A 133,284-nucleotide genomic window follows, 5' to 3' on the forward strand; every position below is an offset into this window, starting at 1 on the left:
GAGGAGGCTCAGCTTTGATGCACGCATGTCATGATCAGACCATGGAACCTGCAATTCTCTCCATGGTTGGGGTTCTGAGTCTGGCAGTTTGATTGAGGGATCCCCAAATAAACTGTCTGAAGTGATTCCAGGCCAGATTCTTGTGTGTGCTTGCCAGTACAGGGTCTAGCACTATCTGTCGCCCCAATCAGCTTATGCACATGCTGGTGGTTGCACATGCTGGGTCAGTTCTGTCTCTAGCCCCATCTTCTACACAAACCAACAGGTGTTGGAGCCCATTCCAATCCTGCCCACCACATACTTGGCCACATAAACCAGTGGGAGCTGCAGCCTAGTTGGGGTGACTCCCAATAACCCCCACCAGGCCCGCCCCCTGCCCTGGTTTCCATGCTTGCCAGTATGTACAGCAGACTGGTCCAGTCTGTCCCACATCCCATTCAGCTCTCATACATGTCAATGGGCATTGAAGCCTAGTTCAACCCAACCCACTGAACATACCTGCTGACTGGTGTCACTCTCTGTCTAGCCACGCCTGCCCCAGTCCTGGTTCTCATGCTTACCAGACTGAGTGGCAACCCAAGAGGGAGGTTCCTACTGTTTCCCTACTGGGCCTACTCCAGATCATGCACTCTCCAGGTGGTTTTGTACTCTGGCTGGACAGAATTAGCCTCCCGTGCCAGCATCTGACAGCTGATGTTGTGGCAGAGCCCAACCCACACCCACTCTGACTTATGCTTGCACCAGCAGGAACAGTCAACCCAGCCTGGCTTTTCCCTGGTCCAGCTCACATGAGGCCAACAGGTGTTGTAGCTCTGCCAGGTCTGGTCTGCCCCCATCCCAACTCATGCTCTCCAGTGGGAGTGGTGATCCAGCAGGGGAGTCCCATGCTGCCCCCTTACCAGCTTTGACCCCTCCCCCCTGGGTCTTGCATGTGCTGGTTGGGCATTGCAGCCCGGTCTGGCATGGCCTGCCTCATCTTGGCTTTTGCCAGTGGGTGCTGTAGTCTGGCTCAAGTCGGCCCATCCCCTAATTCCAGCTCAGGTTGTTGAGGGCTAAAGCCTAGTCCAGCCCAGCCGGCACCCAATCCAAGCCCTCATGTGTACTGGCATGTGTTGCGACCAAACCCGGCTTGACCCACACTCCATTCTGGTGCTTGGACTCGCCAGCGGGTAATGTGAACTGGCCCTGCCTGGTTTGCCCCTGACCTGTACCAAATGTATGCTGCTGGGTACCATTCCCTGGCCTGGCCTGGTCTGTTCCCTATTATGGTTCTTGCACTCACCTACAGGGACTGTGTCCAGAGAGGAGTTTCCCAGACTCCTCCATCAGAACCTCTCCCAATGCCAGATCTTGTGCACACCAATGGGTCCATGGGCCAGCCCTACTCAGTCTACCTCCTGACCTAGCAGGAACAATGGCCTTTCCTGACCGGCCTTCAACCCATTCCAGTTATTATTGTTGGGTGTTACAGCCCAGTCTAGCCTGGTCCACACGCAGACACAGCTCACATCCAGCTCAGCAGGGGCAAAAATCTAGCCTAGCCCATCCTACATTTGCCCTGGCTCTCATGAGCACCAGTAGGTGCTGGGATCTAACCGAATCTGGTACACTCAGCCCCAGGTCACACTTGTGCCAAGGGACACTGCAGCCATGTCCAGATGGGAACACGGTTCCCTTTCCAGCCCCACACTTACCAGCAGGAACCACAATCCAACAGGGTGTCCCCTTAGCTCCCCAACCAGGGGACACCAGTTATAGATCTTGCATGTGGCAGTGGTTGCTCTGACCCAACTTGGTATAGTCCCTCACCTGTCATGATCTTTGCCTTTGGATGTTATAGCCTGGTCTGACCCAGCCTACCCCAAGTCCCACCACTCACTGGCAGAGCAGGAACCTGGCCCTGCTCCATCTGCTCTCATTGCAGCCTCATGTAAACTGGTAGGTGTGACAACCTAGCTGAGCTTGACCTGTGCTCCAGCCTGGTTTCTACTCTTGCTTGTGAGCTAAGGTTGGCTTGGCCCTGCCCGGTCTTTCCCCCTCTAGTACTAACCCATATATTAGTCAACAGTTGGAGTTGCTCAGGCTGCCCAACACCTAGGCCTGGAACACTTGTTCACCAGTAGAAATTATGATCCCGATGAGGCAGTTTCCCAGGTTCCCCCACTCAGCCCACTCCCTGACCCAGATCTCATATGCTCCAGCAGGTGCTGGCCCTTGCCTGGTATAGCCTGCCACTCCATCTTGGCCTTTGTATGGGCTGGAGAAAGTTGCAACCCAGTCTGCTTCACGCCCTATTTTAGGATGCATGTGCGGCTGCTGCAGCCTGGACCTGCCCAGTCTGTTTCCAGCTCTAGTGTGTTGGCGGGTTCCATGGTCACTCCTAGCTCAGCCCATCACCACCCAAACTCTTAAACTAACCAGTGGAACTTGTATTTCCACAGGTTTGGGCCCATTTATCTCCTGCAGAATCTGTCCCCGGACCTGGTTCTCTCATGTGCTGGTTAGTGTACACTCAGTCAGGTACTGGGATCTAGCCCTGCCAGACAGGCCCCCAGCCATAGTTTTTGTGTGGATTGGTGTGTGGCGGTCAGTGATGTTCTGCTCAACAGTCCATCTCAGGACTCCCATGTGGCCTGGTGAATCAGTCTAACCCAAACAGATCTCACGGACTCTCCCCTTCAAGGTCTCAGTCCCCTTGCTTACCTGCAAGTTCAGTGATCCCGTTGCTGGGAGTCACACAGGATTCCTTCCTCACCTACATGCACAGTGGTCTTATCCATGGATGTCCCTAGGCAGCAATTACAAAGACCCTAGAGCTCACTACTGGGTGGTCACCATGCCAAGTGGTGCTGGGCTCTGCCTGCTGGCTGCCTAAAGCCCAGGACTCACTTACTGCATGGTAGTGGTGGCCGTGGCCAAGGCCCCAAGCATTGAGTCTGACTTGGCTCAGGTACTTCCAGCAGCAGCCACGCTGCTGGAAGCTCCTTCCACCCAAGCTCTGCCTGTGTGGGTCAAAAAAACCTAACCTCCAGGCCCATCGCGTAAGTCCCTCCTCCAGTGCAGCACGCAGCCATGCATCTGTGTGGGTCAAAAAACCCAACCTCCAGGTTGGGGTGGTCCTGGAGCCTTGCTTAGCCTCCCCCAACCAAGGAAGCCCAGGAACTTTTATTTGTAGTGTCACATACTTACCAGAAGATGGCAACAGTCTCCTACCAGCTTTTAAGAATTCCTAAGATTCCCTTAATTACTACTGGTCCATTCATGGAAAAGTTCTCTGGCAGAGCTTACTGTTACAGTATCACAGGGCACCACTGGGGGGAGAGGGGCAGGAAGAGGAGGAGGGGAGGAAAAGGAAGAGGGAGCTCAGTCTTCAGAAGGGTGTGGTTCATCCCCTAAGATGGGGAATAACAGCCTGCCCTGGGGTCCAAGGTTCCTACAGCTGGGACTCAAAAATCCAATAAACCTATAGCATGCCAATTTTTAAGCTGAGTATTTGGTACGGCCCACAAATATCTAAATGGCCTTTGGCAGAAGAAAGGTCCATGGGTGAAAAGCTGAGTCCTTATTGTTGGAGTTATTTTACAGAGAGAATATAGTTGGATCATCTCTATACTCTCTGCCAGGCAGTGTCTTTTAACTGGCAGGTGTAGCTCATTTACATTGAGACTGTTTCACTCAGAGGCCTTACAAGGCCTGCAAAATCATTTGGTCTAGCCCTGCCAAGGCAACTGTACATGGGACTCAAAATGCAATAAGTTTACGGCAGGCTAATTTTTAACCTGTAACGAGATGGTGGCTCCTTTGGGAGGTGAGGCCTGGTAAGAGGTGATTATGTCATTTGGGTGCTGCCTTTTATCGTTCTTGCAGTTCCCGGGCTGTCATTAAGACCGAGGATTCCAACCCCCCAGTCTCTGCCTTCTGGTCTTGCTACATGACGACCCTCACAAGTGCACCTACCATCATAGCCTCTCTGGAGCTCAGCAGCTGGAGCTAATGTAACTGTGAGTGAAATGTACCACTTTTTCTTGCCATGTACTGAGCTTTCAGGTATTTTGTTCCAGCAACAGAAAATGAATGAAGACCTTGAGTCCAGGGTGCACAGCTGAGACATACAACAGAGCATCTTAGACTACCTGCCAGATAGCAGGCCTGTGTGCTTGATGGGAGCCAGCACCTCTGGGTGTCAGGGTCTCCATCCGTAAAGCAGGGAGGTTAGGGTAGCTGTCCAGAGCTCCTCAGAGCCCCCACATTCGCTCGGTGAACCAAGGTGTATGCATTCATCATCTGACAGACAGGAACGCACACACTGGTGGCTGTGTATGGAAGGCCCAGAGAAGGAGGTTGGGGTTGGGCCCAGGAAGACAACCAGGGCTTGCTAAGGCAGAATTGATTGCAGCAACAGGAACCCCTGTCCATGCCATGCCTGACTCCTCCCACTCCTTTTTTCTTCTTTCCACTTGTTGGATAATCATTCATTTTCACTTAGTCGGTATTACACACTCTACTAGGGCCCCGAGGGCCCCGAAAATGGCAGATTCTCCCTTACTCCTCAGATTTTTATGATATAATGGAAAAGTTAACACGGCAACAAGTTATAGTGCAGTCCTATAATATGACCAAACACGAGGAGTGTTTCTGTAGTATCACTCAGCAGCTGCATTCAGCCCAGGGCATCAGTCCTGGGAGGCAGGAAAAGAATTATGCCTCCTTGGGCCTGGCGGCGTGGCCTAGTGGCTAAAGTCCTCGCCTTGAATGCCCCGGGATCCCATATGGGCGCCGGTTCTAATCCCGGCAGCTCCACTTCCCATCCAGCTCCCTGCTTGTGGCCTGGGAAAGCAGTCGAGGACGGCTCAGAGCTTTGGGAACCTGCACCCATGTGGGAGACCTGGAAGAAATTCCTTCAGATCAGCACAGCATCGGCCGTTGCGCTCACTTTGGGAGTGAATCATCGGACGGAAGATCTTCCTCTCTGTATATCTGACTTTCCAATAAATAAATAAATCTTTTTTAAAAAAAAAGAATTATGCCTCCTTTCAAGAACAATTAGTGACTGAGAAATAGTGGGGCTAGGGCCATGCATCTGTGAGGAATGTGAAATACAGACTACAATCATTGCCCTTAATCCACTTCCTATGTTTTGTCCATTGCTTATTGTATCATGAGCCCTGCCAGTCAACCATGAAAATGAAAATCTGGGGCCTGGTGTGATGGCTCAGTGGCTAATCCTCCTTCTTCAAGCATCGGCGTCCCTTATGTGCGCCAGTTCTTGTCTTGGCTGCCCCAACTCCCATCTAGCTCCCTGCATGTGGCCTGGGAAAACAGTCAAAGAAAGCAGTCAAGGATGGTCCAAAGTCTTGGGACCCTGCACTCGCATGTGAGATGTGGAAGAAGTTCTTGGCTCCTGGCTTTAGATCAGCTCAGGCCCAGCTGTTGTGCCCACTTGGGGAGTGAAGCAGTGAATGGTAGATTAAAAAAAAAAACTTAAAAAAAAAGATTTATTTATTATTTTTTATTTATTGGAAAATCAGAGAGGAGGAGAGACAGAGAGGAAGGTCCTTTGTCCTTTTGCACATCCTAGATCTTTTGTACAAAGTTTCAAATTTGGGCAAGATACATTAAGTTAGGCTGCCGAACCAAAAAAAAAAAGCCCATATCTCAGCATATGTCCATTCAGACTGCACACCCATCGCAGCAGGCTTTGCCCACGTGGTCACTCAGGGAGTGCAGCTTCCACGTTCACCGCGCTTTGTGACTGAACTATTTGCTTGGCAACAAAATGCCAAGGAGGCGGAACATCCTTGCTGGTTGCACCCAAAGGCCCCTTTTACAAGTGCAGCTGCCAGGCCTCGCTCGGCCACCAGGGGGCCGTCGTGAGGCCCAAGGACAAGTAGAGAACACACTTGAAGTTCCATGCGACACAGCCTCCCTCCACCTGCTGGGGTTCTGAGTCTGCCCAAGCTCTTTCACACAGCTCCAAATGGTCACGGTTGGACACACGAGTTCTGCACCGTAGAGGTTCAATGGCGTCTCCTCCCTTCTTGGGGGAAGAAACGAGTTTGGGTACTCATCCGCGTCCCCGATCAGTGCATGTGTCTCTTCTTCCTTTTGCACTGGTGGTAACGTCTGCCTAGTTTACTCATGAGTCACAGGAATTCTTCAACACATGTTCATTTTTATATCTGGTTGAGAACCAGGATTTTGCCCTTTTCTAAAAATTGTCTTTCAATGACACATCTTGGAGATTAAAAAAAAAAATTCAGAGAAGCTAAGAAATTTGCCCAGAGTCACTGAATTAATGAGTGTCAGCCGTGTAAGACTTCAGGCCCTGAGGTGGTTTGCATGTCGTCTGAGTGTCTCCCGAAAGTTCGTGGGCTGGAAGCTCGGTCCCAACGTGGACGAGGGAACCTTTCAGAGGTGGGGTCCACGGCAGGTCCTTAGATCATGGGGGTCCGTCCTCATGAATGGATTCAAACTTTCCCAAGCAGTGACTCAGGATTGCCTGTGAGCGGATTCCCCCCAGAGTGGATCACCATCAAAATAGCCAGTCTGGGCTCTCCCTGGTGTTTGTCACCTTGCTCACACACACACACACACACACACACACGTGCCCCGCTGCCAGCAGCCAGCAACCTCTCTGTTTCCCCACCAGACTATCCTGAAGCAAAGGGGCCTCACTAGGACACCAACCCCGTGTTGTTCGGAGCCTCCAGATGCCAGAGTCCCGAGTCACATGAACTGCCTTACTTTGCACACTTCGCAGCCTTGGGCATTCTGTAAGAGCAACAGAAAATGGATCGAGATGGAGCCCATGGAGGGGAGTCAGGCAGCCCAGGGACCAGGTTGGCTGGGTTTGGAAGCTGGGCCTTTGCAGTGGAGCAGCACATTGCAAGCAGCAGCGGGGGCACAGGGACAACCACCAGGAGCCCTCTTGGAGGACAGGGAGGGACAGAGCAGAGCAGGGATCAGTGGGCAGCTGACAGTAAGAACCCTGGGAAGTCTTGTACGCCATGCTAAGGTGTCTGGACTGAAGTGTGGGCACCATGGGGAGTCAATGATTGGATCTGCTTCGTAAGAGGCTGTTTCTGGGCCTGGCATAATAGTGTAGTGGTTAAAGTCCTCGCCTTGCACACACCAGGATCCCACATGGGCGCTGGTTCTAATCCTACAGCCCCACTTCCCATCCAGCTCCCTGCTTGTGGCCTGGGAAAGCAGTTGAGGACAGCCCAAAGCCTTGGGACCCTGCACCTGCGTGGGAGACCCGGAAGAGCTCCTGGCTCCTGGCTTCAGATTGGCTCAGCTCCAGCTGTTGCGGTCACTTGGGGAGTGAACCATCGGACAGAAGATCTTCTTCTCTGTCTCTCCTCCTCTCTGTATATCCACCTTTCAATAAAAATAATGAAATCTTTTTTTTAAGAGGCTATTTCTGATACCTCCGTGGAGAACAGACTGGAGGCCACAATCCAAATAGGGATACGCCTGTGTTCATGGCGGCACTAGCTATGCTAGCCAAAGTCACAGGATAAAGCCCTGGAATGGTATACATGGGCTCGGCGCAGTAGCCTAGTGGCTAAAGTCCTCACCTTGCACACACCAGGATCCCACATGGGCACTGGTTCTAATCCTACAGCCCCACTTCCCATCCAGCTCCCTGCTTGTGGCCTGGGGAAGCAGTTGAGGATGGCCCAAAGCCTTGGGACCCTGAACCCACGTGAGAGACCTAGAAGAGGCTCCTGGCTTTGGATCAGCTCAGCTCCGGCCATTGTAGCCACTTGGGAGTGAATCAGTGGATGAAAGAGCTTCCTCTCTGAGTCTCCTCCTCTCTGTATGTCTGCCTTTATCATAAAAGTAAATAAATCTTGAAAAAAAAGGAAGGCACACGTGGGTGCCCTCTGCTATCTGGGTAAAACCTGAGGATATGATGCTACATGGAGCTTCAAGCCAGACGCACCAGGACAAACACTGCCTGCCTGTTTGAGCAGGTGGCATCTAGAACAGGCAGGTTTACGGAGACAGGAAGTACAGGTGAGACCACCAGGGGCTGGAGGGAGGCAGATGGGGGTATGGGGTTTTTACTGGTATTCTTGTTTGGGACAATGGAAACCTTTGGAAGGTAAACTCCGCTGATGTCACACAGTATTAAGAACCCACTTAATGCCCCTGAAGTGTACATTTATAAATGGTTGAAATAAAATAGTCAGTTTTATGTTACATGTGTTTTTATCATGATAGAGTTAAAGGCAGAGGGCCCACTGTATTAGCCACCTGAGACATGTGGAAGACCTCACACAGGCATGGACCATGTGATGAAGAGAGATGAATTTTTGAGTCACCCAGAGCTCAAATTCCAAGGCCACCTCCTCTTCCTCCTGGTTCCTCTCCAGGGCTCATCCACATACTTTGGTTCCATGCTAAACTTCTCCGCTTCCGTTATGAATCACCTAACGCATCTCGGATACAGCGCCTGTGCCAGTGTCTGACACACAATAAATTTGCAATGTGTGGCAGGAGAAAATGAGAGAAAAACACTTCTACAAGCAGTGGCTCTCAGGAGACGCGGAGTGGGGGTGGGAGCGGGGAGGCAGCAGTGTCTCGGAATCAAAGGGAGGCTTTGCCTCAACTAACCAGATTCCTCAGCTACCCTCATGGATGAACCACAGTGTGCCCTGTGGTGGGATGGGAACTGCACATGAGCAACCCAGGTAAGGCAGGCTTCCTGTCACTGAGGCATGGAAGCATAGACTGTAGACATGGGGGATACGTGGAGAGAAGAGAGATGCTGTAGCTGGGGAGATACGAGCTAAGGATTGGCAAGGATGTGGCTGGCCCATCAGAAGCTGGTCCACCTGACTTTCTGACCTCTATATCCCTGCTTCTGCTCGGTAATGACCTTGTATCTTCCATTAGGAATCCACTGTTTCAGCGGAAACGGTGCCTCCATGGCTCCATTAAGGCTCTCCTGGGGCACACGGGTAGTCACAGAGTGCTTTGGAGCTGAGACGGCGCAGGCAGGGAGGCAGTGGCGGCTGACTTGGCAGCTGTCTGCTCCAGAGGAGCCGGGCAACTGCTTTGTCTGCTCCACCCACCCCCTCACCTCCTCCCAATCGACAAGCCCAGCAAATCCCGGGCACTTGGCTAAGCACCAAGCAGGTCACCGGTCCTTCTTGGGTCTCTGTGTTCTAGGAAATGACAATTCCTTCTGCATGCAAATGTGTTGCACATACAGCCTTCTGCAGATGTCATCTTCAGGGACCATTGACAGCCTGGGCTGGGATGCATTTATCAGCTGTGTGATCTGAGATAAATTCCTGAACCTGAACACCCCATGAGTCCCGCATTCCTTAGCAGCACACGGAGACTGTCATGACGCCAAACTCATTGGGCTGTGTTGCAGGCTACGTGAGATAATGCAGACAGAGCTCTCAGCACTGTGCCTGACCCACAGGAAGTGATTAATGAAATCTGTTAGAAAGAGAAAGAGCGAGAGCTCCTATCCACTGGTTTACTCTCTGGAAGACTGCAATATTCTTGGTTGGATCAAGCCAAGGAGCCAAGTTTCATCTGTGTCCCCCATGGGCGCTGCAAGCACCCACACACTTAGGCCATCTTCCACTGCTTTTCCCAGGCACAAGAGCAGGGACTTGGATAGAAAGTGGAACAGCTTGGATGCGAACAAGAGGTCAGATGCGATGCTGGCTTTGCAGGCAGTGGCTTTACCTGCTACCCCCCAACTCTGTCCCCTCTAATTGCTGTTGTTGTTAACTTGTAGTTATTTTTAGCTCATTTATGTTACTGGAGAGACACACAGAGAGATTTTCCATTTACTGATGTGTTCCCCAAATGCCTGCAGCAGCCAGGACTGTGCCAGGAGCATGGAACTCCATCCTGGTATCCTATCTGGGTAGCAGAGAGCCATGTGCTTGAGCCATGATCTTCCACCTTCCAGGACGTGCAGTAGTTGGGACACTAACTGGGTACTTGCGCAGGGGAGGTGGGTATCCCAAACAGTGACTTAACCACTATGCATCCTCACCTCACTGTTTTTATTACTGAGATGAATTGGACAAGTAGCGCTCAGGCTACTTTGGTGGTAATAATCTATCTATTCATTAATTTATTTGTTTTAGATGAATTTATTTTTATTTGAAAGACAGATTTATAGAGAGAAGGATGAGAGACAGAGAGAAAGATCTTTCATCTACTGGTTTACTCCCCAAGTGGCCACAATGGCCAGAGACAATCTGATCTGAAGCCAAGAGTTTCTTCCAGGTCTCCTACTTGGATGCAGGCTCCCAAGGCCTTGGACGATCCTTTACTGCTCTCTCAGGCTACAAGCAGGGAACTGAAAGGGAAGTGGAGCCGCCGGGACACAAACTGTCCTCTTATGGGATCCCAGCACATGCAAAGCGAGGACTTTAGCCACTAGGCTATGACACCGGGGCGCATTCATTAACTATTTACTGAGCACTTATATACAAAGCCATCTTTTAGAGGCTGAACATACAGATGTGAATAAGAAACCAAAAATGCTTATCTTCTCATGAAATCACATGTTAGTGAGGGACACAGACAATAAGCAAGAAAGATCACTGGTAAGGAAGAGAGTGGCTGTGGCAGCCACATCTCATAGCTGACAGCTGGGTTTGGGTCTCAGCCCTGGTTCTTCAGCCCAGCTTCCTGCTCAGGTGCACCCTGGGAGGCAGCAATGATGGCTCAGGTCATCGGTCCCTGCCATCCACATGCGAGAGGTGGACTGAGTTCTGAACTTCTGGCTTCAGCCTGGTCCAGCACCTGCAGACTTCTGGGGGCATGAGCCTGCGGATGGGTTCTTTCTCTACTAATAACAAACATGGCTACGAAACAGAGCCAGGAAAGTGGCCTGGGGAGTGATGGGCAGTAGGTAACGGTTTGCAATTTTAGTGGGTGATCAGAACAAGCCTCACTGAAAGGTGGTATTTGATGGCCAGTGTTGTGGCACAGTAGGGTCAGTGTCCCATATGGTTGCCTATTCACGTCCTGGCTCTTCCATTTCCCATTCAACTTCCTGCTAATGGGCCTGGGAAAGCAGCAGAGGATGGCCCAAGTGCTTGGACTCCTGCACCCACGTGGGAGACCTGGAAGAAGCTCTAGGCTCCTTTCTTCAGCATGGCCCACCCATGGTCACTATAGTCATTAGGCAGTGAACATTTCTGTCTCTGTGTCTCTGATTATTTCAAATAAACAAAAACAAAATGAAGGATGGGCAACAATGAGGTGGGTATGGGCTTGGGAATACAGAGCTGACGTTGGGCGGAGCATAAGGACTGAGAAGGCAGTAGGGGAGGATTATCCATGTGCAGGTGGGAATCGCCAGGAGTAAAGATGGAAGCAGTGCTGTCAGAGAGGCTGAGAGCCGGGAAGTTGCTAGAACAGGAAGTAGCTTCATATTACTCAGACATGGCCAGGCCAGCCAACAAGGAGATGACTGCTTGTGTTTATACTCACTCCTGAGTCCTAAGGGAAGGGGTACCTCATGCCACGGGGCAGGGCACACACAGGAGGCAGGGAGTGAGAGGAGGGAAGGAAGAGATGAGGCTGCTAAGCAGGTTTAGGGTTACCTAGTTGAAATCATGCCAGCAGATGCTGGAGTGTAAGAGATGTCCTTTGCTGTCCACCCCCTGGCCCTGGGGCGGTGAGGGCCTGGGGATGGTGGTCCGGAAGAGCAACAGCCCAGGAGCAGAAGTGGCTGGGAGCGTGGACTCTGTGCTGGCTGGCCTGCACACCAGAGGCATGCCTGCATGTGGTTTGTTGACTACCCCTGGGAATGAGCTATCCAGAGAGGGGTGGTCCTGCCAGGGATGGCAAGACCCCCAGAGGGCGAAGCACCTGAATGATCATACCACCAGGAAGGGCGGTCAGTTAATGGCATGACAATCCAAGGAGCCAGATGGTGTAGCCAGTGACGTAGGAATGACTGCAGAAAGGGTGCATTAGTCAGCTCTTCGTTACTTCAACTAAAATATCTAGGAGAGGGGCAGGTGTTTGACGCAGCGGTTGAGCCACGCTTTGGGATGCCCACACCCCATATCTACAGTGCCTGGATTCAAGCGTCAGTCCTACTCTACTCTCCAGTCCAGCTTCCTGAAGATGTGTACCAGGAAAGAGGCAGTGGTGCAGGCTTAAATAGCAGGACCTCTACTACTCCTGAAGAGGCCCTGGATTCAATCACCCAGACTGGCTCCTCTAAGTACTCCGTGTGTGAGCCAGCAGGTGGGGGAATCGCTGTCAAGCTGTCAGCTTCTCAGATTGAAAAACAAACAAACAAATAAACAAAAAACCAACACACAGAGAAACACTTGTGTCTTTTTTGTTTTTCCTTTTTTAAAGATTTTTTTTTTAAAGGCAAATTTACAGAGAGGAGAAACAGAAAGACAGAGAGATCTTCCACTGGTTTATTCCCCAAATGACTGCAATGGCCAGAGCTGATCTGATCTGATCCAAAGCCATCCTTTGCTGCTTTCTCAGTCTATAAGCACAGAGTTAGATTAGAAGTGGAGCAGCCTGGACATGAACCAGTGCCGATATAAGATGCTGGTGCTTGAAGGTGGAGAATTAGCCTGTTGAGCCAAGGTTTTGATCCTTATCCTTTAAAAAGAATATTTGAAAGACAGAGTTACAGAGGGAGAAAAGGCAAATGAGCAATCTTCCATCTGCTAGTTCACTCCTTAAATGGCCACAAAGGCCAGGGGCTGGGCTGGGCTGGGCTGGGCCCGAGTAATGAGCCAGGAGCTTCATCTAGGTCTCCCCCAATGGGTACAGGGGCTCACACATTTGGACCATCTTCAGCTGCCTTCCCAGGCACATGAACAGAGAGCTGAATTGGCAGTGGAGCTGCTGGGGCACCCATATGGATACAGACATTACAAGCAACACCAAATTGGTTCCCTGAGAGGAGTTTTTTAGCTTTACTTCAGCTTACATTTTGGAGATTCACATTCTCAGATCAGCCAGCTTCATAAATCCAATGTCTGATGGTGGAACATATGTGTGGAGGGAGGCTCACATGATCAGCTCAGAAGCACAAACACAGGAACTACACACACACACACACACACACAGACACACACACCTGTCTTTGGTCCATACAACAACAGGGAGGCCTTTGCCAGAAGCCAGCAGCAGGAAAAAGAAGCTTCTTTTCTTTGTAAATTACCCTGTCTGTGACGTTCTGTCATAGCAGCAGAAACTGTACTGAGACGGGTCATCACACTGTCATTTCCTCTAATGTAGAGTAGGAGTTAGTCAAACCCCCATTTTCCAGATGAGGAAGTGGAGGGTCAAAGAGGTTAAGTGATTAGTATGTCGTTAGCAGTGATTCTGGCACACGGCCCCAGGGTGGCTGTACTTTCCTGGACTGTACAGCTTCACTCCACTGAGAAGGAAATGGCCGGCTGCCCGGGACACTTGGTGCTGGGAAAGTTCCAGAGCTGACCCCCTTTTCTTGTCTGCTACAGATGCCTGAGGCTCCCCTAGGAGAGGGCAGAAGTTGCTCCCCTAGAACAGAAGCCAGCAGCTCTCACTGGCACATTGGTTGTTGCTCTGTCAAGAAGCAGCCCTGTTTCTGGGGTGGACCTTTTAGCCTGGTGACTAAGACACCCATGTGCCACCTGGCAGCTCCTGGGTTCGAGCCCTGGCTTTGGCTCCTGACAGTGGCTTTGTGCTAGCACATACTCCAGGAGGCAGCTGTCATAGCTCAAGTGACTGTGCTCCTGCCACCCATGTGGCAGGTCTCATTTCAGTCCTCAACTCCCAGCTTGCGCTTGTCCCCACATTAGCCTTTGTACATATTTGGGAGGTGAATCCAATGGGGGAGCGTGCCTTTTCTCTCTGCATCTCAAATTGTAAAAAAAAAAAAAAAAAAAAAAAAAAGTATATTCTGGAGCAGTGGTCAGCCTCACGCTTAGAACATCTGCATCCTGCATCCAAGCCCCTAATTTTGAGTCCCGCCTCCACTTGTGATCTAGCTTCTTACTGATGTAACCACAAGAAAAAACAGGGAATGACTTCAGTACCCGGGTCATGCGGGATATGATGGAATTTCTGACCCCAGGCTGTCACCTGGCCCAGACTTGGCTCTTGGGGGTATTTGGGGAATAAGTCAGTAAACAGAAGCTTTACTCTCTCACACACTCTTTCAAATAAAAGGTGAAAACAGACCTGTCTTTCTTAAGTAGAAACAGCAGACACCCACACTTGCACCTCCTTGTTTTCCTAGTGGCACCTTTCTTGGACAGGGCCAGTCTTGGTGGAAGTGCTGCCCATGGAGATCGTGAACTGAGGCTGGCATCACGGCACAATGCGGGAGACACCAGCATTGCATATGAACACTGCTTGAAGTCCCGGCTGCTCCATTTCCCTCCCAGCTCCCTGCTAAGATGTCTGGGAAAGCAGTGGAGGATGGCCCACGCACTTCGGTCTCTGTTCTGGTCTCTGACTTTTGCCTGATCCAACCTGGAGCCATGGCAGCTATTTTGGAGGGAATGAACAAACTGGTGGCAGATCTCTCTCTCTTCTTCTTTATCACCAGCCTTACAAATAAATAAATATTCTAAAAGCAGACAAAGCTGCGTGTGCACGCACCCACACACACAGAGGCATACAGTCCTTCCCCACGTTATATTGTCCATCAGACTCAAGCTCTGAGAGCTGGAGGTTCTCTCCCACAATTCTGACTCTTAACCAAGAGATCACCGGATGGGTCCCTCCCATAGTTTTGAACCCAAGACTTTTAGGGTGGCTTCTGCACTGGACTGTTTACCTTTTGTCACTGAAATGACATCTGTCATCTCACAGTTTCTGTGGGTCAGGAATTTGGGACTAGGAAGAGTGGAAGAGCAGGGTCTCTTTAAAATGAATGGAAAACGATTATCTTTTTAAAATGCACTTTTTTTCTCTTTGCACCAAAACAACCTCATCTGTGAATTCAACTTTCCCACCGTCTTTTGTGAAGTCCCTGCATAGCTGGGCTAGGTATTTCTGGCTTAAGGTTTCTCAAGTGGCCTTGTTCCTCATACCTATAAGATGGTTCTGTCACTCGCGTGGCTACTGGCAGGAGCTCTTAGTGCCCTGCCATGCAGGTGTCCCCCTTGGCTGAAGAATATCTTTATGAGAAGACAGTTAATTTCCTTCTGACTGAGAAAAATAGATAGCAAGCAGGAGCTGGCACAGTGGTGCAGAACACTAAACTTCTACCTGCTATACTGGTATCTCAGATGGGCCCTGATTCTAGTCCCGTTTATTCTACTTCCATTCTAGCTCCCTGCTGATGGCCTGGGAAAGCAGTGGAAAATAACCCAAGAGCCTGGGCCCCTGAATCCACATGGAAGACCCAGAAGCTCCTGGCTCCTGGCTTCGGATAAGCTCGGATCCAACTGTTCCTGCCACTAGTAGATGGAAGATCTCTCTCTCCTTCAGTGTCCTTCAGAAAAAAAAAAAAAGGTGGGGGAGGAACCAGTGCAGTGGCCTAGCAACTAAAGTCCTCACCTTGAACATGCCAGGATCCCATACAGGCGCTGGTTCTAATCCTGACAGCCCTGCTTTCCATCTAGCTCCCTGCTTGTGGCCTTGGAAAGCAGTTGAGGATGGCCCAAAACCTTGGGACCCTGTACCCATGTGGGAGACCTGGAAGAGCTCCAGGCTCCTGGTATCAGATCGGTGCAGCTCTGGCCATTGCCGTCACTTGGGGAGTGAAACATTGGACAGAAGATCTTACTCTCTGTCTCTTCTCCTCTATATATCTGACTTTGCAATAAAAATAAATCTTTTTTTTTTAAACAGTCCTTAAAAAAATTAGCAGAGAGCTCCAGTTCTTTGGGTGGCTTCATTTAAGTCCCACATGGCCAACCTTGCTTTGGACCACGTGGTCTCAGCTTGGCTCCTGGGGGGACTGGACACTAAAGGTTGGCCACATAAGCAGCCACTATGTCTACAGGATGAAGTCATCTTAAAAACTCTGTACTTAAGGGTCTTCCCTGGCTGGCTTCCCTCTGTGCCTGCTGTCATGCACCATAGCTGGGGGACAGCAGCGCTGCCCATGATGGTGCTGGGGAGGGACAGCCAGAGGTTCTAACTGTGGTACCATCCCAGCATCTCTCCCCTGGACCAGGGTCAAGTCTGCATCCCTTCTCTGTATTACTGTAAGCAAGAGTGGAATGGCCTTTAGCACCACTATGAGTGCTTCCAGCTGATAGTTACACCTGAGCGTGGCCTTGGCTACCCTTGAACTTCGCGTCATGGAGACCATGACTCAAGCTTTCCCCCAAAGCATAGGGTTCTGCCCCCTGGGCTCTACAGCCTCTGACTCTCCTCAGGTCCCTCTGTCACTCACTGCTCTCCTGCTGGGCTTTGAGGACACTACAGTCTGTCTGCTTTCGGCTTTTCCATAGTTTCTCAGTCTCCTCTACTTTCCCTTTTTGGTATGTTTGCTATCATGGCTAAAATAAAACCTAACCAATGGAACTGGGCCTCAGATCCCTATCCTTGTCCATCCCTGACTCAGCCTCGGGCACCATGCACCTGTGCCTCCATTGGCTTGACCTGTATGAATAATTTAAACCAGGTAAACTGGGGCATGTGTTTGCCCTGCCTATTGAGACGTTGTGTGCTGTATCTGAGTGGATCTCTTCTTCGGACCCCAGCTTTGCAGCAGCACAGGCCCTGGGAAGCAGCAGGTGATGGCGCAGGTAACCGGGTCCCTGCTACCTCCATGGGAAAAAATGGTTTGAGTTCCTGGCTCCAGCTCCAGCCTTTGCAAATTTTGGGAGAGTGAATCAATGGATGGGAGTGGGCAAGTACTTTCCCTTCCTCACAAAAGGGGGAAAATAGGTAAAACTGAACATGTATGCCTGATCTACTGCAGACAGTGCTTTATTGGATGCTCATTTTGAGGTGTCATCTCCTGGTCTGTGGCTGGCTCCACACCTCTGTCCTGGGTTGTCTTCTCTCTGACCCAGTCACAGCCTCACCTGCCATCTCCATGAGGGTTCTGCTCACTGGCACCTCAGCAATGGTGATGGCCCTGCTGATGTTCCAGCTGCCTGATGGACATGTCTGTGTGCCCCTTGAAACCTGGTACTGTTCACAGAGGATCTGTTCTCTTTCTCTGCACATACTCCCCATCTTGGTCAATGGCATTATTCTGATAGCACAGGGTGAGATCAAGTTTCCCTGCAGATTCTTGGCCCTGGTTCACTAGCTGGGCCACTTGGTGCTGTCTCCCTGCTTCTGTCTGTCTGTCGTCTTGGGTCCTGAACAAAGCTCATTCTTACAAAGCTGAGAAGAGTGAAAACACAGCAGAGAGCACCTTGTCCAAGTGACTGTGCTTAATATTACTGGAAAGAAAAATATGTGGATAGTATGTAGCTCCTAAGAGAACAGGCTCAGAGGGGATTATCACTTCTGGGGTATTATAGCAAAAATTCATAACATCAACCTTAAGCCTAAATTGAGGGATGTCTTCTCAAATATTGGGCCAGTACTAGTCACCAGTGTGAAAGTTCGGAGAGGCTGAGGAAAAGGAGAATAAGGGGACTGCACAACTGAGAACAAAGAAGGATCTTGGCTATGCACAAAGGCATCTTTGCACAGGAAATCCCAAGAAAGCCTAGCAGTTAAACAACAGTATTGTATCAGTGTTGATGGTTGTTTTCATAACTGGACCACTGGTGATAGGAGAGTTAAATTTAAACAAACTAGGTGAGAGGTACCTAGAAACTCTTTGTGTTCACTTGTAACTCTTCTGAAAGTCTGTAGCATTTCGAGAGAAAGGCTTTAAAAATGAATAAAGGGCAAGGGGGCTGGTGCAATGGCTCATCAGGATAATACCCTGCCTTCAAGCACCAGCATCCTATACGGGTGATGGTTTGAGACCTGATTGCTCCACTTCCAATCCAGCTCCCTGCTTGTGGCCTGGGAAAGCAGTGGAGGAAGGCTCAAAGCCTTTGGACCTTGTATCCACATGGGAGACGTGGAAGAGGTTCCTGGCTTCTGGCTTTGGGTTGGCTCAGATCTGGTTAGTGAGGCCATTTGGGGAGTGCATTAGCAGATGCACAATCTTTCTCTCTGTTTCTCTTTTTCTCTGTAAATCTGTCTTTCCAATAAATAAAATAAAAATATATTAATATTATATGCATAATAAACATATAAAAATAAAATCACTCTAAAAAATGGACAAAAGACATACTTTGTCAAAGAGAACACACAGCTGTCATAGAAACCTATGAAACAACATTTAACATGATTAGTTCCAAAGAAAATGCCAACTTAGCAGTGAAATGTCATTATACACACTCACCCAACCAAAGACTGACCATGCCAAGTGCTGACATGCAGAAGCAGCAACCGGGACAGCTGCATGATACAGCCGTGCCAGACGACAATCAATCCAGCAACTTCTGGCAAAGTTACCCATCCATTTAACCCCAAACCCAGACATCACCATCTTAGATATCTTCCCACAAGAAATCAAAGCATACGTTCATACAAAGACATACCTGTCTTATAGCGGCTTTTCTGAACAGTCAAAAATCAGCAACAGCACAAATGGCCCTTGACTGGTTCATGAATAAACAAACTGGGGAGTTATCCATACTCTCTAATACTGCTGGGCAATAAAAATGAACAAGCTATGGAAGAACACACGTGACCTCATGGATGCATTACAGAACATGTACTCTTAGTGGGAAAAGTTAGAATGAAAAACAAGAACACATCATGTATGAGATCATTTATATAAAATTCTGAAAAGTGCAAACTCACCCACTATGGCAACAGGCAGCTTGGTAGTCACCTGGGCGCTGGGCTTGGGGCCTTGGGCATGAACTGTAAAGGGCAGGAGACAATACATCAGTACCTCGGAGGTGGTGAGGTTTTGTGGGGACACTGCAGCTGGCAGAGCCCTGTGAGGTGTATCTCCCCCAAGCCTTAGCCAAGGGCTTTGTTGCCAATGGCAAGCCAGAGATACCGACTTTCCCTCACTGACTTTCACAGAGGAAGGGAACTTGCCTGAGTCTTTCCCGCACAGGGTGCCTCTGAACCACAAATTCCTATTCTAGTTTATTCTAATAAGAACTTGGCTGATCCCTTAATCCCCATTTAAAGGACCTGTGTTTACAGATGCCATAAAGTCTGGGCAAAGGGTCATAAATCACTCCTTAGCTGGATCCTCAGCACGAAGCTTCATGCTGTACCCCAATGTATGTGGGGAGGGAGGGGATAGGGCAGTCCTGCAGCGTCACCTTCATCCTCCCTTCTAGTGGCTTTGCCCAATGCGAGCCACTAGCAGGATATCAGTGGAAGTGAGAGAGAGAGAGAGACAGACTAGGGTCTCCAGCCTTCAGCTTCTTCCACGCCAGGCCACTGTGGTTTTTACCCAAGGACACAACCCTGGACAGGCGGCAGGTGCCTGATGCTCCCTTTCCCAAAATTACAGCCCCCTCTCCCCTCAGATCTAGGATGCGAATAGCTTTTCAACAAGCCCAGGTGTGCTACTCACCCTCGTGGATTTTCCTAACTAGGTCACATCTTCCTATCCAGTCTCTTCCTAAACTGTTGGATCTCTGAATGGCAAAGCTTTACAGGGCACAAGTTGAAAACACGCCCTCACAAATCCCACTCATCACCCCCACCTACTGTCTTTTTCTCCCACCAGTGCAAAATCCACCAAGGTACCTTCAGAGGGATCCAGAGATGGCTCTCCCCTCCAAACCCTGGCCCCGCCCACTTCTCCCCAGGTTCTTGTTCCCACCCACCCACTTGCCCGTCAAAGCTTTTTCCAGAGCGGGAGGTTGGGCTGCCCCAATCAGTTCACTGAAAGCGCCTTTGATGAAAAAAGGATGCATAGACGTCAGCTTTCTTCTTGCATCCAAGTAGAGTTACTTTTCAATTCCGCTTTCCAAGCACAAACTTTTTGAGTCTCCCTAGCGTGTGCACTTGGCTCTAGAACCGAGGTTTCCAGTTCCCCAGTCAGCATCCACAGGGTGGTGTTTCCCTACTCAGTTCCTGTCAACTCCCGGTGCCTCCTGACAGGCAACGCAGTCAGGAAATAAGGTGACACAAGGATTGCATCCCAGCAGGTGCAAGGTGATATCAGACCCTCAAACTCCTTACAAGGTAACAGTCTCCTCTTCCCTTCTATTCAAGGCCCCCACATCATGTTTCCCTGTCTGCAGGGGCCTCCCTCCTAGGCTTCCTTCCCACCCGGTCCCCGAAACCCGGTCAACACTCGTGGGAACGAAAGCCTCCAACCCCCAGCCTCCTCCCCTGAAAATGTACATCCCGTTAGCTCCTGCAAACAAATGCATGCCCCCTCCTTCAGTTCTCCACTGAATGTGGCTTATTAACCAACGCTTTTTATTTAGAAATAAAAAAAGAAAGAAAAATGCACTAGGACCCGCCCCCTTCCCCCAAATTGTCTCCTGCTTCAAGTTGTCAGGCATTCAGCATTCGGAGTTTTTTGTTTTCTTTTTAAAAAAAGAAATCTTATTCACCCGAATGGAGAGTCTCACGCAAAGCTTCTAAGTCGCCCCGTCAGAGCCGGAGATTGGAAGGGCGACTCGGGGACCAAGAACCAATTGACCGCCGGCCACACTAGAAGCGGAGAACCGGACCGTTCTCCGGAGCCTAGGCTCCGCCATCGCCACAGAAGGGCGGGAAGGGTCAGGATTCGGGGGTGGAGTGGGGTGGGGGGGAATGGGACCGCCGCCGCCGATGCGGGACATCCTCTGCCCAGCCTGGCCTCAGGCAGCCCCTTTCCCGGGGCCCGAGCCGGCCCGGTCCGCCAGCCGCGCTTAAGTACCACACGAGTAAACACGCTAGTCCCGGGCGAGCCAGCGTTCCCGGTGGAGGCGCGCGGCTTCCCGGCCCGCCCAGCCCCGGGAACCGGGCGCCTGAGGCGGCGACTCCGGGCGCGCGGGGACAGCCGGCTGGGGGAGGGGAGAGGCGGGCGGCGCGCCGGGCCGTCGGGGGCGGGGCGAGCGAGGGCAGGTCCGGGCAGCCCGCCCAGGCCCCGCCTCGTCTCCTCGGCGGATAGTGATAGACAGGCTTCCCAGCCAATCAAGACGCGTCTGAGGGACACCGCAGGGAGGAGCAAACTCGGGTCTCCGGAGGGGGCGGGCGGGGGTGGGCTGGGGGGGTGGGGGAAGCCTCTCGAGGTTGGGCGGCGCTTCTAGGAGACCGGCAGCTCTCTCAGCCAATAGGAGGTGGAAGTCGTCCCGTTAGCGCCGGATCCCCGCGGGTAGGGCGGGGCGGGCGGCGCCGTGGGGATCCCGGGGCGGCCGAGGGGCCCTTGACTTCTTGCTCCTCTCGGCGACATGGACCGGATGGCCAGCTCCATGAAGCAGGTGCCCAACCCGTTGCCCAAGGTGCTAAGCCGGCGCGGGGTCGGCGCGGGGCTGGAGGCGGCGGAGCGCGAGAGCTTCGAGCGGACTCAGGTGAGGAGCGGGGATCCCGGCGCATCCCTGGGACACCCGGAGAGACGCAGTGTCCGGGAGCTGCTTGGGCCAGAGTCGCGGGCTTGGAGGCCCAGGAGAGGCCGGGACAAGGCGGCGGCCGCGAGCAAGATGCATCTGAAGCGCGCACAGATTTGAGATCCTGGGTGGCCAGGTGGGGGACCTGCGGGGTACCCCAAGTGGCCCCGGGGAAGTAAGACACGAAGGGCAAGGGGGAGAGGATGGGCGGGCTTGGAGAAGGGAGCTGGACAGAGAGGGGACCACATAGTGGCTTCCATGGGGGCAGGCGGGAAAGAAAGGAACCCCAAAAAGGATTGCCAAATGGAAAGGGTGCGCCTAGGCAAGGGAAGCGCGTGGGGGGACACTTAAAGACCGTGACGACTGTGGCGCCGCCGGGCTGGGCAGTTGAAGGATGGGGAGAGAACCCCTCTTGCGCCTCTCAGTTGCAGCTCTCTTCATTTGCACCTCCCACCCCAGCGCACCCCATTCCCAGGGGCCTCATAAACTTGGCTCTCAGCAGCCTCAGCTGTCCGCCTGAGGTTGGATGAGATCTGCAGGGTGAGAAGGAATGTGGGAAAGACCAAGTGTGGCCCAGCCAGGAATGGGACTAGGGGCCGGAGAGGGGACAGTGAAGTAGGGGACAGGAACTGGTTACTGGGCCTGATGGACCCTGTTGGTCAGGGCTGGCTGAAGTAGAGTCCTGACCCGAGAGATTTTGTCTTTATTCCTCGTCCCCTCCCCAGTTTGGGCCTGATGGCTAAGAGCCTGACTGCCCTATTTGTCCTGCCTGGCCGGGGCTGGAAGCCAAAATTCCTCAGTGCCATCAACAAAAAGCCACAATCCATTTTGACCTCTGAGTCTCACTGCCTGGTGGATCGATTGAATTAAATAAAGCAGGCATGTTTGGGGTGCATGGCTTGGGAAGGTTCGTTTCTCAGAGTAGCGGGGTTTCTTTTTCCATTTCCATGGCTGAAGTTGTGAGCAGATCCGTTGGTTCCCTGTTCTTAATGATCAGAGAAGATGGAGTTGGGCTGTCCTGGGAGAGAAGCTGTGGGGAGGTGGCTGTGGGTGCTCCAAGTCCCAAGCTGGGCTGGAGTCCCACTCTTCACTGCCGATATTTGACCATCAGGACGATTGCACAGTTTTTTTGTGTGTCACACACGTTCTTGGGTGTTTCCTGCTTGGTGACCTGAAGCTTCCTGGTCTCTTGTCCAAGCAGCAGCCTTGGGTTCTTGTTTTGCTTTTTAAGGCAAAGGGAAAACAAACAGGTGTTCCTTTAGAAAAACCCATTTGCTTCTACAATAGCCAACACTTGGGGAAAAAAAAAAAAACAACCTGGGGCAACAGAGAAGCAAACTGCAAGCTTTTGACCTTTATTATAGTGATAGAAGTTAGGTTTGTGCAAGATGCCAGCTGTGTCTGCTGCTCCCGTAGCTCTCCAGGGGCAGCCCAATGAGGAGATGTGTTCTTCAGTATTTTATGTTCTATGGAACACTTGTAATTGGCCTGATTTTACTCTGTGTGTGTGTGTGTGTGTGAAAGAGAGAGAGAGGTTGGTGAATACACGTGAAGTGGTGGAGATAAGAACTGGGAAAGAGAATTTTTGCTTGCTAAGCACTTTCAGAGAGCAAAAGAGGGGGAAGAAAAGAAAATGAGAACAGGCCTAAATCCTGGCATTAGTCAGTCGACAAACATTTATTTTGCTCCATGACTACCTATCTACGTGTATTATGTGGTAGAAAAGTGTGTTAGGGAAGAAAAAAAAAATACGTCTAATGAGCTAAGAGACTATGAGAATCAGCCAAGTCATAATAGTAATTGCTCCTAATTATAGTGCTTGACACCATTCTAACCACTTCATTGTATTGCCTTCTGTAATCTTGATGGGCATTGGGCATGGATGAGGTGGGGGATCAGCCACACTTGACAATGAGGCCATAGAAGCCCAGAGAAATTAAATAACTGGGCAGAGGTCACACAGCTGGATGGGTCCCTCCTCCTTTTAGGTTATGCCTTGCTTTTTTAATTTAAGATTTATTTTTATTTTTATTGCCAAGTCAGATATACTGAGAGTAGGAGAGACAGAGAAGAAGGTCTTCCATCCGATGATCAACTTCCCAAGTGACCGCAATGGCCGGTGTTGTGCCAATCTGAAGCCGGAAACCAGGAACTTTCCTCAAGGTTTCCCACGTGGGTGTAGGGTCCCAAAGCTTTGGGCCTTCCTCGACTGCTTTCCCAGGCCACAAGCAGGGAGCTGGATGGGAAGTAGAGCTGCTTGTGATTAGAACCAGCACCCATAAGGAATCCTGGCACATTCAAGGCGAGGACTTTAGCCGCTAGGCCACCGCGCCGGGCCCTGCCTTGCTTTTTTGTCTTTGAGTCTTGAGCATCTCATTGATACCGGAGCCAGACGATGCTTGAGTTTTACAGCAGGTGCTCGTGCACGCCACGTGTGGCCTCTAGCAATTTGTCTATCATTTTCCTTATTGTAAAAGATAATGTGTCCTGCCACAGGTTTATGGGCAGGGGGTGGCTGAAGTCACATGAGCAAAGGCATCTATGAGCCTGCAGCAAGATCCCAGGCCTGATGATTATAATCTGGATGAGGAAAAAGAGATGGTGGAGGGCAGAAGTGGAACTCGCACTCCAGGGGACAGCCTCCCTGGCTCCTGAGCTAGAGGATAATTACCAAGAGCTGCCTGGACCGCTGCCGGATGCAGGGCCGGCTGTGCGGGTGGGAAAGGGCTGGGAGCCCTCACTAGCGACCCAGCCACGCCTTGGAGCATGAGTTAGCATTTGCAGCCAGAGAGGTGGGGATGGGACATTCCTGGGATTCGGAGTGGCAAAGAGAAATGCTGAAGGTAGGGAAACTTCTAGAGTGGACGGAGGCCACATGGATTGGCTGAGGTGGAAACAGGCTACTGTCACTTCTGACAATGGCTCACCAGCCACCTGGTGCTTGTCATCTCCTATGGTCTGCCCTCTCCAGATGCTCAGATCCAGTGAATGGCTAGTCACCAACAGTCAAGGGAAAAAAAAAAAGCAACCTTATGGAACACCTCCAGACATATTCTTGATCTCTGAATAATACAGTGTGACAATAGCACTTCCATCCTATTGTTAAGGTGTTACAGATCATCTAGAGGGATGATACAAAGTGCATAGGAGGGTGTGTGTACATTTACTGTGGATTCTGTAGCATTGTTTATAAGTGGCTTGAGGGCCAGGTGCCATGGCTCACTGACTAATCCTCACTTTGCAAACGCCAGGATCCCATATTGGTGCTCCTGGCTGCTCCACTTCCCATCCAGCTCCCTGCTTGTGGCCTGGGAAAGAAGTAGAGGATGGCTCAAGGCCTTGGGACCCTGCACCCGTGTGGGAGACCTGGAAGAGCTGCTAGCTCCTGGCTCTGGATTAGCTCAGCTCTGGCCATTGAGGCCACTTGGGGAGTTAACCAGCAGACAGAAGATCTTTCTCTGGCTCATCATAAATCTGATCTGTCTTTCCAATAAAAATAAAATAAATCTTTAAAAAGCCAAACAGGGGACTCTGGCTCATTGGACTGTCTTCTCTCTCTGTGTGGCCTGCAGTCAGCTGTGAACTTGAAGATGGCACTGTGTGTCACTCTTTGCCTGTCAGTCCCCTCTGCTGCCTGAGGCTCCTGGTCAGTGGTGAAGAAGCTACAGTCAAGGGTAGACAGTTGCTGGTTATACCAGCAGCAGCAGCAGCAACAAGGCCCTGGGCCTGGGCGGACAAGTCAGCCGTGGGCCCTGGGCGACATGTGTAATTACCTGCTCTTCTGCTGCACTGCTCGGAGCTTCCTCCTTCTCCTGTCTGGCTGGAAGCCCTGTGCCTTAACTATCAAAGAAAGGGCTCTGATTGAGCTTTTGTTGTTTTTAAAGATGTATTTTTTTTTTTATTGTTCGAAAGACAATTGACAGAAAAAAGAAGGAAAGAGAGAATTTTCCGTCTATTGGTTCATTCTCCAAATGGTTTTAAGAGCCAGGGCTTACCCAGGCTGAAGCCAAGACTTCCGGTTAACCCATGTGGGTGACCCAAGCTTTCCCAGGTTCATTAGCAAAGAATTGATTTAGAAGTGGAGCAGTCAGGAGTTGAACTGGCGCTCACATGGAATGCCAGGGTTGTAGGCAGCAGCTTAAAGCACTGTGCCACAATTACGTCCCGAAGGTCTGTTTTGCCAGTCTTCCTGTGCCTCAACACCTGTACCCTCCACTCATTCTGGCTTGCTTGTCCTTGCCAGTCTCTTTCTGGAAATTTGTCCTCCTCTCCGCTTCTGTCAGTTTCATCCTTGCATCATGTAGGGACCACTGGCTTGTTTGCTGGCCCAGACAAGGCCACAGCCAGATTCTGGGTGTCCCACTCAGCACATCACAAGCACCCTCCAGGTGTTAGGAAAATGGAAAGGAGTTCTTCACCCTTGGACAACTGCTGTGGTGATGTTAAATGTTTGTCTGGAATGCTTGACAGTGCCCGAAGCCTGTGGCTATTCCTTAGTAGGGCTGTAAGATGCCCGGGTATTGGGCCCAGCATGATAGTGTAGTGGCTAAAAGTCCTCGCCTTGAACGTGCTGCGATCCCAAATGGGCACCGGTTCTAATCCCGGCAGCCCCACTTCCCATCCAGCTCCCTGTTTGTGGCCTGGGAAAGCAGTTGAGAATGGCCCAAAGCTTTGGGACCCTGCACCTGGGTGGGAGACCCGGAAGAAGCTCCTGGCTCCAGGTTTCAGATTGGCTCAGCTCCAGCCATTGCAGCCGCTTGGGGAGGAAGGAAGATCTTCCTCTCTGTCTCTCATCCTTTCTAAATATCTGACTTTCCAGTAAAAATAAATAACTCTTTTTTTTTAAAGATGCCCACGTATTATCATCTTCATTTTGTGACGTCATGACTCAGTGGGCTTGCTGATTTACCTGGGGTCATCCTTTTGGGGTGAGGAAGCAAAGGGGGTCACAATTCTAAACCAGGACTATGGATTCCAATTCTCAGACTTCTTGCGCTTAACACTGTCCTCACATCAAGTCAGGAGGGCCCTGAGTCACAGCCAAATCACCCAGACTGGCTGCATCCAAGCCTGTCTCTTAGCCAGAACAGCTATGGGACCAGGCTTGCTACTGTGGGAGCAGCACTGGTGGCTGGGTGGTGGAAGTTGGGGCTGTGGAAATACAGAAGAGTAGACTCTTTAAAAATTTATTTATTTATTTATTTATTTTTATTGGAAAGGCGGAGAGACAGAGAGGAGGAGAGACAGAGAGGAAGATCTTCCGTCCGATGATTCACTCCCCAAGTGAGCGCTAAGCTGATCCAAAGTCGGGAACCAGGAACCTCTTCCAGGTCTCCCCACACAGGTGCAGGGTCCCAATGCTCTGGGCCATCCTTGACTGCTTTCTCAGGCCACAAGCAGGGAGCTGGATGGGAAGTGGAGCTGCCGGGATTAGAACCGGCGCCCATATGGGATCCCGGCACGTTCAAGGCGAGGACTTTAGCTGCTAGGCCATGCCGCTGGGCCCCCAGAAGAATAGATTCTTACAAAGTTCCAGTGGACTGGACCAAAATTAACAGGGTCTGTATGTGTTTTGTGTTGGGGATGCAGATTGTAGACAAGGACAGAAATGAATGGTTCTTATGAGCCTGTTGGATGCCAGGAGTGTGCTAGCTGATGTAAGCCATGGTTCCATTAAAGACAGTCCAGGGTTGTGCAGGAAGTCTGCAGGGGAGCTTGGGTCCCACCATCAGATAGCTATCTGCTTCCCTCTTTGTTGAACATGGGAACGCTTTTGCTCTCTTGCTCGGAATCTTGCGCAGAGGTTCAGCCTGAGAATGAACAATGAAGTTGTAGGGTTGTTCTAGAAGCCCCAGGCTCCTGCCCACAGCCAGTCAGGATGGTGACTGTGGGGGTCCTAATGCGTGTCTGTAGCCTTGACACCATATAGCTCTGGTCTGGTTCTGCCTGTGCAGGTTGTACCCCTCTGAACCAAGATGGCTCTGATCTGCTTCCTGTCTGCTGGGCTTGGTTTTGGAAAACTACAATAGTCAGAACTAGGTGGAATAGCACTTTGAGCCTTGACCTTGGGACTCGCCTTACCCTCCTGCATGTGGACCAGAGATGCAAAGTACACGCTTAGCTGAGGGGAGATCTGAGCAGCTCCCCTGCTTGCAGAGGGGAGGCTGATGTTCTTAGAAGCGTAGATGACTTTTTGGATTCAAGTTGCTGTGCTGCTCTTCTTGCTCCCTTAGTTGGGATGGAAGGCCTGGGAAGGAAGCTGAGAACTTTCTTGGGGTCCCTGGCCTTGCACCTTTCTAGTTTTCCAAGTAGCCATTAAGAGGCAACAATTGACTCCCCACTTCCTGTGGGCAGTAATTATACAAGCAGCTTGTTCAGTCCTTGCAACAAATGGATACAATGTACCAGTTAAGTCTGTCCTTTATGGAAAATGCTTGGGACCAGAAGGGTTTTGGATTTCAGTTTGCATTTGTTTCTGTTTTGTTTGTTTTGTTTTGTTTTGTTTTTGTTTTTGTTTTTGTTTTTGCACATACATAGTGAGATAGCTTAGGGATGGGCCCCAAGTCTAAACACAAGACTTATTTATCTGTCACCCATGCCATGTCTACACCTCACCAGGAATTCATTTTATACACTATTTTTACTGTGTTTTTATTTTGACCGTGACCCATCCCAAGAGGTCAAGATGTGGAATTTTCCACTGTTGGCACTCAGGGCACTTCAGCCCTGGGAGCACTTTTTCGGACTGGGGGTGCTCACCAATCCCTATTTTACAGATGAGGGATAGTGAGACTTCCAGGGGTCCTGGTCCCAGAGCCTGGCTTTGTGCCTGTGCTTTCCCTGAGCCCTTCCGTCCCTGTCTCACACCCACTCACCCTGTTCTTCCTTCCCTTTCCTTGAGGCCTGAGGTTCCCAAGGCACTGGCCTCATCCCACTTTTTTGCCTCTTGCCCGCTTTTCTTGGCTACCCCACACCTCCCTGCTTCTGGCTCCCCACATCTCCCTAGGGACTCCCCGGCCTGTGTGGCCACTTCTCTGAAAACATCTGACCCTGGACAACCCCCTCCTTTCACACCATACCCCTTCCCCACTGGGGGCTGTCACCAGGCTCCACCACTCAGTATTGTGGTGTCATTATTGAGCCCTCCATCCCCTTCTCCGGTCTCCCGCATAGCCTGGTGCTTCGGGTTCCACCCCTGGGATGCTCCTGTAGTGGATAAGCCCTTGCTTCTCTCTGTCCCCCTGTTCCTGCCCTTCCTACTTCTTGCCTGCCTCCTGGTCACCCCATCTGCCCTGCCCGATGTGGGTGGCTGGCTGCCCCTCTAAAGTGTAAAACAACTTCTCTATCCACCCCCTTTTATTTTTAATGAGAATTTTCCCTGGGTCCCTAGGATAAATTGCATGATATGGCACCAACACGGTACCCTCAGTCCCTGTCCTTGTCTACCTTGTACTTAATAGCCAGTTCTTGTAATTTGGACCCAGATGGGTCATGTGTTTGAGGAAGGGGGCCCCTGGCTTATGCGGGTGTCCTTCCATTTCCCCCAAGCTCAAGCTTGGCCTCCCTCCAGCTGCTACACTCTCCAGGATAGGCTCTGGGTCTCACCTGTCCTTCCAGGAGCAGGCACCAGTGCCTGGCTAAGCCTGAAGAGCTGGAGGCTTAGGCTCTGTGGGCAGGTCACCACTGGGTGGGCCCGTCTCAAGTACTCATGGTGGAGGTACTCCCTCTGTTTCCTTTGATTTCTCCAATGTTTAATTCCTACCATGGGCACACCTGGTGGTGGTGAGGGAGGCAAGCCTCTGTGCGCAAGGTACAGGGGAAACTTGCCCAGGGGACTCCCCAGGAGCCAAGGCTGGGGGGGGGGGGGACACTCATTCAGGAGGGATCCAGAATAAGGGCTCAAAGTTAATGGTCTGAGTTTCTGTAAATTGGTCAACCTTGTCTAAGTGCTTCTAAGACATGGCCTTGAACTTGCCGGAGCTTCTTTTTTGACCCAGTGAGAACTTTTTGGAGCTGAAAGATGTTGCCTGAATGGGGAGGCATAGGGCTAGTGTCCTGCATTCCCAGATGTGGCACACGTAGTGCTGGAGGGAGCAGCTGGGGGTGGAGTGTTGGGGTGTTAGGCCAAGTGCAAGTACAGGTTGAGTATTCCTGATCTGAAAATCCAATACCCAAAAGGCTCTCTGTTGACACTTTCTGAGCACTGACTGGACGTCGCAAGCAAGTGGAAAGTTCCACACCATGAACTTTAATTATTTAATTATTAAAAATATTACACAAAATTGCCTTCCGGTTGTGTGTGTTGGGTGTATAAGGCGTGTAGATGGATTTCTGGCTTGGAGTCGGGCCTAACCCCCAGGATGCTTATGCAGCTATCCCAACATTGCAAGCCTGAGTGGAAGAACCTTTCTCTGTGGTGCAATTTCTTGCTACAAAATGAAGAGGTGGCACAAAATTTCACTAGGCACTTCTAGTTTCCTAGTATTTTATTTATTTGTTTATTTTGAGAGGCAGAGAGACACGAAAGAGAGAGCTCGCATAAGCTGGTTTGCTTCTCAAATGCCTTCAGTGGCTGGAACTGAGCTGGGCTAAAGCCAGTAGTTGGGGAATCAGACCAGGCCCTCCAAATGGGGGTTAAGAACCCAAATGCTGCTCTGGCATAATGGTTCAACTGGCTAATCCTCCACCCACCAGTGCCAGCATCCCACACGGGCGCTGGTTCATGTCCTGGCTGCTCAACTTCCCTGTTTATGGCATGAGAGGACATGCATATATTACAAAGTCAAATATACAGAGGAGGAGAGACAGAGAGGAAGATCTTCCATCCAGTGATTCACTCCCCAAGTGGCCGCAATGGCCGGAGCTGAACCCATCCAAAGCCAGGAGCTGGGAGCTTCTTCTGGGTCTCCCACGAGGAAGCAGGGTCCCAAGGCTTTGGGCTGTCCTTAACTGCTTTCTCTGGCCTCAATCAGGGAGCTGGATGGGAAGCAGGGTCTGCTGGGATTAGAACCTGCACCCATATGGGATCCCAGTGCATGGAAGGAGAGGACTTTAGCCACTAGGCTACCATGCTGGGTCCTCAACTTCTCTCCCCCTTTTTTTTTTTTTAAGATTTATTCATTTTTATTACAAAGTCAGATATACAGAGAGGAGGAGAGACAGAGAGGAAGATCTTCCGTTCGATGATTCACTCCCCAAGTGAGCTGCAATGGCCGGTGCTGCGCCGATCCGAAGCTGGGAACTAGGAACCTCTTCCAGGTCTCCCACGTGGGTGCAGGGTCCCAAAGCTCTGGACCGTCCTCAACTGCTTTCCCAGGCCAGAAGCAGGGAGCTGGATGGGAAGCGGGGCTGCCGGGATTAGAACCGGCGCCCATATGGGATCCCGGCGCATTCAAGGTGAGGACTCTAGCCGCTAGGCCATGCTGCCGGGGCCTCAATTTCTCTCTTTACCAGTACTTTCCCAAGGCATTCTGTGTGGGGAACCCCCCAGAGACCTGGAGTTCTCTAGCTATTGATGGTGCCCCTCATTTAGACAGGGGCGGGGCATGTTCCCTGCCCTCTTTGGGCACTGATTGTCTTACTTATCTGGCATTGTTAAGGACTGTTCGATGAACCAGATCCATTGGGGCAGTGTGAGCACACCAGTGCCTTGGGCTGTGGTTGCTGCACCAAGCTGAGGTTAATGGCTTGGAGGAATGCCCACCCAGGGAAGGCAGCTTGGTAGCCCCACCTCCCTGCAGGGTGGAGGTCACTTCCTGTTTTCCTGCCCAGCAAAGACAGGCAGGGTGGAGCCGTGGTCTCAACTCCTGGGCCGTACAGTCTGGCACTGGTGAGGGGAGAGAGCCTGGGACTCCAACATGTCCGTTGGCTCAGATGGCAGTAGAGAGTGGGGCGTATTTTCTTGGATGAGAAAGCTGTTGCCACCTCCTCTGCTAGTAGCGCTACAAGACAGCTTAGGAAGCTGGCCAGGGACGGCCGGAAGACAGGGTGGCTGCTGCCTTCGGATTTCATGGCAGCTGCCCCTGCTGGCCCAGAACCATTTTGAAAGCCGCAGAACAAGCGAGCAGTGGGTGACTGTGGTCGGCTTTCAGGTAGGGACATCACGGCCCAGAGTTAAGGAGCCAGACTGGGAGAACCAGAGTTGAGGTTTGAACCTGAAGTGTTGTATCAAGCATACAGATTTATTTATTTATTTTAAGTCTTTTCCAGTGGAGTTCTTTGAGCTTTAGAAAAATTTCTCGCAGAAGGAAAATTTTGCAACACATGGAACTGCCAAAGGGCCTATATCCATATTAATCCAGAATATGTAATAAGTAAGATAAGTAACAACACCACCACCAAAAGACTGGGACTGGTGTTGTGGTGCAGTGGGTTAAGCTGCTGCTGTGACAGCACCATTCCATATGAGCACTGGTTCAAGTTCCAGCTGCTCCACTTCTGATCCAACTTCCCACTAATGTGCCTGGGAAGACAGTGCAGGATGGCCCAAGTACTTGGGCTCCACTACCCAAGCATGAGATCCAGAAGGAGTTCCAGGCTCCTGGCCTCAGCCTGACCCAGCCCTGGCTGCTGTGGCCATTTGGGGAGTGAACTACCCCAGTTGGAAGATTTTTCTCTCTTACTCTGTCTTTCCCTCTATCTATCACTCTGTTGTTTTTTTTTTCTTTTTTCAAATGAATAAATAGTGGTTTTTTTTTTTAAAGACAATAGAAACATCAGGAAATACCCTATGAAGAAAGGCAAGCAATTGACCAGTAATTATATGAACAAGGCAGTGTGCAATGTCATTAGGAATCGGGACAGTGCAGGTTAGCATTCTAGTGAGCTTCTGCTCCATGCCCATCGGGAGGCTGGCACCAAGATGAGCAGCTCACTGACAGTGCCAAGATGTGACAAGGACGTGGGACAGTGGAAAAAGACTTGTGCCGATGAGACTGTAAGCTGGTGCAGCCATCAGCACACAAATTAGCATTATCCTAAGAGTGTGCTTGGTGTTGCAGCAGCCCCACTGGCTAGCTGCATGGGCATGCACACATGTGTGCCAAAGATAACACAGTTGCCCTCATAGTTGACAAGAAGTCCCAACCTGGGAGTGGCCTCGAAGTGTCTTGACAATAGGTGCCTATCCAAATGGCAATATTGCCTTTCATTGGAAAACTATACACCCGTGAAAAGGTGAATTCTAGTTCTGTTGAACAGCGTGCAGGGGGCTAATAGGCATGATGTTGAGTGAGAGAAGAAAAAAGGCAGATACAAAAGAGACTTTCTCTATGCTCCCATTTTATTTATTTACTTTAAAAATATTTATTTTATTGAAAAGGCAGATTTATAGAGAGAAGGAGAGACAGAGAGAAAGATCTTCTATCCACTGGTTCACTCCCCAAGTAGCCTCAACAGCTAGAGAGAGCTGAGCTGATGCAAAGCCAGGAGCCTCCTCTGGGTCTCCCATACCCGGTGCAGGGTCCCAAGGCTTTGGGCTGTCCTCAACTGCTTTCTTAGGCCACAAGCAGGGAGCTGGATGGGAATGGAGCATCTGGAACATGAACTAGCACCCATATGGGGTCCTGGCGCTTGAAAGGGGATTTAGGCAATTGAGCCACTGCACCTAGTTCTCTGCTTCCATTTTATATATTAGGTTCAGAAAAAAAGGCAAAATGAAAACAGCAGTTAAAAGTGTTTCTCTAGATTGTAAAAACCATTAAAAAAAAAAAAAAGGAAGTGATTGTCACAGAAACCCAGTAAAAGGTCTAGAGGAGACAAGTGGTTGGAGGGTGGGCACAGGGTTGCCAGCTGTTCTCTTAGGAGCCTGGGTGGCAGTTTGTGAGGAACCATTAGGTTGAATGTTTTGATTCTGTTTAGTTTTCCAATTTTATGCAAAATACAAAAAAACTCCCCACTCTCCTGCCATGCTCCTGGCCCTTCCCTGTCTGTGCTTCGTTTGAGGACACTGTCAGCAACCGCCTTCCCTAGAGAGAGCATTTCCTTCATGGACAGAGCATGTACAAGCAGCTGCCTCCCCACGCTGCTGCTGGAACAGGTAGCCTGGCAGTTAGGACTGCTCATTAGCCAGCTTTTAGTACATTGGCCCTCTACTGCTGTCCATGGTCCACCTTTCTTCATGGCAGGTGCGTTCTCCAGCTGCTCCAGCTGTTGTTGCTCTAGCTAGCAGAAAGCCTTGCATCAGCTCAGCTGGGATTAAAAAAAAAATAACAAAACAAAAAAGCTATCAAGGTAAGATTGCTTCCCAAGGCCCAAAGGATGCACGGGAGCTTGGTTCACGAGTCACAGGTCCAACTGTGAGTCACAGAGCCATGGTGGTCCAGAAGCCTGGCAGAACACCTTGGCCTTCTCCCGATGGTGCATGGTGGAGGTCTGTAGCTGGCATTGTGACCTGTGGGACCAGCCTGGGCTCTCCTTTCCTCTCATCTTGCCTGGTCCTCTGGCATGAACTTCACAGTTCCTTTTCCAGGCCAGATGCAGGTGGCTGCCCTGGGGATGGCTGGTCAGCACTGGGGCTTTGCCTGGTCTGGGCTTGGGAAGTGGCAGGCATTCCTGTAGTATCCTGTCTATTGCTGTGACTTTGGTTTTCCAAGCTGCACATGTCTGGCCCTCCAAGCCTCACCCATTGTAAGAAGTTTGTGGAAAGAATGATAGAATACTTTGAGAATTGAATGAGCATCGACTGGCTTTTGGGGTCCCCAGTTCTGAGTGGTTGATGAGCTCTCTCTGTGTCTAGAAGTGAATCAGGACTCCACCTCTACTCTTCTCAAGTTGGGGGGTTCTCAGTTATAAGCCAGTCCAGCTCATCCAACCTGCAGTATTCCCCTGATCATCTGTGACACCCCGCTGTCCTGCACACCCATGACTAGTCCCCCAGCCACATTGGTTCTGTCTCCTCACTTGCTTTCTACCCCACTGTCTCTGCCCTAGTTCAGGCCCCATTTCTCACCCACACTGTTTATTGCATAGCCCAGTTGGCCTTCCTGCCTCCCTCCCACAGTCCCTGCCCTCAGATTTCCCCTATCCTAGGCTGTTAGAGTTCTCTTGTCAAATGCCAATTGCCTGCAACTCTTCACAGTAAAAAAACAAAACAGAACAACAATCCTGCTCTACTTTATTCTAAGCTGCAACTCAAGCTCTTGACATGGCCCAGAGCCCAGTCTTTTTAGACTTAACACCATACCAAGACCCTTTCTATGGTCCGGGCCCATCAAACCCCTTAGCACCTGCCAGACACAACCCCTCTTTCTACCTCAAGTGCAAAATTAAAAATATATACACACACACACACACACACACACACAGATTTATTTATTGGAAAGATGAAGTGATAGCTCCCTCCTAGGGTCTGCATTAGCAGGAAGCTGGAGCCAGGAGCCAGGAATCAAGCTCAGGTCCTTCCAGGTAGGATGTGGGGGTCTTCAGCACTGAGCTAACTGTCCTCACCAGTATTGATTGGGGAAACCGATAATACCCATGATTCCCTTTGATTAATGCTGTAGCAGGAAAACAAAACAAAACAAAACAAAATGGCAGAGCCAGTTTCCACCCTGAGGCTGGTGCCAGCACTTACATGAGCATATTTGATCTGTTCTGTATTGGAGCAAAAGAGAAGTGTCGACAGCACTAGCTGGGTACTGTTGACTGCACTTGAAGAAGAGAGGATTCAGCAGGAAGGGCCATAGCAGAGAGGGAAGCCTTTGTTTGCGGCCCTGGCGGACTTGCGGATTCATGCTTTGTAGTAGCTTAGGTTCCAGCACTGGAACCTGGGACTCTGGTGTTCCATGGTAGAAGTTACTTCACAGATGGTGTTAAGGACCCAAGGAGAGGGAAGTGGCTCAGATAATCGGATGAGCCCACATCCGAGGACACACGTACCTGAAAACAGAGGGCCAGCTTGGACTCTGTGCTTACAGGTGAAGGCCCCATGGCAAGGATGGGAGGGTGGCAGGGGGCCATTTCTTGGGCCATCCTCTGCTGCCTTCTGAGTGCGTGAGTGGGAAGCTGGATCAGAAGTGGAGCGATGGAGACTCCAGCTGGCGCTCCGTTGTCCTTGGTGGGTGTGAGATACAGCCCACGTCCAGCCACCAGCAGGCAGCTTTTAGCAGCTAAACGTCCCTGACTGGATAGGCAGCTTGGGATTGGTGTCTTAAGGCATTAAATTTTCTACATGACTTTGGAACTGAACTCTTCCCAGAATCTTCAGGAAGGAAGGGAACCCTGCCGACTCCCAAGTTCAGCTGAGACCGTGTTGGCCTGGGGGAACCCACGGAACCGTGAAATAATAAATGGGTAATGTTTTAAGCTTCTGAGTTTACGGTCATGTGTTACAGCAGCACTGGGAAGCTAACAAGGTAACAGGTAACGTATGCCCCATGGTGAGGCCAGCCTTCCAGGCCCAAAGGGGTCCTTGTTCTTTCATTCCTGCCATTGGCAGCCAGAGACCAAACACTGAATTTCCACGCTTGGCGCTGGTTCACAGAAGTTTTATCCTGGAAAAACAGTCCAGCAGCCTGTTCCAAACATTCTTTCCTGCTGGGCCGTGGAGTTCTTTGGTCCAGCTCCAAGTTTGAGGATCACGGATATAATTTACTTAACCTTTAAACAAAAATGGTGTTTTGATCAGGTACTGAGCTGTCTGTTAAAAGGCAGATGGGAAAATCCCACTGGAGCTGTCAGATCATGATGGCGTGTCTGCTGGAGTGAGATGGCCCACAGACAGGAAGCAGGAGTCGTGCCACAGTGTGGTAAGCAGCCCGTATTGGAATGCCAGTTCCAGTCCCTGCTGCTCCCTGTTAATGCTCTCAGAATAGCAGAGGAAGGTGTGCTTGTATCCCTGCCACCCAGATGGAGTTCCTGGCTCCTGGTTTCAGTCTGGTCCTGCCCTAACTGTTGTGTCATTTGGAGAATGAATCAGCAAATAGAAGATCTCTTTTTGTTTCTCTCTCTCTCCATGTTACTCCATCTTTCAAGTTAAAAAAAATACATATATGTATATATATGTGCATATATGTATATATTTCAAAAGGACAGGCAGCAGAGGTAGGGTGAACTGAGTGGCCTTGCCCCAGGGGCTTGTCCCGTGCTGACACTGTCCAGGTTCACAGTGGTGTGGAGCATCCTGGAGCTACTGGGCTTGGCTGTGTCACAGCGTTGAGCTGCCAGAGCCCTGACTTAGGAACCAGGAAGCCTGGCTTCCCCAAGCCATGGTTTCCTATGTCCTGCCATGGTCATATCCCCTTGGAGGTCTTCCTTCTGTTGTCTGTGAAATGGGTGGGGTTGGTTGACGTTATCCCTGAGGCTCCGAGAATTAGTCATTCTGTGACCACACAGTGACTGAAGCGGTTTACGCTCCGTGTTGAACTGTGGCTCTTGTAGAGTCCTAACTCCTGCCATGTGCTTTTGTGCCTCACAGCTCTGGTCACTAAAGTTTTTGTCCCCCACTGGGAGACTCTACCTCCTGGGTAACCCTGGTTGTACATCCTTTCTAAGGGGAATCTTCTTCTGTGTCAGTCGCATTACAGTCTCTTGTGCTCGGGCACCTTCTTCTGTACTTGACTTGGGGCTGTCAGCTATAGCCTACGTACACGTAACCCTGACCTTCATCCATCGCTCTAATTTAGTGTAAGACAACAGAAAAAACGTTTTGCAGAAAAAACTTCTTGATGCTGAGTCAGAGACCACCCCGGAGTGTGTGTGTGTGTGTGAGACGCATGTGCAGTATACCTTGTTTGACGTAGAGAACGTCGGAACTGGAAGGGCTGTAAGACAGGCTGGCAGCCACGGGCTAAATTTAAACCTTTAGATTTTTTTAAAAATAAACTTGGAACCTGGAGCCGGTACATAAACAACATCTTCCTGTTGTCTGCCCTGGCTTCAGCACTGACCTTGGCTGCTGGTGTGTCCTGAGCTACAGGTTCTGATGCAGGCCAGCTTGCTAGAGGAAGTGGAGGGTCGGGAAAGGATAAGACCTCGCTCAGCTCAGGAGGCCAGCCTCAGCCGTGCCCTGCACATCCCTGCCCTGCCCCCACCCCCTTCTACCCTAGGTTGTGGAAGAACTGTGTGTTGGGAGGGACTCATGCACCGCTGGATCTGTAGCCTCAAGAAGGACACTGCGGCACTGTTGTGGCACAGGGCTAACAACTATTGTGATGGAAGGATAGAAGCAAAGGCTGGAGCCGGGGTACCGGTGGCCAAGGAGAACGCTAGCTCCGGGTCAGGAGACTGGAGGTAGGGTTGGCGTTGTGGCTCCGCCTCTTACTAGCTGTGTGGTCCAGAAGTTTTTGCTGTGGATTTTGTTTTCATTTAAGTTAAACATATGAGTAGTTATAAAAGTCACGTGATTATAATATTTCCATATTCCTTTTCCTCTTACCCTGTTTCCTGCTTCCCATAAGCCTCCAGTGAATTTTTAAAAGAAATACGCATTTTTATTGGAAAGGCAGAATTATAGAGAGAGGGAGACAGACAAAACAAGAGCTTCCATCTTCTGGTTCACTCCGTCGATGGCTGTATCAAGGGCTGAGCCAGGCTGAATCAGGAGTTAGGAAATTCATCAGGGTCTCCCAAGCGGGTGGCAGGGGCCCAAGCATTTGGGCCATCTTCTGCTGCTTTCCCTGGCACACTAACAGGAAGTTGGATAGGAAGTGAGATAGCTGAGACTTGAACTGACACCCAAGTGAGATGCTTGTATCACAGGCGGTGGCTTAGCTTGCACAGCTCCCAGCTGATTCTTGTAACCACTCATCTGTGTGAGTGATCTTGTAACCCGCCATGGTGGAAGAGAAAGGTGTAGCATGCACTTAGACCTATGTTTCCCTGCTCCCAAAATAAGCACATATTTTCAGCGTCAGCTTGAAGTTACCGTGACTCTGAGCATGCTAAAGGCAGCCAAGTTCCCGGTGTAAGTTTGGCTATTGGTTTGTCTTTTGCTTCACACATTTTGGTTATCCTCAAATCAGCCTGTTGCCTTTGAGTATTTGCTGGAGTTTCTGTTTATCATGCATTGATCCGTGGTTCTCTCTGCAGTGTGTGTATGGGCACCCTATGGAAACAGTGTATTTGATATTCATCGTGTCCTTCTCACCCTGGGGTCAAGTGTGAAAGTCAATGGACAGGATCTGTGTCAGAGGAAGATGACATAGCCTGGTGATGATTACCGCTGTCTGGAACTTTCTTGCCAAATCTCCAACCTAGAGAGCAATTACAGGGCAAATGACTGGGTGCTGCACCGGGCACTGTGGGAGATAGCTAACACGTGTCTGAGCCAAAAGACCGAGCGGGTTAAGCATGTCTGTGGGGCGATGAAGAGTTTGGGCCAATCTGTGGGTGAGTTATCTGTAACATTTGTAGAGGACAGTCTGTGACGTCAGGGGATCTGATGTCATGGAGCGTACCAGGGATCTGGTTAGAGACAGAAGCCCGGGCCAAATGAACCGGGCTGGCTTGGCAGCTTTTAGGGAGGAGAAATGCCTGGGGAGACAGCAGGTGTCTCCCAGGGATGATGCTGGGATTCTGGGCATCTCCTTCCTGCCTTGCTGTGGGGGCAGCTCAGAGCCTGGCAGTTCTAAAAACTCTTGTTTTATTTTCATCTCTTCTGAGCTCTAGTCTATTATATTTAGAAAGCCTTTTGTCATGGGAAATGATGGTGGAGTGCTGAGAGTGAATCTTCACTCTCAGGGGTAGATTTGCAAGCACTATTCCCTCCCCAGGTCCCAGGGTTTGGGGCAGACCAGCTTCAGGACCTGCTAGGAAACCCTCATTCACGAATCAGAGAACAGTATTTGTTTCTCATTTAGTCGAAAGGCAAGAAAATGGAAAAATAGTGAAAAGATCCTTCATCTGCTGGTTCATACCCCTAGAGCCTGTCATGGACCAGACAGTGCTGGACCGGGCTGGAGCCAGGAGCTTGGAACTCCATCCAGGCCTCCCAGATGGGTGGCGGAGATTCAGATACTTCAACTATTCCCTGCTGCCTCCCAGGGTGCGCATCAGCAGGAAGCTGGACTGGAAGCAGAGAATTAAGCTGGGAATGGAGCTTTAACGTGGGATGCAGCATCTCAGCAGCATCCTATCACACTGTCAAAGATCAGACCCTCAACTGGCCTCTGCTGACCGGGGCTGTTTAACAGTGTTGAGGTTATGAAATGCCAGGGGAGGCAGAGGCACTGAGAAAGACCGGAAAAGAGATGTTCCTCCTCGTTGTGACTTAGGTGGGATCCTAAAGATCACAGTTATGGAGAAACTGGTGAAAGCCACAGGCATTCCCTAGTGCGAGGGTGCTGCAGAAAGTTCGTGGAACTTGGGACACTGGGCACTGGCTCCTGGGGTGGACCCTAGGCAGGTGACTCTTCTCTAGGAAACAGGATGGAATCAGAGGCTGCAGCTTGTTAGAGTCACACCAGCAATCTGGCAGGGAGGCAAGGACTGTGCCAGGGGCCTGGGGAGGACAGTGGGGGGGAGGTGAGGGATGAGCCAGGGGCAAGGAGGAAGTCGGTAGCTGCGTGCCAGTGTGAATGTCTCACTTTTGATGACTGTCTAGGCTTATGTAAGATGTGAGTTAATAGAAGAGGAAGCTGGGCGAAGGGTGTACGGGAACTCAGGACTATTTTCGTCAGTCTTCTGAAAGTCTAAAATTATCTTCCAACTAAAATGCTAAAAAAAAAGGGGGGGGTAAAAAAATGTGGCATGTTGCCTGGCAAACCCTCAGTGAGAGCCACGTGTGTTCGCCCTTTCATTCCTGGAGACTCCAGTGCACCCCCGCACTGCCCCCAACACACACGGGGAAGGAAGGGCAGAGTGGTCTGTTCAGGGTCAGGATGGAGGAAGTACCTGCTCGAAAGGGGAGCTGCTGCCGGGGCCAAGGGTATGCAGGTGGAAGTGGAACAGAACCTGCTGAGCAGAAGCTGTTGTAGGCCTCGCCCTGAGTGGGGTGGGGGGGGCAGGGCAAGGTGGTAAGGGGAGACTGGGCAGCCATAGGTACAGCCTGGTTTGGTTCCTTCCTAGCTCGTGGAGACTGGAGAAGCACCTCCCCTGGGACAGGGGCCACTGTGTGAGTGTCTGGGCAGAATGACTGGGTCTGGAGCAGATGGCCTGTTCCCTGCCTCTGACGCCTCCCTTAACCCTACCTATCCCCCACCAGGCTGTCTTTGGTACCACTTTCTTGTGCCCACCCAACGACCCTTTCTGGGAAGATGTTTGCTAGTCTTGTTTCCTGGTGGCTTAGAGCTCCTATAGGTCCCAGGGTCCACTGAGGCTGTGCGATGACTGAATGAATGAGTGAGTGAATGAATGAGTGAGTGAATGAATGAGTGAGTGAATATATTTAAGGATTTATTTTATTTACTTAAAAGGAGAGTGGCAGGACCCAATGCGGTAGCCTAGTGGCTAAAGTCCTTGCCTTGCACTTACTGGGATCCCATGTGGGTGCTGGTTCTAATCTCAGTGGCCCCACTTCCCATCCAGCTCCCTGCTTGTGACCTGGAAAAGCAGTCAAGAACTACCCAAAGCTTTGGCGCTCTGTGCCTGTGTGGGAGACCTGGAAGAAGCTTCTGGCTCTTGGCTTTAAATCAGCTCAGCTCTGACCATTATGGTTGCTTGGGGATTGAATCAGCAGACAAAAAATCTTCCTCTCTGTCTCTCCTCCTCTCTGTATATCTGAATTTCCAGTAAAAATAAAAAGAAATCTGGATGTGGCACAATGGCCTAGTGGCTAAAGCCCTCGCCTCGCATGCGCCAGGATCCCATATGGCTGCCAGTTCTAATCCTGGCAGCCCTGCTTCCCATCTAGCTCCCTGATTGGGAAAGCAGTCAAGGACTGCCTGAGGCTCTGGAACCCAGCACCCGTGTCGGGGACCTGAAGGAGGCTCCAGGCCCCTGGCTTCGGATTGGCTCAGCTCCAGCCATTGTGGCCGCTTGGGGTGTGAATCAGCAGATGAAAGTTCTTCCTCTATGTCTCTCCTCCTCTGTACATCTGACTATCCAATAAAAAAAGAAACCTTAAAAAAAAAAAAAAAAGAGTGACAGGGACGCATACACACACACACAGAGCGAGAGAGAGAATGCTTAAATCTGCTGGCTCACACCCTAAATAGCTACAATAACCAGAGCCGGGCCATGGCCAAAGCGAGGAATCTGGAACTGCATCTGGGTCTCTCAGGTGGGTGTCCAGGGCCTAGGTACTAGGGCCATCTTCTGTTGCTTTCCTAGGACCGTTAGCAGGGAGCTGGATTGAAAGCAGAGCAGCCAAGACTTGAAGCCACTGTGCCACAACACTAACCCTCTGAGAGCACGTGAGGGAATGAATGAACTGAGAGAATGCATGAATGAAAAAGTGAGTTTGAGTAAGTGACTGCATGCCTGAATGAGGGAGAGAATGAATGAATGCTTGAGTGAGTGAATGGTCAAAGGAGGTCTCCCGTGTCTGGCGGCCAATCACCACGTCATGCTGTTTTGCAGTATGACCTTGGGAACGTCAGAACAAACACCTTTTTGGGTGCTTTCCCTGCTGTTGGGGATGGGGAGACAGTCACCTCTGCCAAGGGAGCTCCAAGGGAGCTGTCGGCCTCCTAAGCCCTCCGGTGGTGTGTCAGAGGCTCTGAATTCTCCTGGCTCTTTTCGGTGGCGGCAGCAGCAGCGTGGCCGAGAACTTTTGGCCACAGGAAGTGAGGCACTTGTTGAGGGCCAAATAGTCACTAAATATAGCCTCCCAGCACAGAGAGCTAAAGGGCCAAGGGGCTGACGTGGTGTCCGAGCACACCGAGCAGGGGCAGAGAGGCACGCCGTTGTCTTGGCGATCCGGAAGAGAGCAGAGAGAGGCGGTCCTCCTCCAGGCTCCTGCTGGCCGAGCCAAGTGCAAGTGCGCTGTCAACACCTTCATTCCAGGATCACCGCCCATCCCTCCAGCACCGTCAGGCAGCCCGCTGCTGGGCTTCCTGGTGTCAGACAGTTAGTACCTGAGTTTTCTCCCTTCAGCCCCAAGGCCTGGACGACCACCTCAGAGGAGCTGTGCCCAGGGGAGAGTTCCTGGGGGCGGTTCACCTCCCCACCCAAGCCTCCTGCAGCTGTCTCCCAGCGTCACTGTCTCCCTGAGGGAATAGCTGACAAGCAACAGGTGACAAAACTGGGAACTGGGATTTTTACTGTCAAAACTGAAGCTGCACACACAGAGGCCAGGGAAGCAGCTCAAGGTCCAGACGGCTCTAGACTGAAGTCTACTCGTGCTGACCTTGAGAGCTTCCCGAGCCTTCTGCAGGGCAGGTGGAGATGGCATCCCCTTGCTCTCTGTGGGCCCCAGCTAGTCTCGGACAACCTGGATAGTATCCAAAGAGAATGACATTTTTTTTCCTTCAAGTTTATTTATTCAAAAGGCAGAGTTACAGAGATGGGGGGTAGGGAGAGAGATCTTTCATTCTCTGGTTTACTCCCCAGGTGGCCACAATGGCCAGGGCCGGGCCAGGTCAAAGCCAGAAGTCAGGAACTTCCTCTGGGTCTCTCCACATGGGTGGCAGGACCCCAACACCTGGGCCTTCTCCAGGGATATTTGGATAGGAAGTAAATCAGCTGGGACTTGACCCAGCATTCATATGGGATGCTAATATTGCTGGTGGTGGCTTAGCCTGCACTAGCACACCCCTTTCCCCACTCCCCTGTGGGTACAAAAGTTGCTGGATGGTGCTTTTTTTTTTTTTTATCGCAAATGTCCCTTGTGGCCTATAAACTGGACAATTGTGGAGCCTCTTGTGAACTGACTTGGGGGGTGAGTTTATGCTTTTGTGACAGAAACCAAGCAGTTCTTTCATGTAAGAAGCACCCCCTGTGAGCACTCAGCGCTCTCTCTCTCACTCACTCACTCACACACACACACACAGTTAGAACCAGGTGCTTGTATGGTGACCCATAGGTCAACATCATGAGTTGGTGTCATATCAGCATTAGCAACCCTTGACAGTGTAACGCTGGTACTTTGCTGAGCGTTCCAACTTCAAGTTTGCAGATATGTCCATAACGTGGGCGGGCATCTTAAAGCCTTGCTAATTCCTAAGTCCTTTGGGAGGAAGTTCCAGGTGATGCAGGACATGCTGTGTTCACCTTCCACGTGGAGCACGAGAGGAGAGGAGGTTTGAGGCAGTTCTGGTCCCTCCCTGGCAGGGTACTGCCCCAAATAGTGTGTGGTTGTGGTAGGGGGACCAAAGGCCACTAGGGAGTTCCAGAGGCAAAAAAAAAAAAATAAGGTGGGGAGAAGCATGAAAACAAGGCCTTTAAAATGTTTGGTGTGACTCTGTTACTCAGGAGTAAGTTTAGAATTTTTTAAGCAGTTTGTTTATTTTGGATGAGTGACATAGAGGAAGGAGGAGCAAGAGGGAGAGAGAGATCTTACATCTGTTGATTTATTCCCCAGTTGCCCACAACAGCTGGAGTTGTGCCGGGTTAAAGCCAGGAGCCAGAAACCCCATCCAAGACTCCCACTAGAGGAACCCAAGTCCTTGGGCTACCTCCCAAGGTTCACATTAGGAAAGAGGGTCGCAAGTGCAAGGGGGACTCCATCCAGACACTTGGGTGGGAGATACAGACTTCCTAAGGGGTAGCTTAACTCAGTGTGCCAAAGTATCCACTTCCATTTTAGCTTATTATTTGTTAAAGTATTTCTTCATTTTTGTTGGAAAGGCAGATCATATTTTACAGAGAGAAATATCTTCCATCTGCTGATTTACTCCTCAAAAGGCTGCAATGGCCAGAGCTGAGCTGATCTGAAGGCAGGAGCCAGGAGCTTCTTCCAGGTCTCCCACGTGGGTGTTTTTCCCAGGGTGCAAGCAGGGAGCTAGATGGGAAGTGGAGCATCCGGGACCCGAATGATGGCCCATGTGGGATCCCGGCACGTGCAAGGCAAGGACTTTAGCCACTGAGCAGTCACGCCAGGCCCTTCGCTTATTTTTTTTACCGTGCAATTTATGTACCTCTGAAATGCTACTTGAAGATTTATTTGAAAGAAAGAGCGAAAGAGGGAGACAGACACAAACACAGAGATCTCTCCCATCTTCTGGTTCATTTCCCCCCAAATCCACAACAGCCTGGGCTAGGCCAAGCTGAAGTGACAGGCCAGGAATTCCTTCCTGGTATCCCATGTGAGTGCAGAGGCCCAAGCACTTTGGCCTTCTTCCACTGCCTGGCCAGGCACATTAGCAGGTAGCTTATGGAGAGTAGAATAGCCAAGACTTGAGCTGACTGTGATTTGGGATGTGCGTGTCTCGAGCAGCAGCTTAATGTACTGCACCACAATGCTAGCTCCTGTGTGTCTGGAATGTTTACTTCAACCAAAATCTCCTTTAATCAAACATTTCACTAATTTCTGGTCTTACTGATATTAACACTTCACCTCTTAAAAAGAGATAACACCAATTACCTTCATATTTAAAACAAAATAGGGAGACTCTTTCTAGCTGATTCTGTGAGGCCAGCGTTACCTTAATACTAAGCCAGACAGAGACTACAAAAAAAGAGAAGACTCTACACCAATACTCCTTATGAACATTTATACAAAAATCCTCAACAACAACAACAAAATCTATCAGATGTAATTCAGCTACACACAAAAGAATTCTACACAATGGCCAAGTGGATCTTCTACTGAAATGCAAGGATAATTTAACATAGATCAATGGAACATGCTACCTTAACAGTATGAAGAAAGAAAATGTATGTGATTGTCTCAATTATTACAGAAAAAGAATTTGACAAAATCGAATACCTTTTCATGATGGGGAAAAAAATACCCAATACACTAGGATTAAAGGAAAACCTTCTCAACATAATAAAAGTTTTATGTGAAGAATCCATATCATGAAAGCTTTTGCTATAAAATCAAGGACAAAACAAAGATTCCTGTATTCACTCTCCTTGTCAGCATTTCTGGCATTCCTAGAGAAAAACAATAACTGGTATCCGGGTCCAGCACATTAGTTCAGTGGTTAAAGCCTCACCTTGTAAGTATCAAGATCCCATATGGGCACCAGTTCATGTCCCGGGTGCTCCACTTCCCAGCCAGGAATAGTCAAATTGAGCCCAGTAACATGATGCAGAATCAACACATAGAAATTAGTCACTGCTCTGTGATCCTCAGAGAAAATTGTGACAGCAGTTCTATGTCCAAGAGCACTGAAGAGAATGAAATATTTAGGAATTTATATAACCAAGGAAGCCAAATACTTATAGGATGAGTACTCTAAGAAGTTTCTGAAAGAATTGAAAGAAAATATTAATATGTGGAAATATATCCCATGTTCATATGTTGGAAGATTAATGTTGATATTGTTACTATCAAGAGTGGATTTAATGCCATCCACATGAAAATCCCAACTTAGGGGCTGGCGCAATGGCTCAATTGTCTAATCTCCTCCCTCAATCAAACACAAGCATCTCATATGGGTGCTGGTTCATGTCCTGGCTGCTCTAATTCCAATGCAACCTTCTACTTGTGACCTGGGAAAGCAGTGGAGTATGGCCCCAAAGCTTTGGGACCCTGAACCCAAATGGGAGACCTGGAAGAAGCCCCTGGTTCCTGGCTTGGGTTTGGGTCAGCTGTGGTCATTACAGCCACTTGAGGAGTGAACCAGTGGATTCTGTCTGTCTCTTTCATCTTTATATCTCTGCCTTTTTAATAAATAAATAAATAAATAAATAAATCTTTTAAAATTGTATAAGAATTGCAGCATATCCAGAATCAGCAAATCTAACTTGATAGAAAATGAAAAAGATGGAGGGCTCCCATCTTCAAAAATGACTCCTCAGCCATAAGGACTCTAAACAGTGTGGTGCTAGTGTGAAGACAGAGACACGGAACACATTGGAATGGATTTGAAAAAAGTCCAGAAATAAACCCTCATGTATACAAGCAAGTATTTTTTACTTGATGCCAGGACCATTCAGTGGGAGAAAAGATGAGATTTTCCATATTCCCCGTGACCTGGGAATTCTGGCTATCCACGTATAAAAGAAGGTGTGTCATTATGCAATACCATTGCAAGAAATCAAGTCAATCCAAGCAGGAGCTCAATGCAAGACCTAAAGCTATGAAGTCTCAGACGAAAATGGGGAAAAGCTTCGGGACATTGGATTCAACAGTGATTTTGTGTGTATGACAACCAAAGGCCCGGACAACAGCAAACACAGGCACATCGGACTTCATGAAAATTACAACATGTTGGGCATCCAGAGACACCTGCAACAGAATGAAGAGGAAATCCACAACATAGAAGGAAGTGCTTGCAAATTACAGATCAAGGAAAAGATGAATATCTAAAATAAAAGGAGAACTTGTAAAGCTCAACAACAAGACCACACTCCCAGGAGCCAGCCTGTGGTGTGGGTGCCCCAGACCTCTACCTGTGCCCACTGCCCCCACTAGCCCTGCACCTCCCCCTCAACTCAGCTTGGAATTTGTTATTGTGGGGGGAGAGACTGAGTACTGAGTGAGATTAATGCCTTTCCTGGAGAAAGGAGGTCTCCCCTCATGAGGCTGGGTGAGTGCCCAGAGTGCAGCTGCCCTTGTGAGCCACCTCATTCATGTATATATGTGTGTCCCACTGCTTCCCACCATGTGCTGGAGCAGCCAGAGAAGCCAGGCGAGGCCCACTGGCATGTGTCAGGCTGCCCAGCCCTGGAACCCTGTTCTTTTTTTTTTAATAAATTTTATTATTTAAATAATGATTACATGGTTGATCAGGGTGGGAAGGATCAAGGTTTAGGGGAAAAATGGGTGAATTCATTGCTTCCAAATTTTGTCTGTTCCTGGGGGAGGAGAGAAACCATTCATGACTTTCCACCATCATGACATCCCAGGGATGAGGAGCCGCCACCTCACCAACCCAGAGTCTCAATGTGGCTTTTGTCCAAGTGGTAACCATTGTGGTCACTTAAGGATTGAATCAGCAGAGGGAAGATCTTCTCTCTCTCTTCTTCTCTCTGTATATCTGACTTTCCAATGAAAATAAATAAATCTTTAAAACATTATTTTTAAGGAACTTAAATGTGGGAGCTGATGCTAAACTTCCACCTGTCATGCCAGCATCCCATATGGGTGCTAGTTCATGTTCCAGCTGCTCTATTTTTGATGCAGCATTCTGCAAATGCCTGGGAAAGCAGCAGAGGATGGCCCAAGGCCTTAGACCCCATCACCCAAATGGGAGACCTGGAAGAAGCTCCTGGATTTTGGGTTTTGGATTGACTCAACTCTGGCCTTTGTGGCCATTTGAGAAGTGAACCAGCAAATGGAAGGGCTTTGTCTCTCCCTCTCTCTGTAACTCTACCTTTCTCATACAAATAAAACAGAACTTAAGGGGAAAAAAATGTGGGCAGCCATATGTGGGAATTTTTTTTTTTAATGAAGAGAACCTGTGGGTTCTCATAGAGAGGATCCCAGAAATTCTTACTGTAGAGATGAAAGTCTTTGTGTTCCCACCTGAGTCACCAAAGTCCTGGGAGAGTGTCCCGTGTCTTGTGTCTGCTGCGACCGTGACTGGGTGGTAAGCTCCCAGCAAGTGCGTCTGAGAGGGTGCTTTACCAGTGTCAGGTGGTAGAGCTCAGATACTGCCTGCAATGCCAGGAGTCAGGGATGACCTCCACTTGGACAGCCAAGTTCAAGTTGCTTCTGGACCCCCCCAAGAAGAGAAGGTGGGCCAAATGATCACCATAAGTGCATCCTGCATCCCACTACTCAGAGAGAGTAAGCAGAGGATAGCAGACAGGGCGGAAAGAGCCTGCGAAGGCAGAAGCGTCTGGAGCTGCTGACAAAGGGAGTCCTAATTAACACTGTAGCTTTCCATCTGCTTACTCTGGTCACTCAAGAGAGCTGGTCTCAGGGACAGGTGGGCCTGGAGGAGGCCCAGGGGCAGGGTCATGGAGGGCAAGGGCAGGGGAGAGCATGAGTCCTAGGGGCGGCACACTGGCGTCCCGGCGCTGGATTCCTTGGCAGGCTTGTTTTGTTTGGCCCCTGCCATGTTTTTTCAGCAGTTGGAATGCAATGTCTTTATATGGAGAACTCCCTCTGCCCTTCACCACAGCGCTGGCCATCCTCATCATCACTCAACTTCCTGTCTACTACACTCATTTATGGAGTAAGCCTGGGCTCCTGCTCCCGGCTGCTGGAAGCCCAGTGGAATGAAGGGGGGGCGGTGTCTGTGGGGAGAGTCTTAGAATCAACACGCAGTGCAAGGAATAAACATGCTGGGCGTGTGATGTATAAAAAGCAGTAATATTTCGTTATTTGTCCTGTTTATCAACAACCAACTTGAATAGGCTATGACAGAAAACAGATCCAAAGCACCACAGCAGCAAGACCATAAAAATCCTGGGACAGGCGTATGGCTTAGCGATTCTCACACTGGGTGAGAGCTTGCGCGCGTAATCCAGTGTGTGGACAAAGTCCCGGCTCTGTTGCTGATGTCCATCTCCCTGCTAATGTGCATTCTGGGAGGCGGAGTTGGGTCCCGGTTACCTCCATGGAAGACTTGGCTTGAGTTACTGGCTCCTGACTTTGGCCTGAACCAGCCCCGGAAGTTGCTGGTGTCTGGGGAGTAAACCAACGGATGGCAATTCCTGTCTGTGTCCTTCTCCCCTGCCCATTTCAAATAATCGAATGAAAACAACTTGAGAGCGATCTCTGCAATCTCCACAAGTTCATTCAGGGTAGCTACTGAGAATTTGCTATGTGTTTGCTTGGATATTAAAACAAAATCAAAGTGTTGAATTTTTTTATAGGTAATAATGCACTTGATTCTCCCCACATCCATGCACAATGAAAAGGCGTGTTCCCGCTCCCATCTCCGATGTCCTAATTCCTACTCAACCCCGAGAGAGAACCACTCACTCGCTCATCTCTCGTGTCCCTTGATGAGTGCTTTATTTTAATGTACAAGGAAATACAAATATACTGTAATAGCTCCCTCTCCCCAGTCCCTTGTGGATTGGGAATTTAGAGTTTTGCTTTTTGCTCTTAGCCAAGTATCTTAGTTATCTTTTTTGTTTGTTTGTTTGTATCAGTGCGTAAAGGGCTTCCTCATTCCTTTTCACAACTCAGCAGTGAAACTGTTGATCTTTGGATAAGCCCAGGGGCTCCAGAAAGGCAGAGCTGCCACCATGATCTTGGCCTAATTCCTCATCTTTCTGTGCCTCAGTTTCTCCCCAGGCACGTGAACATCGGATGGTTGGGCACTGACTCATGCAGTAGGAACTTAGTGAGGTGAGGCTTATGAAAATGCAGATGGAAGATCTCTGCCTCTTTCAATCAAATAAATCTTATGCAAAAAGTGACATCCAATGGACCTTCTAAATATTGGTTGCTTTTGTTTTTCTAAAAGATTTCTTTTCTTTCTTTTTTTAATTTATCTGTTTTTATTGGAAAGGCAGATGTACATAGAGGAGGAGAGACAGAGAGGAAGATCCTCTATCTGATGATTTCCTCTTCAAGTGGCCACAATGGCCTGAGCTGATCCAAAGCCAAAAGCCAGGAGCTTCTTCCACGACACAGGTGCAAGGTCCCAAGGCTCTGGGCTGTCCTTGACTGCTTTCCCAGGCCACAAGCACAGAGCTGAATGGGAAGTGGGACTGCCAGGATTAGAACCGGCACCCATATGGAATCCCAGAGCATTTAAGGCAAGGACTTTAGCTGCTAGGCTACTGCGCTGGGCCCTAGACTTGTTTTCTTGAAAGGCAGAGTTAACAGAGTCAGAGTGAGGGAGAGAGATCCTCCATCCGTTGGTTCGCTCCCCAGAGGATTTCAATGGCCAGGGCTGGGTCAGACCAATGCTGGAAACCAGAAGCTTCTTCTGGGTTGCCAACTCCAAAGCACTTGGGCCATCTTCTGCTGCCTTTCTAGGGACATTAGCAGTAGATTGAATCAGAACTAGTGGCACTGGGAATTGAACTGGTGCCCATATGGGGTATCAGCTCTGCAGGTGGCAGCTTTATCCACTGTGCCATAGTGTTGGCCCCTAACTGCTTTTTACTCTAATGCTGGGAGCTATCACTACAAAATAGGGTAAAGGATAAAGACTTCTTTTCATTTTAGAATGGATCTGATGAGAGAGGTGAGGCGGGCAGAATTAACAGAGCGCCACAGTTCATCTCTGGGTGGAAACAGAGAAATTTGCTGTGATACTGAGTAACTCAAACCAATGCCATTAGTAATGAAGGCCCCCGAGGGGCTTCTGTTGGAACTTGCAAACATCTAAAAGTCAGTCTGGAATCATTGGTAAGAGTGACTTTAAGTTTCTGTGATGGCAGGGCCCGGCGCGGTGGCGCAAGTGGTTAAGGTCCTCACCTTGCACGCCCGGGATCCCATATGGGCGCTGGTTCTTATCCCGGCAGCCCTGCTTCCCTTCCAGCTCCCTGCCTGTGGCCCGGGAGAGCAGTCGAGAACGGCCCAGGGCTTTGGGACCCTGTACCCGCGTGGGAGACCCGGAAGAGGCTCCTGGCTTCGGATCAGCATAGCATCGGCCGTTGCGCTCACTTGGGGAGTGAAGATCTTCCTCTCTGTCTCTCCTCTCTGTATATCTGCTTTTCCAATAAAAAAATAAATCTTTTTAAAAAAAAAAGTTTCTGTGATGGCATCAGGAGGAGAGTTGCTTTCTCAAGTATCAGAACACATTTCAGTGATTAAAGCAGTGACTTCCATCCATGACTTAAAAATAAAGCAATCAGTAGATCGAATCAGTAGCCCAGAAGCTGGGCTGTCATCCACATGAAAATTGATTATGACATCAAGGTGACCTTACAAACTGGTGGCATTGTGAAGTCATTTGAGAAATCGGGCAGGGCTGAGAAGAGAATGTGATTCTTACCACATGCATGCCGAGAGGTTAGAGCATTGAGTTTCAGGGAGGAAAAATCAGACCATTGAAACAATCAAAGCAAACTAAACGAAAAATCATCAAACAAGGTAGATGGAAGCTTTAAATACATATGTAAGGCAGAGAGAGAAATCTTCCATCCGTTGGTTTATTCTCGCAACAGCTGCAAGAGCTAGGACTGAGCCAGGAGGAAGCCAGGAGCTTCTTGCAGGTCTCCCATGTGGGTGCAGGGACCCAAGCACTTGGGTCATAACTGTTGTTTTCCCAGTCACAGGAGCTGGGAGCTGGATGAGAAGTGACGTAGCCAGGACTCCAACTGACACCCCCAATACAGGATGCTGGCCTCACCTGCACCCAGGAAGCACTTTGGGAAAAGGAGAGCGTCTGAGGTTTAAAGAGTCAAAAACAGGACAGGAAAATCATCGTTAATGCCTGTGATACTAAAAATCCACGTGAGCCTGCTGACTGCTGAATGGGTGTACCACAGAAATCTAGAGGCCACAGGAGGCCAGAAGGTCAAAGTTGACCTCTCAGCCAGGCTAGCTTCTTCCTTTATTCCTCTGACTTCTGGTGTGTGTTGACAGCCCTTCAGTATTAATCCATTTTCTGTTGTCATAACAAAGCATGCAGGACCAGGTGGCAACTTAGAAGGAGGTTTGCTTGTTTACAGTGTTGGTTGCCAAAAGTGCACACAGCTTGGCCTCAGCTCTGGGGAGGGTCCTCTGATTGTGTCACATCGTGGTGGATGGCAGCCCTGAGAGTGTCCACAAGTGGTGTACTGGCTCAGGCGCGGGTTAGGATGCCTGTGTTCTACACCACAGTGCCTGGGTTCAATACCCAGCACCAGTGCCCAACTTGAGCTTCCTGCTGAACCTGGGGGATGCTGGTTCTTAGGCACCCCAACCTGCTCTCAAGTGGCTTAATCCAGTTTCTGTTACTATAATACAGTACCTGAGAGCAGATTATTTATAAAGAAGAGGGGCTTACTTTGTCCCCCAGTTCTAGTGGCTGCAAAGCCCAAGGGCCTAGTACCAGTCTCCCTGCTGGATCATGAGGTGGCAGAAGGTGTCACATGTAGGGAAGTAGCAGGTGCATCAGGGAGTAACCCACCAACCCATGAATGTCTCTGTGCATGAAGCAGAGCCCGTGGCAGGCAGGCACCTCCTCAGGGTTCTGCCTCCAAATGCCTTTGATAACTGCCTGGGGGGTCAGGGCGCAGGAATTGTGTGAAGAGTGTATTTGGATCAGGGTACCAGGTGTCGTTTTGCATTCTGCATCCTTGGGAAAACTGATTTTCATGGTGTAATAGTTCACAGACCCAGCCAAAGGACCGCCAAAGTGCGAAAGGGGAGCCAAGCTGTATTCAAACTACAAGAAGTCAAAAGGTTGTGTCTGTTGTGGCTGAAAGATGGACCTGAACAGGCTGCAGGAGAAGTGTGCCCTGGGCGCCTAAGGGGGCACCACCCCCCCAACTCCTAGGCACAAGACACTTCACACAGTGTCCTACACAATAGAGAGTTTGCAGAGGGCGGGGGCAGGGGGGCAAGACTGTGTTACACAAAGGACATTGCGCGCATCAAACAACAAAGGAGTGATTGGCGCCAAGGACAACAGAAAACTGAACAAGAATGGAAACCCAATTGTAGCTTTCCACTTGGCCCCTTGTAGAGGCATTGGCATGGCACTCATTTCAACACTATTTTCCTACAGTATCAGCAGATCCCTAGAGAAGATGGGGAAGCCGTTCAGCCCAAGTTCACATCCAAGATCAGATAAAACCTGCCAGTGTGTGCTGCTCTCCATGTGGGCACGGTGAGACAGCCAAGGCTCCTGCTGGCCTCCCTGGGGCGCCCGCCACAGCCTGCCCAGTCAACTTCCTCCACTGCCAGCTACTTTACCATATCTATTAGTTCTCGCAGTTTCCACAAACAGGACTTGGAGAAGACTTACAGCCCCTGTATGCCAAGGCATGGCCAGCACTTTTATTTACATGATACATGCATGTGTGGATACAGATGCACATCTGCTTGTATGTGTGGGAACGTACAGACGCAGTAACCGTTTTCCATGTTGAGTTGGGGGATCGGGCAGGAATGAGTTTTCCAGGCCCTCTTCCCTCTGCACTCTTGCTCTCATGTCCTGCTGGGCTGGGTCACTGTGTGCTGTCTACGCGAGGACAAGTGTTCTGAGGCTGTGGCGTGAAGCCGATCCAGGGGTCCTTGGAGAGGACAAAGGGAGGCCTTGTAGAGAGCTGGTCAGCAGGCCGCAGTTGTCCTCTGCCTGTCACCCGATACAGGACCATCCTCCGCTGCGGACTGGGTGATTGAAGTGGGGTAGCTATTGGGAGACCTGAGGTGATGTGCCTCCCGCCCACAGCCCTGGTGCAGCTGTCGGTGGTGGCTGGCGGGGTGAGAAGATCAAAGGCTACCCAGGGAGGCTTGGAGGGAGGAAGGCAGCTGCTGGTGGAAGGCTTGGGGCCAGACCCAGGACTGGGCTGGGGGTGATGGGGTGGCTTACAGGTGGGCGGGGAGGGAGGCTGACAGGTGGAGTTTGGTGTCCCAAATGTCATCATCTGGAGGGACGGCCCCTTTCTCCTCCAGCCTGCACGTGGCCACCTTGCAATAGCTGTTCAGCCCCTGAAGCATCTCCAAGGGTCCCTAACAGCCTCACCTCTGCAGACCAGCATAGTGGGTGCCCCTCTGGGCCTCTGACTCCACAGGCCCTGGGGCTGCTCCAGAGTGGCTCACTGTGGGCAGAGGAAGTGCACCTGGGAGGGGGAAGAAACCAGGAACTTTTTCCAGGTCTCCCATGTGGGTGCAGGGTCCCAAGGCTTTGGGCCGTCCTCAGCTGCTTTCCCAGGCCACAAACAGAGCTGGATGGGAAGTAGAACTGCCGGGATTAGAACCAGCGCCCATATGGGATTCTGGCGCATTCAAGGTGAGGACTTTAGCCACTAGGCCACACCACAGGGCTCGGTTTCTTTTTTTTTTTTTTTTTTTAATTTATTTTTATTGGAAAGTCAGATATACAGAGATAAGGAGACACAGATCTTCCATCCGTTAATTCATTCCCCAAGTGGCTGCAACAGCCGGAGCCAAGCCAGTCCGAAATGAGGAACCTAGAATCTCCTGGTCTCCCACACGGGTGTAGGATCCCAAGTCTTTGGGCCATCCTCAGCTGCTTTCCCAGGCCACAAGCAGGGAGCTGGATAGGAAGTGGAGCTGCCGGGATTGGAACCGGCGCCCATATGGGATCCTGGCGCGTTCAAGGTGAGGACTTTAGCTGCTAGGCCACGCCACTGGGCCCAGATTGATGACTCAACAAGGAACTTGTTGTCCAATCATTAGCTGGTGGTCACTGGGTTTCACTGAGTGGAGATTTCAGTGGCCACATGTGGCAAAGAATACAGACTTTTGCATAATTGTCAGGAAAGTCACCCAAGAAAATAACCACATCTACGGTGAGTGGGAACCCCACCAGAGAGGGTGGAATCTGATGGCCACACCTGATACTATTGGGAATGACCAGTTTCCAACAGAAATTAGGAAGCATGCAGAGAAACAAAAATGTATCCATATGTGGGAAAAAAATCACTAGAAACCACTCCCAAGGAAGCCCAGAAGTCAGTTATATTACATATTTTAACCAACTTTATATACCTACAGAGAACTAGAGGAGGAAACCAATTCTAAAGAATGAATAGAACATGCGAAAGCAGGATCTCAAATAGAGATGATCCATAAACAGAAATGATAAAAAGGGAGCAAAAAGATGGGGAGAATAAAAAAGTACACTCACTGAAACAGAAAGTTTAAAGGAAGACCTCAATAGCTAATTTAAGCAGAAAGAAAAAAAAAATGAACCAGCTAAGACGTATAGGAGAATTGAGATGATCAAGTCTGAGGAATAGGAAGATAAATAAAAAGGTAAATAGAAAATATTTCAGAGGCCCCGGAGACACCAACAGGCACATCAACTTATGTGTCATGTGAACATCAACAAAATTGTCAATGTATGTATCTAAGAAACTCGGTGAATTCCAAGTAAGATGAATTCAAAGAAATACACCCCAAGACAAAACATAATCAGAGAAACAGTAGACAAAGACCAAGAGTAAACAACACAAAAAAAGCAACTCATCACTTACAAGGGAGCCCCCATAAGCTCAACAGCTGATTTCCTAAATTTTTTTTATTCATTCATCTTTTTGAATGAGTAAAAAATAAGTGTCATCCAAGAATTCCATATTTGGTAAAATTGTCCTTCAAAATGAATAAGATATTCTTTGAGAAGCTCTAGGACATCCTATGAAAAACCCACAGCTGTCATGCTTTACAGTCTAAGACTGTTTTCTAAGATCAGAACAGAACGGGGCCCGGCGCGGTGGCGCAAGTGGTTAAGTCCTCGCCTTGCACGCCCGGGATCCCATATGGGCGCCGGTTCTAGTCCCGGCAGCCCCGCTTCCCTTCCAGCTCCCTGCCTGTGGCCTGGGAAAGCAGTTGAGGACGGCCCAAAGCTTTGGGACCCTGCACCCGCGTGGGAGACCCGGAAGAGGCTCCTGGCTTCGGATCGGCATAGTATCGGCCCGTTGCGGCTCACTTGGGGAGTGAATCATCGGATGGAAGATCTTCCTCTCTGTCTCTCCTCTCTGTATATCCGCCTTTCCAATAAAAAATAATAAAAATAAATCTTTAAAAAAAAAAAAATCAGAACAGAACAAGGATGTCTGTCTGTTCTCAGCACTTCTATGTAAGATTATGCTCAGGATTCGAGCCAGACAATTTAACAAGAAAAGAAATTAAAGGCATGATGGATTAATCTTCCTCATCACCAGAGTGCCAGTTCAAGTCCTGGCTGCCTCATTTTCTGTCTAATGCCTGGGAAGACAGCAGATGACTCAAGCACTTGGGCCCTTGCCTTTCACATGGAAGACCAGGATGGAGTTCCTGATTCCTGGCATTGACTTGACCTAGAACTAACTGTCTGTTACAGCCATATGGGAGGTATACCAGCAAATGGATGATCTCTCTCTCTCTCTCCTTTTCTCTTCCCTGAGCTCTTCCTCTTCCTCCCCCTGTCCCTTTCAAATAAATAAAAATTTAAGCAAAAATAAAGTTTCTAAAAACAAAGCCAAATGTTAGTGTTTGGGGAAACTGGAACCCTTGATATAGTTTTGCTAGTAATGTCCAGGAGTACAGCCATGATGGAAAACAGTATGTTAGTTCCTCTAAACATTTAAAAATAGAATTACCATTTGATGAGGCAGTGCCATCCCTGAGTATAAGTCCTGAAGAACTTGAAAAGATCTAAGAGATACTGGTGCACCCATGTTCACAGTGGCATTGCTCACATCAGCTAAAACCTGGAAGCAGCCCAAGTGTCCATCGACAAGTGAATGGATTGACAAAGTACAATATAGCCTTGCAGTGAAGTCAGGTCCAACTTTGTAAACGGAGGGAATTCCAACACCTGCCACTACATGGATTAGACTCCAGGACGTCACGCTAAATGAGATAAGCTAGTCACAAAAGACAGATTTCACTTAGAAGAGAGGTCTAGAAATGTGACGTTTGCACAACTGCATGACTCTGTAACCCCCACAGAACTCTCTGCTGGTTTTCCGTGATGACTCCCCAGCCCTGGACTTTCCCAGCCAACCAAAGCAAACCTTACAGTGACGGGGGTTTGGGGGAAGGGTAAGATGATACGTGTTGTGATATTTGTATGTTACCACAATTATAAAAAAAGAAAATAGAAACAAGAGTGATGTCCTCACCGTTAACCAACAGTGGTGGAACACTGAAAGTCCTACCCCAAGTGAAAGAAGCTAGACCGCATGGTGTGTGAGGCCACGCCAAGGGAATAACCGGTCCTTAAGAGAATGTGGGCGAGCAGTAACTGCTCCAAGGAGTGACTGCTGCTTGCAGACTTGGGCTTCCTTCTGGAGAATGAAGACATTCTGGAATTTGACCCTGGGGAGGATGGTTGTACAATCTTTTGTGAATATAGATGAAAAACCACTATAAAGTATTCTGTCTAAACTAATTTCTTCAAGAGACAGTAAGGGCTCCAATCCAATGACTTCGCCTGTGATGCCTGCAGTGATGATCTGGGGAGGGGAGCTGCTGAAGCTGGGAAATCCCAAAGGGGTGCAAGAAGCCAAGGATCTTCACTGGCAGGAAGCGGGAGTCCAGAGCTGTAGTTGGAGCTGGGAGCCCAGCCCAGGGACTCCCACTTGGGGTATGGATGTCTTAAAGAGCATCTGAACTACTAGATGTGAGTTCTGTCTATGTGACGTTTGAGTGATATCTCAGTGGTGCTGGGGGAGTGTTCTCACTGCATATAGCTGCATAGAGATAACAGGCAGTGATTGGCCAAGAGTGGACACTGGGTGGTGGCTGCAAACATGGTGTTGGCCAATGGCCAGAAACCCCGTGGAAACCCGATAGCCTCGACTGGAAGAAGGACACCTTCCGATGTCTGGTCTTCCCAATGTTGAGACCAGAGGGGAGCAGGGAATGTGTGGGTGCATCTTAGGAAATGGGGCGGACTTTCAATTTGTTCCTGGAAGAGCCATGAGCCAGGAGAGGCAGAGGCCTGGAAGCTTCCAACGGACAAGCTGAGGACAGGGCCCTGGCTTATCTAGGAGGTCAGGGGAGCCTGGAGTGGGATCTTAGACGGAAGTGATCCTGGACAGGTGCCCGATGGTGGTCTTTGAATGGAAACATGAGGAGCTGTGGGACAGTCCCATGATCATCGTTGCTCAGTAATTTAGCCTGTGGCCACTTTCAGGTTTGGCATGTCAGTTTTTTTGCCATCAAAGTGACCAGTGAGTCAAGAATTAGCATGGTATTGTACAGCCTGTACAGGCTCAGTTTAACTTGGAATTGGATTTAGGCTGATGTATTAGTAAAGCAGTAAAACACAGAATATATTGTGTTAGCTTAATAGATTTGAACTGTTCCAGTGGCCTCTACCACACCCTTGCAGGCAGGTTTGGTTATTCCCATACTCATACGGAGGAGGTCACACTCCCCTAAGCAGCTGGAACACAGGTCTTGAGGATCTCATGTTCTTTCCGCTATTATTCCATAAACCAAGTGGGATACTTGCTGTTGATTCAGATTCGCAGGGTACATTGCCAAGAGACGTCCTTTCCAGAAAGTCTATTTTCAACAGAGTATTTCTGGTGCTTGTCCATTCGGGTGACTATGCTCAGTTAACTTTCTTTTTTCCCCCATTAATCATAGTAACTTGCTGACGACCCAATTCCCAAGCATTGTTGCGGACAGTGGATCTGATCCTGCTCCCTGCTTTGAGCCTTGGGCTTCATGTGACCTCGTGTGACCTCGTGCACTCTACTTACCTTAAGGATTAAAGATGGGGCTGCCCTTCTCTGACTCGGCCAGGCAACAAGTGCCACACAATGAACTCCAGGGCAGAGGATCCTGGAACCCAGGAGAGATCAGGTTACGGGGTTTGGGGACAGCCATGTGTAGGTTTGACCTTATAGGATCCTCTTTGAGTGACCAGAAGTCAGAGAGCCTCTAGTTATGGTTTGAAGACAGGCTAACTGCACCTGATGGGGCCCCAGCCCACCAAGGACCACCGGCGTGGAATCCTCACCTTGACTCTCACATAATCTGGCCTGGTCTTACTCTCCTGCTGTTTCTAGCGCTTTTATTTTCTGCGTCCTTCCCTCCCTGGATCCTCACTGCAGGCCGACAAATGATCCAGCCCAGCAGAACCCTTGCTCCCCTGCCCTCGATATGGAGCCACCTATAGAACTTTCCAAGTCCTTCTCTTGGTCCTGGCGACTCCTCAGTGGCCACATGCAGAACTCAACCCTGGTGCTGGACAGATGTGTGTTCTGTCCCCCAGGACCCTTTCAGAAGGGAGGCAGAGACTGGCAAGCTGGCTGATCGCCCCCTCTGGGAGTGACCTAGGGTGTAGAGTTTGGTTTATATTTAAGCTTTTTCTCTGTTTGCATTTGAAGCCCACTGTGGTCTTTTCAGTGGCTGTATAGTATACCTCAGTGTATGTGTGAAAGGAGGGGAGAAAGAGAAGATTCACAATGCTCTTCTGGCTGTGGGTGGCCCTCCGAGTGTGTGCAGGAGTCCAGGGGTCGATGCCACCCAGCCCTCACATCGGATCCAACTGGCAGTGGCCCTATGCCCGCTGGCCCACCTGGGAAACATGTGCCTGCTCATCTGGGATGATCGGTGCCTCCTGCCCCAGCCCAGGAGCCCTCCAGGGTGGCCCAGAAGCTCAGTGTCACCAAGTACACACATCCGGGGCCAGTGACCTGGCTGAACACGGACGGGGAATCATCTTCCTTCCATTCCTCTGCCACCCTTGATGGTTTCAGGGCCCAGGGAGGACGGGGCCACGGTCTGGGTCACACGGAGGCTAGGAGCAGGAGGTCCAGCAGAGTTTCCAGGGCCAGAGCTGGCAAGGAAAGCTGCTCTGCCCACGGGGGCAGATTTTACTAGTGAGTAATAGCACTTGGCAGTAGAGGGGCCTCTGGGTGGCTCCAGTGATTTTACAAGCCGTGAGTTTCCCTGAGGTATCTGTTCATGTGTAGCAGCCTCCTGGGAGAGCAGCGGCTTTGTACCCATTCTACAGATGGAGAAAATGAAGCTCCCAGAACGAAACATACCTCTCAAATTTCACAACTTGTATGTTTGTGGGGGAATGGCAGGGCTGGACGTGCGAGGGCAAGTCTGACTCAGGGCACCCTGGCCAGGGGTTGGTAGAACTGAGGTTCCCCAGCCCAGGGGAGGAGGACTAGGAATTCCCCAGCTTATTGAGGTCAACGTCGGTGTTTTCCCAAACCTGGGTTACCCAGAGCATTTCCATTGACGCCTGTGGGTTAAACCCAAGCCTTTTTGCTAGAAAGTGACATCAGCATGGACCCCTTTCGGGAGCCACTCATTCCTCATGCACTGGTTACCCACCCCATCCCTGGGGGCGTGTGGCCCAAGACCCCAAGTAGATGCCTAAAACACCAGTAGTACCAAAACCTAGGTGCACTGTGTGTTTTCCTCCATGACGTCACACAGCTATGAGTAAGTTTACTTTCTGAAAAAGATCTGTGGATTCATTTGAAAGACACAATGGCAAAGGAGGGAAAAAGAGGGAGAGAGAGACAGTCTTATATCTGCTGGTTCATTCTCCAAGTGACTACAACAGCCAGATCTGGGTTAACCCAAAGACAGGTGCCAGGAACTTTATTCTGGTCTCCCACATGGATGGCAGAGACCCAAGCACTTGGGCCATCATTGCCCCCCTCCCAGGTGCATCGGCGGGGAGCTGGATGGGAAGTAGAGCAGCCAGAATTCCGACTGGTACCCCAATGTGGAATGCCAATGTTTTGCCAATGATTTTACCCACCTCACGCTGGCCCTCTAGAGTTTAATCTTTGGAAACTGTGAGAGACGAACAATGATAGCTACCAATAAAATAGAACAATTCTAGCCAATACACTGTAGTCAGAGTTACTTCAAAAGAAGAGTTATTCATGTCTGGAATTTTCCATTCACTATTTTCGGGACTGCAGTTGGCCCTGGATAACTGAAAGTGTGGGAAGGGGCAGGAAGCAGCAGCTAGGGGAGACCGCTCCATGGTCACCTCCAGTGACAGTAAACTTAGGGATGGCGGAATTTTCCTCTTGCTTTGGGGACCTCACTTGAAGCTTTTTGGAAGAAGCACTTGACCCGGGCAGTCAGCCAGGTCCCTGCTCTTTTAAAGGGCCAGCCGGCCCCAGCAGTCCCACCATTGCCAGAGACGGGCACGGAGCACAGGATCAGGAGAGGCCCGCGGAGCCTGGGTGGGCATGCTGCCGAAGAAGTCATCTGTGTATGTTTCCCTGTCAGGGAGAGAGAAATAGAGAAAGGGGCATGAAGGCTGCCAAGGGCTGGAGGGGCAGGACACAGGCTGGAGGGTGGCAGCCTGAGGAAGACCCCAGTCATGCCCATGCTTGAAGGGGTAGCTGTCAGGGTTCAAGGGAGAGGGTGACTGGCCCGTGCTGTTGAGTGATCCCTAAGCTGTCTGTCGGCCCCAGGAAAGCCCAGGTTGGGATTGGATTCAAGTCCAAGGGTGGGATTGGGGTGTCTAACCCCGTCCTCCCTCTCTGCCTTGCAGTCAGGCCTCTCCCTGTCCCACGTCCTGCCAGTGATTGGTCGATGCCCACCTGCACTGGGGAGAGCCCTCTTTCCATTCTAGAAAGGACATTGTAGCCGCAGGTGCAGACACACCCTTACGCCAGCCTGGGAGATCCACTGTCACCCAGCACACGCTGGGAGTTGCTGGGCTGGGTGGGGGCTTTGCTGGGCATTAGCATGCTGTGTGCCCCGCTCCCCAGAGCTGATCTGCTCTGTTCACAGGGTGTTGGCATTCACACCTGGACAGAAGCAAAGCCCCTTCCAAGGCAGGTGTTGGGTTGGGACTGTGAAGTTCTGTCCTTTCGCCCCCTTCCCACGTCAGGAACTAAGTATGTCTTTTGGGCTGTCCTTACCTGTCTGTTTATTTTCCTTGGAAGGCAGAGTTACAGAGAGAGCAGGAGACAGAGATAGGGAAAGAGAGATCTTCCATGCTCGCTCTCCAAATGGCCGCTTTGGCTCAGGCTGAGGCCAGGAGCCCGGAGCTCCATCCAGCTCTCCCAAGTGGGTTACAAGTAAGCACTTGGTCCAGCTTCTGCTGCCTTCCGAAGTGCGTTAGCAGGTTGCTGGATCAGAAGTGGAGCAGCCAGGACTCTGATAGAGGAGGTTGTTGTCGCAGGTGGCAGCTCGTAGGGCCACTGAGCCACGACGCCAGTCTCCGAGTCTCATGCGCTCTTTGAAGTGCCGGTGACTCCTGATGGTAATAATCAATGTGAATTGCACTTTCATAGCAAGAGGCCATTTGCTGAAGGCCTCACACGTGTTTAACTCATTCAGGCTCAAGGTAACCCCTAAGAGGTGGCTACGGTTAGCTTCGTGCTATAGATAGGGGAAAATGAGGCACACAGATGTGCCACACATTGTGAGGATTGGAGCCAGGGTTCCGGCTCAGAGGCTCCTATGACTTGCCCAAGGCCTCACAGCAAGTAAGCACTGGAGGGTGGAGGGAGGACTTTGAACTTGAAGACTCTGCCGCAAACGCCTGTTTCCAGGCAGCCTCTCCACTCTGCCCTCGGCATGCTGGGACGTTGGCCCTAGGGTGGCTACAGCCGGTTCAGCCTCCCTGTTAGGCAGTCCACGGGCCCACACGTGCCGCTGGCTGCCCCACCACCATCCCCATCCACCTCTGAGCAGCTACCTCTTGCTGACTGCTCTTCCCAGCCTGTGTGTGGCTCTTTTAGAAAAAAGAAATATGTGGGATGAATAAGTGCCTAAAAATAACCCAGGATCAAGTTGAGGGTTTTTTTTGTTGTTGTTGGGGGGGTGTGGCGGTTAGGGAGGGGAAAGCTCTGTTTTCTTCCCCTCTTTCCTTTTTTATTTCTCTCTCTCCACCCCCAAGGCCGGCTGTCAGTGGCCACTGCTGGGCAGCTGGGCCCTGCTGGCTCCTGCAAGGCTATAATCACAAGGAATTAGCCTCACTGCCTCCTGCTGCAGGGATGGGGGAGTGCCGGCCTGCAGGGAGGGAACTGGGTGGGCAGGGGCACCGAGAGGAGGCTGCTTGAGTGGGTGCCATCTTTCTGGGTGCCCCCAAGCCTCACCCTTGCTGGATCCCCTGGGTAGGCTGCCTGGAACAGTGCCAGAAGCCAACAGAGCTTGGCTACCAAGAGCCGGCACTCTTAACAGTGGGGTTCTGGGGCGGGGCGTTCAGCCCAGCTGTGCAGGGTGCGCCCCTTGGGCCATCCATGTCGGGATGGGATTGGCTGGGTTCAAGGCCTGCTTCGGTTTCTTGTGGTGCTCACCCTTAGAGGCAGCAGGTGATGGTAGTTCCAGAAGCTGGCCCTCTGGGTTGAGTTTTCAGCTTCCTGTCTGGGATCCTGCCCAGTTGTTGCGGGGATTCGGGGAGTGAATCAGTGAATGGGAGGTCTGCCTGCCCTGGGAGTCGGTCTCACTGTGTGGATGCAGGTTCCAGGTCTGGGCTAGGATCTCTGTATGGCGCAGCAGCTGTGCCTAGAGTCTCTCCTGGTGATGTCACGTGCACACTGCAGTGGGGGGGAGCAAGGTGGTGGGGTCAGAGGGAAGAGCCATCCACAGCTAGGGGCAGAGGGTCCTAAGGTCTCTGCTTGTGCTGAGCCTTTGGCCAAGACATGGAAAATTCCAGGTGGGAGCCCGGAAATCCCCAGCATAGGAGGGGCAGGAAGGGCAGTGCCATACTTCCTCATCTCCTGCGCCCCCTTGGCTTTGACTGAGACCTTGGGCAGCGGCTGGTTCCTGCTTCCTAGCAGCCGATTGTTCGCGGTCTTGGCTGCACATCACGTGGTTATTTCGGGGAGGAAGGCTTTCAAGTTCTGGTTCCTGGGCTGGTCCCAGCCCTGTTTCATCAGCACCCTAGCTCCCAGGCGATCCCAGCAGGGCAGCCACAGCAGCCATGATGAGCTCTGATTCCTCCATCCATCCCTCCTGTTTGCTCTTGAGCTTCTCTTGGGATGCTTACGCCACAAGTACGAATTCTAGTCCTAAGCACACTGCTTCCAGCCCAGCTTCCTGCTAATGGGAGGAGACAGGAAGTGAGGGGACCCACTTGCCAGCCAGGCAGGAGACCTGGATGCAGTTCCAGGCCCCTGGCTTCAGCTTGCATCATCCTGGCTGTTGTAGGCTTTTGTAGAGTTATCTGGTAGACCGAAGATCTCGCTCTCGCTCTCAATCTCCCATTCAAATAGATGGAAATAAGTATATAAATGCAAACAATGGAAGGATCAGTGTGAGAACATATACACTTCAGGTCCCTAAGGGTTGACAAGCAAAGCTCCCACAGCCCAGGGTCCCTTCTTGGAGAGCTATTCTCTCCACCCCTGCCTGACCTCATGGTGATGTCATCCTGGTGACTAAATAAACCTCCTGAGTGGCCCTGTCCTTCCCGGCACTCCCTCTGCACCGCCACCCCCCCCATACACACACAGGTGACTCCAGACCTGGGCTCTTACCTGACCGATCTGCCATGCCCTCGCACCTCCTCCAGCAGGTGTCAGAGCAACACAACTGCATACCCAGGGCCTGGTCCTGTCTCTCCCTGGTCCCTCTTAGCCACCCCACCTCCTCCCAGTCCCCGGGGGGGGAGGGGCATGAAGTCATACAGGCTCCAGGCTCCTTTTTACCTCCCGCACTGAAGCGTGGTACCCCATCTTCCGCACCTGCTTGTTGTCTCAACTTCACGTCCAAGGCTGGGGAGGAGCAGACGGGACAGCGGGAGCCCAGTTGCTAGCACACAGCACATGAGCGTCCTGGTCCCTGTGGGCCACGCAGTTGGCACAGCACGGACACTGCTGAGGCTTTAAGGCAGGGTGGCTTTGTCCGTACTCCGGTAGCTAGGTCTTCTCCATGTGGCCTTTAACAGGGACACTGGTGGCCCATCACTGTGGCCTGTCTGCAGGGGAACCAGGAGTTGTCACAGGCCCAGCACGTGGCTCCATCAGCTCAGGGCTGAGCACAGGGCGGCCGTTTGGCACAGCTGTGAGCATGCCTCTGATGCCAGTGTCTTGCAAATGCCCACCCCAGGAGACAACAGGCGATGGCTTAAGTCCTTGGGTCCCTGCCACCCATGTGGGAGACTCAGAGGACATGTCCAGGCTCCTGGCTTCTGGCTTTCTCTGGACCCAGTCCTGGCTGTTATGGACATTTGGGGAGTGAACTGCCAGTGGAAGATCTCTCTTTCTTTCTCTCTCTGCCTTTCAGATAAAAATGAAATGAGGGAGAAACAGATGTAGATCAAATGAGTGATAGGCGACCTGGCCCTTCAGTGCCTTCCCAGAATGAAGCTCTTGCAAGACAGCTATGACACCTCAGCTAGGTCTGTGTCTCCCTGGGGGCGGCCAAAACAGCTGGCACATGGACCCCCATGTGCTGGGACCTCCCTGGAGGACTGCTCAACTCAAATTTTACTGTCATGGTGTCACCAGCACCTGGGTCCTGCTGATAGGTTCCTGCCACAGGAGTTTTAAGTATTGAAAGCCAATACCTAGGACTCTCTATACAATTCAAGTCCAAGGCTAAGATTTCCCAGCAGTTCATCTGAAAGCGTTGCACTGGAAACCAGGGTATCTGTAACCTAGCAAGAGATATGAGCGCCGCCTAGTGGCCGTGGAGTCCCTTAGCACATTCTTTATTGTGGCTGTGCCTTCTCCATCACTTTTCTATCACCCGCAGCCTCTCATTCATCGCCACAGTTTCCTGTGCCTTCTAAAATCATTATCTTTCCACCTGGTGTTTTATTCGTAGTCAGCTTTCACTTCCGTCTCAGGCTGAGGAGTCACCGGGTCAGGATGAGGCATCTCTAAAGCTCAGGCGTGTTTTGTGTGCTCTTTGAAAGGGAGACAGTTGAGCTCCTGGGGGAGGCCCTCCTTGCACCCCCACCCTGGCTGAGCCAGTAATGCAACAGCTCACAAGGTCAGAGCCCAGCTGCTGAGCCCTGTATGCCTTCCAATCCCAGGAGCCCTGGGCTCTGGGAATTGATGCTGATCACTTCCAGGAAGGAAGAGAAGGCAGCCAAACCCTACACGTTCCTGGCACACACAGGCGTCTTTAAAGTGATGAAAAAGATGACCCCTGCAAATGGAAGCACACACCAGTGAGATCTTAGCCTGGCTGCCAATCCTGCACATTGACGGGCGGAGGTGCAGGAGAGACCACTCTGAAATACACCCACTCAGCTTAGCTGTGAGGTCAGCTTAGCTGTAGGGCCCTTGTATAAAGCACGCCTCATCTATGAAAGAGGGAGAGCAAAAATAGTGCTCACCATACAAAATGTCCAGGGGACCAAAAGACGCAGTGCTTATCCTGGGTACCTGGCACTTGGTAGGAGCCATCAGCATGGTCGGCCATCAGCCCCTCCCCCAGGAGCGCCCACCTGGCCTCCCAGTGGCCTATGCAGGTGATCAGAGGCTCTAGATGATGTCCTCTTGAATGCCCTGAGGCTTTGCCTTTCTTTCTGAACTTCAGAGTGTAATCTTGGCTGGTGCCAGGGAAAGGTGTTGTGGTGTAGTTAGTTAAGCTGCCACCTGGGATGCTCACATCACAAATCAGTGTGCAGGTTCAAGTCCCAGCTGCTCTGCTTCCCTTCCAGCTTTCTGCTCATGCACCTGGAAGAGCAGCAGAGGGTGGCCCAAGTGCTCAGACCCCTGCCACCCAGGTGGGAGACTGGGATGGGATTCTGTGGCTTCTGGCTTCAGCCTGGCCAATCCCCACCATTGTGGTCAGTTGGGGGGAGTGAACCAGCAGATGGAAAATCTGTTCCTCTCTCTCTAAAGAAAATATTCAAGTCCTACACAGGAGTGTCTGAGTTTAGAAAGAGGCGGAGGGAGGTTTTCCTTTTTCTCTCTGAAGTTGAAACAGGGGTTCTTGGGCCCCAAGGTGAATGTGCTGCCCTGGGTGCCAGGGACACAAATCCCGGAGGGGAGGCTTCCCTGGGGACTCCTTCAGCCACTAACTTCCTGGCTGACCTCGCATGCAGTTCAGTTGGGCATGGCTGGCCACGGAGATGCCTCTTGTTCCCTGTAAGGCCTGTTAATTTTCTGACCTTTCAGTCTTCAAGTGGCTCTGTCATCTTAGACTTTTTTTTCCCCAAGGATTTATTTTATTGGAAAGGTAGATTTACAGAAAAAAGGAGAGACAAAGATCTTCCAGCTGCTGGTTCACTCCCCCCAGGTGGCCACAACAGCTGGAGCTGAGCTGATTCAAAGCCAGGAGTTTCTTCCGGGTTTCCCATGTGAATGCAGGGGGTCTATGCACTTGGGTCTTCTTCTGCTACTTTCCCAGGTGAATTAACAGGGAGCTGGGTGGGAAGTGGAGCTACTGGGACTGAAACTGGTGCTTGTGTGAGAGAATGGTGCTGCAGGCTAAAAAGGCCTAGCCTACTAGCCAGCCCTCAATTTCACCTCTGCAAAGAAATCCATTGAGGACTTGGTAGGGACAAAACCTCAAAGAACCAGATGCTGGGTCCAGCTGGCTTCCCGCCGTGCTGGACGGTCAGTGTGCCCTGGTATTCCTGCCGGCAGTCCTGGCAGCTGGACCACATGTCAGCCCATTTTGGGGGATGAGAAAGTAGAAATTCAGAGAGAGAGGAACGTAGTGGAAGCAGGATTCAACTCGAAGTCTGAGTGTAGTGCCTCCATGCCCTACCTTCACCACCACCGCTGCCGCATACCCCACGCATGGCAGCCGACGGTGGTCCCAGAGGACAGCATTGCCCAGTGGTGTTTTGGCTGCCTTAATTTAGGTTCACTCTGCAGTGTTTTTGCATTGCCACCTGATGATGCAGTTTTCTGAACACACTTCCTGTGTGTCACGTGACTGGTTTCTGCATAAAACACCAGAGTTGGTGTTGGGGCTCAGCAAGTTGTGCTGGCATCCCACATGGGCACTTATTCAAATCCTAGCAGCCTCTGCACCCACGTGGGAGACTCGGAGGAAGCTCCTGGTTACTGACTTCAGCCTGGACCAGCCTCCCAGTTGTAGCTACTTGGGGAATGAATCAGTGATTGGAAGGTCTATCTGTTTCTCTGTTTTTTCCTTCTTTCTCTGTAACTCTGCTTTTATAATAGGTAAGTAAATCCTTTTTAAAAAATTAAAACATGGTGCTGGTGCTGTGCTGCAACAGGGTAAGTGTCTGCCGCCTGCAGCTGCAGCATCCCATGTGAGAGCCGATGCCGGTTCCCTGCTGCTCCACTTCTGATCCAACTCTTGGAGGATATAGTCTCGGATTTGTAGGGCTGGGCTGCAGAACCACAGTCTCCCAGTAGGTGTCAGTCTCTACCAAAACACACAGATTGACCTGTGCTGCTACGGTAAGGCACTTGAGGAAGCCTCCAGCACTTCCTCTCTTATTCTACCCAATTTATTCAAAAAAGGCATACCTACCCTGAGTTGGGTGACCCCACACCTCCTGGCAATCACACTCACTCCAAACAACAAGCAGCAGCAGAACTAGCAGGGTTCCTGCTTCACAGCCACATTGGCACCCACACCTTCCGAGACTGCTAAAGACAAAGAGGGTCCCAGTGTTAGGATGACCCTGTGTCCTATCAGCCCAGCAGGCCCTGGAACCAGGACTGGGCACTTCATACTGTGACCTCTCCCTGCAAGTGCAGAGGGCAGCACCCAGCTCGGCAGCAGCTGGCCTGCCAGGCCACCTGTTCCCCTGCCAGGACTTTTAAGTACTGGACAGTGATGCTCCACCTGCAGGGCTGCCCCAGTGCATCATGGGAAATTCTTTTGGGCTGGAACATCCCTGTCGTGAGCCGTGCTCCAGGCTTGCACTATATATATATTTTTTAAACAATAGAGATGGGTTTATGATTCTGAGGAGGCACCTGCCAGGAAGACCGCATGTGGCCCTGTAGAGAATGGCCCTTCCAGAATTTTCTCTGGAAGGCAGACTCCCAGTGTGATGAAGGATGCCCGAATGCGAGCAGGGAGCCCTATAGCTGAGCTGGGAGCAGACAGCTTTGGAAACAGGCAGCCCAGCTCCCTCGCTGGTCACTTGGGGGAAGAGCTGGCAGGCGGGTTCTCACTAGGTGTATTGCGGTTGTGGCCGGGAGGGGGATTTGGAGGAGGGAGGAGGCTCCCTGGGGGATACCTGCTCCTGCCGCCTCCCATTTGCCCATCTGTTTGGAGACCCCTGACTCATTTGGGCGGCCCCTAGGGGATTAGCCGCAGGAGGCAAACAACTGGCTCTGAATTCCTCCTTTGTCCGGAGAAGTCAAGTGGGGAGGGGCCCGGGCGGACCCCCTGCCCCCGCTGGAATGTCTGCAGCCGCGCCCCCGCCCCGCCCCCTTCCCTCCCACCCGCCGTCTGCCCGAGGGTCTTGCATCTCGCCCCTCCCCGAAACACACACACACCCACCCACCCGGGTTCTGCTACCCCAGCTGCAGCCCGAGGTGGGGGTGGAAAGGGGGGACCTTTGTTATTCAAATCACGCCTGAGCCACTGGGCGCCCGGGGCTGCAGGCTCCAGCTCTTGGGAACGCGCGCCCCTCGGTGGCCCCCCACCGCTCTCGGGGTTTCCCGGGCCACGGGGGACCGGGCGCGCTCCCGGGCCGTCGCTGCCACGGGGCCGCGCCTCCCCCTTCCCCGGCGCGCGCTGCGGCTCTGCGCCCGGCCCCCTCCCCCTGACTCCCCTCCCCCTTCCCCTCCCCGGGTCCAGCTTCGGTGCAGCCGCCACCGCCGTCTTCCCGGTTTGGTACGCGTGGGGAGTCCCCACCCCCGCCGGCACCCTCCCCGCCACATGGACCCCTCGGGGCGGAACTAGCCGGGGGTGGGGGGCCAGCGCCGCCGGGGGCAGCTGAGTCCCTGGGGTGGAGCGGCCGCAGCTGCGGTCATGGATGCAAGCAAGATGGTGAGTGAGCGCCGGGGCTCAGCCCGGCCTCCCCGTGCCCTCCCTCTGGGCGCCTTCCATTGAAAGTTTCTGGGTTGTTGATCCTGCCTGTTGGCCCCAACTCCGGGTGAGCCGGAGGAGGGGAACCGGGCCAGGAGTCTGGAGGCGGCTGCCCGGGCCCGATTGGGGGTTCCTGGCTTCCCGCCGTGCTGCCGCCCGGGGCTGTCCCGGAGATCTCGCCCGAGGAGAACCCCACCCCCCCCGGGGGGACAGGGACCGTGCGTGGGGTTCGCAGCCCAAACTGGGGAATCCGCCGTGGGGGCGTGGAAGAGAACCGGGCCCGGCCCCCTCCGGAGCTCCCCAACCCGCTGCTGGGTTCCCGAGATCCGCGGGGAAAGCTGGAGGGCCGGTCAGTGGGCTGGGAGGCACAGGTGGGTACGGAGGGCGGGTGCGCGGTCCCGGGTTGGACCCCAGATGTGCAAGGGGGCTGCTTCAGATTGGTCACAGGGAGACCCCGGCCTGGGTGGGCTAGGGAGCCATGTGGCCTTTCGCGGTTCCTCTAGAGGTGGGGCTGGGGTCTGCAGCCTCCCTCCCCCCAAGTGGCAGGAGCTGAAGGAATCGCTGTGGAGAGGAGCAGCCGGGGCAGGTGGCAGGACGTGAGTTGGAGGCTTCTGAAGGGGGTGTCCCCAGGGAGCCGTGGGAGGCCTGGAAACCGCAGGTTCTCCCAGGGCTCTCCCCGGCTCCACTCTGTAGTGGAAATTGAGGGGTGACCACGGGCCCCCCAGGGTTGCCCTGGAATGTAGCCAACAGGCCCACTCATGGCCAGCTCTACCCCACTTCCACTCCCTCCCCAGAACGGGGGGGAGGGGAGGTGCCAAAGATGAAGCACCAGGTCAGCGAGTTTCTCCAGGCAGTACCAGTGTGTAGGTCCTTGGCTGGGGGCCTGGGTGGGGTGGGGGGGAGTCAGTCTCATGCTGCCCCTGGGGTGGGCGCCCCTCTCATCAGGCCATCCAGGCCTTGCCAGGCCCTGTGTGTGCTGTGGAAGCTTGGATCTCTTTGGACATCTATCAGACCCCCCTCTCCCTGGAGGAAGAGAAGGGGTGTCTTCCTATAGCTGTGGGAGTGTAAAAGTGAAAACCCAAGCAGCGTGTGTGTGTGTGTGTTTGTGTGTGTGTGTGTGTGTGCTGGCTGTTTCCTAGAGGTGTCTGAGCAGGACCAGGCTGTTGCCTCTCTGGGCTGTGCTTGGGGGGCTTGAAAAGGGATGGCTGCCACACCTGCTCACCCTCCTGGCCCTGCACTGTCAGGTGTGCCTTCCAAAGCCTGCCCTGAAAAGGACACTTGAGACACTCCCACCCACCTCTCTCCAGCCCTCGGCGATTCAGCAGCCTTTATCCAACACCGTCAGGTGCACACGCGTGGGCCAGGTGAAGGAGCCAGCAATTGGACCTAAGGCTTCTGTCATCTGGCCTGATGATGCTTTTCCTCTAGAGGGCCTGGCAGGGGTGGTCTGAGAGGGGACTGCAGTGCCAGTCAAGTAGGGGCAGCAGCACAAGACCCCCAGACCCCCCAGCCATCTCTCACAGGCTGAGTCATTGCAGGAAGAATGGACACAGCCCCCTGGGGGAGGAGTAGGGCAGTTGTCTGGGACCCAGGTTTGGGATTAAGAAGTATCCAGGTTGGCAGGGGTGAGGAGTCCAGAAGGCCTTGAGCAGTAATTGGGATGTCTAGCCCAGACCACTCTTTTCCTCTATGACTTGGGATGCAAACAAAAGGGATGTTAGATCCTCCTTACCACTCCGGGCGTGGAGCCCAGCCCAGAAATGGTTGTCTGCAGCCGTCCAGAGAGAACACAGACTCTGGCCTGTTGGAGCAAGAACCTGACCCACCCCCAGGGAGTCAGCTACCACCTGCTTCCCGCTGCAGCAGGGGGCTGGAGCTGCGGACTCACCATCAGGTATCTCTCCAGCTGGGGAGATCTCACCCACAGGCTGGCCCGGCAGGTCACCCGTGTTCTAGACGGAGCTCAGCACCAGCTAGGGCTTGGCCGGAGGAGAAAGCAGTGGTGTTGAGCCGCCTCTCTGGCTACAGGAGTCTTCCGTAACCTCTGCGGCTGGGAGCCTGCCAATTCAGGGGATCCTGGCAAAGGTTGGACGCAGGACCCGAGGTGGATGGCCATGCCGTCCATGCTGGTCCCCCCTCTGACCTGATGATCTTAAAACTGGCCTGATCCTGGGTCACTGTGGTTACCCATTGCCCCCTCCCTGCTCCAATCTTGCTGCCATCGCTGTTTAATTTCTTGGTGGGCCTGAAGAGCGGGAAGGGGCAGGAGTGGCCATTTGGGTGGCTGCTCTCAGGACCATCCCTGCTCTCCTAGGTCGCCTTATCGTTCTGAATGGGAGCACAAATGGTCGGCATCAGTGGATTTGCCAGCTGGTGTCACTATGAATTTTTGATGACATCAGATATGTGCCCTAGGGACAGCCAGCTGGGTAACCCTGATGAAGTACAGATGCCTTTTAGGGGAGGGGGCAGTGATGCTCTGAACACTGTAGTTTTTTTTTTTAGAATTTTTTTTTTTTTTATTGGAAAGTCAGATACACAGAGAGGAGGAAAGACGGAGAGGAAGATCTTCTATGCATTGATTCACTCCCCAAGCGCTACAACGGCCAGAGCTTAGCTGATCTGAAGCCCAGAGCCTGGAACCTCTTCCGGGTCACCCACGCAGATGAAGGGTCCCAAGGCTTTGGGCTGTCCTTATACTGCTTTCCCAGGCCACAAGCAGGGAACTGCACAGGAAGCGGGATCACTGGGATTAGAACTGGCACCCACTTGGGATCCCGGCACATGCAAGGTGAGGACTTTAGCCGCTAGACTACCATGTCAGGCCCTGGCGAGTCTTTTAAAGATTTATTTTGTGTATTTGAGGTCTCAGTGCAGTAGCCTAGTGGCTAAAGTTCTTGCATCAGGATCTATCAGACCTCCCTCTCCCTGGAGGAGGGGGTTGTCCTCCTGTAGCTGTGGGAGTGTAAAAGTGGAAACCTAAGCAATGTGTGTGTTTGTGTCAGGATCCCATACGGGCGCCTGTTCGTATCCCGACTGCTCCACTTCCCATCCAGCTCCCTGCTTGTGGCCTGGGAAAGCAGTAGAGGACGGCCCAAAGCCTTGGGACCCTGCACCCGCATGGGAGACCTGGAAGAAGCTCCTGGCTCCTGACTTCGGATTGGCTCAGCTGCAGCTGTTGCAGCCACTTGGGGAGTGAACCAGCGGATGGAAGAGCCTTTTGTCTCTCTTTTGTAAAATGTGAATTTCCAATAAAAATAATTTTTTGTTAAAGATTTATTTATTTCTACTGCAAAGTCAGATATGCAGAGAGGAGGAGAGACAGAGAAATATCTTCCATCCAATGACTCACTCCCCAAGTGACCACAACAGCTGGTGCTGCACCAGTCCAAAGCCCAGAAGCCAGGAACCGTTCCAGATCTCCCACGCGGTGCAGGGTTCCCAAGGTTTTGAGCCATCCTCGACTGCTTTCCCAGGCCACAAGCAGGGAGCTGGATGGGAAGCAGGGTGACCAGGACTAGAACCGGTGTCCATATGGGATCCCGGCATGTTCAAGGCAAGGACTTTAGCTGCTAGGCCACAGCGCCAGGCCCAAAAATAAATTAATTTTTAAAGATTTATTTCATATATTTGAAAGTCACAGCTAGAAATGGAGAGAGAGATCTTCTATCTGCTGGCTCACTCTCCAAATGACCGTAACAGCTACAGCTGGGGCATACCCAAGGCTGGAACTAGGAGCTGCTTCTACATCTCCCATGTGACAGCAGAATCCCAAACACTTAGATTGCCTTCAGCTGGTTTCCCAGGTACATTAGCAGGGAGCTGGGCTGGAAGTGGAGCAGCTGGGACTGGAACCAGTGCACATATGGAATACTAGCATTTCAGGCAGTAGTTTTACCTGCCACACCACAGTACAGCCCCAATGCTGCCAGTTCTTACAAAAGAACACACGAGTGCTGGGTAGACGTGTATTTTTTATTTACATGTGCCTTGTGTTGGGAGTGTACAAAGCATTTTCCTTATTTTAAAAATTAGTGTTATTTGTTTGAAAGGCAGAGTTCCGTAGAAAGATAGATCCTCTATCTGCTGGTTTACTCCCCAAGCAGCCAGAAGCCGGGGACTCTTATCTGGCCTCCCTCACAGGTGGCGGGGACCTGTGTGCTGAGGCCATCCTCACTGCTCCTCCCGCATGCAGCTGGATCAGAAGGGGAGCATCTGGGAGTCCAGCCGGTACTCATATGGGACACTGGCATCATCAGGTGAGGGCTTAAGCTGCTGAGCCACAGTGCTAGCCTCTCAAAAGCGTTTTGTACCTGTTCTCTACATGATATTCTAATTTCTCCAGAAATGCTGTGGCAGAGTCTACAAAAAAAAAAGCCACATCCAGAAGAGTGAGTTTCAGGGTCCCACATCAGGGAGTCAGGATTTGAACCCAGTCCTCCTGATAACTGAAATAAACACCATGGCAACAAGATCAATAATAGTTGTGGGCAGGTATGGTGCAGCAGGTGAAGTTACCACCTGTGTTGCCAACATCCCACATCCCAGGGCTGGTCTGAGTCCCGGCTGCTCTGCTTCCCATCCGGCTCCCTGCTGAGGCTCCTGGGAAAGCAGCAGAGGATGGTGCAAGAGCTTGTTCCCAGCTCTGTCATGGGAGACCATTGTGATCGTTTGGGGAGGGAACTAGCAGATGGGAAGTCTTTCTCTGCCCTTCCCTGTCCAGCTGCCTTTCAGATAAATAAATCTTGTTTAAAAAATGATAACCAAATAAACCATGATGAGTTAAGGAGAAAAATTTGGAAGACTGGATTCTAGAATGGTCAATTTAAAAAGCTGCACTGGAGGGCTAGTACTGTGGTGTAGTGGGTTGAGTCCCAGCATCCCAGCTGCACGCTGGTTGCACTCCCGGCTGCTCCACTTCCATCCAGCTCCCTGCTGATGTGTCTAGGGGAACAGCAGAGGATGGCCCAAGTGTGCAGGCCCTGCCACCTACGTGGGAGACCTGAAAGAAACTCCTGGCTTTAGACAGGCTGTGCTCTAGCCGTTGTCGTCATTTTGGGGGAGTGAACCAGCAGCTAGAGCTGTATGAAACTCTGCCTTTCAAATAAATAAATCTTTTTTTTAAAAAAAAAAGATGAGCCAAGGTAGGTACCTTTAGCTCCCAGGTCCCCTGGAGAAGCAGTTTCAGGGAGGGGGCACTGTTGTCTGCCTAGGGTGGGGGAGTGGGGTCTGGGCGCTGTAGATCACCTACAGCCGGCTTAGAAGTATGTTCTCACATGGCCTTGTCCCCAGATGTGCAACACCTGGGTCACCCAGAAGGCTAATGGGAGAGGGAGAGAAGGTGTCACAGGTATCGGTGATGGTGGGGCCGAGGAAACCCCCACTGCTGCTGCCACCAGCCTTGTGGGTATACTTGTTGCAGGGCTGGAAGGAGGGATGGGGGGCCCAGCTGGAGGAGTGCTGTGCAGCATGGTAGAGGAACCATGCGTTGCCCACATCAGCTACTATCTGCTTAGAAAGGAGGTCCTGCCTGGGCACTCGGCTGGAGACTCAGCAGCAGCTGGCATCAGGACACAGGTACCAGGCTCGGCAAGACCAGAGCAGTATAGGTACCCCTGGGTCAAAAAATCCAGGTAGTGGGTCACAGCTGGCTCTGGAGAGAATGGAACCAATCAGAAAATGTGTGTTCTATGTATGATAGCAAACAGTGGTTCAGGCACACACAGGCACCCGAGTCGGTAAAGGATATTTGTCACTCAGTCTGTTGGCCTTCCTATAACAAAATATAGAATAATAATAATTAATTTCAAGGTGAGGATTGGCTTACTGATTTGAGAGGCAGAGCGCTGTCTTCCATTCTCTGGTTTATTCCCCAAATGTCTGCAGTAGCATGGACTGGGTCAGGCTGAAGCCAGGAGTTCTGGTCTCCCACGCGGATGCCATCCTACTTTCCCAGGTGCATCAACAGGGAGCCCAATCAGAAGTAGAGCTGCTGGGATTCTAACCGGAACTCCTCTGGGATGCTGGCATCACCAGCTCTAGCTGCACCCTCTGGGCACTTTGTGAAGGGCGGGAGTTTCTAAGAGTCCCGGATCCAAGTCTTGGTCTCTTCGAGGGCTGGGGAAGGCTCGTGCTGTGTTTTCACATGTGACTGCCTGCATCAGAGACTGCACATTGCTTCAGATGGGTGCCTATGCAGATGGGAGTCTTGGCAAGGGAAAAAGGATGTTGTCATTCGCACCCATAAGCTGTGTATGAGTTTTGAACCTATGACCTAAAGAATGTGCCTGGGGGGGCGTGTCAGAAGCAAGAGGAAGCGTGTGTTAATCCTCCTCCTGCACGAAGCCCCCCAAAGTGAGGGGGGTCAGACTTGCTCAGAGCCAGCTGTGGTGAGGGAGAAGAGCATTTTAACAGCTACTCGGGGACCCAGGAGGAGGGATGACATCCTAGATTGGCCTTGGCCTTGGGCCCAGTCCTTGCACCTGCAGGCTCTGGCTCTGCACTCAGCATTTAGGGAACCATGAGTGCCACAGCTGAGCTTTAGCTGGGCCAACAAAGGGGAAATGGCAGAGAAGTGAGCTCAAGGGACCTGGCCTTTTGTGCGCACACACAATAACACACGCTGTGGCATGCAGAACTGTGTAGAGCATCACAGGTCAGGTGACTTCCCAGTCAATCCCCCCGCATGTCAAGGTCACGTGTGGAGAAGGAAATGTGCCTTCTCTCTTAGGAGATATGAGATTTTTGTTTCTTAAGATTTATTTATTTGTATTAGAAAGGCAGATTTACAGATAGAAGAGGATATAGGGAGAAAGATCTTCCATCTGCTGGTCCACTCCCCAAGTGGCCACCACAGCCAGAGCTGAGCCTATCCAAAGCCAGGAGTCAGGAGCTTCTTCCTGGTCTCCATGCAGCATCCCAAGGCTTTGGACCATTCTCGACTGCTTTCCCAGGCCACAAGCAGGGAGCTGGTTGGGAAGTGGAGCCACCAGGATATAAACTAGGACCCATATGGGATCCCAGTGTGCAAGGTGAAGACTCTAGCCACTGCGCTACTGTGCTGGTCCCAGAGAAGCGAGTTTTGATTTGCTGTAGGACTGCTGTGGTCACTGACCAACAAGAGGAAGCTAAGTTTCAATCAGATCTCTGTTGGAACATCTGCAGTCTGCGCAGGCCCCTGGGTGGGTGTGGTTACATATTAGGGCATGTTCAGGACCTAGGGCTGCTGAGTCATCCTGTGCCCAAAGGTTTATGGGGGAAGAGGCCAAAGTGGGACATTTGTGAGCTGCACTGAGCACAGCCACAGGTGAGCAGGTGTCTGTCATGGACGAAACTGAGGGCCTGGAGTTACTTCTTAGAGTGGCCTTGAGAAGCAAGGATTTAACGTCCCAGTATCCCCTGTGAGGTACTGGCGATGCTGGGGAGCACATCTGGGGCTGTTTCCTCTCTCCCAACTGGGTCTCCTCTTTCTTGCCTGCCTCCATCCAAAGCCAGACAGGCACAGGGCCAGGCAGCTGGTGTCCCTAAGCCCAAGGATTCTAGGAGCCAGACATCATTCATGCTGGCCTGGAGCCCCGAATGGCCCCCTCCCCGCCAGGTCTCCTGCAGCATCCCCGGGGCACTAATGCGCCTTTGATTGGGAAAGGATTTCACAAAGTGGAAAGCTTGTCTTCGTCCTATGGCTACTGCAGCAGCTGGAGACTCTGGGAGGACGGAGGGTGCAGTGCTGGCACCTACTCAGCTTCCGGTGAGAGCCTCGCGCTGTGAGGTGACATGGACAAAAGGGACAGCACACAAGAGGCAGTGACGCTTTGCAGCAGCCTGCCCTTTTTTTTTTCTTTAAGATTTGTTTATGTTTTTATCGGAAAAGCAGGTCATATTTGTGAAGAGGTAGAGATACAGGAGTGATATGCATCTATTGGTTCACCCCCTTAAATAGCTGCCATGGCTGGAGCTGGGCCAGCAAGAAGTCGGGAGCCAGGAGCTTCTTCCGAATCTCCCATGTGGGTGCAGGGTTCCAGGGCTTTGGGCCGTCCTCTACTGCCTTCCCAGGCCGGAAGCAGGGAGCTGGTTGGAAAGTGAAGCAGCTGGGACATGAACTGACACCCATATGGGACTGGCACTTGCATAGTGAGGATTTAGCCTCTGAGCCAACACACTGCTGTTTACAACTCATCCAGACCCGCGAGAGTGAGGACTCCCTCCCAAAAGTGTTAACCCAGTCCTTTGAGCTCAGCATTAACCCACCTGGCCAAGCCCTGAGAACCTCAACACCTTGTTAACAGCATCATTTTCTTGGGGCCTGCACTGAGAATGAGGTGAGATACTATCTGAGGGTCAGCATCCATATGAGCATGCATCCTGACTGCTCCAGTTCCCATCCAGCTCCCTGTAATGCCCCTGGGAAAGCAGCGGAGGATGGCCCAAGCATTTGGGTCCTTGCCACACGGAAGGGAGACCTGTATAGAATTCCAGGCTTCTTCACTTTGGACTGGACCAATCACAGTTCATTGCAGCCATTTGGGAAGTGAACCAGTGTATGCAAGATCTCTCTTCCCTGTGCCATTAAAAAAATATATTATTTATTTGAAAAGCAGAGTTGCGGAAAATGGGAGAGAGAGAATCTTCCATCTGCTGATGTACTCCCCACATGGCCACAATGGCCAGGGTTGGACCAGGCTGAAACCAGGAACCAGAAACTCCATCCAAGTCTCCCATGTGGGTTGCAGGGGACCCATCCTCTGCTGCTTTCCAACTCATTAGCAGGGAGCTGGATCGAAAGTGGAACAGCAGCCAGGACTTGAATGGCGCTCAAAAGGAATGCCAGCATCACAGTCAGTGGCTTCACTCACAGTGCCATAGCGCTGGCTGCCTAAATCCTGACACATCCTCTCAAAAGCGCTTCTGGGAAGAGCTGTGCTTGAAGAGGGGGAGCAGCAATTCCTGTGACAGGTGTATCTGGTACCCAGTAGGTGCTGACTGAATGAGTGATTACAGTGCAGAAGGAGAAGGCACCCCAGCCGGGAGGGTGATGCCAGGTGCCAGTTGGAATGGACAGCTCCTATTGAGTAGGTTTGTTAAGGAGCAAGGCCAGAAGAGGAGGGGGAAGAGGAGACACAGGTGTAAGGGCTGTGTTAAAAATATCCAGTGTGTCTCTGAAGGGACCACAAGCAACTTCTAGCATGTCGACACCGCCTCCTGGTCCTGATGCTTGGAGGTGGGCTGCCCTGGGATAAGCGTGGGAGCTGCATCTGTGGGTTGTTTTTTTTTTTTTTTTTGCAATGAACGCTTCATTCACTTGCTATCCTGAGCTGTCTGTGGAGCAGTCAGTTCAGCCTTGTGTTCTGGAATCTTAAAATAGCTTCCTCTTGCTGGAATCTTCCGGGCTGGAAAGCACTGCCTCCCTCTCCCTGTCGCCACTGGCAACTACTCAGGCCCCAGCCCTGGGCAAGAACACTCCCAATGGGTACTCCTGGGGTCCTTTCTGGCCACTGTCCAGATGTGTGAAATTGTGTCCATGTTAGCAGACAACTGGGGCCACAGGGATCCTCTGCCAGGCTCAGAGTAGGTAAAAGAGAAAAGGTTGGGACTGGCACAGTGGTGTAATAGGTTAATACTCGGCATGTGACACTGGAATTCCATATGGGTGTTGGTTCAAGTCCTAGATGCTCCATTTTCCATCCAACTCCCTCATTATAGCCTGGGAAAGCAACAGACAATGGCCCAGGGCCTTCAGAATGTGCACCCATATGGGAAAAAAGCTCCTGACCCCTGGTTTTGGATTGGCCCAGCTTGAGCCATTGTGGCCATTTGGGGGAGCGAACCAGTGGATGGAAAACCTCTCTCTGTTTCCTTCTCTGTTTGTAAAAGTCTGCCTTTCAAATAAATAAATCTTAAAAAGAAAGAAAGGAATTATACCTGCAAGGATACAGTGGAGATAAATGGCCATGCTGAGAGTGAGTTTATTGAAAAAAACAGAGTGGCCCAGAGTTTCCATCCACTGGTTCATTCTCCAAATGACTGCAACAGCCAGAGCTGGACCTGGCCAAAGTCAAGAGCCTGGCACTCCACCCAGGTCTCCCATGTGGATGACAGGGACTTGGACCACCTTCCACTGCTTTCCCAGACACAGGAGCAGAGTAGTGGTGCTCCTTTGGGGTGCTGACTCAGTACTCAGAGTGCCCAATCTGGCTCTCATGGCCCCTTCCCCCTGCAGCTTCCTTCTGCCCTGGAACGGCACCACACCCCAGGAAGAACAGCCAGAATTGGGATGGGGGAACAGCATGAGCCGCCAGAGGCAGGCCCTGGGCTTCCTCTGTGTCCTTTCCCTTCTGAGAAAGACTGCTGTGAGTGCCTGGACCTCCTGAGAGGTTGCCACTCATGGGGCTGGGGCTTCGCTGCTGTGAGCACATTTAATATCGTGGGAATCTGCCATGGGAAAATGGGTTAAACTCCTGCTGTTTGTCCAAGGGTCTGAAAAGCTGTAAGGAAAATAAAGGTCGCAGTTGCTGACAGTTTGGGGTAGATCCTTCTAGACTCTTCTCTGCATGTACATGCGGGAGGTCGAACTCTGAGAGAGTGCTGTTGATGTAGGTCAGAAGCAGCCAGACTTTCATCGGATTGAGCCAAGCTTGTACACATACATAAGTACGCACCTCCTGAAACGAAACAGGATCAGGGCATCATAGAGTTTTTTGGATTTGGAGCTCTCTTTATGTTGTAGATCTGACCACAGTCTTAGCAAAGAGTACATGGGCACAGATGTGGGCTTCAAAATCTGACCCCATCACCCCCTTGCCTGGGTGGGTTCTTGAGGTTCCCTGGGCTAGGGTTTGCCTTGTGTAGATGAGGACCCTCGAACCCTTCCTTCCAGGGCTGTCAGCAGGGGCAGGAGTTCCTGAGGATGGAAAACATAGGCCCTCAGTGCACATTAGCTCGCGTTGCAGATTATAACCAGTACGGGTGCATTTTCTACTTGGAGTAAGAATTTAACTGGCATGTCTAAGAGTAATGGAAGTGCGCGCTTCTTACTTGAAAGGGAGAGAGAGCGCGCAAGAACTTCCATCTGCTGCTTCACTCCCCAAATGGCTCCCATGATGAGGCCAAGGAACTCCATCTGGGTCTCCCACAAGGTTGGCAGGAGGCTACAACATTGGAACCGTCACCAGGCACATTAGCAGGGAGCCGCCTCGGACACAGAGCAGCCAGCGGTCTCAATCCGGGGCTCTGAAGTGGGACTCCGCCATTGCAGGTGACAGCTTCCCTAAAGTACCGGCCCCATGGGGACATTTTCTGCTTGGAGAATAAGATTCTGGCACCCACAGCTAAGAATCCTACCATGCCTGCTTCTTTACTCTTGAAGGACATAGGCCTCCAGGGTCGAGCTTGCAGACATAGCTTCTTACTGCTGTGTGTGTGGAGCTGCTGGTGAAGACAGAAAAAAGCCATCGCCCTTTCAACCCTGTAACCCTGTACAACCAGGCTGGCCAGGCTGTGGCCCCGTCTCCGTCGTCCCTGCTGTGATACAGCAAACCTGGGACCAGCATATTGGTTTAAATGTCTGATCGTCTACCTCCAAGCCCCGGCATCATATATGGCCGTCGGTTCATGTCCCAGCTGCTCCACTTCCCAACCAGCTCCCTGCTTGTGGCCTGTGGCCAGGGAAAGCAGTAGAGGGCAGCCCAAAACCTTGGGATGCTGCATCTGCTTGGGAGTCCTGGAGGAACCTCCAGGCTCCTGTCTTCGGATCGTCTCAGCTCTGGCCATTTGGGGAGTGAACCAACGGATGGAAGATCTTTCTGTCACTCCTTCTCTGTAAATCTGCCTAGCCCATAAATAAATAAAAAAGTCTTAAAGAACAGCAAACCTAAGCCTGTGTGATTCATAGACAAGCAAAATGTACTTCCTGTAGCTTTTGGACACCAGGAAGTCCCACATGACCGTGCCAGCAGATTGGGTGTCAGGAGGTGCCTGTTCTGTACAGGGCGCTTTCTCCCTGTGTCTTCAAGTGACAAACAGTGGAAGGGATGGGTGGGTGGCCCTAGGAGAGCCATTAGTCACCTCTGCAAAGTCCCTACTGCAGTGGGGAGGCGCATTGCTCCACGCACCTTGATTTCAGAGGATGGTCAACACCACCAGGTTCTCCCGCGCTCTAGCCTCATCCCTGTCCTGATTGTCCTAGATCCTCTCCCGCAAGAGCCTGTCACACTGCCCCTTCAGCTTAGGCTAGATGCACCCCCAGCTTCCATTCACTGAACACCTGCAGCCGCCCGCTACTCCCCCCTCCCCGCTTCCCCCTCTGTACTCCATCTTGAATCCAGGCTGGCATCTTACTCATCTCAGCATGATGGGCAAGTGTGAAAGTGACACCCACCACGCAGGTGCTCTGCCTGTGTCTGCTGGGTGAGCCAAGGGAAGGAATAGAACAGGTGACTCACCACCGGGAGGGCGGGATGTTAATGGACTGAGATGATTCTAAGAGAGGGGGTATAGTTCTTCTGGGTGAGGAGGGGGAGGGGCTCGTGTTTGGGGAAAGCATTTGCAGTGACTCAGAAACCGCAAAGTCCAGCAGCCTCCAGATCCTAGGCCCTCGACCGCCTGGTCAGCCGAGAGCCCTGCTGTGTTTCCGGAAGGGTTGGGAGCTGTGCTTTCTCAAGAGAGATCTTGCGATGTGATGGATGACTCTCCCACTTGCGAGTCTTGCCACTCTTCCTCTCTTCCCCTTCCCCACCCCCTGCCAAGGGAAGGGTTGTCCCCTTCTTCTTCCCCCCCAACACCCACCATAGGAGCCGGAAGGGAGAGTTCCGGGCAGCTGTGGGTTCTGGGGAAGTCACATCACAGCCCCCCACGAACGTGGTGCAATCACCTGCAGGATTAGCAAGGGCCCACATCCTCTCCCTGCTTACTTCTGCCAGTGTCAGAGCAGGAAGTGGCCCTTCTGGGATAATCAGAGCCTGCATCCCTCACCACTTTTTTTCCCCCCTCGTTCTGATCTGAACTCTGCAGCTCCTTGGCAGTGGCCCAAATGGATTTGGGTATTGATCCCTTTGGGCTCCGAGCCCTCTGAAAGCTAGAGGAGCCATGAGGAAGACGAGCTGGTCCAAGGGAAAGGCCTGGTGAGGGGGTGGGGAGGTCTTGGCTAGGGCCGAGGATCAGAGGCTAACTTAACCCCTGGCTTCAGGTTGCACCTGCCTGGGCCTCTCAAGGCTCACAGCATCATGGGTACCCCCTGTTCGCAGCCTGAAGACAGCTTGCCCAGCTCTCAGCAGTGAACCCACCTAGTTATTGGGATCCTGCTCCCATGCGCCAGACCCTGGCCCCAGCTACTCCCTCCGGCCACACTGTGGGCAAATCCTGTGGCCATTTGAAATAAGGAGGCAGGCCCACTGGCACAGTAGGTTAAACAGTTGCCTGAGTTAGCGTCCCCAACTCCGCTTCCAATCCTGCTCACTGCCAATGTTCCTAGGAAAGCAGTGGAGGTGACCCAAACCCTTAGGTCCCAGCCCCTCACATAGGAGACCTGGACAGAGCTGCTGACTGCAGCCTGGCCCAACTGTGCCTGTTGCAGGTGTTTGAGGAGTAAACCAGCAGACCAGAGGTCTAAACCAGAGGAGATCTCTCTCTTTCTGCCTTTCAAGTCAGTACACTTTTTTTCTTTTAAGGTTTATTTATTTGTATTGGAAAGACAGATATACAAAGAGAATGAGAGACAGGAAGATCTTCCATCCACTGGTTAACTCCCCATGTAACCACAACAGCCAGAGTTGAGCAGATCAGGAGCCAGGAGCCTCTACCAGGTCTCCCACATGGGTGCAGGGTTCCAAGGCTTTGGGCCATCCTCAGCTGCTTTCCTAGGCCACAGGCAGGAAGCTGGATGGGAAGTAGAACAGCCAGAATTATAACTGGCACCCATATGGGATCCTGGTGCATGCATGGCAAGGACTTTAGCCACTAGACTACCACACTGGACCCTCAAATCAATAAACTTTAAAAAAAAAATCAAGGGAAACCATAAAACTTTGACCCACTTCCTTCCAGCTACTTGGCCTCTTTGTCGGTCACACCCTTAACAACAAAGGGAATGCTGGGAGATTCTTGCTGCCCTCAACCCTCCCATGTGGCTACAGTCCTTCTAGGAAAGCCAAGAAGGACCATAACCACAGTCAGAAACCGACAGAGTAAGACCCACCATCCACTGTGAAAACCCAGGCAGGTGCCTGTCTGTTCCTGGGACCAGCTCTGCCATTGGCCATTACATGGCAAGAGAACTGTTTTTTTCTGAGCTCTCTGTAACAGATGTGCTTTGGTATAAATCACGCTTGTGTCAATGGAATCCTATTTTCAAGGTGCCAGCGGAGATTGCTATTTAAAGAAATCAGGGTGCCAGCATCTTTTGTAAGATGAATATACTCTCCTAATTTGCCCTTCATATCAATCCAGAATTTTCCAGGAAAAAAAAATCAGAAAGCTTACGTGTCCTGCAATCACTGTGCTTTTTGGAGCTCAGGGACTCTTGGTTTTCTAAGGTCTTTGACTACCCCCACTGTGTGCATGGATCTGCTGATCCAACTGCATTTCTGGGGAAAAGAGGCCATAGTGGGTGCAGAGTACAGCCTGCAGCCAGAGGCTCCAGGGGAGAAGGGGGTTGCTGAAGCTGTGCTCGGAAGTTAAGGAGCTCAGGGGCTGTGGGGTTCCTGAGCTGGGACAGTGGAGCTTTCTTTGGGGTTGATTGTAAGGGGCTGGCTCTGTGGTGAAAGAGGCCTGAGATGGGAATGTTGACTAAGGAAACTGAACAAGACATAGGGAAACGAAGTGCATTGGGAAGGAGAGGCAATGGCCTTGGCATCACTGGAGTATGGCAAGTGCCTCTCGACATCAAGTCACACGCCTACGAGTTGCCCTGCTGACTTGGCTCTATGAAACAGCTGGATTGGGTGTTTTCAACCTCCTGGGCACCAGCTACCCTTGTGTCTGAAGCTGGTGGGAGCTAGGTTACTGTAAGCGCTGACAGAGGGGAGGAAACTGACCTCACGTGGACACAGCTGGGGGGGAGCCGTCCAGAGTGACGTGGCTTTGTGTGTGCGGTGCAGGGGAGGGGGTGGGAGAGGAAGTTGGGCAAGACTGGTGGTTTGAGGGAGGACCCAAGCCAGAGTTTGCAGTGCTTGCAGACCAGCTGTGCAAGCACTGTTTCTGGAAGCACTGACAAGGGGCATTGACCAAGGGACACTCCAGCCTGGCTAAGGGGAAGGGTCAGGGTGTGTCTAAGAGCAGCCATGGTGACCGAACCTCTAAAGTGCAACCCCCTGTGAACTTGACCTTGCAACTTGGGCCATGCGGTGGTGGTGGGGACTTGGCAGGGTGAGCGGAAGTATGGCTTCCTGTGAGACAGCCCTGAGGTGGGGGTGGGGGTGGGGGCCGGCTAGGCTCTTCTTTTACCCTGAGACCTGGTATCCGAGGTCCTACCCTATGCCCCACATTCTGGAACCTTCTAGAGACCTAACGAGGACACCTGAGATTGGCACAACATCTCCTGGGGTGAGACAGCTGGCATCTGGAAGAGGAACCGCATGAAATGCCAGGCTGCCCAAGTCAACGGGAAACACGGGCAATTAGGGTGGAGCCGGAAATGCCAGCAAGAGGGTGACCTTTGCCTGGGGTTGTGGTGGGGCAGACTGGTGGTGGAAGGGGATTCTGTGACAGATGCTCAAGGCCAGGGGGACAGATGCTTTCCTTTTCCCGGCACATGGGAGTAGTGGGCAGCAGAGATGGCCTGGGACCCTTTCCGAGGTCAGTCACCCCTACACAGTGGCAGAGATGACTGGAGTGTAAGAGAGGTTAAGGAGGGGCCAGCATATTAGTTCAATTGGCTAATCCTCTGCTGGAAACACCATCATCCCGCAGGGGTGCCAGTTCTAGTCCCAGCTGCTCCACTTCCCTTCCATTTCTCTACTTGTGGCCTGGGAAAGCAGTAGAATGGTCCAAAGTCTTGGGACCCTGGAGGAGCTTCTGGCTCCTGGCTCAGCCTTTGCTATTGCAGCCATTTGGGGAGTAAACCAGAAGATGGAAGATCTTTCTCTGTCTCTCCTTTTTACAACAAGAAAGAATGGCCAGGGAACAAGAGTTGACCTAGAAGGATTTGGAACTGCCATGGCATTGGGGACTGTGGGGAGTGGGGTCCGGGGAGGTGTCCCTCCACAGGACGGAAGAGGTGACATGGGCCTGGGAATGACAGGCAGAAAGGAGACACAGTTGTCCACTTCCCGTATCAGAGAGACTGGTTTGAGTCCTGCCTCCACTTCCAATTTCAGCTTCTGGAGGCAGCAGGTGATGGCTCAAGGGATCAGGTCCCTGCCTGCCACATGGGAGGGAGACCCAGAGTGCATTCCTGGTTCCTGGCTCCAGCCTGGATCAGGCCTTATAGTTGCTGGCAGGTGGGGAGCGAGCCAGCTCATCTTTTCCTCTGCCTTTCAAATATACTGAGAAGAAGTAAAACTGGAGAAAGGGATGGGTGAGAGAGAGATAGGGCTTCTAGTGCTTTCTGGGCAGCAGGGATGGCTTCAGAGGAAGAAAGCAAGATGTTTGTGGCAAAAGCAGGACCTTGACAGTCCCATCCTGAAAGATACCACCTTCACCTGTAGCCTTGGCCTCCCTCCTCCTGTCTAGACAAGGAGGAGCTAATTGGCTGCCCAATGTGAACAGCCCTAGCCTTGGGCATCAGGCAGGAAGGTTGGTTGTCCCAGTGCAGAAGGGACTGGCCACTGTCCCCTGACCCTGCTCCCTCAAGCTCATGCCTGCTTCTCCTGCCCAGGTGACTGGAGAGGGACATCCTCGCTCTTGTAGGGCAGTGATGTCGGACACAGCAGCCTGCGCATTGTAGTTTCACATACTTAACTTGCCCAGAGCCACCAGTGGATTCCCTTTCTGCCTCTTGGGCTGCCCTTCTCGGCCCACACTCCCACCTGACTTGGCTGGAGCCCCTAACTTCCACCTGCTGCTCTGGGGTCCTCCTCCTTCCCCAGTTCCTCTTGGGGATCCCATACCGTCCCTTCGTCTCATTTCCATCAGTTTTACCTCTGATGGATCTGATTTTCATGCCCAGCCTGACCCTCTTCCCATCCTTACAGACAGCAGAAAGTAGGCTGGGCTGGGGACACTGGGAGTCCTTGAACAAAGTGACAGCAGCTGGCCTCTGGTGAGGGCTCGCTTTCAGCTTCCCACCATGGCCTTTGCTAAGATCCCAAACTCCTGGGGACCCTGGTGCCCTAACCTCCTGACCACTCCACTCCTAGTTACTGCTGCGTCAGGAACAAGGTTTCAGCTGGGACTTGGGGGACCCAGCATTCAGACCACACAGTTGTTCTCTGAAGATGAGCTGAACCATTCCTGGCTCTTCCCAGTTTCGCCGCACACCAAGTGGCAGTTTCTTGCTAAGGCAAGAAATCTTGATCTCTTTTATAAAAATATTTGTTGCCTTTAAAGATTATTTTATTTGGTTTTTTATTTATTTGTATTTGAAAGGCGGAATTAGAGAGAGAGTCAGAGAGAGATCTTCCATCTGTTGGTTCACTCCCCAAATGGCCAAAATGCCCAGTACTGGGCCATCTGAAGCCAAGAGCTTCTTCTAGCTTCTTCGAGGGTGTCAGGAACTCAAGTACCTGAGCCTGCACCTGCTACGTCCCAGCATGCCCAGGAGCAGCAGGGAGCTGGGCTCGGGAGCCAGATTTGAGCATTGAACCCAAGGACTCAGATGTGGGAGATGTGTCTGATTGGCATCTTAGCCACCAGGCCACACATGGCTCCAGGAGTTGCTGTAGGTGCATCCCAGCGTCTGCCACGACAGTCACTTAGCCTGAGGCTCCATAGCACGCTCGCCATGTTGGTATGTCTCTCTGGGACTCTGGCGCCCACCCTTCCTTCTGTCCCTGGGAGTGTGACTTGTCTGGGCACTCATAGAAGTAGAACTGTACACACACTCACGTGTGTCATGTGTGTCACGTGTGACCTCGGGATTCCTGCGCACTGCTGCACAACTCACTTGCCTGCCTTTTTGAGGCTGAATGATGTCCCACCATGAGAACACACCACCTCTCTCTGCCACGAATGCTTTGGCGGGTGCTGCCCAGTTGCACCATGTCCTCCACTTAGATTGATCCTGCAGCTCTGCTAGGGGCCATGCAAAATCTACATATTTAAACAAAAGGTTTATTTTCTTACTTGGAAAGCAGAGTCACACACACACAGAGCAGGAGAAAGATCCTTCTGTCCACTGGTTTACTTCCCAAATGCTTGCAACAGCCAGGGCTGAGCCAGGCCGAAGCCAGGAGCCAGGAACACCATCCAGGCTTCCCACAGGAGCAGCAGGGGCCCAACTGCTTAAGCTCACTGCCTTCCAAGTCATGAACAGGGAATGGGTCACAAAGAAGCATGGAGTAGACAGGGCTTGGACTGGTATTGCAATATGTGATGTGGGTGTCCCAAGTAGTGGTTTAACCTACTGCACCACAATGCTTTAATCTTCTGAACTTTCCATCTGCTGGTTCCCTCCCCAAATGGACACGATGGCCTGAGTTGGGCCAATCCAAAGTCAGGAGCCAGGAGCTTCCTCTATGTTCTCAATGCGGATGCAGGCTCCCAAGGTCTTCTGGTCCATCCTCCATTGCTTTCCCAGACAGAGAGCTGGATGGGAAGTAGAGCAGACAGGACTTGAACTAGCGCCCACATAGAATGCAGGCACACAGGCAGAGGCTTAACCTTCTATGCATTCTTAACCCCTCTTTAAGGCCTCGCCTCCCTACACCACCCAACATCACCGTGAGTCCCAGAGCGACAAGCCACATCCCAAGCCACAGCAGTATGCATGCTCTCCACAGTTCTTTCATTTCTTCCTGTCTTGCTTGTTCCTCTCCCCCTCTGCCCTGCCTGTACTCAGGATGTCCCTCCATGGCCTCCACATAGCCTCCTCCTGCCCCTGGCCCTGTTCAGCCTAGCTACCGCCACCTCCCATCTACCCCTGCCTCCCCCGACACTCTGGGTACATCCACTCCTGCTGCCCCCGCCCCGGAACCTTTTTTACCAGCCAGCCCCGGCCTTGGCAGGCCTAGGAGCTGGGCTCCCGCCAAGGGCTGTGTGCATGACCGGACTCTGCGCAGCTGGCCCCCACAGCCTGCAGTGTTCCCATTGGCCACAGCCCCCAGGAACAGGGAGGGAAGGGGAGGGAGGAGGATGCCCTTCCTGTGGCACCTGCTGATAATTGGCTCTCCGGAACCCATCATCGTCGCAGACGCCAGGGCCAGCGGGGTCAGAGAGTGCTGCTCCCTGGGGGCTTGTGGGACTGCATCTGGAGAACTACCTGTTCGTAGAGGATGTCCTCTAACCTGGGGCCCCCTCCAGAGGTGAGACCCTCAGCTGCGACCTTGTGCCCTCCCTCTGTCCTGGGTCTTCCCACCTCCCAGCCTCCACCTCAGCCTATAGATGCTCCAGGGTCAATTCAGACCCCACTCAGGTTGGGAGAAGGAGCGGAAAGTCTCCGAATGCAGCTCCTGCACCTGCTGCTCATCCCAAGGAGCTGGCCTGGGGAGAGATGCCTGATTATTGATTAGGGCTTGACCCTATACCTCCCCCTCTCTGACTTAGAATCCAGGACGGGTGAGGAGAAGGCAGGTGTCTGCCCTTGGGGTTTTAATCTTGCTGGGATGAGAGGGCTGTGCGGGACACAGATGTTTTAAATGGTTTGCAGATAATGGAACTGGGAAGATAAGTGTATCTGGGGGCAAATGTTTTCTGAAATCCAGTATGTGTATTCCTATCACGACAACGAAGGGGTCTTTAAAAGTTCATGGAAAATGGGATACTGAAAAGTTATGTGTGAATTTTGCAAAAGTTTTCTTTTGCGGGGGGTGATACTAAAATACTTACCTTTTCATTCCATGTTTCCACAAGCACTTGCAAGTGTGCTTGTGTGAATTGCAAACGTATCAGGAGGAATTTGAGTTCCTTTTAAAAAAAAAATAGATAGTTGACTAGTTTGGTAAGGCTTAATGCAAGTTTGGCCCGTGCCATGCAGAGGGGGCAGGACTCAGGGTACAGGAAGCTGGGAAGATGCCTGGGATCAAGGAATGGCGTGGAGAGGCAGTACTGCAGGCACAGGATATCACAATAGCAGCAGGACACTGGGCTCAGCAGGGAGCTTATGTTTTGGAAACATCCCTGGGCCTGCAAACAGCAGCTTCTTTCCTACCCCTAGGTTCGCCCAGGCTCTTGCTGTCGGTTCTGGGCTGTAAGGAGAGGTGATGGCTCTTGACACCTGTGCAGACAGCATCCCATGCTTTCCTTACGTACCTATTGCCAGGACACTGGCAAGGGGCCTCGTCTCCATTCCAGAGTATTGCAACACATCTCACCTGCCCTGGAACCTTCAGTGGCTCCCCAGTTCCCATCAGCGCCCCCAGCACCGCTTCCCCCCCCCCCCAGTATCCTTCCCCATCCAGCTGATCCTGAACTGCCTACAAATGGGAAGAGATCTGAAAGCCATGAAAGCCAGGCTGAGCATTTAGTCTGTCTCACCACCGCCCAGCTTTGACATGCTGTTAAGATTATGTGATGTCTGGTATCAAGAGGGTAGGTGTGTGGCATGGTGGTTAAGATGCTGCTCAGATACTTATGTCTCATATCAGAGTGCCTAGGTTCGAGTCCTAGCTCCGTTTCACATCCAGCAACCTGCTCGTTCACATCCTGGGAGGCAGCCTAAGTACCTGAGTCCCCACTACTCTTAAGTGACCTGGATTTAAGTTCCAGGCCCCTGGCTATGGCTCAGCCAAGCCCTGGCTGTTAGGGGCAAAGTAAACCAACAGATGGAAGATCTTTCTTCTCTCTTCTTTGGTCTCTCTGCCTTTCAAATAAATTTTTTAAAATTAATCAAAAAAATTTTTTAAAGAAAAATTTCAGAAATAAGAGCTGGTGGTATAGAGGAGGGATCAGGGTTAGCCAACTACAGCTGCAGAATAGAATGAAACCTCCACCTGGGTTTAAAAATAAAACATTGCTGGGCATGCAGTTGCCCTCATTTATTTAAGCCTCTGTTTAGTATGCAGTGGGAGAGTTCACTAGTTTCCATGGAGACCATGTGGCCTGCAGTGCCTAAAATATGTGGGTAATTCAAAAATTCTATGGAAAAATAGAATTAAAAGTTTATCATTCAAATCTTGAAGGTCACATTGTTCCTTCATGAAAACATACCTTGCGTGGACATTCTGGAGACCTCTCATCACCCATCGTCTGGCTGTTCGAAGGCAGCGTGTGCCAGCCAGCCCCTCACCCACGGAAAGTGTGCGTGGCCAAGTTCACACTGTTGATGCTCGGAACCATTGAGTCTGTACAGGGGATCTTCCTATTGGTTGACATTTTTCCATCATAAAAAAATGAAGGCATCCACTACCAAGCATTTGTTGAAGCCAGCTTTGTGGTACAGCAGGTTAAGCCACAGCCCACAGTGCCATGCCAGCATCCCATATGAGCACTGGATCAAGTCCCTGCTGCCCCACTTCCCATCCAGCTCCCTCTTAATGTACCTGGGAGAGCAGTGGAGGATGACCAAGTATTGAGGCTCCTGGTACCCATGTGGGAGACATGGTTGGAATTCCAGCTTCCTGCCTTCCAGTTGGGGAGTGAACCAATTAGATGATGTTCTCTTTCTCTCTGTCACTTTGCTTTTTCAAACGGTGGCTTTAAACATCACACACACACGCACCCTGGAAATAAACCAGTAGCCTGTAAGTGCAGGGATTCTTGTGTCAATCATGTCCACCCACGCCATCAGATAGCATGCTGTCTTTTTAAAGGATTAACTAGAGTTTTATAATGTGTTGGAAGAATATTCTGTGATATATCAAGTGAGAAAAACTGGTATGCGGAAATGTCTGTATCTGCCAATCCCGTGGAGCAGTGGCAAGATTAATCCCTTCCATGTGCATGCGTGTGTGTGGTATGAACAGGTTGTTAGCATGGGACAAGGGTACAATGGCATCAGTGGAAGGGAAACGGCAAGCAGCTGTGTTTGATCAAGCAGCTGATGTATTAGGATCATGGGTGTGTGTGTTTGTGCATTCTGTGTGTGTGTGTGTATGTGTACACCTTACTGAATTAAGAGAGCTGTAACAGAATGACTGAGAAGGCATGCATATTTTTCACATCGTCGGATGTGAAGGGGGATTTGTGAGTGGGAAATTGGAATTGAAGAGCCACTGTGGCCAGCCCTACCCCTTCCATACCCCCCACCAAAGGCCCCCCAGGGAAAGGGTCCCAGAGAACAGAGACTGGGCCGCATGCCCTCGGCCCACAGCAACTCTCGCCCCAGGCAGCTCTTCCTCCTGCTTCCCCCGCCCTCCATGCCCAGGAATAATGTTTCCCTGGGCTGAAAAGCGCCCCTTTGTGCAGGCTTTAATTGCCGTGTTGTTGTGCCAAGTGAATGAGTGGCAGGCAGGCACAGCAGCTGGGCAAAAACACTGCCAGGCAGCCTGGGCCAGCTGCCCCTGCCCCCCAGCACTGCCCACCTCTGCCCCCAGCTGGGCACTGGCAGAGGCACACGTCCAGTTAGGGTCACTGCGGAGGTGTGGAGGGGGTTGCCAAGCCTGAGGTTCATTGGATGAGGGGAAGGGGGTGTGGGGTGGCCCCTTGGCTCAGAGACTCATTCATCTCTTCCTCCCGCCCCTCCCCCCACCTCTTGTTTTTCAGACCGTCAGCATCAATAAGGCCATTAACGCACAGGAAGTGGCGGTAAAGGAAAAACACGCCAGAAATATCCTTTCGTGTGCTGCTCAGAAAGCCGGCCCTGGGGGAGGTCACATCGTGGGTGGTAGGGGACACACGGAGACACAAAGGTCACAGCCAGGCTGCCTGGCTCAGCTGTAGAAAGTGGAACGCCCACCTACCTGGACCAGGTGTCTATGAGCAGCTTCCATTGACCATGGCTTCCAAGACCAGGGCTGGCCAAACCCACTGGGGTATACTGTCCCCCATCCTTAACCCCAGGGGGCATGAGCTAGATCTCCCCGTTCTCTGAGTATAAATACAGAAGTCTCCACGCATGCCTTGGCAGGTGCTCCATGACCTGTGAGCAGGTGCAGCGTGCATCCCAGAGGAGAGGATGCAGATCTTGGACTGGATGAGGGAGGGCAAGAGTCACCAACTAGAAGGCCCATCTCTGGGTTCACCATGTGGTCCCAGAGCCTATGGAGTTTGAGGTGCAGGAAAAGGAAGGTGCACCCTGACAAGGCCAGGATGTACACAGGAAACTGGTGGGTGCCCAAGTCACCTAGGTTTTGTTTGTTTGTTTATTTTTAATTGCAAAATTGGATATATACAGAGAGGAGGAAAGATGGAGAGGAAGATCTTCCGTCCAATGATTCACTCTCCAAGTGACCACAATGGCCGGAGCTGCACCAATCCAAAGCCAGGAGCTCTTCTGGGTCTCCCACAGAGTCCCAAAGCGTTGTGCTGTCCTTGACTGCTTTCCCAAGCCATAAGTAGGGAGCTGGATGGGAAGTGGGGCTGCCGGGATTAGAACTGGTGCCCCATGGGACTTTAGACCACCGCGCTGGGCCGTCACCTAGGGTTTATGGAAAGGACTTTGGAGCCCGAGGTTGCTGCTGTCACAGCAACAGCATCAGGGCTGGAGAGCTGGAGGCAGACCAGCACTGTGGCTCAGTAGGTTAAAGTGCTACCTTCAACTCCAGCCTCCAGTGAAGGCGCCAGTTTGAATCCCAGCTGCTCTGTTTCTAGTCCAGCTTTCTGCTGCTGTGCCCAAGTGTTGGGGCCCCATGCCACCTGCATGGGAAACCCAGATAAAGCGCCAAGCTCCTGGCCTAGTCCTGGATGTTGCGGCCACTGCCTTTCAAAGACATGAAATAAATCTTTAATAAAAGAAAGTGTTCCCTAAGAGAGGAAACCAGAGAGTCAACATGTTGGCTTTTGGGGTCCCCAGGCTGAAGCAGCCCTCCCATGTTTAATAACAGACAGTCCTGCTTCCCATCCAGCTCCCTGCTTGTGACCTGGGAAAGCACTTGAGGATGGCCCAAAGCCTTGAGACCCTGCACCCGTGTGGGAGACCCAGTAGAAGCTCTGGGCTCCTACCTTTGGATTGGCTCAGTTCCAGCCATTGCAGCCACCTGGGAATTGAACCAGCAGACGGAAGATACTCCTCTCTGTCTCTCCTCCTTTGTCTCTCTATATATTTGGCTTTCTAATAAAAATAAATAAATCTTAAAAAAAAAAAAGCTGCAGGACCTGCCCATGCAGCATGTGCAGGCGCACACACACACACACACACACACACACACACACACACACTCTCTGAAGAAGCTGCAGAGGCTGTGCCATCCCCAGGGAAATGGGCCAGTTAAGGAGGTTTTATTAGATTGTGGCACTGCATTGCCGTCTGCTCCCCGACACCCCGTAGCATTTGCCAGAACAAAGGCTGGACTCTTGGTTTTCTTAGCTGCAAATGATGGGTGGCCAGCTGTGGGCTGCCCCAGTGCAGACTGGGAGGCGGGCCCAGGGATCCCTGTTTTCCTTGACTCCCTGCTTACCATGCATCCTGGGGACCCACCACGAGAAGGGGGCACAGGCCTTCTGGTCTGTCGTGAACCGCCTGCCACTGTCCAGCAACGCCGTGCTGTGCTGGAAGTTCTGCCATGTATTCCACAAACTCCTACGGGACGGGCACCCACACGTGAGTTCCACCCTGGCCCCAGTGGCTGCTGGCCATCCCCCACCTGTCCTCCTGACCTCTTTGCTCCTAGTAAGAGACTGACACCCCACAACACACCCACACCCCACCACCACTACCACCACCCGCCAAGCTCAGCTGACGTGTGGCCCTACCAGTTACTCTGTCCATCCGCAGGTCCTCAAGGACTCCCTGAGATACAAGAATGAGCTGAGTGACATGAGCAGGATGTGGGTGAGTTTGGGCTCCTCCCTATACCCCACCACCACCAGAGATCGAGCATCCCAGAGAGGCTAAAGATACTACCCCACACACCAGCCCCCAGCCACCATGGGATGACATCCACTACCCTGCCTTCCTCGGTCCCCCAGGAGCCACGGGACAGTCCAAGGCCGTAGAGGCTTCTGTGTGGAGCCAACCTCATGCTGGGGCACTGGGGTCCCTCACAAGGAATGGCCTCCATCTCCATTTCACCCCTCCTCCAGGCAGCTCTGGGATTGCCCTAAGAATGAACGTTTCCAGTTCTTGGAGAAAAAAATAATTTTATTCATCCTTTTTCATATATTTCCTGATTATCTTATTTTTATGAAAGGCTGTCACCAGAGGGAGAAACATCTGTTGGTGCACACCCCAAACAGCCATGGTTTGGGTCTTCCCATGTGAGTGCAGGGGCCCACACACTTGTCATCCTATGATGACTTTCCCTGGTGCACCAGCAGGAAGCTAGATTAGGAGCGAAGCAGCTAAGACTCAAGCCGCCTGTCTGATCTAATGGGATACCAGTGTCTTGTACTGCAGTGCCAGCCTCATGTCTTTAGTTCTTAATGCCAGTGCCTTTTCTTCCCTGGCTAGGGATGCCCTCTGCCTTAGGGAGAGATGAGAAATGGAGAGCAACACCCAAGTCCCAAAAAAGGGTGTCTGCAAACCTTTCTAGATTCCCATGGCCATGATATGGGTCGGGGAATCTGCGTTTTGAAGACTCTGCTCAGGTGGAGTCTGATAGGCCCTTTTTGCCTCCAGCAGTTGGGAACCACTACGTGAGCCTACTTCCTGGAACTCTCACCTTATTCTGTCCTCACAGATCAGTAGCAATGCTGTGGTCCCTTCTGCCTGCCTCAGGTGAGGCAGTGCCTGCTCACTGGGAGACAGGCAGCTCGTCCTCAGGGTGTGGGCAAAGCTGGAAAAACCTCCCAGCTGCACCCCAGGAAGCTTTCTCTGTGATTGCTGAAGGGGTTTGTCCCTTTTGGCAGCCATCACCTGTTTGTAGGGTACCACATGTGAAGCAGCCACCCGTGATACCAGCATCCCATAGGACAGCTGGTTCTAGTCCTAGCTGCTCCATTTCTGTTCCCACTGGGAAAGCAGTAGAGGAAATTGGTCCAAGTGCCTGAGTACCTGCCACCCACGAAGGAGGCTTGGATGGAGTTCCTGGCTCCTGGCTTCCACTTGGCCCAGCCCCGGCCATGGTAGCCTTTTGGGGAGTGAACTGGCAGGTGGAAGCTTGCTCGCACACTCTGCCTTTCTGTCTCTGATTCTCTCTGCAACTCTGCCTTTCAAAGGTATAGATCTCTCTTTTTTTAATGACCTGTTACAGCTTTCTCTTTTAACTTTTCTGTATTTTCCTGGAAATGTATCTTTTTATTTTCTTTACGTGAGTATTTTGAAGTTTACTTTTTGTTTATTTGAAAGCAGAATTAGTTCTGCCTTTCTGTGCCACTACCTTTCAAAAACATTTTTAGAGTAAAAATAAAGATGGAGCAGTGTGGATTTTTGGGCCAGTGCAGCTATCCCATGTGATACGATAGTTACGTGTTTGTCAAAACCTGCAGAATGTGCACCACCAGTAACGACCGCTGCTGGGCACTGTGGGTGTTGATGTGTGGCATCAGCTTAGGCACAGCAGGTATAACAGGTATACCACCAAGGTACAGGGTGTTGGGAGTACAGGAGAGTTAGTGTTTGAGATTCTTTGTCCTTCAGTTTTGCTGTGACCATAAAACTGCTCTTTAAAAATAACCCAGCAGGGATGACATTGTGGCATAGCAAGCTATGAGTCCACCTGCGGCACCAGTATCCCCTGTGGGTGTTGGTTCAATCCTTCACCTGCTCCACTTCCCACCCAGCTCCCTGCATACGGCCTGGGAAAGCAGTAGAGAATGGCTCAAGTCTTTGGGCACCTGCACCCACGTGAGTGACTAGAATAAGCCCCTGGCTCCTGACTTCAGCCTGGCTCGTGGCCATTTGGGTAGTAAACTCACAGGTCTTGTTCTGTTTCTTCTCTCTTTTTTATCATACTGCTTTATAACACTAGGGAAAAAATAACTTTTTAAGAAAATCTATTTAAAGACTTATTTATTTATTGGAAAGTCAGATATACAGAGAGGAGAGACAGAGAGGAAGATCTTCCATCCGATGATTCACTCCCCAAGTGAGCGCAACGGCCGATGCTGTGCTGATCCGAAGCCAGGAGCCAGAAACTTCTTTCGGGCATCCCACACGGGTGCAGGGTCCCAAAGCTTTAGGCTGTCCTTGACTGCTTTCCCAGGCTACAAGCAGGGAGCTGGATGGGAAGTAGAGCTGCCATGATTAGAACCAGTGCCCATATGGGATCCCAGGGCGTTCAAGGCGAGGACTTTAGCCGTTAGGCCACGGCGCCGTACCCCCAGAAGAGATTTCTTATGGGAGGAGTGGTGGCAGCAGGTACCACCCGGGCTGGCATTGGTGCTGACTCTCTCTCTTCCCCTCCCCCCCTTCCTGTAAGGGCCACCTGAGTGAGGGCTACGGACAGCTGTGCAGCGTCTACCTCAAACTGCTGAGAACCAAGATGGAGTTTCACACCAAAGTGAGTCTTGCCCATCAGGGTTGATCTGCAGGCTTCCTAAGAAAGATAGTCCACCCACGGCTTCCCGCTTTCCCGCCCAGTGACAGTCACCTGCTAGGGGGAGCTTAGGACAATGCCACCCATCGGGCCCTGCCTGCAGAGCCTCACACTGGAAAGTGGGCTCTGGGGCTGTGCATTTCCAGCAGGTGCTCCTGAGCGGGGTGTATACTGCTACAACTGGTGCCAGGATCCCACCTGGAGACCGGCTGCTGTCGGTGCAAGCTACAGCAAAAACAAGGGGCTCCTGGGCCACCTCCTATGGCAGGTTCCTTCTGCTTGTACACAAAGCAGAGGATGGAGAGTTAATGACTCCCAGCCCCGGGGTGCAGTAGTCTCCTGTTACTGAGTTTTTGGTGCTGATGTGAGAATGGATTGGCCCTCTTGAATCCACAGTAGTGGCTTTAGGTAGTGATGAGGTAGTGATGGGACAGCAGAGAGTCCCAAGCTGGCTATCTCCCCGCATCGCCCCCCACAGGTCCCATTGTACCAGGGGAGAACAGCTATGGAACATTCCAGGGATGAAGCAGAGCCTTCAAATTAGGGGACAGGCATCAGGGGGTCGTTCCTATGGCCCACTCAAGGGTCTGCAGTGTGTGAGGTCTGGGGGCCTGCTCCTAGGAGTAGAAGCTGCCCAAGCAAATCCAGCTCGAAGTGGCCCAGGGCCCCAAGCAGGCAGCATACTTGCTGTTGACTTAGCTGAACTCTTAAGAAAAATGCATCGTTTCTCTACCTCCCTTCCAGAATCCCAGGTTCCCAGGCAACCTTCAGATGAGTGATCGGCAGCTGGACGAGGCTGGAGAAAGTGACGTGAACAACTTGTGAGCGAACTGGCCCCTGTGCTCCAGGCAGGGTGGGGAGGAAATGCTTGCTGGGAAGGCGAGGGCCGAGGTGGGGACTGCTCTACAACCTCTGAAGGGCTGGCCCAGGAGCCACCTCATGCTGGGCCTCATCGAGACCCTTGGCCAGCTGTCCCATGCCCATGGCTACCCTCAGTCTCCCTCCCAGGGCTTGGCTTTCTCCTGCCACTCAGGATGCTTCGTCTTGGCCTTCAGATATGCATTTGGGGTGGGGGCTGGCGCCCATGCATGTGTGAGTGTGACTGTGCATTTAGACACACACGTATGCACATGTGTGTGCATGGGGAGGAATCCGCAGTTTGGCGCGTGGGCAGGGACAAGTGAGCAGCCAACCGTGGACTGTGATGTGTAAGCTGTCTCCTCTTGGATGCAGTTTCCAGTTAACAGTGGAGATGTTTGACTACCTGGAGTGTGAACTCAACCTCTTTCAAACCGGTGAGTGGCTTCCCTCCCTTCTCACCAGGCTCTCAGGTCAGTCCCCAGGGCGATTCACATTTGGTCCAGCCCTCCCCTGCCTACACACTGGGTGGCACAAGGGGCTGGGAGATGTCCGTGCCCTGGTTTGGCCCTTTCAACTACCACCTTGAGGGAGTGGCTGGAGCTCTTGGGTATTTTTGGTGGTCCCTGCTGACCCCCAGCCAGGCTTTTGGCACATCCCCTTCGCTGGGGAAAGGCCGGTGGTAGACTTGATTGGCTCCCAAGTCCACATGAGTAGCCCATGAAATCCTGCTGCACTGTCCAGGTTGGCTTCCCATGCCAGGCTCCCCTCTCCTGGGAGTTAAAGAGCATCCCCTCTCCTCTACCGGACCCTCTGATAAGCCCCCAGCTTCCTCTCCCTCTGCCTCCCCACACCCTCCCTGAGGGGCCATGTGAGAAGCAGCTTTCTTACCATTAGGCCTGGGGAGTGAGTGCTCACAGGATGGGTTCACACACAAGCTCTTGGCTTCTCAGCACTGGGCTATGCAGGGTCTGGCCTTGGGGCGGCGACCTTGACCTTGACTGCAGCCTCTTTTGCTGTGTTCATTTTTGCAGCCTGTTCTGGTCCAACCCCCAGACAAGGCATGTTCTGGAGTGACAAGTTCATTGCTTACTGCTTTGAGCGAACAGTTGAGCATGGGGTCTGTTAGAGAAATAGGCGCCAGTATGTTAGCATCCTGTGTCAGTGTGCTGGACCAGCCACTCCCTCTTCAGGACCATCATTCCCTGTGGATTGGAGGTCTCTCAAGAGGCTGTGCTCGCCCAGGTCAGGGGAGCCTTGGCCAGGGCTTGCCTGTCCCTGCCCAGCCTCTCTGCCTCTCTCCTCAGTGTTCAACTCCTTGGACATGTCGCGCTCCGTGTCCGTGACAACAGCCGGGCAGTGCCGCCTTGCGCCACTCATCCAGGTCATCCTGGACTGCAGCCACCTCTACGACTACACGGTCAAGCTGCTCTTCAAGCTCCACTCCTGTGAGTGTGAGGGGCCGGACACGGTGTGTGTAAGGGGGACCCCTCATCCGTGAGCCTCGCAGGCCAATTGGGTGCTCTGGAAAGGCACAGGCCTGCTCATGCGCTTGACTTTCTGCTTCTGTTGCAAAAGACCCCGGGGAGGGTCTGGGGTGAGAATGTAGGAGACGAGGGGCCTCACTTGCACATGCCCAGTTAGACACCTGGCTTGTCCTGGCTAGGTGCCAGGCTGTCCCTGTCCGCCCACAGCTGGCTGTAGCTAGCCACCATTCATTGCAGGTTTCCCAAACCACACAGAGAACACCCCCATGTCAGCTCACACAGTTTTCCAGACCATCTTTCAACACAGACCCTTTGTACACATGGGATTTTATAAAGATTTATTTATTTTTATTGCAAAGTCAGATATACAGAGAGGAAGATCTTCCGTCCACTGATTTACTCCCCAAGTGACTGCAACGGCCAGTGCTGCGCCGATCCAAAATCAGGAGCCAGGAACTTCCACCAGGTCTCCCACGTGGGTGCAGGGTCCCAAGGCTTGGACTGTCCTTGGCTGCTTTCCCAGGCCACAAGCAGGGAGCTGGGTGGGAAACGGAGCTGCCAGTGTGAGAACTGGCACCCATATGGGATCCTGGTGCTTTCAAGGTGAGGAGTTTAGCTGCTAGGCCACCACGCCAGGCCCCAGATGGGATTTTTTAAAGATTTATTTTATTTTTATTACAAAGTCAGATACAGAGAGGAGGAGAGATAGAGAGGAAGATCTTCCGTCTGATAATTCACTCCCCAAGTGAGCGCAACAGGCCGGTGCTGCGCCAATCAGGTGCACTGGCCATGGACATACTTGTGTCTTAAGATACCAAGGTCAACAGCACCTGCCACTTAGAGTTAGGACAAGAGGCAGGTAATTGTGTGCCTGGGTTTAAAGGTGAGAACAAGCAGCCACTCATTGGAAAGGCAGAGCAATGGAGAGGAAGGGAGGGAGAGAGAGAGATCTTCCATCAGCTGGTTCACTTCCCCCTAAGTGCCCACAGTAGCCTGGCTTAAGATCAGGCCAAAACCAGGAACTCGGAACTCCGTCTGGGTCTCCCGGTGGATGGCAGGGACTCAGGCGCCTGGGCCATTCTCCACTGCCTTCCCAGGAGCCTTAATAGGGAGCTGCATGGAAAGTGGAATAACTGACACCTAATCCAAGTATGGGATCCCAAAAAGCATCTTAATCTTCTGCACCACAATGCTGCCCCCTTCCCCACAACAAAAACCAGGAGAGGAAATGGAAGGTTCTGGAAATATTAGGACTCCCACCCTTCTGTTGGGTGCAGCTCATTGATTACCAGGTCTTAAAGGACAAGTGTAGGCCAACAAGGACCCCTAGTAGGCTGGCCACAGGCCTCAGGAAATCTGGTCTCCTCCCCTCCAGTGGCTTCCTGTTGTACGCCTGCCCCTCTGGTCTGCCCCCTGGCTCACTTTATTTCCCCTGTTTCCTTCCAGGTCTCCCAGCTGACACCCTTCAGGGCCACCGGGACCGCTTCATGGAGCAGTTCACAAAGTAAGTGGCTCACGTGACAGAAGGGGTGCCCCACTACCCTTCAAGGGTTCACCAGAATCTCCGGACATCCACTATTGCCCCCTACAGGCCCCTGCAGATACTGCAACCTTGTACAACACACCCATTGCTCAAAATCTTTTTAAGTTTCCATAGACTCCAGAGGCAGAGAAACAGACAGATGAGAGCTCCCCTCTTTCCACTGCCTCTTTCCCCAACTGCCCAAGACAGCCAGGGCTGGGCTGAAGGTAACACCCTGAGCCAGGAATTCATGGTACTGAGACCCAGCTACCTACCGCCTCCCAAGGCTTACATGAACAGGGAGCAGGAGTCAGGATTTGGATCCAGTGACCCTGGTGTGGGCTGCCAATGTCCCAGCTGATGACCAGTCACCCCAGCTTGGAAGACGCTCAGGATTAAATCTAAGCTCTTTTCTGGGGTCTTTAAGGCCCTAAGTGCCCCTGGCTGGCCCACTATCTTCAGCCTCACCACCATCACTGACGGGTCGTCTCTGGGGCCTGCATTGCACCCACCGCCTTCCTCCATCAGGCCCCTAACACTTGCTCTTCCCTCTCCTTTGGATACTGTTCCAGCGCAGCCAGCTCCAGCTCATCTTTCTGCGTCAGAAATTCAGACTCAGCCCCACATGAAGCCAAGCCTTTTTTCTCCACTTCCTGTTCCTCCTGCCCGCATCCCAACCCCGAAATTTTTTCCCCCAAAATTTATTTCAAAGATAGAGCTACAGAAAACGAGAGAGAGAGAGAGAGAGAGAGACATCTTCCATCCCACTGGTTCACTTCCCAAACGTCTACAACAGTCTGAGCCAGGTCAAAGCTAAGAGCCCGCAACTGCATCCGGGCTTCCCATGTGGGTCATCCTCCACTGCTCTCCCCAGTGCCTTAACACGGAGCTGGATCCTACGCAGAGCAGCCAGGACTTGAACTGGTGTGCACCAATGTGGGTTACCAGTGTCGCCAAGTGGTGACTTAACCTGCTTCACCACCACCCCCCACCCTGAAACCTTGATCCCAGCACCCCATTTGTTTCATTCAGAGTTCTGAGCACCCATTCCTTCCAGTCTTATCTTGTCCATTATGAGACCTTTCCGAGTGCCTCAGCTGCGACAGCGTGTAGGGAAGGAAGGCTTGTACCTAGGGACCTGGGAAAATTCTGATTGGCCCAAAGAAGTCAGCTGTCTGCTGGCAGGAGAGGAGGAGAAGCCTGCGTGGCTGAGAAGAAAAATGTTCTGGAACATTTCCCAGGACCAAGGCCAGGGGGATGCTGACCTCCCCATTGCCTAGTTCTGCTTGTGCAGCCCAAGGGCGATCCTGCGATCAATGGGCCATGAAATCTGAGGAGACAGGCCCTGGGGCAAGTTTCCTGGAATGTTAAATTGCAGTTGGCTTTCTGTTGTGGTGGAGCCTGGTGCCCTTGGCACAGGCCCAGAGGAGAATGCACAGTCAGCTGATTGTATTTCCTTCCGGGTTTGGGGTTCTCTTCTTGCTTATAAAAACATTTCCATGCATAAGTAGCTTGCCTTGCCTGCTCTTCCGTGCAGATCCAGCTGTCCTCCCACCCCCAGACCCCATCCTCTGCTCAGAGTCAGGCAATGTGGCCCCGTTGTTGCAGCCACAGACCTGAGCCTCGGGGATTTATTTGGCTTGTTGAGCAAAACTTGTGCGGAAAATCCTGCCCTTCCGGGAGGTGATGTAAAATTGCGGAGTGCTCTCCCTTCTCTAGTATGCATAGCGGCTGCAGGAAGTTTGTGAACAGCGAGATTTAAGGGATGGATGGATTTGGACCAGGCTTTGTGGCTGAGCAGGTTAAACCACTGCTCGTGAAACCGGCATCTCATCATGCAGCGCTGGTTTGAACTCCACCTCCACTGCAGCTCCCTGCTTGTGGTCTGGGAAAGCAGCAGAGCATGGCCCAACCAGCAGAGCCCCTGCCTCCCACCCACGTGAGCCACCAGGATATAGAGCTCTGGGCTCCTGGCTAGCTCCTGGGGCCACTTGAGAAGGAAGCCAGCAAATCTTTCTTCCCTTTCTCTTTATTTTAAATAAATAAATTTATTTTTCAAAAAGATAATTAATTTTGGTACCAAAAAAAAAAATTTTGCAATCCATGCATTTGAAGGGGTCTTTGGAAAGTTCATGCAAGGGCCAGCATCAGGCATAGTAGGCTAAGCCTCCACCTGTTGCACCGGGATCCTATATGGACATCAGTTCGTGTCTTAGCTGCTCCACTTCCCTTCCCTCTCCCTACTTGTGGCCTGGGAAAATAGTCGAGGACGGCCCAAAGCCTTGGGACCCTGCACCCACATAGAGACCCAGAAGAAGTTCCTGGTTCCTGGCTTTGGATCAGCGCAGCTCCAGTTGTTGAAGCCAGTTGAGGAGTAAATCAGTAGACAGAAGAGCTTCCTCTCTGTCTCTCCTCCTGTCTATAGATCCCAACTTTCTAATAAAAATTTAAAAATAAATCTTTTAGGGCCTGACGCAGTGGCTTAGTGGCTAAAGTCCTCACCTTGAACACACCAGAATCCCATATGGGTGCCGGTTCTAATCCCAACTACCCCACTTCCCATTCAGCTCCCTGCTTGTGGCCTGGGAAAGCAGTTGAGGATGGGCCCAAAGCCTTGGGACCCTGCACCCGTGTGGGAGACCCAGAAGAAATTCCTAGCTCCTAACTTCAAATCAGTTCAGCTCCAGCTGTTGCGCTCACTTAGGGAGTGAATCATTGGGCAGAAGATCTTCCTTTCTGTCTCTCCTCCTCTCTGTATATCTGGCTTTGCAATTAAAAAAAAAGACAAAAAAAAAAAAAAAAACAAAGAGGAAAGAGAGAGATCTTCCATCCTCTGATTCACTGTCCCAGTGGCTTTAAAGATTTCTTCAGTTTTCTGTTTGCAGAAAGAGGACCGACATAAAGAACCTCCATCCACTGCTTCACTCTGCAAATGGCCACAGCGGCCAGATCTGAGACAGTCTGAAGCCAGGAGCCTGGAACTGCTTCTGGGTCTCCCACAGGGATGCCAGGGCCACAGGACATGGGCTGTCCTCTGCTGCTTTCCCAGGCGCGTTAGCAGGGAACTGAACGGGAAGTGGAGCAGCTGAGACTACTAACATCAGCTCCCTTATGAGGTGTTGGCACCACAGGCAGAGGTTCAGGCTACTGTGCCACAGTGTCGGGCACCCTCTATGAACATTTTGAAGAGCCCTTGTGTAATCTGAATATTATCACCGTTCTTGATCTTCCGGGTTTCAGTTCAAAGTTAAGATTCAGGGAATGAGGAAAGAAAGCATTAGTTCCTTCTTGCTTATGTTCATACAAGAGAAGGGCACAGTGTAGATTCTTAGTCTCCAGCAGATACTGGGTATCCCTGTGTGCCTGGTCTGATGGTACCTGAAGCTTGGCAAGACTCAGTCCCTGCCTTCCAGAAGCTTCCAGTCTGTTTCAATAAATCTGAAGCAGCAGGTTCATTTTTTTTCTCCCCAGTTGATCATATCGGATGGCCCACAAATGGTGTTATTTACCTAAACAGCCCTTGACTGAAAGGGGGCAAAAAAAAAGGTTGCCACAGAAAGATGAATCTCCCAATAACATCGTTATCCAGTGATGGGGAATTAGCGGATCTTCCTCGCCACCAGATACACTGGGCACTTGGCTTTGAGCCACACTTGTCTGCAGCATCACAATGGAGTCTCCAGTGCCACAGCAGGGTTGGGCAGCCATCTCCTTGACAACCTGAACCTTTGGGCCACCCCCTGGGTAGGGGGTGGGAAGCAGGTGGTGGGCTGCTCTGTCCCCACTGTGGGGCTGGTACCACCTCGCGGCCCTCAGACTCTGCTCCCATCCCACCACCACCACCACCCGTAGGTTGAAAGACCTCTTCTACCGCTCCAGCAATCTGCAGTACTTCAAGAGGCTCATTCAGATCCCGCAGCTGCCCGAGGTAAGAAGCCCCATGGGCACCATGCCCCACGCACACAGGTGTCCCCAGTAACCATGTAAGGATATGGGCCCTCTGCTCTCCCCCAGAACCCACCCAATTTCCTACGCGCCTCGGCCCTGTCGGAACACATCAGTCCCGTGGTGGTCATCCCTGCCGAGGCCTCATCCCCCGACAGCGAGCCTGTGTTGGAGAAGGACGACCTCATGGACATGGATGCCTCCCAACAGGTGAGGCTCACAGCAGGGCTTGGGAAGAAGAGCCCAGTTCTCCTCCCCTGCTACAGAGGAGAGCATGGAAGAGGCCAGGCCCGGGCATCCTGGCTCTAAGCAGTTCCGTCTTCCTCTTAACAAAGCACCAGCCTGGACCCAGGACCCTGCCCCATGCTTCCTGTGTGTGCGCGCACACACACACGGGACTGAGCCAGGTCAAGATGAAGAGGGGGGCAGCCTTTCTCACCTGTCAGTCCCCTGCACCCTCTTGTAGTGTTCCCTGCACTCCTTCACGTGTTACTTCCTTCCCCCACCCCCACCCCGACCCTTGCAGAATTTATTTGACAACAAGTTCGATGACATCTTCGGCAGCTCGTTCAGCAGTGGGCCCTTCAATTTCAACAGTCAGAACGGCGTGAGCAAGGATGACAGGTGAGTCCCGACTGAGGGCTGCTGTGCTCCACCCCACAGTGCAGGAATGAGTGTGTTCATCTTCATCTTACATTTGAAATGTAGAAAGGCGGTGAGGTCGTCCAGGCTGCAGCCTAACACCTGCTGACCCCATGGGGTATGCGAAGGCAGGAAGCTGAAGTCAGAAATGAAGCCAAGACTGGGACCAGGCATTAGATGTGGGGAGAGGGTGTGGGCGGGTATCGCCACTTAACTGCTGTGCCAAATGCTCAGCCCCCACAGGCATTCTGGATGATGCTTGGGCTTCTTAGATAAAGCCATGTCTGGCCTCTTATATCCCAGACAGGAAGTAGTAGCTGCTTCAAGATTTAGTGCCTGAGAACACTTAGGGTACAGTCACTGCAGGACCCCAGAGTCAACTCATATACACTCTTCTGGCTACTTTAAATTGTGTCTAGATCTTTTTTTTTTTTTTAAGATTTTTTTTTTTTAATTTGAAAGATTCTCCATCCACTGCTTCCCTCCCAAAATAGCTGCAACACAATGTCCAGAGCTGAACTGACCAAAGCCAGGGGCCTCTTTGGGGTCTCCCACACAGCCTCTTTGGGGTCTAGGACTTGAGCTACCCTCCATTGCCCTCCCAGGCCATAAACGGGGAGCTGGATCAGAAATGGAACAACTGGGACATGAACTGGTGCCCACATGGGATGTCTGTGCTTGCAGGCAAAAGAGTAGCCAAGTGAGCAAACACGCCAGCCCCTGGCTCACTACTGATACCACATGCATAGCTGTTTGGCCATATTGTTTGGGAAATGATGAGAAATTGGCCTGCACGTGTTCAATAGGATAGAAACTTTTTTTTTTTTTTGAGTATTTTGACCCACAGTTGGGTGAATCCGTGATGTGGATCCCCTGGGGGATCGAGTGTCTGCTCTTGGCCTCAGTTCTCCCCCTTTCCTGTCCTGCCCGCCACCCAGGTGTTCACTTCCTCCCACGGGGGTCCCAGAGGTTACCCATGGCTCATTAACTTGCTCAGCTTCTCTTCACAGGGACCACTTGATCGAGCGGCTCTACCGAGAGATCAGCGGGCTCAAGGCCCAGCTGGAAAACACAAAGGCAGAGGTACGCCTCAGCACTCACTTCCCTGACACAGGATGGGGATGTCGGATTGCCTTCACGGCCGAAGGCAGGTTAATGAATAGGAATGCCAATGCCAGAAGAAGCTGATCACAGCAGCCAGGGATGGACTGAGCTGAAGCCAGGAGCCAGGAGCTTCTTTACACCCTCCATGATCACAGGGGGCCCAAACACTTGGACCGTCTTTCACTGTGGTCCCAGGCCAGGAGCGTTAGCAGGGAGCTAGATCAGAAGTGGAGCAGCTGGTACTCGAACCAACACCTGTATGGGATGCTAGTGATTTAGCAGCAGCTTTACTGGCTGTGCCACAGCACCGACCCCTATAATGAGTTTATATGGCATCTACCTCCCCCAAGCAGCTCAGCCAGACTCCAGCAAGGGTCACTGCTAGTTTGGGGTCACGGTGAGAGAGGCCACTTCTGACACGGCCCTGAGAAGAATGGCTCCTGGCCCTGGTGGTAGTAGCTGGGGCCATACCCAGGACCACACAGTCCTTAGTGCCATGGCTCACCAGAGGCCCACAGTTCAGGCACCCCTCATGGCCTCCCGTGCTTCCTGCAGCCCAGCCATTGCCTACCCCCATCCTGGCCACTGGAACTGGAACCAGGCTCTTCCTGCGCTGCTCCTCTGTTATGGCCAGAAAGCAAGGCTCAGCTGTCATGAGGTGCTGATAGCTGGCATGCTGGGGACAGTAAGAGACCTCCCCAGGCTGTGCTGGACACCTGTGTGTATCCCCCACCTGCAGAGCCAGCGGGCCCTGCTGCAGCTGAAGGGCCGTGTCAGCGAGCTAGAGGCCGAGCTGGCCGAGCAGCGGCACCTGCGGCGGCAGGCAGCCGACGACAGCGAGTTCCTCCGGGCCGAGCTGGACGAGCTCAAGAAGCAGCGTGAGGACACGGAGAAAGCCCAGCGCAGCCTGACAGAGATTGAAAGTGAGAGGCTTCCCAGGGCGGCGGCCATGGGGGCGGGCACAAAGCCCTGCGGGGCCCAGGGAGCACCTGTTACCTTCCCAGGTGCATTAGCAGGAAGCTTGATAAGAAGCAAGCAGAGTAGGCAGGGTACTAACTGGTGCACTTATACGGGATGATGGCTCTGGCAGCAGCAGCTTAGCTAGCTTTGCCGCCATGCCAGCTCCTAAGTGGGGTTTCTGATTGAGAAGATCTGTGCAATTGTGGGAAGGGAGGGAGGGAGGGAAGAAGGGACGAACAAATAAACAAAAATCTTCTGGAGCCCCTGGCATGGTGGAGGGGTTGGCAGGGGGTCCTAGTCAGGGTGTACCCCCTCACCTTGACCCTTGACCATGCAGGGAAGGCCCAGGCCAATGAGCAGCGATACAGCAAGCTCAAGGAGAAGTACAGCGAGCTGGTTCAGAATCATGCTGACCTGCTGCGTAAGGTAGGACCCCAGACCCTCAACCCCACATCACCACAGCAGTGGCAGCCCCGGCCTCCAAGGGTTGCCTCCATTTTTTTAGGAACCCCTGCTTTTCCAGATTCTTCCTGTGGCACCCCTTCCCCTCTAGCTTGAGTTCCATTGCAGATCATCCCCCCCATCCTTACTGTTTCATTGTATGTATTTTGGAGATTTACTTATTTATTGGAAAGTTACAGTGCAAAAGGGAAAAGAGATCTTCCGTTCACTCGTTTACTTCACAAATGGCTACGGTGGCCAGGGCTGGGCCAGGCCAAAGCCAGGAGGTTAGATCTTCCTCTGGGTTTCCCTCATGGGTACAGAGAGCTAAGCACTTGGGCTGTATTCTGCCGCTTTCCCAAGTGCATGAGCAGGGAGCTAGATGGAAAGTGGAGCAACCGGGACTTGAACCTGTACCGTGTGATGCTAGCGTCATAATAGGTCAGTTTAACTCTCTGCCACATTGTCAGTCCCTGTCCCTAGAATTTTCCTAACAGACTCCCAGACTCAAGAATCACAATTTTGGCACGTGATCCCAGCTTTCTTCTAAGAATGAAAGTGATTCCTGTGTGTGACTCCGGGGGGCATACACGCAGGCTGCCTGTTCGAGAAGCAACGTATCCTTTACGTCAGAGAGAATCCCATCCTAGATACTGCTGTCTTCTTCCAGAATGCAGAGGTGACCAAACAGGTGTCTGTGGCCAGACAAGCACAGGTGGATCTGGAACGAGAGAAGAAGGAACTGGAGGATTCCTTTGAGCGCGTCAGTGACCAGACCCAGCAGAAGGTGAGTGGCAGGAGAAACCCATCGAGGGGAGTTACCCACTGGAAGCAGTTCACAGGCACTGCCTGGCACAAAGACCTCTGTCGCCTCCTCCGGCACAGGCCAAAAGAGTACCTGGAACCCAGCAGCAGGTGCACACGCGAGTTAGGGGTCAGGAAGGCATGAGGGGAACCATGGGTGAAGTGAGTGTCAAGGGGAGCTGAAGCAGAAGAATAAAACACATGGACAGCAACGGAAGGGTTGTGTGACCTATAGACGTGTGGCCAGTAGGGACGGGGCAGGGTGGAGGCTGGGCGAGGACACCGCGAAAGCCGTACACTCGGCAGAGCACCTGTCGCACTTGTCTCTGATCCAGAATCAAACGTACATCTGTCACCAGATGGGCATGGCTTAGCTGCAGGGTAAGCTGCATCCCACACCAGGCACTGGTTCAAGTCCTGGCTCCTCCACTTCCAATCCTGGCAGTTCATCCTGAGATGCAGCAAGAGAGGGTGGTTCAAGTGTTTTGACCCCATCTAGGATGCTCCAGTGGAGTTTCAGGCTCCTGGCTTTTGTGAATGTTTGGGGGATGAACCAGTTGATGGAGGATCACTTCCCTAATGGTCACAATGTCCAGAACTAAGCCATTCTGAAGCCAGGAACTTCTCCCACCGTGGCTGCAGGAGCCCAAGGCCCTGGGCCATCCTCCACTGCTTTCCCAGGCCACAAGCAGGGAGCTGGATGGGAAGTGGAACAGCCAGGACACAAACCGGCCCCATGCTCAAGGGGACTTTTTGCACCTGTTTTTCGCATGCCTGTGACACTGGCCTCCCACTTTTCTTCCTTCAGACACAAGAGCAACAGGAACTTCTGGAGAACTTGAAGCAGGAACTCACCACCAGCAAGCAAGAGCTGCAAGTCCTCCAAGGCAGCCTAGAGGCTGCAGCCCAGGTGAGCAGCTATACTTCCCCCAGCTGGGATCACACCTCCCTAGTGGGGAAGGTCAGGGAGACAGCACCTGCTCCTGGCCTCTGCAAGCCGGGCATGCGGTTTGGAGCTCTAGGGAGGGGACAGCTCTGCCCCGTCCCCCAGCATCACCTTCTTTTTCCTCTTTCTCCCCACTACTGCAGTCAGAAGCCAAATGGGTAGGGCAGATTGCAGACCTGCAGGAGGAGCGGGACAGCTTGGCAAGCGCCGCCATGCAGCGGGAGGAGGAATTCTCTGCACTAAGGGAACAGCTGGAAAAAACCCAGCTCCAACTGGCCAGTGCAAAGGCAAGTGGTGGGCATCCAGACCCTCTAAGCCCCGTGCAAACTCACACCCAGTAGGACTCAGGGTCCACGTGGAGGCAGGAGAAAAGGGGATGGAAGTGAAGGGTTAGAGGCCTAGCGCATTCAATGAGTCACACTCCAAGTGCCAGGCTGCTGCTTTTGCCTCACCCATAAAGCCAAGAAGAAGAAAGCAAGGGCGGCCCCTGGCATTGTCTCCCAGGGTAATCACAGCCCAGCCCCATGGCCTCCTGGTGGTGAGCAGCATGCAGCTGGTGACCTCAGGTTAAAGCCTGGGACTATTCAGCAACAGGTGCAGCTCAGGGTGGGTCACAGGGAGCCCCATTCAGGACTCCCTGGGTGGGTGGGGGTTGTAGCAAGCTGTCACCTGCCTGGGGATCCCTTCCCAGGAAGCCGTGTGCCATTTTGCCAAGGACCAACGGAGGATGCTTCTGGAAGGGTCGCGGAAGGCTGCTGAGCAGGTGATCCAGGAGGCCTTGAGCCAACTCGAGGAACCCACGCTCGTCAGCTGCGCCGGGTCTGCAGGTACCCTCATCCAGGTGTGAGCAGAGGCACCTCTCGGCAGGGAGGCAGCTCAAATACACAATCACCGAGAGAGGCTGAAAAAAAAAATCGCCATGTTCATTTCCCCCCATCCTGGGTGTGTGAGTCTAGAGGCATGGGGGTGTGCTGAGCAGGTGAGCGGGTACCCCGGGAGTGTTCTGTGATGGAAAGAACTGGGAGGTGGGAGAACATCCAGGCTGTGAGGGTTTGTAAACTTGGGGACATGGCTTGGGATGGCTCACTTCCAAACTCTTGGGGGGTGTGGGAGAAAGGTCAGGACCAAGAAGAAGAAACAATGGAATCCTCACCTCCACCAGTACTTCCTAGGGTGCCCAATGTCTGACCCAGCTCATCCACACAGCGATGCCACGTTGGGAGGGGACAGTGGGGTGGAGTGGGAGGGTCACCCATGATTCCCTGCTATGTGATGAGGAAGTAGACATAATACAGCACAGTGGCATGCAGTGGCACCACAGCAGGTCGTACCTGGGCAGGGCAAGTGGGACTTCAACGCCTATAGACAGGGGCACAGCGCGCAGGGTTTGACCTGTGTGCAGAGAGCAGGGGTGCGGGAGCAGGCTGAGGGGAGCCAAGGGTCTGAGTTCCAGGGTAGTAATGGACTTCCCAGGGAAGCCCAGGTGTCCTGCCATGGGCAGTCGTGAGCAGTGAGGCTGTGGGCCACAGGCAGACCCACGCAGCAGACTGACCTGATCGAAGCATCCATGGAGTTAGCCACATTCCGTCCCAGTCTCGAATAAAAACAATTCCCTGTGGAATAAAAACAATTCATTAGGTCAGCACCTCCCACCTGGGGCAGCTCCACCAACCACAGGACCCTGGCTCTGACTCTACCCTGTCTTTCCAGAGCACCTTCTGTCCACGGTCAAGTCTGCTTGCAGCTGCTCTGAAGAGCTGGAAAAAAGCCGGAGCCAGTATCTGGCCTGCCCAGAAGGTGAAGGAGGAGGAGGAGGAAGGGATGGGCTGTGACGCATGAGTGACAGCCAGGCAGGGTCCAGATGCAGAAATAATGGCAGCTCTTCTCTCAACTCCTGGCAGATATCAGTGGGTTCCTGCACTCCATCACCCTGCTGGCACACTTGACCAGCGACACCATCACCCACGGTAGCACCACTTGCCTCCGCGCCCCGCCAGAACCTGCTGACTGTGAGTGTACCAGACATGGGGAGGTTAGAAAGGAGGGTGGCAGGTGACCCCTCAACACCGCCATCTCCTTGCACCTGCAGCGCTGACCGAGGCCTGCAAACAGTATGGCAAGGAGACCCTCCTGTACCTGGGCGCCCTAGAGGCGGAGGGAACACTTGACAGCGCTGACCCCACAGCCATGAGGAACTGCCTGAACAAGATCAAGGCCATTGGCGAGGTGCGTTCAGCTGAGGAAAGGGATTGTTTTGGAAAGCTGTAACTTGATTTTAGGAAGAGTAAAGCTGGGGCAGGGAGGGAGGAGTGTGAAAATCAGATTTTTCTGAAGGGGTTTGCAGTTTGCTTAATTCTACAGTTAATTGCAAAGTGGCTGGCTGTGCATTTTCCACTACACTGGGGGTGATATAAGGGTAAGAAAACCATCTTCTTGTCTCCCGGGACTTTTTAATCTGGTTAGATGGATGACACCTAGAACTGGAAATAAGAAAATACTTCATCATTCAATAAAAATGCAGTGATTGCATCCTATAGAATAAGAGTTGGATTAGGTATCATTTAGGTACAGCCAACACATGTAATCTATGGGAAGGACAAATAAGACTAATGGTTTCTCCTCTTCTGTAAGATTTATTTATGTATTTGAAAAGCAGAGTTACAGTGAGGAAGGAAAACCAGAGAGGGAGAGATCTTCTATCTGGTTAACCTTTCATGTGGCTATCACAGTCAAGTCTTGGCCAGGCTGAAGCCAAGAGCCAGGATCTTACCCTGGGTCCCCACAGGAGTGGCAGGAACCCAAGGGCTTGGACCATCTTCCACTGCTTGCCCAGGTGCATTAGCAAGAAGCAGGCTGAGAAGCAGAGCAGCCGGGACTCAAACCTGTGCCTGTGTGGGATGCTGACCTCCCAGTTAGCAGCTTAACCCACTGCAGCACATCACAGCCCTGAGAATACCTGTCAGGTAGCACAGACTCGGCACCTGCAAAAGCAGTGGAAGACAGCACATACGTTTGAGCCCCTGCCTCCCATGTGGGACACGCAGATGCAGGTCGAGGCTCCTGACAGCCTGGCGCAGCCCCAACTGTGGCAGTCATCTGGGGAGTGACCCAGCAGATGAACCATCTCTTTCTGTATCACTCTGGCTTTCAAAGAAATCAAACCTTTTTTTTTCTTAAGGTTTATTTTTATTAGAAAGTCAGATATACAGGGAGAAAAAGAGACAAATCTTCTGTAGGCTGATTCACTACCCAAGTGGCCTCAATGGCTAGAGCTGAACTAATACAAAGCCAGGAGCCTCTTCTGGATCTCCCACGTGGGTGTAGGGTCCCAAGGCCCTGAGCCAGCCTCTGCTGTTTTCCCAGATCGCAAGCAGGGAGCTGGATGGGAAGTGGGGCCATCAGGATTAGAATCTGCACCCACATGGGATCTCAGTACGTGTAAGGCAAGGACTTTAGCCACTAGACTACCACACCAGGCCCAAAACACTTTTTTTTAAATCTATGAGCTTTGGGCCTGGCGCGGTGGCGCAAGTGGTTAAAGGTCCTCGCCTTGCACGCCCGGGATCCCATATGGGCGCCGGTTCTAGTCCCGGCAGCCCCGCTTCCCTTCCAGCTCCCTGCCTGTGGCCTGGGAAAGCAGTGGAGGACGGCCTAAAGCTTTGGGAACCTGCACCCGCGTGGGAGACCCGGAAGAGGCTCCTGGCTTTGGATCGGCATAGTATCGGCCCGTTGCGCTCACTTGGGGAGTGAATCATCGGATGGAAGATCTTCCTCTCTGTCTCTCCTCTCTGTATATCCGCCTTTCCAATGAAAAAATAATAAAAAATAAATCTTTAAATCTATGAGCTTTGCCATCCATCAGACCCAAGTTCAAATACCACACTGTGGCCTGCACCAGCAGTACAGCTCCTCACCTATGCTGCCAGAGCAGTAACTTACTGGAAACAACATTGTCTGTATTTGATCAAGTTGTTAAAAGTGCTTTCCATGGAGCAAATGCAGCCAACATGGTACACATGTGGGGTTAGGGTCCCAGCAGCTGTGGCTCAATGACCTGGCAAGGTTAGGCAGTGAGGTAGGGTTAAGGCTATGGTGAGGGTTAGGGTTTGGCTTCCTGCAACCAGGAGGGCAGGACGAGGAGGGATGTGGGCCTTCCTCCTTTCCTGCTTGCCATCCTGTAAGGGCAACAGGTGCACCAACAGGGCCGGGCCAGATGGTCAAGTGGTCAATTCCACCTTTGTGAATCTCTTGACAGGAGCTCCTCCCCAGGGGCCTGGACATCAAGCAGGAGGAACTCGGGGACCTGGTGGACAAGGAGATGGCCACCACTTCCGCTGCCATTGAGGCAGCCACGGCCAGAATAGAGGTAGGCTGCCAGGGTGGGGGTTGGCACACTGCCACCAGTTCTTAGAGCTATGCTTGGGCGGCCACACACCCCATTGCACCTGTCCCAGTCATTTATCAAGGCTAAGGACAACCCCCTACACTTTACTGCCCACTAACCCCAGAAATGAGACCAAATCCCAAACTCAGCAGCACCTCCCAGGGGGCTGGAAAGGGTAGGACCCTCAGAGAAGGAGATAAGTGGTCTCAGGATCAGCCCCTCCTGATGTTGGCATGCTCGGAGTCCCCGTCTTAGCCCCGGCCCTGCCACTAAAATGACTTCACTTGGATGCCATCCTGAGGCTGCTTCCACAGTGGTAGCGGCAGCCATACCCCACCCCAGAGGCCTGGCACTAGGGTCCAACATGGCCGTGCACACTTCTGATTTTCCCTACGCCCCTCATCAATGATGGTGGGTCATGCCTAGAAGGCTCAGTGGTCACCACTGGAAAGGCCCCAGGGTGCTCCTTTGCGGGGGCGAGAAGACCCAAGACATCGCTGTCTCTGGGACCCCACCAGGTTGTAGCTGTCGGGGTTCCTACTGGGCATACAAGCCCAGGGAGTGAGGCTGCAGAGACCACCACCTGCCGCCCCTGCCTGATGCATCCACACAGATACAGGCCTCTCAGTGCATTTTGAAAACCGTTGTATGTTTCGTTGTATTTTTCAAACAGGAAATGCTCAGCAAATCCCGCGCGGGAGACACGGGGGTCAAGTTGGAGGTGAACGAGAGGTTAGTCTGTGCCACAGTGGCACCTGCTTGGGCATAAGCTATATTCTGGACCTGGGGCTGTGTCCTGTGCACACACGCCCAGGGGGTCAGAGCAGAACCCGGGAAGGACCAGGGCTGGGTGACCATCTGGTGACAGTGTCCATAGTGACAGTGAGGTCGCCATCACATTCGACAGCACTGGCTCTGGGTGTTGGCAGCCCTGACCACCTCCTTTGCTCCCCACCCCACACCCACTGCAGGATCCTCGGCTCCTGTACCAGCCTCATGCAAGCCATCCAGGTCCTGATTGTGGCCTCAAAGGACCTCCAGAGAGAGATCGTGGAGAGTGGCCGGGTAAGCCCACGCAGGCTGGACCCGCCTGTGGGAACCACGGACATTGGGTATAGGCCCCACCCGGATCGTGAGAGTCCCCTCCATGTCCCTAGGCTCTGGCAGAGATAGTGTCTGGTCCTGGGCACCCACCACGGATGAGCTGCCCTTTGCCTCTGTCACTTGTCAGGTCTACTGAGCTCCACTAACTCCCCAGGGGCCAGTGGACCACGCTATGACCACAGCTGAGCAGCCCATTATTGAAAGAAAAAAAAAATTTTGAAAAACAGAGTGACAGAGAGAGGGAGAGAAATGGGGAAAGAGAGAGAAAGAAATCTTCTGTTTTGCTGGTTCCCTCCCTAAATGGCCTCAACAGCCAGGGTTGAGTCAGGACAAGGCCAGAATTCTAGAACTCCATCCAGGTCTCCCACGTGGGTGTGCAGAACAGGATGTGAGCGCTGCAGGCGACAGCTTAACCTGTCGCTCCACAAAGCCAATCGCCTCATATAAACTTGAAATCTTTTCTCAGTGGCTTATACCACATGCAGTGCAAATGATAGTGCAAGCAGTTGTCCTACTGTATGTTTTATTCTCCCCCCAAAATAATGTGGAACAGGGATTTGTTAAATACACAGTTTGGGGAGTGCCCAGAAAAGGAGGACTTAACTATGGGAAGGCTTTAGGGGAGTAGAAACACTGCCAACCTGGGCCAGTGCTGTGGTGTAGCAAGAAAAGCTGCAACCCACAACAACACTATCCCGTATGGGCCAGTGGTTCAAATCCTGGCTGCTCCACCTCCGATCCAGCTCCCTGCTAATGTGCCTGAGGGAACAGTGGAGGATGGCCCAAGGACTTGGGCTTCCTGTACTGAAGCAGCTCCTGGCTTCAGACCAGCCATCATTGTCACCATTTTAGGGTGTGACACAGTGGGTGGAATACCTGTGTGTGTGTGTGTGTGTGTGTGTGTGTATAACTACATTCTAAATAAATATTTTAAGAGAAAGAAAATGCTGCCAAGCTTAGGGAGAATCCTAGGATGGACTGCCCTATAGTTGGAGTGCGACCTCGGGGGCAGCATGTCTGCCGCTTTCTCCGCTGTGCAATGGGCTGGTTGTGCCCATGACCCCTGAGAGTTCCTGGGAGAGCTCATGTCGTGGTTTGACCAGAGCCCTCCGGGAAAGGTGACCATCGCCCCCTCCCTGTCACCTCCCAGGGTACCGCCTCCCCAAAGGAATTCTACGCCAAGAACTCCCGCTGGACGGAAGGTCTCATCTCCGCCTCCAAGGCTGTAGGCTGGGGAGCCACCGTCATGGTGTAAGGGGTCCCTTTCCTCACCCCACTTCCCTTCACCCACCCCAGGGTGTGGCTATGGGGGACATCGTCCCCGTATAGTCCCCAGAAAGGGACAATTGCTAAGGAAGTCAGTAGGTCTGTAAGTCCCAGAGCCAAGCTGCAGCGACATAGATGCTACAGGCGTTGTCACCTTCCAGGGACGTCAGGAGGGTCTAAAAGTGGGGTCTACCACTTGAAGAGTTCCCTTGGAACAAGCCCCACCTCAGAGACCCTGGGATGAGTGGGAGGCTGGGTGGGGCTTCTCCCTTTATCTCCACCCTTACCCCAGATACAGAAAAAAAGAAAGAATGTGGAAACAATGGTCTTACCCACTTTCCTATAGCCCTTGACCCTTTGTGCCCTAATCAACTATATAAAGATTATCAAAATAAAATAATAATATAAAATAAAATAATAATTTTAAAATAAAATAATAATTTTAAATAAATAAAAGTGGGGTCTGTGTGTGACCTGGCCCAGGAGCAAGGTCATGACCTGCCTATGACACCTTGTTCAGATTGGGATCTGTTATGATCTTGTTCTGGACTGGCTCATGACTTGTCTGACCTTGTCCGTGTCCTTTTCTGTCAGGGATGCAGCCGATCTCGTGGTACAAGGCAAAGGAAAATTTGAGGAGCTCATGGTGTGTTCACGTGAAATTGCTGCTAGCACAGCCCAGCTGGTCGCTGCATCCAAGGTAGGACCTTGTGTTGGACTCTAAGAGCTGGGGTAACCTGGGACAGCCCAGCTGATGCCAAGGGTCAAGATGGTTGGGTCAGGTGGCTCTGTGGCACAATGGATAGCGTATTGGACTTCTAGTGACAACAAGATGGTTGGGTCCGGATTTAAAAAAAAAAAAGTCTTCTCATACATTGACGTCATGAAAAGAGCGTCCTCACCAGTTGGGATTCGTGGAGCTGGGTCCCCAGGTCACCTAACCTGGCTCCCCTTGCACAGCCTGCATCTACCCCTCCCTCCTGAGTCTCGGAACTTGAACAGTGGCCTCCAGCAAAGCCCACAGCCACACTGCACCCCAATGACAACGACAAGTGCCCTTTCGTGCTCTGCTCCAGATGAGCAAAGAGCGCTGCTGAAATTGGGGGGACCTCCCAGCAGATGAGCCAGGACTGTTGGTTTGGTTATAGACATGCCAGGAGCTGATCCCATAGGCAGCCATGTCTGAGATGTTGGTGGGTAACCCACGTGGTTGTCGAGAGCCACCCAATACAGCACCTCCGTCCCTGTTGCTGCCCTGGCCAGGGCAGGAGACCCAAGTCTGCTCTATCCTGGCAGGTAAAAGCCGACAAGGACAGCCCCAACCTTGCCAAGCTGCAGCAGGCATCTCGGGGAGTGAACCAGGCTACCGCTGGGGTCGTGGCCTCCACCATCGCTGGCAAATCCCAAATCGAGGAAATAGGTAGGCTCACCCACTGCTCCCCCTCCAGAGAAACAGCTACACCAACTTGAGGAGCCGCCTCTCCCTTTCCACACCCCCACCCCTGCTCTGACTCCCTCCTTCCTTCCCGCCGGGTCCCTTGCCCGGGACACTCTGGGTCAAGGTCTTCTCCTTTGTCCCCTCGCAGACAGCATGGACTTCTCCTGCATGACGCTGACGCAAATCAAACGCCAGGAGATGGACTCACAGGTGAGGACTGTGCACCTCGAGGTCTTACTGGTCTCCAGGGCTTAGACGTAGGCCCCCAGTCTGATTCTTGTGAGGGAAGCCAGAGAGAGAGAGAGAGACCTTGGTCCGGGATGAGCCCAGAACACCCAGCAGCTCAGGACTGATTGTGGAAGGCTGGGTAAAGGACTGGGTCCTAGCAGGGCTCTAAGTGTCATCAAGATATCCCAGCAAGCCAAGAACTTAGTGGGATTGGAAAAGCAAAGAGACAGAGTTCTTCCCTGTTTACTACCCTGCTGCAAATGTCCGTAATAGCCAGGGCTGTGCTGGGCTAAGGCCAGGAACCAGGATACTCCATCCAGGTCTCACCTAAGTACTTGAGCCATTGCCTGCTGTCTCCTAGGGCAGGGCGGGAAGCTGGATGGAAAATGGAAAAACCCAACATGCTGACTTGAGATATAGGCATTTCAAACACTCTTGGCTTTAAATACTACCTGTCTGAAAGCAGCAGCAGGTACTTCTCCCCAGCCTACACCCCCATCACCTCCTCACACCTGGCCTGTGGGCCCTGACGATGTCTGTGTCTCAGGCCCATTTCATGTCTCCGTCCCATTTGCATCATCCTTGGCATACCTCAGTCAGCTTGTTTTGTATTAATGACAAAACGCCTGAGCAACTGACACCACAAAGAGAAAGGATTTCTAAAGCTCAGCATTTGGGAGGTTCCAGGAGCTGGTCACCTCCTAGGTTTGACCTTGTAAAAGCATCAGAGAGCTGATGTATAGAACATTCTATCTCCGCTTTCCCCTCCCCTCCAACAGGTCAGGGTGCTGGAGCTAGAAAATGACTTGCAGAAGGAACGCCAGAGGCTGGGAGAGCTGCGGAAAAAGCACTATGAACTTGCAGGGGTCACTGAAGGCTGGGAAGAAGGTAAGGTGACCCCAAGGGCCAGCTCAGCTTGCAGCCAGGAGAGGAAGTGGCATGGCCAGGCACTTTGCCAACAGAACAGAGCCAGGGACCCACGGGTTGCTGTTGGGTAGATGAAGAGGAAGGCAAAAGTTGTCACTGTCACCTGTGAGACCTAGATAGATAGCGTGTGATGGATTTGCCCTTCACCCCACTACATGGGCTCCCCCCAAAGGCCTGGTTCACCTGGCTGGTTCTCTCGCCCAACCCTGGCCATTGCCGGGGAAGGCTGCTGTCTGGCCAGCATGGAGTTGAGTTGTGACTGAGTAGCAGGCAGCAGTGATGTGTCTAAAGGACGGGCAGGTGAATTACAAAGTTGTGCCAGTCTCAAGCCACCCGGGACCCAATCAAAAGGCTTGGCTTAGAGTGGATTATTACACCTGCCATCAGCCAGAGGCTCTCTGTGTGTGTGTGTGTGTGTATACACATACGCTGCTTGTCCACACGTCCAAGAATTTCTTGGCTTTCATTGGACTTGACCAAATCTGGAAAGCAGCTTTAGCTAAGCTATCATCCACACAGGCAGTGTTATACGACATCATCTGTCTCTGTCCTTTTAGAATCGGAAGCAACTCCACCTTCCCTACAAGAAGCCGGGAGCGAGAAAGCCTAGACCTGCACAGTGCCCCATCCGTCAGAGCGTAAATCCTGTGACCCATCTCTGTGTGGGTGTGGGTGTCATTGTCCCTTGTCCCCAGTCCGCGTCCGCTCCCTGTCCCTCAAAAGGCTCCCTGCACCCTCTTCTTTCTCTCCCTGCTCCCCCACTGTCCAAGGCAGCCAGGGAACAAGAGGTGGTCACGTGGCCCCCACTGTGGTCGGAGTTCAAACCCCACAGTGGCTGGTGTCCTCCTGGACCTCGATGATGTGGCAGCAGCAGTGGTGTGGCATGGCATGGCATGGCCAGGAAGAGCTCATGCCTTTTCTGTTTTTTTTTTTTTTCTTTTGTTTTTTGGTTTTTTTCTTCTTAGTCCTTTCCGTTTCATCATTTGCACAAACTTGCGAGCTCCTGAGGGCTGGTGGATCCCAACCCAGGACACACTGGGCGCCAAGTCTACCTAATCAGTCGGGAACAGCAGGGAGTGTCCTGGCTGAGAACACCCATGCCCGCAGTCATGGCCATGGCCATCCTCACCCCCATGGCTCCCAAGGCCTCGCCCGGGTCAAACACATTGCTCACTCACCCACGTGTCCCCCTAACCACACTACCCACCCCCACACACACACTCACACCTGACCCCAGGAGCTCTGATTCACCCAGGATGTATCCCCCACAGCCTCCCTCCCCAGGCCACAGCAGTCAACAGCCACGGTGCTGCGCCCGGGCGTCCCCTTCGGTGCTCCCCTGCGGCCTCCCACGCTGGGTGTCCTGCCCAGCATGCACCGGCCAGCCGAGGCCCCTCGCTGAGGGTCGGCGGCAGCTTCCTGCAAAAGGCCGAAACCGAGCGAGCGAGTGCCTTGAGTCCCCATAGCCTCCGCACCACCCTGTCCACTTTCTGAGTGACGGGGGTAGACGGAGCCACACACCCGACCCAGGCCTTCTTCAGGGGCTATGCCCAAGCTGGACAAGAGACTGCCACTTCCCTGGCCCCTGCGCATGTGTGAGAACGCCCTCCAAGGAAGACAGTTCCATGGACAAACCTGGACAGCTCCAGGCTTCCAGAGGGGCCCCTGTGCTGGACAGCGAGCGGGGCAGGGCTGGCCCACTGATGACTACACCTCCTTGCAACGTCAAGGACACTGGGAGCCCTCGGGAGCTCAGATGTGGCCATGGAAGGTTGGCATTAAGTCCCATGACATCGGCTTCAAGACTCCAACATGAGGCCCTGGACGCCACTCCCAGACTTGCTGCTGCCTCCCTGCCCCTCAACGTTAGAAACGAGAAAGGGGGAACCCCAGCTCTGAAACCTTCCAGCTACGTGTCCCCAGCACGCCGCTATCCTGCAGACCCGATAGAGGACAGAGAGCACAGGGGCAGCCTCCTTCACACAGGCAGCCTTGCCAGCACTTTGCCACTCTCCCGAGACAGACCCCAACATTTAAGTGCCCTTCTGAGCTCAGAAACAAACCAACAGCGTCTTCCTTCTCCATCTGTAGTAGCAGCTCCTGGCCGCAGCCAGCTTCTCCTGGAACAGTGGTCCGTCTCGCCACAGAACTCATTAGGAGACTTCTGTCTGATCACTGTGAATCGATTACCCCTGCCCCCATCCTCTCACCCCCACTCCCACTTTCTCTGTCTCTCTCTCTCTCTCTCTGCATTTTCTAAGTGAAGCACCCGCAGAACTTTCTCCCAGGAACTCCGATGACCGTGTGCACACATGGAAACCCTGGAGACCAGGCTGAGGAGGCGTCCACAGTGTAGACTCTGGACAGTCTTTGAGCTTCGCCTGAGTCTGTCTCAAGGAGAAGCGTGAGGCATCCTTGGCCTGGCCGTGCCAATTAACGCACAACATGAGTCATGGCCATGGTGACCAGTGAGGAGGGATCGGGGCCAGATACCTAACATGTTGAATCTTAACCAGATGGAGTCTCTGAAGAAATAATACTCCCAATTAGAAGCCAGATTATCCCCTCCCCCCCATACATACCCTTCAGTAAACTTTTCCTGGGCTTAGCCTGAGCAAGGAGACACAGTTGCTCACAAAGGCAGCAGGAGGGGGTGGCCTTCGTGGCCAGCTCAGAGGAGACGGACACCTCTCCATTCTTAACCCAGAATGCAAGCATCTGGGCCTTGGCTGGTGTCTAAACTGCCCATGTAATCATTCGTGTGGGATCCCTGGAATGACAACAGAAGATGGCATGGTAGGAACTAGAAATGTAACAGCTTTATCATCGGGTCCCCAGGCAGGGACGGTGACTGAAGAAAGTTCACGCCTCTCATCGTTGGTGACCGAAGGCATGCACGGGTCGTGACAAAAGAGGGCAACAACAGAATTCACAGTTTAGTTAAAAAAACCATGTTACTTTTTATTCTGTTAGAGCAAGGATAGCTGTGTGTGTGTGTATGGCAAGGAGGGGAGGAAGACCAACTTTGGTGGGGGTTTATGCCAGGTGATGCAGGGATGGCAGGTGCAAGTTGTGTCAGATCCACCTACCTTGGCCTTTTGTGCCTAAAGGAGGCAGAGGAGGGGCAGCTGGCTGCCAGCTGCACCCTGGCAAACTTCCACCCTTTGGCTAGTTGCTTGGTGCAAGACCAGGGTCCACTGGCTCCACCTCAAGCTGCTCTATTGAGAACTATCTGCTCAGCGCTCCACCCCCTTCTGTGACCTCTCCAAGTCTCTGGAAGCCCTGCCTGCTTCCCGGGCTCAGCCTTCAGCCCCAACAGCTCGCCAGCGGGGTGGCACCCTTTCTTCACCTAACCTTGGCCCCGTGAGCAGGGCCAGGCATGTGCTACTATGTCCTTTGATGTCACAGCTGGACCAGACATGGGGGGCAGCCACCCACCGCCTGCCTGCCCCCCAACCCCAGCAGCCAAGACACCGTGGAACACTTGGGTGGACACCAGTTCAGAGAGTAGATTCTTCTAGATTTGTCTTTCAAGTGACCCTCAACTACCTCAGGCTTAAAGGCCCTAACTTGATCTGGTGACCACTCGTGGGGGCCAGCCGAGGAGGCGTGATAAGATCCCCGGGGATGACACAGACGACACGGACTTGGCCACTGAGGCTTGCACGGTGGGGGTTACCTTGGTTTCTGTTCTAGTGTTCACCTTCTGCCCCTCACTCTTCCATTCCCAGAGTTCCTATGGTTTTCAACTTCTTGCCCAGCACCTGCCTTCACAGACAGGTAGCCACTGGCCTTCACTTTCTTCTGACAAAACTTTTATTACGGTGGTTGGACCTTTCTCTTTGTATATATAATACAGTGCTTCTGTGTTTTCAATTTTTTTTTTTCAAATAAATATCTCAGCCTGGCCATGGAGAAGAGTCTTGCTAGTTGACTGGCCAGAGGGACTCAAAGGCTTGATTTAATATCCCCAAGGTTCACGGGATCACTTAGCTCGGCTTCCTTGGGGAGGAGAGAGCTCAGAAACTTTTACTGGTGCTTGGAAGATCGATTCAAAAAGCTGAATGACAAGGGCAAGCACCGGGGCTTAACAGACTAACGCCCCTTCTTACAGCACTGGCATCACATATGGGCCCCAGTTCTAGCCTGGTGAGTCAGAAAAACTGCATAAAAATACTGAGACTTGGGCCCAGCGCAATAGCGTAATGGTTAAGGTCCTTGCCTTAAACGCGCCAGTTCTAATCCTGGAAGCTCCACTTCCCATCCAGCTCCCTGTTTGGGACCCTGCTCCTCTATGGGAGATCCGGAAGGAAGTTCCTGGCTCCTGGCTTTGGATAGGCGCAGTACCGGCCGTTGCACTCACTTGAGGAATGAATCATTGGACGGAAGATCTTCCTATCTCTCCTATCTATATATCTAACTTTCCAATAAAAATAAGTAAATCTAAAAAAAGAAAAGATTTATTTTTATTTGAAATGCAGAGACGGACGGAGAAAGGAGACAGATGTCCACTTGCTGGTTCTCTCCTCATGGCCACAATGGCTAATGATGGGCCAATCTGAACCCAGTAGTCACATGGGTGCAGGGTCCCAAACAGATCATCTTCAGCTGCTTCCCCAGTTGCATTAGAAGGGAGCTGGATTGGAAGCAGAGCAGCTGGCATGTGACTTAGTGTCCATCTGGAATGTTGGCAATGCAGGCAGAGAGGCCTAACTCACTATACCATGATACCCCTATCATGGTTTCTTTTTTTAAAGATTGATTTATTTTTATTACAAAGTCAGAGAGGAACATCTTCTGTCCGATGATTCACTCCCCAAGTGAGCACAACAGCCAGTGCTGTGCCAATCCGAAGCTGGGAACCAGGAACTTACTCCAGGTCTCCCACGTGGGTGCAGGGTCCCAAGGCTTTGGGTCTTCCTCTACTGCTTTCCCAGGCTATAGGCAGGGAGCTGGCTGGGAAGTGGGGCCACCATGACACCAACCAGTGCCCATATGGTATCCAGGCGCATACAAGGCAAGGACTTTAGGCATTAGGTTACCACACTAGGCCTGTATCATGGTTTAATAAAGGGACTAATCCTCTTACATCTTATGATCTATTGCCTTCCGCAGACCACACCTCCGGCTGCCGTCACCCTGAGGATTAGGGCTTCAATAGGCATTAGCAGAGATTCACTGAGCTAAGCAGGCTTGAACCATCCTAGACAGGAGGATGGGCAGTAGTGCTCAACTTAAGTGTCAGGGTTCACCAATCTGAAGCCAGGAGTCCAGAGCTTCTTCCAGGTCCCCCTTGTGGGTGCAGGGCCCCAAAGCTTTGGGCCATCCTCATACTGCTTTCCCAGGCCACAAGCAGGGAGCTGGTTGGATTAGAACTAGTTCTACCAGGATTAGAACTAGTGCCCATATGGGATCCTGGCACGTGCAAGGCAGGGACTTCAGCCAACATGCTACCGCGCTGGGCCCTTATCTATAATCTTTTGTAAATAAATAAAAGACGACGGAGGCAGCAGCTTGCAGAGCTAAAGAAGATCTTGAAGGGACGTACGTGAGGTCGGGGAGGAAGGCTTTTTGGGGCCGCTCTGTCCCCACAGGGCCCATCAAAATCCTGGTACCTGTGAGTGCCAGAACCCTGTTGGCAGTCATGACCCCAAGGGCACCTGCTCCACTTGGGACAGAACTTAGTGTAGGGAAGCGCCCCGCCCCGTTTCCCCGGCAACCGGGGGCTCGCGCGCCTCCTCCCATGAGACGCCCTCAGTGACGTGGCACCCTCAGTGACGTGGCACCCTCAGTGACGTGGCACCCGCGCTCGCGGCCGCCCACAGCACCAGATACCACCTCCTGTTGGTTCTGAAGCCCTGGCACCCATCAGATCCGCGGCCCGGGCTGCCCAGGGAGCCCGGGGCAGGGGCTTCGGGCTCAGGACCACCTTGTCACCCTCAGCACCGCCTGCGGGGGCCGCGTCCAGGTAAGAGCCCTCCCCTCTGCGGGAGACCCACCAGGCCTCTCGTGCCCGGGTTTGGTTCTGTCAGGCCAAGGCTACCATTAGGGACACCAGTCCCAGCAGGAGGCCCCACCGACCAGCAAGTCCCTCTACTCACTTTGCCACCCGAGCTGGGACTCTCTTTCCCTGCTTTCTGGCCCTCAGCTCAGCACCGCACACTTGGACCATCCACTGCTGCTTTCCCAGGAGCAGTAACAAGAAGCTGGATAGAAAGTGGAGCAGCCAGGATGCGAACCTGCACCCATATGGGATCCCAGCACTTGTATACAGTGGATTAGCGTGCTATGACACCAGGCCAGTTCCAGTTGACTGATTTTGATCAACCCAATCTTCGCAAAACATTTATAAATAGATTATTTACTTGGTGGAAAACTTTCGCCAGTTCCCAATTATCATCCAAAGACTTGTTAGAATGGCAGTGAAGTTCTTGATCCTTGCTTTCAATTTTTTTTTTAAGATTTATTTTAATTGAAAAAGCAGATATACAGAAAGGAGAAGAGACAGACGGACAGATCTTCCGTTTGATGATTCACTCCTCAAGCGGCCGCAATGGCCGGAGCTGAGCTGATCCAAAGCCAGGAGCCCAGATCCTCTTCCAGGTCTCCCACGTGGGTGCAAGGATCCCAAAGCTTTGGGCCATCCTCGACTGCTTTCCAAGGCCAAAACCAGGGAGCTGGATGGCAAGCAGGGCTGCCAGGATTATAACTGTCGCCCATATGGGATCCTGGTGTGTTCAAGGTGAGGAATTTAGCCACTAGGCCACCGAGCCAGGCTTCACTTTTTTTTTTTTTTTAACTGATGTATTTGAAAATCAGAACGTGACTGAGAGGAGAGAGAGGGAGGGGTCTTGCATCCACTAATTTCACTTCCCAAGTGGCTTCAACAGTCAGGGCTGATCCAGCAGGAGCTTCATCTGGGTGTCCCGTCAGGGTGACAGGGCCTAGGAGGCACTTGAGTCATCTCTTCTGCTTCTCCCAGACCATAAGCAGGGAACTGGATGGGAAGTACAGCAGCCAGCACAGCGATCAGTCCCTGTGTGGGATGCGAGCCGCCATGCCAGCTCCCTTCTCAGATCTGTCCACCATGAACAGAGACTCCCGGAAAATCAGGAAAAGAACAGGTGAACAAAAGGAGAGTACCAATCAAAAGAAATAGAAGGAGGATCAAGCCAGAAATGTCAGTCTCAAAAAGTACATTAACACAATTGAAAAAATCTACGCAAGATCTCTGTCCATGGAATGGTCTATGAGGGGCAAGAGGAAGGTTGCTAGGAAACAACAACAACAACAAAAAATTACCTGCACAGGTTAACGGAAAAATCAGTAGATGAAAAGCAACAAAGAGTACACCTGAGGGACATCCCCACCCACAGACATCCACATGGGAATGCTCAGCTGAGGCGAGCAGCATCCAAGCTCTTGGTGAGGTCAGATCCACACCATCAAACACACCCGAAGGAGCAGAAGAGAATGACAGTTACAGAAGTTGTAAGCCCTTTTGGGAATTGTGTCTTAGGGGGAAACTGAACAGATCTCAAAATATCTTTGCTTCCACAAAAAGTTTCCCCACAGACTTTCTGAAGTACCCCTTGGGTGTTCCCCCATCATGATGAAATTTAACAAAAAGACAAAGTGTAACCAAACAAGGGGCTGCGGTGGCCTGCAGCAAAGGAGGCTGCTCCAGGGATGCCTGCTCTGCTTCCTGCTAACTACCTGCCTTATCGTCCCACCAGCACCGACTCCTCCGTTTTCTGGTTTGTTTGTTTTTCCTTTGACGTTCGGAGTGGATCATTTCCGCTGGTCTGTATTCAAGTCTCAAGACCCTTTGGGTGTGTGTCTGCATTCTCTGCTGAGTTTCTTACCAGAGAGTTTCTTACTCTGTTACTTATCATCAGTAGTTGTGAAATGTCGCTTTGCTTCTTTTTTTATGTCTTCTTCTATGCAAGTATGTTTTCAGTTGGCTGTAAGGATGCGCACAGGTATTTAGTGGCATTTTTATGCTCTAAAATCCTTATTCAATAACTCCAAGATCTCTATTATCCTGGTGTTGGCGTCTTCTGATTATCTTTGCTTAATTTAGTTTTTTTTTTCTGTTTCTTCCCGTATGAGGAATGTTTTTTGTGTGTATATGTGGGTGTTTATTTGTTTGTTTAATTTTATCCTGAACCCTGTAAGTATTATGCTGTGAGGGGCCATTTCCCATTTAAATCTCTTTCAGCAGGCACTCAACTGTTCCGATTCAAAATTGACATTTTTGTTGGTTTTGCTTTGAGGATCAAGTCCATTGTTAACATGCTCGCAGCACTATCCCAGCCTGCTGTAATTCACTAAAGCTCAGTTCAGCACACAGCTTGCAGCCCTCCTTCTGTCAGCCCCGCTTCCCATCCAGCTCCCTGCCTGTGGCCTGGGAAAGCAGTCGGGGACGGTTCAAAGCCTTGGAACCCTGCACCCGTGCATGGGAGATCCAGAAGAGCTCCTGGCTCCTGGCTCTTGGCTTCAAATCGGGGCAGCACCGGCCATTGTGGTCACTTGGGGAGTGACCCATCGGACAAAAGATCTTCCTCTCTGTCTCTCCTCTCTGTATATCTGCCTTTCCAATAAAAATAAATAAAATCTTAAAAAAAAAAGTGAATGGGAGATATGTATTTTGGCCTTCCAAAATAAATAGCCCAAAAAATGTTTTAAATGAACAAAAGAGCTTTAAATTTTTTTTTAATTTGTAAAGATTTATTTATTTATTGGACAGTCAGATATACAGAGAGGAGGAGAGACAGAGAGGAAGATCTTCTGTCTGATGATTCACTCCCCAAGTGAGCGCAATGGCCAATGCTATGCCGATCCGAAGCCAGGATCCAGGAACTTCTTCCGGGTATCCCACATGGGTGCAGGGTCCCAAGGCTTTGTGCCATCCTCGACTGCTTTCCCAGGCCACAAGCAGGGAGCTGGATGGGAAGTGGAGCTGCCAGGATTAGAACTGGCACCCATATGGGATCCCATATGGGCGCGTTCAAGGCAAGGACTTTAGCCGTTAGGCCACACCGCCAGGCCTGAGAGCTTTAAATTTTTATTTATTTTTATTCGAAAGCCAGAGCAATAGAGAGATTTTTCAGTTTGCTGTTTCACTTCCACCAAGCTTAGCCTCGGCTGATGCCAAGAGCCCAGAATTCAATCTATGTCTCCCACGTGGGTGACAGGAACCCAGTACTTCAGCCATCTCCTGCTGCCTCTACACACACAGATTGGCAGGAAGCTGGACCACAAGCTGATCAGCTTCGCAGCAACCCATCTGAAATGTGGGTAATGAACATGGCACCTCTTTCATGCATCCTGCCTCATGGTCCCGCCGTACATCAGGCAGTGAAGATGTCTGCCTGCCCGTTAGCCGCCTCTGATTCCCAAACTGGCTCCCCATCTGCCTCACCAGATCCTCGGCGAGGCCCTTCACTTGGGCCACGTTCTCCCTGCAGCCAGCCTCAGGCCATTTCTCTCCTTGCTTGCTAGCTGCAGGACTACAGGGAAGATTGGATAGACGAGTGGGTACCGCCTCTGGCTTGTATTAAAGTGGCATTGTATAGTAGATGGACATCGCATACTATTTTTGGTTTTTGTTTCATTTGTTTATTGGAAAAGCAGATTTATAGAGAGAAGAAGAGACAAAAAGATCTTCCATCCACTGGTTCATTCTAAAATGACCACAATCAGACTGAACAGATCTGAAGCCAGGAACCAGGAGCTTCTTCCAGATCTGCCATGTGGGTGCAGGGTCCCAAGGCTTTGGCCCGTCCTCCTTTGGGCTTTCCCAGGCCACAAGCAGGGAGCTGGAATGGAAGCGGAGCAACCAGAACATAAACTGGCACCCACATGGGATCTTGGCACTTTGCAAGGGGAGGATTAGCCAATTGAGCTATTGCACCAGGCCCAGCCTGGCATGTTTTATAGCCCTCCCCCTGGCACAGCCTTGGTCTCAGGCCAAGTTTTGCCCGGACCATCAGGGGTCTCCTAGCTGACTCCTGTGGCTTCCTTGCTCGAGATGGAAGCTAGTCTACACTGAGTGCTTCCTGTCCACCACCCCCAGGTAAAGGGAGGAAGAGAAGGGGTTGCCCTCTACACTTTCAGAGAGGCCCTAGACTGGAGCATGATTGAACTCAATCCGTGGCTGCAAATGTCATACAAACACGAGGACAGCATCCTGCACCCAGCATGTCTGGCTTCACGGAGGGGCGGCATCAGGCTGTGTCTCAGAAGACAAGGAGCGAGCAAGCAGGATGTGCACGAGTCAGGCAGGCAGGCAGCTGAGTGGCCCCCCAGAATCTGGGTCGTCTGTCTGACTACAAAAGCACGTAACCCCAGTAATCCCAAGAGATAAGATCCTGCAGCCATCTGGTCTCCCAGCGAAGTCCCCCAGCCCAGCCCTCAAGGTCTGGATGTTTGTAATAATTCTAAAGATGAAAACTTCTAAAAAAAAAAGTTCTTTTTATTATTTTTAAAAAGATTTGTCTTTTTATAGCAAATGCAGATTTACAGAGAGACAGAAAGGAAGACCTTCCTTCCAGGTACAAGTAGATTCCCCAAGTGGCTGCCATGGCCAGAGCTGAAATGATTCGAAGCCAGGAGCCAGGAGCTTCTCCCATGTCTCCCACATGGGTGCAGGGTCCCAAGGCTTTGGGCCGTCCTCGATTGCTTTCCCAGGCCACAAGCAGGGAGCTGGATGGGAAGCTGGGCTGCCAGGATTAAAACTGGTGCCCATATGGGATCCTGGTGCATGCAAGGTGAGGACTTTAGCCGCTAGGCCACTGCACCGGGCCTGGTTCAGCCCAACGTATAACCTGAAAACGGAAATTCCACCCACTCCCTATCCCAGCTGAGGATGGAGGGAGAGAGGGTGGTGATACCCAAGTGCCAGCGACTAAACATCATCCCATCCACCTGCATGGTCTGCTGGGTCCCCATGGGGTTGTTGCTGTTCCTCACACCTTCTCTGTACCCACGGCTGCCTGGAACTCTGATGAGAGGCAGAGGTGGCCATGGTCTAGTCACCATGTCCCTTGTCCCCGTCCTTTACCCAGAGGAAGATCGATCGGGCAGATTGATCTTGTGTGTCTCCTGACCTGGGGCCACCAGGGAAGGGCCAGCCTGGACAAGTTTCTCATGGCTCACGCTGGGTTCAGAGTGGCTTTGCCCAGTATCACTCCTGTCTTCCCGATGTTAAGTCATTGCTGACAGAAGGCTGTGCTGTCTTCGGGGGCTCCTGCCTGCACGGCAGGCATGACCTGGAGTTTGGGGCATCAGCCCCTCTGTCTCCTCCCTCTCCTCCTCCTCTATGATGTGTCCTTTGTGCCCTGTGACTGGGTCCCACTAGCCTCTTCCCGGGCTCCCACCTTACACCTGTCAATTATACTTCTCAGTCTCTCATGACCGCCCACAACGCAGCCTCTAAAACTGACCACAGCAACCCCCTGCCCTGTATGTTTATTCATAGGGTCTGGAAGCTTCTTCCATGGTGCAGTGGGGGGGTGGGGCATCCCTGTTGCTTGAGCCCATGTTCAACTCTGTGATTTTAACCAGTAAGCTGAGAAATGACACCGTGAGATTCCCAGACTGGATCAAGAACAGCTATGTATGTCCTTCCAGCTCTTTCTCTTGCATTGCTTCCTCTTCAAGCTAAGCTGCCTTGGGTCTGGCACTGTGGCATAGTAAATAATCCTCTGTCTGTGGTGCTGGCATCTCATGTGAGTGCCAGTTTGCATCCTGGATGCCCTGGTTCTCATCAAGCTCCCGGCTTGTAGCCTGGGAAAGCAGTTGAGGATAACTCAAAGCCTTGGGACCCTGCCTCCGTGTTCCTGAGGAGATTCCTGACCCCTGGTTTCAGATCATCTCAGCCCTAAATGCCTGGGGTCCAATAACATCCAAAATGCCACCCCCTCCCCTGGCCCCAATAGCTGGGACTGGGCTAAGCTGAAGCCAGAAGCCAGGAACTCCATCCGGGTCTTCCACATTGAGAAAGTCACGTGCTTAAACATTTACCTGCAGTCTCACAGGAAGCACACTTGCTGGAATTGGGTGTAGAACCAGGGTGTAGAACCAGGGACACCAAACCAGGCACCCTTACAGGACATGGATGTACAAAGCAGCGTCTTAACTGCTGTACCCCAAATGCTTGCCCTGCCACACTGTCTACTTACGAAGTATTGCCTGAAATAGGAGTCTGGGAGGCCCAAACACAAGCTCAACCCGTTGCACAAGTGCGTTAACAATCTTAGAATAAACACAAGCCTTAGGCAGTGTGGTGTTCTGTAGCCCAGGACACTGCTTGGCTGCTGCTGGTATTCCGCTGTTGGAGCCTAGGTATCCTGCGTGCCGTTATGAACAGGCTGCCCTCTAGTGGCAAGTGGCACAATAGCGTCCTTCTGAACGATAAGCCACCTGCTTCTCCAGAACAAAGAGTTAGTCTTGGCTCCTCGACCCCTCTGCCCCAACTGCCTGCTGGGGCACACCTGACACACCTACTAAGTTGCACTGTTGTAGTAGAAGCACAGTTACAAGCAACAGGTACAGATAAGGCGCGTGTCTGTGTTCCGACCACCAGTGGAAGCCAGCTCTCTGGCCCTGCTGTTATACAAGTAACAACAGAGGCCTTTCTGGAAAGCTTCGCTGGTAACCCACCCCCATTGCTGAGTCCATGCCATCCCTTCAGACTGTTCTTTGTCATGAATTATTTCTCTTTTTTTTTAAAAAAAAAAATTATGTTTATTTGAGAGGCAGAGAAGAATCTTCCATCCATTTGTTCACTTCCCAAATGGCCACGACAGCTGGAGCTGAGCTGATCTGAAGCCAGGAGCCAGGAGCTCCTTCTGGGTCTTCCACACAGGTGCAGGGGCCCAATGTCTTAGCTCATACTCTACTGCCTTCCAGGTCTATTAACAAAGCGCTGGATGAGAAGTGGAGCAGCTGTGACGCGAACCAGTGACCACGGGTATAGGATTAGCCTGACTCCACCTTGCCAGCCCCTACAGTTTGAGCTTTAACGAATATTCCACTTCAAGTCAGTTCAAGGCCTGTGACAGGAGGTAGGGTGTGGTGGGTTTTTTTTGTTTGTTTGTTTGTTTATTTTTTGGGTAGATAGTGAGGGTGGGTATTTTACGGTCATCCAGAAATTCTCCCTCGCTCGTTGCATTACGGCTGGAGCCGGGTCGCTCTGTGATCAATAGGCTTGTGCAATGTGGGCAGTGATGGGCTGTGACTTCTCAGGCAAAGAGGGTGCCCTGGCTGCTTCTGCTCCTTCTGCCTGTCCCTCATGTCCCTGGCGCTGGGGGCAGTCAGCTGCCACGTGGTGAGGGCTGCCCAGCCGAGCTCTGTGGAGGTCCACATGGCCTCGTTCCCATAGCCGTGGGTGCCGTCCTGAGGGTGGCTGCTGTGAGTGAGCGCAATGCTGGTCCCTCTGGTTCTGTTGTGCTTGAAGGTGACCGTGGCCCCAGCCCATGCCCACACCTACCAAAGCCAGAATCCCACAATGAGGCCACTCCAACACTCCTGACTGGCAGAAACTCTGAATGAACCGAAAGTACTTAAAATGACTTAGTTTCTACTAAGCACCCAGCTGCAGGGTGATGTGTTAGGGAGTGCTTAGTGATACATCCGGTGTCCAAGTGCCATACTGTGATGTATACAGGCCACTGACCACCCGCTTGTGTTAGTTCTTTCCTGGACCCTTTGTTGTGTCCCATGGACTAACACATCTGTGCCAACACAACATATCATC

General features: G+C 52.0%; 1 protein-coding gene across 4 annotated transcripts; it reads left to right on the top strand.

The window, feature by feature from the left end:
• The first annotated feature begins 21,306 nt into the window (after nucleotides 1–21,306).
• On the top strand, nucleotides 21,307–120,177 carry LOC121168015 (huntingtin-interacting protein 1). 4 transcript variants are annotated; one of them, XM_040997774.1, is made up of 31 exons: nucleotides 21,307–21,464; nucleotides 92,596–92,659; nucleotides 94,449–94,591; nucleotides 94,766–94,822; nucleotides 97,350–97,430; nucleotides 98,211–98,287; nucleotides 98,700–98,761; nucleotides 99,632–99,772; nucleotides 101,258–101,315; nucleotides 105,186–105,261; nucleotides 105,348–105,488; nucleotides 105,805–105,902; nucleotides 106,931–107,003; nucleotides 107,764–107,947; nucleotides 108,322–108,410; nucleotides 109,096–109,212; nucleotides 110,038–110,139; nucleotides 110,319–110,462; nucleotides 110,867–111,002; nucleotides 111,886–111,972; nucleotides 112,077–112,184; nucleotides 112,265–112,401; nucleotides 114,431–114,541; nucleotides 115,233–115,291; nucleotides 115,531–115,624; nucleotides 116,814–116,914; nucleotides 117,524–117,629; nucleotides 118,226–118,349; nucleotides 118,516–118,577; nucleotides 119,375–119,483; nucleotides 120,080–120,177. In XM_040997774.1, exons 1-31 carry the CDS (start codon nucleotides 21,345–21,347, stop codon nucleotides 120,130–120,132), a joined length of 3,114 nt encoding a protein of 1,037 aa, XP_040853708.1. In that variant the 5' UTR covers nucleotides 21,307–21,344; the 3' UTR covers nucleotides 120,133–120,177. The 4 variants fall into 4 exon arrangements, with proteins under 4 accessions (XP_040853708.1, XP_040853709.1, XP_040853711.1 ...); XM_040997775.1 differs by having other exon boundaries at nucleotides 109,096–109,188; XM_040997776.1 differs by lacking the exon at nucleotides 21,307–21,464 and adding an exon at nucleotides 88,315–88,347.
• The last annotated feature ends 13,107 nt before the right edge of the window (nucleotides 120,178–133,284 follow it).

This window comes from Ochotona curzoniae, unplaced genomic scaffold, assembly GCF_017591425.1.
Source record: "Ochotona curzoniae isolate NIBS_2020 unplaced genomic scaffold, NIBS_Ocur_1.0 patch437, whole genome shotgun sequence".
Classification (NCBI taxonomy): Eukaryota; Metazoa; Chordata; class Mammalia; order Lagomorpha; family Ochotonidae; genus Ochotona; species Ochotona curzoniae.

Bases quoted from the DNA above. Each gene is read 5' to 3' on its own strand.
- LOC121168015 (XM_040997774.1), top strand. From the start codon at position 21,345: ATGGACCGGATGGCCAGCTCCATGAAGCAGGTGCCCAACCCGTTGCCC. The intron at 98,762-99,631 runs GTGAGTGGCTTC...CTCTCTCCTCAG, and splicing joins ACTCAACCTCTTTCAAACCG to TGTTCAACTCCTTGGACATG. The intron at 109,213-110,037 runs GTGAGTGGCAGG...TTCTTCCTTCAG, and splicing joins GTGACCAGACCCAGCAGAAG to ACACAAGAGCAACAGGAACT.